At 37.9% G+C, this 144179-nt stretch overlaps 1 protein-coding gene across 1 annotated transcript; it reads right to left on the reverse strand.

The window, feature by feature from the left end:
* Positions 1-8375: 8375 nt before the first annotated feature.
* On the reverse strand, positions 8376-87166 carry LOC131041625 (zinc finger protein ZOP1). Its single transcript, XM_057974763.2, has 5 exons — positions 86900-87166; positions 49670-49870; positions 9394-9559; positions 9185-9280; positions 8376-9078 (listed from the first exon to the last, which is right to left on the reverse strand). The coding sequence occupies exons 1-5, from the start codon at positions 86906-86908 to the stop codon at positions 8705-8707; spliced, it is 846 nt and encodes a 281-aa protein (XP_057830746.1). The 5' UTR covers positions 86909-87166; the 3' UTR covers positions 8376-8704.
* Positions 87167-144179: the final 57013 nt, after the last annotated feature.

The raw sequence follows: 144179 nt of genomic DNA on the forward strand, positions 1-144179 counted from the left end.
TTAGGGAGAGAACGTTTGTGATTACCTTTCTTTTGAGGGTGGACCCTTGGGTGGTCTTTAGTAGTAGAAATATGTTCAGGATCTAGAGATTCCAAATCGTTTGAAAGATCTTATGTAGGGGGTTTTTAGTTCCATAAATATTCAGAGGGTGAATTACGATGACAAAGTGGTGTGGTGTGGGGCTATCAATGGAAAATACTCAGTGAAATTAGGTTATCAATTTTTGGAGATAAGTATTGTTGGGGATAATTGTCCAGTAGATCTATTTTGGGGGAATTTTTGCCTAAAGCAGGAGCATTTGGATGGTAGAGGGCATATTCTTATAGGTGACAGCAGAAAACATTTGAATTTTTGTGGACCATCGAAGTGTGTTGTGTGGTGAAGTTGAAGAAACAACGAACCACCTATTACTTAATTACAAAATTACCATCTCTTGTTGGGAAATGTTACGGGGCCTATTGCGGTGGCAGAGCCCTATGCCAGCAACATTGAAACAAGTTTTTGAGAGTTGGCCATGGAGGTGGCGGAAATCGACCTTTACTTGTGTCTGGAAGGTTAGTCCTTCTTTACTCATTTGGGGGGTATGGAAAGAGAGGAATACTCGTATTATCATGGATAAGATAGTCTTTGGAAAGGTTAAAAATGAGAATCAACAATGCTATTGAGGAAACGGTAGGTGCAGCAACATCCCAATTTTTTAATTTGAGGGTCTCCTTCACTGTAGTGAATCGATGGATACAATCCCAGTGGCCTCGTATTCACTTCAGGCCCGTTAAGGGGCATAGATGGGCTCAAACTAGCAATGTTTGTCTATCTAGTGAGGAGTGGGAGAGACCTTTGGAGGGGTGGTGGAAATTTAATTTTGATGGTGCCTCTAAGGGCAATCCTGGACCATTTGGGGTACGAGTTATTGTCCAGGATTGGAAGGGTGAGGTGATAGCTTTACGTGCTCAAAAGCTTGATGAAGGCACAAATAATATAGCAGAAGCGTCAACAACATTGTTAATGGTTATAATTGGTAAGATGTTGGGTGTCAGGAAACTACATCTAGAGGGGGATTCCTTGATTGGCTTCCAAGCTATTATGAAGGGTAGTATAGAGGCGTGGCACTTGTATAATCAGATTAATAGTATAATTGACAAACTTAGATATTTTGATGATTACCAAGTTAGTCATGTAAGGCAAATAGGGAATGTGGAAGCGAACATTCTTTCTAAATGGGTGTTGTCCTTTAATACGAATGGAGATTTAAAAATTAAAGATTTTCGACAGGCTTTGTTCAAAGAGGAGTAAGGACTTTGTATTTAATGATGTTAGCACTTAGGATAAGTACAAAGAGAAGAGTTGTGGTGGTTAATGGCGACGGGCATTTAAAACATGGAGATGCATTTATTTCGGTTGCCGAGAGGATAGAACATGCTTTTTAAGTGAATGTCCCATCATTCATCGAAGCTTGAGTGTAAAGAAAATCGAGCCATTGACAGAGGGTTTTAGCAAGGTCGATTTTGAGCAGAGTTGAGTGTAGTGGTGGAGCAGTGCAGGGTGCTTAAATGGAAGCTAATTTCATTGTGAAGAGTAGGAAGTAGCCATGTCCTTTTTATGGGAACTTAACAATTAAAAGGCTTAGCGGAATGTTCAAGTTTTCAAATGAATTGTTGCCACAATGTGCGACTATCATTGTTGGAGATGCATTCAACCTGGTTAAGCATAGGTATAAAATGAGAATGGACATTTACTCGTTGATAATGGCGTGGGGTTTGGAAGTGGGGGAGAACACAGGAACGGTGAAGCGGGTCATGCAAATGATAATTCATGAGGATTTCTTAGTAGGGATGGAAACATTTCTGGAGTGGGTTGTGTTAGGTGTGGGATTTGATGTGCAAGAAGGCTTGGAGGAGGATGAGCGCGGTCGACAAACAGGTTTGATTTTTTTTCAACTCCTTGACCTCTCTTGCATCTTGATGATGAATCACAGAGTGTGATTCGAAACATTGATGAAAAAAACATTTACACAATCAAATCCAGAAGTTGCTCATACTAGGTTTGATTCCTTTTCTAAGGTGGTCGAGAGGTATGTGCAAGGTGCATCACAAGGAAGAGGTGAGGTGTGGATGGGATGCATTAAAATTGGTGGTAGAAATCAAAGAACTGGATGCAATAATTGAGATTGCTAAAGCCAAAGCAGACGGTTCTGCAAGGAGAGTGTTACGTCCGAGGAAGTGCAGGTACACAAAAGAGAGAAAATTTGAGGAGGATTCTGGCCTGAAATGCAAACGAAGACAATGAGTTGATGAACCTGTAGTTAATTAGGTGTTTTTTGTTTGTAGTGGGTTGTCATTTTCTCTATTAACTTCCTAGATTGGCAGGTTAGAGATGAATTTGGGTAGTTGCCTTTTGATAGCATAGTTGTTGTTTCTATAAGGGAGCTTTTTGTATTGATTAGTTTTTGAGATGGGGGTTATCTTTTTTGGATAGTTTGTGAACTTTGAAGGAACACTATGATGTTGTTGTAAGACTTTTATTGGTTATTAATAAAATATAGCTTATTACCGAGCAAAAAAGAAAAAGAAAATTTATAAAATTCATAATTTCTACTTTATATGGGGTCCATTATATCATGATTCAAATGATCCAACTTATAATGTGTTTATTTTTTATATTATAGCATTCCTTAAAAAATAAATCTAAAGCTTTATGTCAACCTAAATTCAAATCTAATTACAATAAAATTCACATCCAATGAACTATTTTCAAACATTTAAAATTAAAAAAAAATTATATTTTTATATTTTCTTAACAAATTCCATTTATCCAACTTCATACATAAGCTATCTCAAACTTTATCATCTCTTCATCTCAAAAATTCTAAAACATTCTAGTACAATATTTTGATTTTTATTTCTTAAACATTAGTGTGTTCTTTGTATCATTTGTCCACTTGTACAATAAATAGTGTAGCCCTTCAATCTCCAAACCTCATTTTATTCACATCAACCAATGACTCGCTCAACTCATTAAGGCTCAATGCCTTGAACCCCTATCCTACTAAAGTTAATGAAGTGACCAATCCCTCCAAATAAAAACTCCTTGCAACATTAAATAGTATGTTGTATAAAAATTTCACACCTAACAGCTTAGCCTCATGATGTTTGCCTTGATTCCATGTAATACATTTCAATGAAAGTTATGCACCATAAGTGTTATGAAGAACTAGAAAAAACTTAAACTATGATTACCTACAATTTGAAACCCCAACATCTATGGCCCAATGCAAAATAAAGAACCCCTTAAGTCCTCCTCTAACCTTGTAGAACTCACGACAAATACCAATGCCTCAATTTTACTGTTTTCCTACTCATAAGATGAAATGAGAATCTAAACCTCTCACTCAACATCTTTGTCTATTGTACTATTACATATTGCAACATCTTAGCCATTGACCTAAGCAAGGTTAAATTTGAGGTAATTGATGCTTCCTCTCATACATAATCGATTGATTATATATCACCATTCTTGGCTTTGTACTTATTGTGTCACGTGTCCATGTAAGGTCCCTAGGCTTGCTGCCACTTTCGTTGCTTGTGATATGAAATCCTAGCAAAATAGAAAAAAATTGAATCAAAAACTTAACTACAATAAACAATCGTAAAACAAAAATTAATAAATAAAATATAAACCCCACCATCTATAATGAAGGCAAAAAGGAAAAAAGATCAAAAATGATACATACCTATCAATGTGGTTGATAAATTCACAAAACAATTAATGTGCACTCCAAATCACACAACACTTGCACACAAATGCTCAATGCTTAACTATGTCAAAAAGGTCAAAATCTCAAAAAAATGGTGCAAAAAATGACAAATTTGAGTACTTTTATACGAGCAAACTACCATGTTTTTCCAACTAGCAAGGTTTTTGTTAGACTTGCAATGATAAGAAAGTTTTTGAGAGTTACCCACCAGACCAAATAGTCCTTTGGTACTTGCTCAAGTTTTTTAACTATGAAAAAAAATACTCGGTGAAAGTAATAAGCCATGAATTATTCATTCAAGAACCCATGACCTGCAGAGTCGAGCTTCATATTTCTAAATTCACAGCAAAGTCTATACATAAGTTTGACTTGAAATTTGAACCTAGAAAAACCTATTTGTGCCACTGTTATAAGACTGGCACAAACCAACAAAATTCTTTTCAAATAGGTGTAATGTGAACAATGCAAACACAACATTAGTCAGATACAGTAATACTAAACATAGAGCAATCGATATGTGTTTATTTAAGAGCAACAAAATGATGGAGGATGCGATACGAGTCATTTAACATCAAGCATCCAAAAAGTCAAATGTTGTTTCTACCAACTACAAGCCTAAAATAGCTTCAGATCCATTTCTATCATCAGCATTCCCTTCCCAACCTTCAAATGCTATTTTAGTTCAGTGTGTTGACGGTGTTTTTACACACTATGCAACACAGAATAAAATACTAAGTATCCTATCCTCTCTTGAACAAAGACTCCCAAATGCTAAGCTACGTGATCAAGTGGGACGACTCCAAGGTTCTTGAATGTCAAGCCTTGATGTGCTCTTGGATAGACTCAGTTGTTTGATGTGATATTGTTGAAATCCCAAGGTGGACTTACGTTGAATGCTTGAATGTTTTGAATGTTGTTGGAACATGAAATTTCACTTGATTTGAAAAAAAAAAGGGAAAAAGGATAAGGGTTCGAGGAAGCTATTCTAATCCTAGGAATGTAAGAGCAATGGACAATCTTTGATGAAATTGAACTAAACTTTGCTTTGACATGCAGCGAACATCTCCACAAGGCTAGTGCAATCTTCTAAGGATAGGCTATCGATTTTCAAATCACCACCACAAGCATAGACACCATCAAATTGATGTGTATCAATGAAGAAGCGATAATTGAAGTTAAACTTGGCTAAATTGAATCCAATTGACTACGCAAAGCACTTTACCATCGGCAAGGTGTTCGTAGTATGGATGTACGAATTTCACCATTAATCATGCACAAAGTTCTTCCATTCAATTAACTAACATTAAAACAAATGAGAAGTAGAGACCATGCAAATTGTTGAATCAACACATAGAGTTCACCATATCTTCAATGAAGTTTACATGCATTTTACAACAATGTATTGGCAACAATCTTTGCCTTCTCTTCCTACTCTGACTAAAACTATTTTCTACTCTAGTATCTATTAACCTTTACAAATGAAAGAGTGGAGCCTTATATAGTGCTCTCATTACAATTGAGTGGCTCAGATTGATTCACAATCAATGGCTAAGATTAAAAGATAGAAGCCCTAATTAGGGTTTGTTACACCCATTGCAAAGCATTTAATGCTTGACCAATGATAAAATTACATTTGATAGGACACATGTCCTTCACTGAAAATTCGACCAATAGATGACGACAGTAGGCCCATCAAACTTTGTGCCCACATGTGGTAGTTATCATCTTGTTGGTTGAGTTAGGTACATTGAATCTAGACGCCTTATCATAGAATGATATGATTGGATAAGCGATGATGGGGCGTCACCTCAGTTTGCTTGATCTTTGTAACTCATCACAAGTTGTAGATGAACGAGGCATATCTCTTAATACTCAACATTATCAAGCACTTGATGTGATGATGACTTTGTTCATGTTGATCTTCTAACTTTGATTAACTCTTCTGAAACTATCTCGTTTGGATCATCTCTGCCTTAGAGCTTATGTTTGGCTATACTAGCAATGATTCTTGGACTTCTAAAGGAAATTCAAGATTGTGACAATTTCTTCCTCAAGTGCTTGATGTTGATGCTTATGCTTGATAAGGTTGGTGTGATAGAAGCCTTCTTTGTTCAAAACCTTGAGCTTTTCCTCCTGGATGTTGTTAAGCTTCCTTTTGATATCTCCTTCAAATGTAGGTCTTCATGTTGAGGTCTCAAGTACCTTGGAATGTGAATGTTGTCCATCTTCACATCGTTACCCTCTTGTATCCATTTCCTTGAATCACCATGAGCTGATCCCTTAAATCACTTTCAAGTGGTGAAGCATTTCCTTTATGTCGTATGATTTGCTTGCATCAAACCTAGAAAAGATAAAGAAACACTTTAAACCTTGGAAGAAAGATGAAACCTGAAGAAATTCAAAATTCAAAATCCTTGCATTCGAAGCCACTTGACAATTGCTCCATAAAAACTCTCTACAATCTCGAAATGAATTTTCTAATAATGAAGACATCTAATTTGTTTGATTTCCCACTTTTATATGCCTAATTTGATAAGTTTCAAGTTTGAGACAAGTATGAACTGCATTGGTTTCATGTGGCAAAGGAGGTGCTAATTCTTAGATCATCGATTGTCATTGTTTAGGGAGGATGTATTTCCTTAAGTCACACATATACTTTATCTAAGGATCCTTTGCCTAGGGATGAAATATCCTTATGTCACCAATATCCTTAGCTCAGGAAGGCATGAAATGTGAAAAAGTGTGGATATCCTTAGCTCAAGGACAAAATGTCCTTAAGCTCAGGAAGGCATGAAATGTGAAAAAGTGTGGATATCCTTAGCTCAAGGACGAAATCTCCTTAGCTCAAGAAGGCTTGAAATTCTTAATGCGTTGATATCCTTAGCCCAAGGATGAACTTGGACAAGAGATGAAATCGGTCATTAACAAGGAAGGATATTGGTCATCTATTCGCTCCTTTGAATGGTCAAAGGAAATAATGAAAACCTTAATCCTTTAAATCGCACTTTGTCATGGCAATGGAAATCATTCTAATCTCTTATTTGACCAAGCATCGACAATGACAAGGCCTAAGTCATGCCTTTTGGTAGTCAAAGGAAGTGCTGGCCTCTAGAATGTGGCATTATAAATGCCTTAGAAACTTTTTATCTCTCCATTCTAAAGTTTTGGGGCCAAAGCATTGTAGTGCAATAGTGAAAGGGAGTTGAAGGTGGTGAGGTGAAGGAATGTCGTGGCAAGAAAGAATGAGGGGATGTGGTGAAGAGATGCCACAGAGGAAAGTAGGTGGTAAAAAGGTAGAGAAGTGCGATAGGAGAAGGTGACGCGATGGGTACATAAAGGGAGCAAGGGATAAGGTAAGGATGGTGGGCAAAGGAAGTCATAAGGGGTAAAGAAGGTCGTAGGAAGGTAGGCTAAGGGGAGTGGAAGAGTAAAGGGGTGGTAAGAAGGTGTCAGGAAATAGAGAGGCATAAGGGATGAAAGGGTGTAAGGAAGGGAAGTTAGGAAATGGGAAGGTGAATGAAATGAGGGGAGATGATAAAGGAAGATGATGTAGGTGAGGTAGTAATGGTAGGTGAAGGGTAGGAAAGGAAATGGAAGGATGGGAGGAGAAAGGTGAGGGAGAATGGAATGAAAAGGAAGTGGAAGGTGAGGGTGGATAAAAGAGAAGATGGAAGGGCACGGGGATGAAGAGGGAGTGAGGGGTGTGAGATGATAATGGTAAGGAATGGAAATGAGGGGAGATGGAAATGGGAGTGATTGGGCTTGACCATCCATTGGCAATGTTGGGAGAGACAGGTTGGAAGCTTAGGAGGGCAAAGGAAGTGTTGTACCTCACTTCATCCTAAAGAGAGAACCTTGACTTGATTACATCTTAGCCACTTGAGATACTACACTTCTTCTAAATGAAAGGCTAATAGCAAAAAGACTCTACAACTATCCCAGAAAGCAGAAAAAAGTGGGGGTCCCCATTTGCAATGGGGCGATGTGTGAAAACGTCACAACAAGGTGAAAGCTTAAAAAGTAATAATTTTCACTCTACTTTAGTTTTTTATTAGTAAGCAACATTAACTAGGGCGCTGACCCTTAACATAGTAAACAAGCAACATCAATAGAGATGATGTTGGCAACAAGAACAACAGCCCAAAGGCAGTTAGAAACAAACACAGTCAAGTAGGCAAGGAATCCTATCCGACCGGAGAACAAAGAAGACCCCAATCAAAGGGAGGGAGAGACACCCAAACCCCAATGAGGGGGGTTTTCGGGCAGGGGAGAAGACTTCCCCTTCCGCCTGCGAGCAACCACAGACCAGGCGATGCGTAGGTTTTTATTTGAACAGTAAAGAACCAAGTGATATTGTTTAACCAATCAAGAAAGCTGTATATTGAGTAACCAGTCAAAAGACTGTCTAACCAATTTTATTTGAATATCATTCGGTGCGTAGGTTTTTATTTGAACAGTAAAGAACCAAGTGATATTGTTTAACCAATCAAGAAAGCTGTATATTGAGTAACCAATCAAAAAGACTGCCTAACCGAGAGTTCAATTGTCGGCAAAGAATGCAGTGAGTCTTCAGAAAGAATCGTGGCTACAGAAAACACTGGTATTTTAAGATACATGCATGTAGAGAATAGGAGATCAATGGATGTCATCTCCTTGGCCATTTCATCATTTATATCCTTTAGTGAGACTTATGATGTACCTTATGTATGCAGCAGAGATACAGTGTGTTTCTCAAGAGTTCAACAAGGCTATTCCCTCAACGTCTTAGCAGCATTCAGCAAATATGTTGTAGCTTCTTTGAACAAGTAGACAATGAGAAAAAACGATAGCACCACTATTTCTGGTAATATTGCAAATTTTAATGATGCCAACCTGAAGTTATCTTGTACCTAACACAATTGGGAATCAAAAATACACAAGGATTTATAACCCTGAAACTCAATATATGCATCAATATGACTTGTATAGGCCTAACAATGACTTCTCCCTTTCTTCCTGTCTTTTTCTTGCAGCTTCTCTGGCAGCAATAGCTGCAGCTTCTTCACTTGATACACGACCAGTCTTCTCTTCCCTCTTCCTTTTGGTAACCTGGATTGAAGATGTAGCTGCCTTAGTGGAACTTGAGAATACCTTAGAGACTGGAAGCACTGGCCCTGGTGGAGGACCACTGTTAATCTTCCCTTTAATGCTGCTTTCTTTTGTGTTTGTACTAGCTTTAGATGTAGCAACTCCACCTTCATCAGATAACAGAGAATTACCAGCACCAACCTCTGTTCTTGCTAGTTGAGATGAAACACAAGCTGCTTCCTGGGTGACCCATTTCCCTGTTTTCAAGTAAAAACCATGAGACTACTGTTCTAATGCTAAATTTATATGATCCAAACAATAGAATGTATGACAGTGAATCACTTTTTTCCACATTAATCATACCTATTGCATCACTGTAGTAAAGGCCAGAGTTCGGATCATAATAATATTTTGTAGATTCATTGAAGTAGTAACCAGAAGATTTATCATATGCCCATTCTGCAACATGCAAAAAAAAATATAGGACAAAGAGAAAATAGGTCAAAACAGCAATAGGCATTCACATTACTCCATGCTCAAAATAATAGCACCATGGCTTCATTACTACTTACCCACTGAATTTTTCACTGATGAAGTTCCAGGCACATGCTCAGACACATGTGATGTGTTCCTGTCATAATCCAGCTGAGATTTTGAAGCCCCATATTTTTCTTCTGTGGACGTAACTTTAGTCTCTTTTATAGCTGCTAAATCTTTCTTATAGCTCCGCATAGCTTTCTGAAAAATTAGTTCAGATTCACATACATTTAGTTGTCAATCTGCAAGCAATTTTTTTTTTAAATGCAGAAACTATGACATCCGAAATAGAAAGGGAGATTATCTTCCAACAATTATAATTCTGCCCCCATTTTACTATTTTAGCGGTATCTTGAGAAAACTGCAATGGTTTTGTTGGTAGAAAACAGGAATCAAATTTACTAAATGATTACATCGATTCTTCATTGTAAAATAGGGTGCTCCACCAAAGGAAAATGTTAGCAAAGCTACCATTTGGACATAACATAATACATAAGTGCATACTATCACTATGAATGACTTGTGTGTGTGTGTACTGGTACCAATACCAGTACATCTAGTTTTGAAAATAGGAGACAGGCATACTTGGAGGTGCCCTTTTTTTCATATAATTTAACAGTGATAACTTTAAGAAACCCCCTCTCAAAAATTGGTATAAAATCTTGGTGAATATTTAATTTTTATTGGCGAATTTTTTTTATCATTTTTTTTTTGTAGAAAATATTGGCGAATCTTGGAAAATAATAAGAATATGCATTAATTACTATTGCAAATCCTTTCATTTTATAAAATATTTTTTTATAGAAAAGTAGAGGCCTAACTAAAGGTGGAAATCATTAATGAGTTTAAGGGGTAGACTCTACTTTATTTAGTTTCTACCATTAATTTAAAATAATCTAATAGCCCTCTTTGTATTTTGTGAGATAAAATGTAATAACAATTTGTAATACTCATGGGGCCAAAAATTGCTTTTGGACCATTGATTTTAATTGAGGTCAACAATTCAAAAGTAATTTCAACCCCCACGAGCATTACAACTTGTAGGTACAATTTACCTCATGGAATATAATGAAGGTCATTAGATTATATTTTAAATCAATGGTGGCAACTAAAGATTGTTGGTATAACCCTAAAGTAACTAATAATTATGATATATCATTGCAAATTAATTTAGATTTCTACAATAAATTATAAAATGGTGGCGAATCTGATCCAATTATGCATCGAATATTGTGGCGAATCTCTGAGTAAAAAAAATTAATAAAATAAATTCTCTAGCAATTTAAATAACACTAAAATAAAAATTTGTAAAAATGTAGCAATTCGGATCACCTTAAAAGTTGAACTTAATAGCCATTTTTTTATTCCCAAATTTCAAAAAATAGCCAATTGGCGAAATATTAGCCACTAAAAAAATCACTGTAATTTAATAATTTATAGAAAATATCATGACATTGAACTTTCAACACTGCAAATCCTTTGGCAAGGGTACACCCAAATACTAAATAGGAAATGAAAAACATTTAGGAGAAGAAAGAAGCATTAAACACCCAATAGAAATCCAGATCTATAGGATAAAGGAGCAAAAGGTTCATCTAGAACTAAAACATCCATCAAAAGCAAAGAAAACTTCAATGAAATTAATCAAATTAGACAGTGTATAGGAAAATTGAAGGCAAGGGCCCAAACCAACAAGTTGAATCTTTCAAAACTGCAAATCCTTTTGCTATTCTGTGTGATTATATATATGAGAATATGAATATAGACATATTCACAATAATGAAGAAAGAAAATGTATTATCATAACCAAATTCCCAACTCCAGGATCTAGTAGAATTCACCCCCATTGTGTATACTGCAAAGTCTGCATAAAAAAATTAAAAGAACAGCAGCAAGAATATAGAAAATATGAATATCTTTTGAGTTTTGTATCGAATTGCAAATTGCCAAATGGCAAATACTTGCGATCTTGTCAGCTCGTGTTGGCTCGAACCTTGCATCGAATCTTGTTTTCCCTTCCACGGTATATTTATTCCCAGCTTCCCAATGCGTTTCACTTTTAAGTTTGAGGTTTTTTTTGTTTAATTTGTGTGGGAGACGACGCCTTTTGCGTGGGAAACAGTGGGAGTCTTCAGGAGACCGCAGCTGAAAGTCTTTTGTGACTAGAGACGTCTCAGGCAAGGTCTTCGATACTGAAGAAGCATCTCGATCTCTGAGACACATCCTAGGGGGTCGAAGACCTACTCCTGGCAACACACACACACACATATAGCAACTTTAGTCAGTCAACCACTTGTGCCTTCGCATCTATTCATCACATTTCCTAGCAGTGACAACTAGCCCATTCTTACTAATCCTCTTCAATGGCTTGCCCCCTAGCGACAACTCTTAGGACATTATATCATTGTTCAGGCTTTACTATACCTATTGACTATGCTCAAAATGTCCAGATAGGCTTTTCAGCTCTTCAATAGCAAATTATGTGCAGCCCACCTAGTGATGGACCCATCCGTTCCTTGTTGAGGCCCAGAAAAGTGGTGTTTTCCTTAGAATGGCAAATCTGGGAAACAGTCCAACTGTAACGAATTATCATAGAAGTGTGGTCATCAATTGGTACACAAAGATTGACCCAGCACATAATAAGATGTCGGAATGAACAGAGCTCTTCCATGGATTGATTTGAAATTACTAGTTTCAGTGGTGAAAGATCCTCCCTAGCCAGTAGAGTAATTTCACACAGGAATCGCCAACAATTTCACCGAATTTCGGTAATCCAAGGTTTCCAAAAATGAGGTTTTCCAAGGTCTTTTGATTGTGGATTTGCTTGAGATTGATATCAGATAATTTTCTGGAGTTTTGGGTGGTGATTTGAAGAGATTTTTAGAGGCCATAACATGCTGGGAGAAAATGATATGCTTCCAGCCAATGCCCTAGTTGGTTGTACCATATAGTTGTGCAAATATTTCATGGTTGGCTCAAAATTTCATTGTGGGTAAATTTAGCAAGGTTCATTATAGCTAGGAGATTCAGTTTTGGAAATTTTTGGTTCTATTTTGTGGCGCCACAAATTTCTATACAAGGTCATACAAGTTGTATGAGCCCTGGCAGCTTGGCGTGGGAATGAGAAATCAATTTGCTGCACTATTTGGATGGACTTCCCTTGGTTGGTTGGCATCCGTGATTGGAACAGGCATTGCATGAGTTATGACTTGAGTTTCTAGGAGGTTAAGGGTGATTAGAAAGAGCCGTACACCTGTACTCAGCTGGCCATACCATCCTGCAACTTTCTTCATATTGCTGGGTCCATTTTGGGCATTCTCCATTGGTCCTCTGGCTGTTTAATGTAGCTAGGTGGTGAAGAAGGATTTTTCTGGAGTTAGAGGTGTGTTGGAAGCCATTAAGGAGGTCGTACCATCTACAACACCTGTTGTACTATCCTTTCCAGGTCTGAAAATTGCTCAAAAATTTATATTATAATCTTTCCTCAAAACAGCGTGGTCTAAGGTGCTTGAAGGTGCCAAATAAATATTAGTTCAGTTTCCGTACACAAGGTGGTGTTCCTTGGCTTTAAAAAGAGCAGCTGGGTATATCTGAATGTTGATGCAGACGTTAAAAATTTTAAATTGTCAATTCTTGTCATTCTGGAAGCAAACAGTAGTGCTGAGTTAGTTTTCAGTGTTTGGTGATTATTTGATATCATATTCGATGGTCTTGAAGCCCAAAAAAGTGCCATTTTAGAGCCAGTCCAGTCAATGCAAACCTGTACCTGCCTCCTTTCCATGACATTTGAAGGTGTTGGTGTTCCTGGGTTTCTATGAGGACGTTTATAAAATCAACCAACAGACCTTCCATCACTACTTCAGATCTGTAGCAGAGCTGAGGGGCTGCATCTATCAGGTTATATAAATTGGTTGACTTCATTTTCTGAGATTATATGATAAATGTGTATCCTAGCTTGCAAGTCTATATTTGATTTTCAGTTGTCAAATTTTCAAAAAAAAAATACAGGGTGGTTGTTACAAATGACAAAAGTACTCATAAACTGACAATCTAACAACCATTCAAGTTCTCAATTTATAAACTCCTTTGTTGCAACTCACATGCCCACAAAATTACATTGTTACAATGGCAGCCAATTATAGCTCCATCGGCCAACCCTCTTTCAAATTTGACACAAGTTCACCTTTGTGGAGGCATCTAGAAATGATATAGCAAATGCTAGGTGGAGAGGCATATGTTTGGATATGTAACGGGTGTGATCAGCAGTATATAAAATTCATATAGTTTGGTGAAAGCCCATTTGTATGCCATTCCTAGAAGAGGAATCAAAGCCTGTCCAGGAAGAATTGTGCCCTCATGCCACCTCATAGAATAGCAAAATTTATCAAAGAGCAGGAAAAACAAATACAAGAGTTATCCTTAAAATAGGGCATCCTTTGAGCAAAGAAGAGGTTCCTACTTGCTTCTCCATAACATAGTGTCATCCTTGATGTTGATAGAAAACAGCCACTAGTTTTTGCATAGGAACAAAAAAGATCTCATTAATGTGAAGAGAGCAAAGGGACCATTTGAGAGGGCATTTAAAAATAACGCTAGAAACATTGTTGAGCAAACCATTGCAAGACTTCTCTCTACAAATGGTTTGTCCTTCGATGTTGTTTGATCGCAGTATTGGTAAGATATGATGAGAAAATTAAATGAAGCTCCAAAATGGTGCATGGGCCCACATCATGAAGTGTGCAACACCTTATTACCGAAGGAGACTGGCCCCCATCAAGGCCATATGGAAAAAAACAAGGGTGTCCATCATTTTTGATAGATGAAAAGATGCAAGAAATAAGCCGTTAATCAATGTGATTACTGTTGTGACATTTTCACACAACGCCCCATTGCAAATGGGGACCCCCACTTTTTTCACTTTTTAGGTTAGTTGTCTTTGCTTAGTTGTCTAGTGGTGTCTTTAGCTACTTGTTGTGACGTTTTCACACATCGCCCCATTGCAAATGGGGACCCCCATTTTTTCACTTGTTAGGGTAGATGTTGAAATATCCCCTGCACTGTGTAGACTGAAAATACAAGAGATATTTGCTAAAAATCTGTCTTTCCAATCTGCGTGTTATGCAGTTTTGATTTTGCGTGTTATGCTGATGTGTGTCTCAAAACTTTCAGATTGGTGTGAAGTTTAATAAACACATATTTATCATGAGAGATCAGCTATAAAGGACTCTTAATTGATAAGACAATCACCAAAGATGAATATGCCACTAAATTATGGAGTTCTTATGCCAATTTATACACCTACAATTGCTGTCATTTTATCAAAAAGTTTGCATGAATCCTCAGACAATTATGAAATCAGGAAGCAGCCTTGTTCCGCCTTTATTACCACATATAATGATCAAACATATCATACAAATGTCTTCACTAATGACTGGACACTTATCATCTAACACTCAGAATTTCTGAGGACAATGGACAGCAAGGAAGAATTACAATTTATTTGAAAGAATATAGAGAATGTTGCCAAAAAGGGAACCTGAAATAAATCGCCCAACTCGATGTGTGAAGAAGCAAGCAATACCATGCCATTTGATGCCTTCAATTTGCCAAATTAACCTGATCCAAAAATCGCCCCTGCTAACATATAGGAGGTCTGATAACAGTTGATGACCAGCAGCCAGCTACAATCTTTTTAACCAATAATAATCGCCTTCTTCCCTTGAATGAAGCGCTATTCTCTCTTCGACAATTTGGAGCCAAAATAGAGAGTAATGAGCAACTTTGTTGGGTTGAGCAGTCTGATATGATTTTGGTTCAGACTTATCTTGTAGCAGAAACTACTTTCAAAGCTCCCTCAAAATACCTCCAAAGGTATCGCTTTACACCTCTAATGCTATCGCTGCCTTCTTTTGTGTGATTCGATGCTTGAATGATGAGGAAAGAACCAAATCGAAGGTATGAGGGTGAAACCCGACTTTTGATTCAGACCTGTAATTGTATCAGCTATCATCAACTTAGCTCCTCCAATGATCTTAGAAGATCGCCTTTCTACTTCAACCAAAATCGATGCTCTATGGACATTCAAATTGATAATCGGCGAAGACCATGAATCCCATCCACCATGGTTATGAAGAAAACTCAATAAGCTCTTTATGGAAGACTGATTTGTCTCCCACTCTCAGCTGCAACCCCTTGGAAGGTCTTCCACTCCCTCAGTTATGCAATCTATGGGAGTTTTCATTCCCAAAGACCAAAGTCTATAGACACCCCGTGGTTCTACAAAACTCAATTCAATATCAAAAACCAATCCAAGCTGATGAGAAGCTGAGCTAGATCCCCTTTCATACTTTTTAAGTCCATCATCCAGAAGCTTCTAGAAATAATATTATTTCACTTAAGTGACCTTATGATATAATATTTAATTAAGTCACTTTATTAAATTGATTAAATATAAAGTCATCTTTTAATTTTTAATTTATTTGATAACTTTATAAATAATTAACTTAATTATTTTAATTTAAATTAATTAAATATAAAGTCATCTTTTAATTTTTAATTTATTTGATAACTTTATAAATAATTAACTTAATATTATTAATTAAAATAATTAATTAAGCTGACCATGAAAAATAATAATAAATTGGACAACTTAACTAATTAAATTAATTAATTATTCTCACTCCAAAAATGGGGACATTATAGATGTTTTGCTTAGATTGCCTTGGTTTAGCAATAGTTTCCTAGTCTTAGCCTTTGCTAATGAGGGAGAAATGGGGGTCATGTCAAAATGCTGAAAAGGATTTTAAAATGTTAAAATGATCCTAAGTGTCAAGTTGCCTTAGCGTGTCAATTTAATTTTGTGGGCGTTGAGTCTCAATTTTGCCTTGAAATGAGAGCGTAAAATGATAAAAATGTTGAAAGTCCCGATGCAAAACGATGAAATTTGATAAGTCCAAGCATTTTTAGTGCGAAAATCATCATTGTCTCGATGGAAAACATGAATTAGGACCTAAAAATGAGTTGTCTCGATGGAGGACATTGTTCCACCAGGTTTTGAAGGCATAAAAGGACATTGTCTCGATGGAACATAATTTTCCCCACAATGTGTCCTAATGGACCACGTTTTCCCACTAGAGGGCAAAAAAATTAAGTGGGACAAAAAAATTAACTAAGTGTTACAATGTGTCTCAATGAGGTGCGAATTTCCCTAAGAATGAAAATAAGGGATGCAAAGTTAAGTGTGGACAAAATTACTTTGTCCCGATGAGGTGTGTTTTTCCCTTAGACAAGTTGATGAAGTTTTGGCAAGTTTTTTGTGTCCAGATAGGGGTCGTTTTTCCCCAAGGATCAAATGTGTGGACAAGATGAACAAATGAATGGATTTTAATTGTCTTGATGGGGGTTGTTTTTCCCCGAGTGAGATTTTTCGGACAAGGCATGTGAAATGAAGAGATTTTGTATCCTGATCATAGAAATGAGACTCATACTCGGCATGGACTTGGCAAGGCTGACCCGACTCGGGACTTGGCAAAAAATCGGCAAGACTCGGCAAAAAGACCAATTTCTAGTGAGTCTTGCTGAGAGCGAGACTTGGAGAGTCTCGAGTCCCTGAGACTCGGCTAGGGACTCGCCAAGACTCGGAGAGTCCTGGCGAGTCCTGGAACTATGGTCCTGATGGGTCACGTTTTTCCCCAATGGCCATTTGTGATGAGTTATGGTAAAATTTAATGCGAAATGTTGTCCCAAAATGGATCGATTTTCCCAAACTGGCCCAAATTTCATACAAGTGAAAGGATTTAATGACAAGTGTACTTACATTTAATTGTTTTTGCCTTGTTACAACAGTTTAATGATCAGCAACAATCGTTTAATACAAAATGAATTATCCTAAGGCAAATCGATTTTCCCCCAGGCTGTTATAAAGGCAAGTTTTTATCCCACATTGCTTGTGTGGTGAAATATCAAGGAGAAAACATGAATAAGAAGGCCCAGCCAGCATTATAATAATATTATATTGCCTTGATGTGACAGTTTGATGTGTGATTGAAGGCAGATTGAAGACTCCAACTGGGTGGTTTTTGTCTAAGTGTCATTTAGACACCATTGTTGAAGAGGAATTGCAGATTAAAGAGGGCGATTTTGCCCAATCAAGTGTGGCGCCACCATTAGAAGAGTGACAGCGATTTTGTGCGGCTGATTGTGTTAAAATTAGAACCAGAAAGGTAAAACTCAGAAGTCTGAAACTAAAAATCTTTACAGAAACAAAATTGAAAATACACAAGAATTTATCCTGGGAAAACCCTCCACCTGAGGGTGAAAACCCCAGCCACACCGAAAATCAAGCTTTATTGAAAGAACAAATTTTGAATACAATGCTCTCAAGCTTAATCAAGCAATGATTTAAGCAAGAATTGTTAACACTTAACAATCAACAATATAGGTCGATATCATCTCAGAACAACTAAAATCTTCTATACTACAGCTAGTACAACTTTTTGTAACATGAAATAATCAACATCAATAATATATGAGAAGGCAAAGAAGATACAAAAACGCTGTAGAAAATATAAAGTCACTGAAGGAGAAGCTGATCCAAAAACCATCGCACGGAAGAACACAAAAAATATAGACTCTCTTGCGAACATGCATCACACGCAACACAAACAGCAACACGCTTTTTAAAGGCAAGGCTTGAAACATCTCTAAGACGGAGGAAGACGAAGGGCCAACACTTCATACGCGCAATACTCAAAGCGACAGTTACATTGTATGCTGTTACATAAACCATCGCTGAAGGGAGCTGCATATACGTTGTCATGCCCGCACTTCTTATCGGATGAAATATGATAAGACGCATCCACCAAGAACAAGACTCCCATGAAGTCAAAGGCAATACACAATGGTTGGTGACAGGTAACAAGGAAACCGAAACACTTCCAGCTAAGAAAGAACTCATAAATGCAGAATACAAAATCGTCAAACAGAAAGACGGATTGAGAAGAGCTGAGACATGATAAATGAAAACATTAGCAAGGCGGTTTCACAACCAACACAGGAATAATGAAGTCTCCTGCTGCTACAAACATTAACAGATTGGACCACATTGTTGGCGATTTATGTTCTTGGCGAAATTGTTTGGGAAGCCATGATTTTGTATGTGGCTGGGCACTTGACATTTAGGCGATTTTTGGAACTATTGTGTGGCGCCATTGCTGGTGTAGAGAGGTGAATCTAAGTTTGGCGCCATGGCTCGGCAAGTTTGGACATTATCCTTGGGCACCATTGCTGGTCATTGCCTGGAACTTTACATTCTCAGATCTGAAATTCATTTCCAGCCATCATTGATGAAGGGTGATTTTGTTTGGACACCATTTCTGAAGAATTTGGGGGCATTGTGTGTGGACACCATTCCTGGTGCAGGTCTGAAGCATCATTTTCAGAGTTGTCTTCAGACTGATTTTACATTTCCAGCCACCTAGTTGTGCCTAGGTGTGGCCATTTTTGAGCTTGGAAGGGTGAGATAATTCAAGTGCAAGTGTGTGCCATGGCTGTGACCACTTCCAGCCACTAATAGTTTATCATTTACAAAGTGTCTTCAGACTTTTGGAGGCCATTTTACAAACCTTAAAGGGGTGTATTCAGACTTAAAATCAGAAAATCAGACTTTAATATGCCATTTTCAGAGTGTATTCAGACTTGGGTATACTTTTTTGAGCTTCAAATCAATCATTATCTGAGTATATCAGGTAGTCTTCAGACTTGGTACTCAGAAAATCAAATCTGAGACAACTTTCCAGCACCTAAATCAACCATTTCCAGGGGTGTCTTCAGACTTTATAGACCTGAGATTGCATCAAATATGTCATTTTCTGAGTTTACAAGGGTGTCTTCAGACTTATTTATTGCAATCAGACTTATCCTAAGTCTGAAAATCAGATTTTGAGGACAAATTTTCAAGATTTTGATAAAATCTATTGTATTTTCCAGAATTTGTGTTACCTAATGTTGAATTTCTGATTTTCATGAGCTTACAGGTCTGAAAACTATTTGAAATCAGAGCTTTAATTAATTATGGAAAATTATTTGTGAGGACAAAGTGAGGAACATTGAAGTGTCATGATGGGGTTCGAATTTCCACTCCATCAAATGATGATCAAATCAAACAAAATTTTAAAGGACAATGAGTCCCGATGAGGGTTGAATGTCCACTTGAGGGCAGAATCAAAAAGAAAGGGACAAATCAATTCAAATGAAGATCAATGACAAAGTAGTCCCTATAGGCATCAAATTTCCACCAAGTGAAGGATTGGACAAAGATAATGCAAATGTTTTGGGAACTGATCTGTCTCTATGATGATCGATTTTCAACCAAGGTTGAAACAAAGTTTACCCCATAGGTGTTTGATTCAATGTTTGTTTGTTTTGCAGGTCTACTACAAGGAAGGGAAGCATGATGATCAAGGCTTGAAGAGGATGCAGCTTGCAAGGATACCAAGTGCTCAACACTTCAAGGCAACACATGATGAAGGATCAACTCCAAGATGACATGCATATTGCAAGGACAATATCACGAGTACGAATGAGAAAGATCAACACTTCAACGATTGGAGGAGGATTTCAAGACAAGGATTTCCAAAGGCAAGGATGTGGACTAGATCAAACATGAAGAAGACTTCACCTTGATGGCGAACAAATTAAGGAAAGCAAGATCAAGACATGAGCACAAAGGATTTCACTTCAAGAAATCAGGAACTACATCAAGGAATCTCAATACCAAAGAGCGTCGAGGAAGGAAATATTTCAACATTCCAAGATTGGGAAAATTTTCCAAACATGAGGATGAAATTGTTCGAGGTGAAAGGACAAGTTAATTAAATGTTCAAGGCAAGCTGTGGTAGCATCCCAATCACCATTCGTCCAATCAATGGGCACCAAGTCAGCATTCATTCAAGGAGGGAATAGGTGACACATGGTGCTACATCAAATATTATTTATCTTACCTACCCTCGTCTCTCATTGGCCAATGTAATGGTGGTTGTAACAAACCCTAATTAGGGTTTTATCTTGTAATCTTGGCCATTGATCTCAAATCAATCTGAGCCATTCATTGTAATGAGACCTCTATATAAGGCTCAGTGCTCTAATTTGAGAAGAAAAAATAGTTAGCAGTAGAAGAGTTGAAGATAGTTGGTAGTCAAATCATTAGAAGTTAGAGTAGAGTACGAGAAGAAGAAATTGTTGCTAAGACTTATAAATGAATATACTCCTTTCATTAAAGATATGGTGAAATGCGTTGTTCAACAAGTTGCATGGTTTCTAATTCTCATTTGCTTTCATGTTGATTAGATGAATGAAAGGAATTGTGAATGATTAATAGTGAAATTCGTTTATCCATACCACTAGCTTCTTGTTGATTGTAAGTTTGCCTTGTGTGGCCAATTGGAATTGGAATTGAACTAAACTTCAATTATTGTTCGTCCATTGGTATGCATTGCCTTGATGGTATTGATGTTGATGGTAGTAATTTGAACATCTATAAATTTACCTTAGAAAATTGCACTAGCTTTGTGGAGTTGTTCATTGATGGCGAAGCAGAGCTTAGTTGAGATTTACCCAATCATTCATTGTCTCTCACATTCCTAGGATTAGATTAGACTCTCTAAACCCTTCCCTTTTGATCTTTCTTTGTTAGATGAGTTAGTCCCGAGTTCCAGCAATGTCCAAGTATTCAAGCATTCATGTACAACATAAGTCCCCTTGTGATTCCAGCAATATCACATCAACCATTGAGCTTATCCACGAGTCAAGACCTAAGAGTAGATACCTTGGAGTTGTCTCATTTGATCGCGAAGCATGGCATTTGAGAGACTTTGTTCAAGAGAGGATAAGATACCTTGGTATTTTATTCTATGTTCAATTGTGCATAAAAACACATCAACACTACTAACCTTTTACTTGTAGGAGGTGTGATGCCCCGGGTTGTCAAGAAGTAATCAAGTCATGTCTCTCTCTCTCTTCAAGTGGAATTGAGTATATTAGCTCGCAAGGCTTAGAAAATGAATGATTTGTGAATCATCACCATGTGCCTTCAAAGTCGGATGAAATGTTGAGTGCAAGTGTGGAGGTCAGTCACAAGAATTGAAATGTTTGATAAATGCCAATCAGGATGAAGGCATACACAACTATGAAGAGGCTTTGTTGATACTGAAAGACCCTTAAAATGAGTGAGGCAAGTGCCATAACCCATCAAATTGAACAAGTGAGGTCACATCCCATGACCCCTCAAAACTCTGCTCAACTGCTTGAGGTCACTTCCAGTGACCCTCCAAAAGTCCGACCACCTTGAGGGAGCATTTCCTATGACCCATCAAAAGTCCGATCAAGATGGGAAAGTCTCTATAATTGGTAAAATGAACTTTGATTGAGGTAAATACTTAATCATTTGAAGGATAATGTTGTTTGAAGCTATGCTACCCCGAGTTTCTAGGGCAGGGACAGCAGGGGACAAGGGTACGCTTTTTCGAGATGGTAATTTTTTTTGCCAATTTTGAGGATGGCAAAGGGGACTGTTATATAAAAATAGGCAAAATTAAAATATATAGGGAAATTTAAAATATTCATATTAAAACATGGATAAAGCATGCACATATTCATTATAGAACCTTAACATATAAGAACTAGCAGAGTTCTTATGCCAAATTTATGTTAAATTGACAGTCAAAGTCAAATTGCTTATAGAATTCATTGTCAAAATTCACTATCAATATGCAGAATTTATGGGGACATCCCCTAGGAATCCCTTGTCCCCGAGACAGGGACACCTGGAAAAAAAAAACGGGGACGAGTCCCTGGGTGACGTAGGTTTGAAGTTGGTAAAGTTTGCTAGGTGGGAATGGAAATGCATTGAAGAGTTCATTGAGTAAGTTGTGTTAATATCTTGAGACCACTGTCAGTGAGGGGTCAAATCCACAACTTGCCAAGGTGCACTGTCAGTGCCCCTTCAAATGCACGACCAGCTGAATCCACTTCCAATGCATGCTCAAATTCACGACCTGCCCTTGTCATTTCACTTGGTGCTCAAAAAGCTGACCTAAAGGCATGAAGATATGATTGTGCCATTAGAAAATGAGAATGATTTCAGTGTTTAAATAACCATGTGATCAAGAAAGATGAAGAGATACTAATGATTTAAGAGGGGAGATATCACTGTCAGTACCACCCCAAATCTCCAACCTCCTTATGGTCATTGTCAATGACCTCCCAAAACCTTGACCTGCTTGTCAACCCTGCCACTTGGCCATGAAAAATCCGAACTTCTTGAGGATGACTGCCATTTGGTGACCAAATCTCCGACTTGCTGGTAGTCACTACAAATGCATCTCCAAATCTCCGACCTGATCTTGGAGACTTCCAATCAGCACTCAAACCCTGCCCAAAGACATGAAGACATGTTTGTTGTTAAGTGGTGAATGATTTCAATGAAAAAAAGTAATCAAATTGGTAAACCGTAAAAGGATGTGAATGAGTAAAAAGTAAACAGCATTTCCAATTGAAGGTCAAAAACACGACCTCATTTGCTTCACTTCCAGTACCTTATGAAATTCACAAACTTCTTGATGACTACTACAAGTTAGGGGCAAAATCAACGAACCTACTTGTGAGCACTTCCAATTGGAAGTGAAATCTCCGACCTATATGAGATTACTTCCACTTCACGGTAAAAAGCCCGACCCTCATGCAATAACTTTCGCTTGGGTTCAAGAACCACGAACTTGAGTGACTTCCAGTAGGGTCCTAAATCTCCGATCACACCAATAGTGCTTCCAATGGACATTCAAATCCTCGCCTAAAAGCATGAAGAAGTGATGTTTATGATGATGAGAAGAAGTCGAATTCAATGTAACATAAAACAGAAGGAATGATCAAACAAGTAATCAATGATGTTTGAAAGCACATGTATAACAAAAGTTGGAGACTTTCACTTCCACCCAATGGCTAAGACCACGAACAAAGAATTGTCAGTGCCTACCTGTTGACGTGTATTTTGTACACTGCCTAACACAGAATAAAATACCCAAGGGTACCTTATCCTCTCTTGAATAAAGCCTCCGAATGCTGAAGATGTCGCGAAAAGGATCAATCGGGATGACTTCAAGGTTCCTGTATGTAGGGTCTCTACGTGTGGATAAGCTCCAGTGGTATGATGTGATTTGCTGGAATCACAAGGGGACTTACATCTAATGTTTGAACTTATAATCTGCTTTGCTGGAACACAGGCTCTAACTAACTTAGATTTGAAAAAAATGGAAAAAGGATAAGGGCGAAGAGAGTATCTAATCCTAATACTAAGAATGTAGGAGCAATGATTGATTTTTGATGAAACTCTAACTAGGTCTTGTTTTGACATCAATGGACCATCTCCACAAGGCTAGTGCGATCTTCTAAGGGAAGCTTTATGATGTTCAAATCATCACCGCAGGCATAGACACCATCAAGTTGATGCATATCAATGAAGAAGCGACAAATTGAAATTGAGCTTAAGCTGAATGATTCCAGTTGACTACACAAGGCAAGTCTGCAATCAACAAACTGCTAGTAGTATGGATATACGAATTCCACCATTAATCAATCGCATTTCCTCCATTCATCTAATCATCTACCATCTAGGATTGAAGACTCAACAAGAAACCATGCAAATTGCAAGAAACGACACACTTCACCATTACTTCAATGAAAATGGAGTTTGTTTACAATCAATGGCAACAATTTCTTGCCTTGTCCTCCTATTCTACTCTAATTACTATTCTATCAATTTCTAACTACTCTCTATCTACTAACTGCTTTCTAGCTATTGCTAATTCTCTCTCCTTATTTCTAATTAGCCTTTACAAATGAAATGCCTGGGCTTATATAGTGCCCACAATACAATTTGATGGCTTAGATCAATTCAAGATCAATGGCCAAGATTTTACAATGAAAACCCTAATTAGGGTTTATTACAACCATTACATAACATTTAATGCTTGACCAATGATAAAATTGTATTGCTTGGACACATGTCCCCTCTAGAAAAATCGACCAATGGATAGCCGGGGTAGGTACATCAGAGTTTGTGCCACCTTCCATGAGTTAAGTACATTGAATCTGGCCATGCTGAGGTGGACCTCACTGATTGGAGAAATGATGACTGGGATGCCACCTCATCTGACACTTGTAGCTTGCTAGATATTCAATTTGATGTCGTTGAGAGGCTATCTTTAATTAACTCTTGTCCTAACTCCTTTTGTCCTTGATTTGCAAGATGATGATGTACCTCGCCTTGGAACGCTGGATTGAAAGAGGTCGCCCCTGTCCTGGCTTGATCGTCCCAGCGAAGATCGTCCTTGATTCGGCTTGATTTTTCTTGATGAGATCTCCATTTGATGCCTACACAACATTTCAAAATTAGCAACATGATTTTGCGATGAATAACTAGATTAGAGATTAAATTTAGGAAACTTCATAATAAGTCCTTGAGTTATCATTTCCTAAAAAACGATTGAGCTATTACAATTCAAAATTTAAGCTATGACGATCAACGTTCAAAATCAAAACAATAAATCCATATCGCCATACCTCTCTTGAGAGCTAACACTAGAATGCAAAATAAAGGAATTTGCCCAGGCAAAAATCAAAATTTGAAGCCTTTGACTTGATCTTGAAGGATAATGAACGTCCTCTTTATTAATTCGCTACCCTTGGGGATATCTTTGATGTGTTCTTCAATGTCCTTGGCAAGTTCGCCTAACTTGAAACTCGAACTCCTTTGATAATGCTTGCACCTTCCCTTTGAAATTCGCTCCTCCTCTTGAATGATAATTTCGCACTTCCTTTGTATACTCCAAATTGCATATGAAAGAGGATGCTTGAATAATGATTTAAAAATGAAATAAACACCTCCTTTTATAAGCACTTTCCTCATGCATTACCTTAGGCCGACTTGGTGAAAACAAAGATAATTAAAAGCCATTTTTAATAAAAAACCAAGGCCGACTTTTGTAAAATAAACCCAAGCGCTCAATTTGATTTTATAATTAATTAACTTTATGCCTTTATAATTAATTTTTTCGATTTTTAATAGGCAAAATTAATTAATAAATGTTATGCGTTAGTTTTAAATGCTTTTTGATTGAATTTTTTTTTAATTTATCGATTTTAGCATTTAAAATAAATTCAAAAAAAATGTTTTAATGCCAAAAATTTTGAAAAGGTGGAAAAATACAAACCTATCGCTTTGGTCCCTGGGAGAGGGACAGGAGCAATCTACCATTTTGGTCTTGATCCTTGTTTCTTTGATTACCAATCTTCATCATGTGGCAAGCGAGGACATTATCCCTTCGTTCCATGCTTATTCTCCTTGTCATTAACAAGGCATATTGGATGTTTAAATGGTTTTCGCCCTGGTCCCTTGGTGAGGGACAGGAGCGAACTTTATGTTCTAGCCAACATTCGTTATCTCTCAAACTTTACTCTTTGTTCATCACCTTGCAAATGATACCCTTGATCTTGCGAACCTTGATTTTGACGTGAATTTTGAATGAATTGGCAAATATAGTAAATATCGCCCTGGTCCCTTGGAGAGGGACAGGAGCGATCTTGATGTTTTCTCCATTTCAAACTCGAATTAGTAACATTTTAACATTCAAAGTCCTCATCTCCACGTTGAATTTGCCACTTTCGTTGGGTCCTTCGAGCTTGAGTGTCTTGCTTATGTGAACAAATGCCTTTTATGACCATTATCGCCCTGGTCCCTTGGAGAGGGACATGAGCGATCCTAGTGTTTTCTCCTTGACCTTTGTAACTTCGAACTTCAATCTTCATTGTAAAGGATAAACAATGCTATTCTTTCATTCCACGCTTGTCCTACTTGACTTCCACAAGGCGTATGGATGTTTGAAGGATCATCGCCCTGGTCCCTTGGAGAGGGACAGGAGCGAACTTGAAGCCCTAGTCAAAATGCGTCATCTTTCAACCTTGGTTCCTCGTTCATTGCCTCTTAAATAATGTCCTTGATCTTGTGTGTCCTTGCATTGTCATGATTTTGAAGGAACATGAGTGTTTTAATAAAAATCGCTTTGGTCCTTGTCCAAAGGACAGGAGCGATATAGCCTCTTTGGCTCAATTGATAATCTTTCGACGTTTGAAACCTTTGTATATCATCCCCTTAAAACACCTTAGACCCTTTACCACCTCGCATGATCTTTTCTTAACGTGATTTTTGAGAGATTTTACCACTATGATAAATATCGCTCTGGTCCCTTGGAGAGGGACAGAAGCGAACTTGGGCATTTGGGTCCCTTGTTGACGTTTTATAATCTTCAATTTATCTTCAACGGGTTCAATTCACCTCCTTTCTTGCCTTCGAACATAAAACTTGCTTGATCTTTGCCCAGTGCATACCCTATGAAGAATTTCGCTCTGGTCCCTGGGAGAGGGACGGGAGCTATCACTGAACTTCGCCCTGGTCCCTGGCTGAGGGACAGGGGTGATTTTTACATCTTGGGTCATTCTCCTTCACGACGGTACTTCAAGTTATATTCATTTGATAAAATGCATCTCCTTGGACCTCTTCAAATCGTCAAGTCGTCAAAATCCTGCAAGTACAAAGCAATATTTGATTTTAAGCTTCGGTCCTTCACTGAGGGACAGGAGCGAAATTTGCTCTCTAGGCCAAATCGTTACAATTTTCATCAAAAAAAGTCTTGGCTAAGGAAGATATCATCTTACTTAATGCTATGAATAAAAGTTAATGTCCAAAAAAGGTCTAAAATTGTGCATATAAAGAAAATCGCTCTGGTCCTTCAGTGAGGGACAGGAGCGAATTTGACCTTCTAGGCAAAAACTTCATCATTTCATCGTTTCTGATCAAGTCTGGATGCTCTATCATGCTCATTTCGTCCTTCACCATGCCTTTGATGTCTCAATTCGTCCAAACAAGGTCAGGAATGACTCCACTAAGCATTTTCGCTCTGGACCCCTGGTGAGGGACAGGAGCGCTTCGCCTTGGTCCTCCTGGGAGGGACAGGAGCGCTTCGCCTTGGTCCTCCTGGGAGGGACAGGAGCGAAATTTGACTTGGGTCCTCAGTGAAGGACAGGAGCGAAATTTGACTTTTCGAACTCTCTATCAGGATAATTTTTATGGAATATAACATTTAAGTATAAGAAAGGAAATGTCACTTATACTTTAAGTTATATTCCATATATACTTTCAGGATGTTTGAGAGTGGTTTCAGACCTCCAGGAGTTATATTGCAAAATCTAGTTTTTGGAGGTTTTTTCAGTTTCCAAACTTAGTCAAATTCAGGATCAGGACATTCCAGACTTAGCCAAATTTCAGGATCAGGACATCACTCAAGCCGGACTTGCTATCCTATTGATCTCCCTGACAGCACTCAAAATGCAAAGGCCAACTAACAAAACCCTAAAAAACCTAAAGAACAAACCCTAAAAAGCAAAAAAGCAAGGGTCCCCATTTGCAATGGGGCAATGTGTGAAAACGTCACAACACTACCTCAAAACCCAACCCTACTGATAAGACTGCCAGTGAAGGGTGAAAAGTCCGATCACCTAAGGGAACTTCCAGTGTGTTGTGACATATACACACGTCGCCCCATTGCAAATGGGGACCCCTAGTTTTTCGCTTTCTAGGTTAGGTCATCTCAGCTTGGTAAGTTTAGTAACTATTAGCCCTTGCCTATGAGGAATAAAATTGTCTTGCCAAGTCAGGATTGAGGTTGTGTTGACAACCTTGTCGAGGTGGTTGATGTTCCTGAAGGATGTCAATTTGCAAATTAGAGGACTTTAGGGGTTTGAGATGGCATGAACTAGGGTTTTGATGCAAAACTTGACAAGGCCATGAGTTTACTCAAAAGATTGATCTTGATTAATGTTAGCTTAACAATTTCAAATTTGTATTGCAAAGGTCTTCAACTACAAAGGTAGCTCAAAATTCCACCTAAGTGTTGAATTGCAAAGGTTAGTTTCAAAGTGCAAAGCTATCTCCAAATGCTACCAAGTGTGGAAGAGTTGGAAAGGTGACCCTAAAAGCTGCCCAAGGTAAAACTTGCAATGACCCCCTAATATGCCGCCAAGGTATGCAGTTGCAATGCCCCTTCAAATTTCCGCCAGGATCTTAACTTGCAATGCTCCCTGAAAATTCCGCCCATGTTGTTAACATGCAATGGTCTTCAAAATTGTCGCCACTAGCAAAATTTGCAAAGGTGAGACAAAAGGCCGCCTAAGAACTAAAGGGTGCAATGGTATCAAAGAAATCTGATTTGATGATTGACTTGCAAAGGTCCAAGAAATTGCCGGCAAGGAAAGAGATGCAAGGGTCATTTATATTTGCACAAAGAAAGCAAAAGTTGCAAAGGCGTCAGAGAATTCCGACTTGAAGATTGACTTACAAAGGTCTACTCAAATGCCGCTATGATCAAGGAGTTGCAAAGGTCCTTCTAAAAGCCACCCATGATGCTGACTTGCAATGCTCCTTCAAAGTGCCACCTTCACTAGAAGTTGCAATGACCATCCCAAATGCCACCTTGACCATTACATGCAATGGTGACCTGAAAAGCCACCATGGTTAGCAAAGACCTCTCAAGAATCCGACCAAGGGTTTGAATGGCATAGGTCTCATGAAAATCCGCCTTGATATCAAATAGCAAAGGTGCTTCAAAAGGCCAACTTAGAAAATGTTGCAAAGCTACATTGAAAATCCACTAAGGTTACAAAGCAAAATGTCAAAATTCATGAGTAAAGTCGGCCTTCACCCTAAAAGATATGTCATTTGCCCTAAAGGTGCCTATATAGGAGGACTCAAAGCATTCATTCAATCAACAATTTACAGCAAGTTCTTCCTTCAATAGCGAATTTCATTAGCAAGGCAAAGAATCCAATCAGCATCAACAGCAAATCTGATCCAAAAGCAGTAACTTTAATCAATAGTGACAACGAAATTCACAGAGGAAGAAGCAAATTCATCAAGGAGACAACAAATTTGCTCAAACCAAGGAGCGGCCTCCTCTCTAAATGCACTCATCAAACCTGCAACACATAGAAAATCAGAGACTATGTCAAATTAAGAGATTGTGAAGGTTATATATTATATGTGTGTTTGATATCATGTTTGTTATGTTTTGTAGATGCAAAAGGAGGATTGCAAGACCCCGCCACCATGCAACTTCAAAGAGGAAAACTTTATCGGCAAATACAAGAATATCAAGGAAGGTGACTACACAAGAAGGATTTACTTATACAAGGACATGATCTACAACATCAACAGCATGAAGAGAATTACAAAGAAAGAGTTTCCAAAAGAGTGAAGGAGCAGTTATGACAAGGCAATATCAAAATTCAAATCTAAGAGGGAGGCCACATATATACCTTGCACCTCCATTGAGACATTCAAGAGGATAGTTTCAGAAGAGTTAATCATAGAGGATCATCATCATCATTGCCGAAGCTGGATAGTATTGAGTATCAAGAAATAATATTCAATTCTCATTCATGATGATCTACCAAGTTTTCAAGTGCAAGATGAGATGGTGTCCTAGTCACCACTCACCAAATCAAGGATTTCCACATCAGCATGTCCAGATGTAGTGAACCTGACTCACCCATGGGGGCACAAACTCCAATGCACCTACCCTCACTATCTATTGGTCGAGTATTCTAAAGATGACATGTGTCCAAGCCTTGGAATTATTTCATTGGCCAGAAGAGAAGTTTGTTGTAACAAACCCTAATTCGGGTTTCATTGTAAAATCTTGGTCATTGATGGAGGTTCAATCCTAGCCATTCATTGTAATGAGCTCTCTATATAAAGCTCGAGCTCTTCATTCGTAAAGGTTAATAGAAAATAGCGAATAGTGAATAGAGCTTAGATAGTAGCTAGAGTAGAGTAGGAGGAGAAGGCAGAAATTGTTGCCAAAGTTGTAAATAAACTTCTTTTTCATTGAAGTTATGGTGGAATGTGTTGTTTCTTTACAAAGTGCATGGTTCTTGTTGGATCTTCATGTTAGATGATGAATAATTAGATTGAATGGAAGAATTTGTTGAACGCATTTGTGTGGAATCCATTTAGTCCATACCACTAGCCTCTTGCTGATTGTAAGTGTGCCTTGTGTGATCAACTGGAATGATATGAGCTTAACTTCAAATTATTATATATCCATTGCTTATGCATTAACTTGAATGGTAATCAATGTTTGATGGTAATGATTTGAACATCTTTGAATTATCCCTTAGAAGATTGCACTAAGCTTGTGTCAGATCGTTCAATTTGATGGTGAGACCTTGTCCAGTAGGATTCCATCGAATCATTCACCCCTTTTATTGCATTCTAGGCATTAGAATAGAATTCCTCAACCCTTTCACTTTTGCCCTTTTTTCAACTCAAGCTAGTTTAGGATAAAAAAAGTATCACAAGATTGCAACATCAGATGATCAAGTTCCAGCAATTCAAGTATTCAATGTAAGTCCCCTTCTGATACCAGCAATCACATCAACTAATTGTGCTTATCTACACGTTGTGACCCGACATTTATGAACCTTGGAGTTATCTCAAGTGATCCTTAAGCTAATCTTCAGCATTTGAGTAACTTTGATCAAGAGAGGATAAGATACTTTTGGGTATTTTATTATGTCTTCGCATGTGCATGAAAAACACAATGCCACCTCAAATCCACGAACTTCCAGTTAGGGGCAAGATCTCTGACCTGCCTTCACATCAGCTGCTAATGATTTCAAATCCCCGATCAATCTTTAGGCACTTCTAGTTGATGCCTAAATCCACGGCTAAGAGTAGAACAGTGAAAAATCAGACTTGCAAAATGAAGTCAGACCTTGAAGCAAGTTCAAATCAGAAACTCAAATCAAAATCAGACTTAAAAACATTACAAAATCAGACCTAAAGAAGTGAAGGCTTAGACTAAAAGTATGACAAATCAAACTTTAGAACATCAGTGAATCAGACATTGAAATGTGAAAATCAGAGATTAAACAAAGGGAGTTCATTTCCAGATTTAAAGAATGAAGTTGTTCTCTTCTATATCTTGATCAAGTTGTGTTTGCTTTTCAGGTTATGGAAGCAATGGAGATGGAACTTCACCACGTAGAGAGAGATTCGACAATACAAGTTCAGCAATACATTCAAGGAAGCTGCTTGAAGGAAAGGATTTCACAAGATCACACAAGAAGGATCAAGCATAAAACATCACAAGGTCTACATCAAATGCAGCACGAACGCGGAATTCTCAAACAAGAAGATGAAAAGTCAAATGATCAAGAGGAATTACAATCACATTCTTGTGATGAGTTACAGGGGGTGCAGCTAGCTGAGGTGGTGCCAAGTCATCACTTATCCAATCACATCATTCCAGGTCAAGGTGTCCAAGTTCAATGCACCTAGCTCATCCAACGAGGTAGATGACTAACACATAAGGGCACAAAGTCCAATGTACCTACCCTCATTTTCTATTGGTCAATTATTCAAAGGACATGTGTCCTATAAAATGTAATTTTATCATTGGTCAAGCATTAAATGCTATGTAATGTGTAACAAACCCTAATTAGGGTTTCTATCTTGTAATCTTGGTCATTGATTGTAAATCAATCTGAGCCACTCATTGTAAAGAGCTATCTATATAAGGTTCAATTTTCTCATTTGTAAGGGTTAATAGTTAATAGTTCAATAGTTAGGAGATCAAGAGCAGCAGTTAGAAGAAGAGTAGAGTAGGAGAAGGCAGAAATTGTTGCCAAGTTTGTAAATAAACATCCTTTTCATCGAATTTATGGTGAAAAGTGTTGTTTCTTCTACATAATTGCATGGTTTCTTGTTATATCCTCATGATAGATGGTGTTAATTAGACAGATGGAAGCTATTATGGATGATTAATGGTGAAATTCTTATGTTCATACTACTAGTATTTCACTGATTGTGAAGTATCTTGCGTAGTCAACTAAACTCATTTAGCCAAGCTTAATTGCTACTTCTTCATTGCTATGCATTGCATTAATGGTATCTATGCCGTTGGTAGTAATTTGAACATCATTTTGCTCTCATTAGAAGATCACACTAAACTTTGTGGAGTTGTTGCTTTGCATGGCAAAGCAGAGAATAGTTGAATTTCACTAAGTCATTCTTAGTCTCTTACATTCTAGGATAAGATTAGCTTCCTAAACCCTATCTCTTTTGTACCTTTTTTTTTAAATCAAGTAAATTTCACGTTCCAACAGCATTCAAACATTCAGGTTCAACATAAATCCCCTTTGTGATTCCAACAAAATCACAGAATACACACTAAGTCTATCCAAGAGCACGTCAAGACCTGACATTTGGAACCTAGGAGTCATCCCATTTGATCACGCAATTTAGCACTTAGGAGGATTTTGTTCAAGAGAGGATAGAATACTTAGTATTTTATTTTGTGTTGCATAGTGCATAAAAATACATCAACAATTACAATGTGCCCTAAGGAGCGATGTTTTTGAAAATCACAGATTCCAAGGGGCGAGTGTATTAAAATAATATTATATTTAATCTATAATGGTCATCTTAGTTGTTGTCTTAATTGTCTTTTTTTAGTTCATTTAGTGTAACTACTACTTTTAGTAGAAGGCGTAGTTAGCTTTTTAGGCGTATTTAGCTTTTTAAGCATATTTAGCTTTTTAGCTTCAGTTTGAAGCTTCAGTTAAACAGTTTGTTCTTTTTAGAACACCGTCATGTAATTCTCTATATATACGTTGTGTTGTGACGTTTTCACACATCGCCCCATTGCAAATGGGGACCCCCACTTTTTTCTGCTTTCTAGGATAGTAGTAGAATATTTTGCTATTAGCCTTCGCATTGAAGAAGTATAGTTGGTCAAAAGTTAATCAACTCAAGTCTGTCTCTTTAGGATGAAGTGAAGTCAGTCAGTTATCAAGGCTTTCGGAATGAATGACTCATCTTTTGCTTGCAAGGCTAGGGATGAAATGCTAAAATTGGCTAAGTATAGGAAAATTTCCTTTGCCCTCTTGGAAGAACAACCGAGGCATTGACAGCACTTCTATTGCCCCGCCAAGGTTTTACCACTTCCCCTTCTCCCAACACTGCCAATGGGTGCCCAAACTCGATCACTCCCATTTCCGTTCCTCACCTTTGCCATCACCATATCACCCTTCTATTTTTTCCATCTCTCTCTCTCCATCCCACATCCCTCACGTCTCCCCTTCCATTTCCACCTCCCCTTTCATTTCTTCCCTCTCATCTCCTTCCATTTCTTTCCATTTATCTTAACCTTCCTCCACCTACCTTTGCCTACACCTACATCCTCTACCCTCCATCTCACACCCCTTAGCCTACTCCATCCTAACTCCCTACCCACCTAGTTATTCCCATTTCCCACCTTTATCCCTAATTACCATTTTCCTAACCTACATCCTATCCTAAACCACCCTCTATTTAGCCTAAACCGACCCTTCCATCCTACATCCTAAGCTCCCTTCACTAACTTCCATCCCATCCTAGCTTACACCTCCTACTTCCATTTACCACACCTCCTACCTTCTATCCTATCCCATCTCCTACCTTCATCCTCCATATCCCTTATGTCTCCCTTTCCCCAACATCCTCTACTTCCCTTTCACCCGTGGTCTTTCTTCAGCACCTCACATTTCATCATCCATCCTTGCCACACATCTTGAGCCCCACACACTCTAAAATGGAGATTTAACAAGTTTCCTTAAGACATAGAGCATTTCCTTTGACTCCCTTCACTATCGTATCCTATGCTTGGGCCCCACCAAAACCTTGCAAAGAAGAAAAGTTATAAGGCATTTAAAAAAAAACAAAGTAGAGGAGCATCCACCTCACTATTATAACATATGCTCAAGCCCCTTAAATCCACGATAAAATATAAAGGCAAGGTGTGGCACTAAGTAAATAAACAAGCTGGCCTCTGAAGTGAAAGATGTGTCACATAAACAAAACATTGGGGGGGATTTAAATTCAAAATCAGATCATAAGAAGAGAATAAGAAAATGACAAGATAAAGGTGTGAATTCATATTTGAATTGAGATAATCAGATTCTAAGGAGAATTCAGGAGGTGCAGATCTAAGTGAATAATCTGGCAGACATGAATTATAATCTACATCAGATTTTGGGAACAAGTTTATGCAGTCCTGATATGAATTCAAGCAGAAATTAATGCAATCTTGAAGAAGATCAAATTTAAGCCAAATCAGAGAAGAAGGGAAGCAATTCATGAGGACAAACAAGCTGTTCATATTCAAAACTGGGTGTTTTCCTCCCTAATTTTGTGCAGGTCCAGATCTGATATGTCATTTGTAGGTCTGAAAGTGCATTTGCAGATTTGAAATATCATGTGCAGAAACCCTTGGTGCTATTTCCAGATGATGAAGAGTTTCATGAAGTGAATCATCTCACATTTCCTTAACCTAGTGTTTTTGTTCACAATTTTAATCTAAGTGTTTTCTTGGTCTTTCAGATTTGGTATGAAGATGGAAGGCTGGGAAAGATGAGCATTCAAGGAAGCATGGAGGAATAGTCATGTGGAGAAGTCAAGAAGATCAGATTCAAGATAAGCAACTCACATTTCAAGACAACATCAAGATTGAGGTAGCATTCAAGGATTACTTTACATGAAGAAGAATAAGACCTCACTAACATAGTGATACAATTACAAGAAGGATTAATCAACAATAAGAAAAAGGAAGTTGAAATTCACAAGAAAGAGAGGTTTTGTTCAAAACAAAGGTGAAAGATGCCACTTTGTGCCAGTAAAGCACAGAACACTGATCTACCTGAGTGAAATAAGGTGAACACTATTGATCAAATAGACTTTCTCCTGCAAATGAAACCCAAAGTACCACCAGCATATGGTGCAGATGAGAGAAGAAAAGCTGATCGAGTTTGCAAAGACAGGTGTGACAATACAAATGAAAGCAGAATTTGAATGGAAGAAGTACTTTTTGAGGTTTCTTAGTGGTTGGAAGGCTAAGAGCAAAGTGGAGATAAAGAGTTTAATGCATTTCCATTGCTCCCTGGCATGAACTTCGCTCACTTCCATTGCCAATGGAAGGGAGCAATGCCACTTCCTTTGCCACTGGCAGGAAGTTCACTCACTTTTTTTGCCAATGGAAGGGAGCGAACTTCCCTCATCTGCTCGCTCACTTCTTTTGCCAATGGAAGGGAGCGAACTTCCCTCATCTGCCTTCCACAAGGTCCAAAGTGTCTTAAATCATGATATAGTGCCTTTGTTTAAGCAATGAATTTAATGTTTAAACCAGCTATCTCAAAAGTTGGCTAAGTATGTGGCTACTTCGCTCACTTCCATTGCCAATGGAAGGGAGCGACGTGCCCTCTTTTGCATGTGCAAGGGTGATTGAGTAAGCTTGAGCGAGTGGAGAACAAAGTTTTAAGCATTTCCAATGCTTCACCTTAAATGAAACCTCACCTTTGCTCATTGCTCATTAGAAAAATCAAATTGATGGAATCATGCTAAGAGTTTGAACTTCGCTTACTTCCATTGCCAATGGAAGGGAGCGAATTTGACTTCCATTGCCAATGGAAGGAAGCGAAATGGCTTCCAAGGCACTCATTGAAGATAATTTAATGCATTCACATGCAAAGAGAGCAAAATCCCAAGACATAAGTTGACGAAAGGAGGGCAAATTGATGAAACAGTAGCTAAGAGCCAGCTGGGTGGCGAATTTAGTGCACTTCCATTGCCCCATCTTAGGAGCGAACTGCACTTCCTTTGCTCCTTCTTAGGAGAGAACTTCCTAACTCATACTCCCAGCAACATGACTAAATACATTTTAGCACCAGAGTTTGAGTTTAAAAAAGGAAATGTTCAATTGCAATCAAGTCAGCCTAGGAATGAAAAGTCACACCCCCCACACTTGATGTATATAAATATCAATTCAAACGGTTCATTTCAATCACCATTTCAAAGCGAATTTCTTCTTCAAGAAGAGCAGAGCAGCGAGTTTGATCATTAGAGAAGTGAATTCAGTCATATACCTTCAACACCAGCAAATTTCCTAAATACTATCAGCCACATCTTTTGATTAGGTGCATCAATTCAAGGTTATAGAAGCAAGGAAGAAGGAAGTCTACCACTTGAAGGAGATGAAAAGTCACACATCAATGCCGTCATGTTAAAATCAAATACAAGTGGGACAGGAGGTCGGCATCAATATCCGCAACATGGGGCAGAGTAAATACAACATGAGAATGAAGGCACTCAAGGGAGAAAAAATTTCACAATCTTAAAATTCCTCCGGAAATCAAAGAATCATTGCCAATACAGTGGGTGATTGTTCCAGAAGAGTTAATCAAAGTTAGAAGATCAGTTTGAAAAACATGATATAAATTGGGAATATGATCTATCACCATCATCAAGCTGAATAATGTTGAGTATCAAGAGATATTGCTCAACATTCCTTCATGATAGTCTATCAGGTCTACAAGTGCGGATTGAGGTGGCATCCTAGTCACCACTTCAGCAATCGGAAGGTTTTGCATCAGCATGTCTAGATACTATACACCTGACTCATCCATGGGGACACAAACTCCAATGTACCTACTCCCACTATCTATTGGTCAAATATTCAAGAGAGGACATGTGTCCAAATGTTGTAATTATTTCATTGGCAAGAATAAAGTTTGTTCTAACAAACCTAATTAGGGTTTCATTGTAAAATCTTGGCCATTGATGGAGATTTGATCCTAGCCACTCATTGTAGAGGGAGCACTATATAAGGCTTCTCTCTCTCATTTGTAATGGTTAATAGTGAATAGCGAATAGAGGTTAATAGTTAAGAAGATAATGGGAGGTTAATAGTAATTAGAAGTTAGATTAGAATAAGAGGAGGAATTGTTGCTAAGACTTGTAAATGGAGATACTCTTTTCATTGAAGTCATGGTGAAATGTGTTATTTCAACAAATCGCATGGTTTCTACTTCTCATTTGCTTTCATGTTGATTAGATTGAATGGAGGAATTTGTTGAATGCATTTGTGTGGAATCCATTTAGTCCATACCACTAGCCTCTTGCTGATTGAAGTGTGCCTTGCATGGTCAACTGAAGTTATATGAGCTTAGCTTCAATTGTTATACGTCCATTGTTTATGCATTAACTTGAATGGTAATCAATGTTTGATGGTAATGATTTGAACATCTTTGAATTATACCTTAGATGATTGCACTGGGCTTGTGTCAGATTGTTTGATTTGATGGTGATACCTTGCCCAGTAGGATTCCATAGAACCATTCATCCTTTTCTTACATTCTAGACCTTAGAATAGAATTCTTCAACCCTTTCCCTTTTGTCCTTTTTTCCAATTCAAAATAGTTTAGGAAAGAAACCATCACAAGATTGCAATATCAAATGATCAAAGTTCCAGCAATTCAAGTATTCAACGTAAGTCCCCTTGGATTACCAGCAATCACATCAACCAACAGAGCTTATCCACACGTCGTGACCCGACATTAAGAACCTTGGAGTCTTCCAATTGATCAAAAAGTTTAGCATTTGGGAGGACTTTGATCAAGAGAGGATAAGATACTTTTGGGTATTTTATGTTGTGTTCACGTGTGCCTAAAAAACACATCAACACGTTGTATGTTCATGAATAAGATAATTCAATTATTTGAGCAATTAATTTTTTAGAGCGAAGGATGCACAGCTTATTGCTAACATCTTTATATAATCCATTCCAAAAGTGGATCCTCAAAATATTGTTTGAGTTGTAATGAACATCACAAAGAATTGCAAAACAGCTGGTATGTTTTTTTTTGATCGATCAAAACAGCTGGTATGTTGACTGAGACAGTTCTCACATATATTTTAGACACCTTGTTGTCCACTTGTTCAGCTTCATGCTAGAAAAGTTTGGTTGGAAAATAGATTCTATCAAACAAGTCTATGCTGAGGCTAAAGAGATCGAAATGTTCATCACAAGCCACCACATGTCATAGGCCATTATTAGATCATTTTTGTGACTAGAACTATTGAAGGCAATTGAAATAATGCGATTTTTTAATTTTATGTTTCACTTTAATAATTTATTTTTAAGAATTGTGCATTCTTCTTTGCCTTTTTTTTCAAATATGTTACAGTGACCAGATTTGTATCCAACACAACCATATTGAGATGACTTGCACAGGTGCAAGAGGTGTTTTCTATCATTGTTGTTGGCTAATCTTATTCTATATGGAGGTGATCTAACAATGGGAGGGAAATAAATGTAAAGTAAATGATCCTAAATGACACTTTGTGGGATCATGTTAAATATCTTCTTCGTTTCACCAAGACCATCATGAGTATGATCACCTTTACAAATATAGATAAGCTATATTTGGGAAAGGTTTACAATGGCATCAACTCAATAACTTAGAAGATGAAATCCATCATAAATGAAAGAGAGCAAGATCCTGAAGAAACATTGTAAAAAGAGGTGCAGTCAATTTGAGTTGAGCAGTGGAACAAAATTACCACCCCACTCCATCTTTTTTTTTATGTTGAGCCCCAAATATCACAGCAAAGATATCCTCGCTATGCCCACAAGGGTGCCACCATACTGTGATGCAAAAGTCAATAAAGGGTTTAAGAAAGCACTTATTAAATTCTTCCCTAATCCTGATATGGAGGATGCAGTTGCAAGTGAGTTTGCTGATTTTGCAACCTCCGAAGGTCAAAATATTTTCACTCTTCATGACAAGTATAGTAAGGATATTCACTCTTGATGGTACCTCAATGACCATAAATTACCAAACCTCCAAATTCTTGCAATCAAAATTTAATACACGTTTATTAATTTTTATTGCAGTCTGTAAATTTAATTTTTTTTATTTTAAAAATTATCATTTTCAAATTTGAGGTACTCCTTATCTTCTTGCATCATCTAATGTTAATGATGATGATGATGATGATGATGATGATGATGATGATGATGATAGTCTTGATGATGACTCATATGATGTTGGTTACTAATTGTAATATTGAATAATCATCATTGATTATCTATAATGATATTCAAGTTTGACAAATTGATATCAAATAAATATAATTGTATTTCAAGTTTTGAAACTTGTAATGGTTTTGTTTAGCATATGCAAAATATACAATATTCTAATCATAACTCTATTTTTAGGCTTTGTGTGTGTGTGTGTGTTAGGAATTCATGTTAGCGTTCACGTCGGTTAGAATAATAATGTGTGTTAAGTTAGAATGAATGAGTGAATGAGGCAAAGTGAGTACTCACGTAGCTTTCTAGGTGTGAGAAGAGTTGATCAGGATTGTATTTTGAGTTGTTAGAACAACTCTGATAATTAGGGAATGGTTACTACAATGTAGGAGATTGAACTCCTATATAAGTGTGTAATGAGTATTGAACAAGATATGATATAGAATCAAGAATAATATTATTAATCGGTAGCTGTCTGAGAACTAACATGGTATCATGGGATTGTATTTGTTTTAGTATGAACATACCCAAAATATACCCAAATGCCTCCAAAAATAAGTTGAACCAACATAACGTACCCGTGTACCTATACTCGTATCCAAATTTTCATTTTGCTAACCTAGACAAAAATGCATCTCCAAATGATTGGAATCAAAGAAATAAAAATAATAGATTCAATAATAAAAGCAGAGATAGAATTTGGATACAATACTACTCCAAAAGGCATCCCATTATATAATGTGGGCAATGCAATGAACGAGGACATTTCGCAAGAGACCATCACATAATTCAAAACAAACAAAAAAATATTGTGCAAATAGGGTGGACTTGGAGATCATGATGATGTAGGAAGCCCAATGCAAAAAGCTAGCATGAACATGATTGATAGAGAAAGAAACAAACTTAGTATTAGCAATCATTTGAGACCGTACTAAGAAGGTCATTTACCCAAATCTACATATTGAAAGAAAGACTTGCCACACGAGCACAAGAAGAGCAAGCAATGGCAAAGGAAGGTCATTGCTCCAAGGAACTGGCTAGTATTACCACTAGCAGGTTGGAGTCAGATGAAAATATTGAATGTACTACAAACTACGGTACTAGTCAAGATGGCGGACTTATTACAAAGCATCTCAAAACTTAAGGCTGCAATTGTCACAATGGTAATAAAAAGTAGCACAATAAAACAAAAATAGCTCATCATGAAAATGAGACTTTAATAGAATCTCTAATATGCAATGATCAAGTGATTGATACAGTGTTATCGATCATAATCCTCACAAACAAACTGGCACTTGTGCATATGAAAATACTTGTGAAGAAACTCACTGAGATGACCATTGATAAAGAACCAAGCATAATGTGCTTCCCAAATATACTTAGAAAAATTTAGGCAAACTAAGCATTTAGCCCCCAACTTTTCAACTAATGGGTGTAGACCAACAAGGAATCAAAATACTAGGAATTTTACTTGCCCAAAAGATACTTATAAGAACTAAAACATTTTTATTGAATTTTGTGGTCACTTCTTTACATGAGAAAGCATATGATGCATTATTGGGTCAAGGAAGTTGAACAATAGCCAAAGCAAACCATGACTAGAAAAAGAATATGCTCTCCATTGAAAATGTGTTTGATATATATTACATCAATAGCATATAATTAGCTAATAGTTAGTAAATAAATAATAAAATAGATGCTAGTAGTAAAATAAATATATTGGTTTAATATTTTAGTTGGGAGTTATATAGTTTGGAAGTTACTTTCCCATAGGAAATTTTAGTTGCTTTTTTAGGAAGATAATTGCTTTATAAGCCAACAATGTGAATGTATTGATATCACTAGGAGAGCATAATATCATCCAAGATTTTATTATTTGTGATTCATGGTGTAGTTTTTGTGTAATTTCAGTTTTGTTGCTCTACCATTTTCTGTGTAATTATCCTGTGACCTATGAAGAGAATGTAGTGCTGTTTTACTCCAAACACCTAGCAGGTTGCAGTTAGAAATACATTAGATTAAATACATTCCCCAATAAGTTCAGTTTTCTTCTTTCTCGTTCTTCACTACAATGTGCAAGGATAAACAAACTGCAATGGAGGAATTAGCATAAATTTGTTCAACATCATCCACTACGATCTTGATAAAATCTTTAATTGCCATTTTCCGTTGAGGACTTGATTTGACATGAGACAAATAAGCTAGCGTGAATCAAGGAAAAGAGGGAATCATGCAGTCCACCAAGGGGCCACACGTCTAGACATCAGGGGGAATAGAAATAATTACAATGGTCTTTGTTGTGACGTTTTCACACATCGCCCCATCAAAAATGGGGACCCCCACTTTTGGCTTAAGCTTAGGTGTTTAGTTAGGTTGTCTTAGCTTGGTAAGTTTACTAGCTGCTAGCCCTTGCTTGTGAGAGGGGATGTGTTTTAAGGTTGAGGTTGTGTCAAAATTGCAAAGTTGCTAAGATTGTCAAGAGGCAAGAAAGTTGTCAATTTGCAAGAAGAGTCTCATAGTTGAAAGGTATGCAATAAAGGTTTGAAGTAGTATGGGTCAAACGAAGGGAGTCATCAAAATTTGCTTTCAAATATGGATAAATTGTGAAATTTCATGCCCTAGGTTAAGTTCAGATTTTGATGAGAAAATTGGACAAAGGCATGAGTTCGCTCTAAGAGATGACTTTGACAAAAGTTTGCTTAGCAAGTTCAAGTTAGTACGAATGGAGATGAAAATCCCACCCTTCAAGTTGGAGAGTTCAAGACTTGGAAGTGGTACGAACAAAATGACGAACGGACTTGGTACGAATGAAGGTCAAAATTCCGCCCCATTCATGTTTGAGATTGATAAAATGAAAGTGGTACGAATGAAGCAAGAAATCAATTTAGTCCAAATGAAGAAGAAAATGCCACCCTTCAAGTTTTAAAATTTAAGACTTGGAAGTGGTACGACAAGTTTGAGATTAATGAAAAAAAGAGGTGCGAACAAAATGTGAAATGAAAATGGTGCAAACGAAGTGCAAAACACCAAAGTACAAATGAAGGTCATTTAGTCCAAATGGAGGAAAAGCCACTCAATGTACTAAGTCCAAACGAAAGAGCTTCGAAGTCCAAACGAAAGGCGTTTTGCTCAAGTCCGAACGAAAGAGCTTCTAAGTCCAAACAAAAAAGGCGTTTTGATTAAGACCAAACAAAAGAGCTTCTAAGTCCAAACAAAAGGCGTTTTGATCAAGTCCAAACGAAAGGCGTTTTGATCAAGTCCAAACGAAAGAGCAACTAAGTCCAAATGAAAGGCGTTTTGATCAAGTCCAAACGAAAGAGGTTTTGATCAAGTCCAAACAAAAGAGCTTCTAAGTCCAAATGAACGAGGTTTTGATCAAGTCCAAACGAAAGAGCTTCTAAGTCCAAACGAAAGAGGTTTTGATCAAGTCCAAACGAAAGGTGAAATGCCGCCAAGATCATCAAGTCCAAATGAACACAAAAAGCCGCCCAAGATGTCAAGTCCAAATGGAGATGAAAAGGCCGCCATGTTATCAAGTACAAATGAACTCAAAATTGCGGCCAAGATTGTAAAGTGCAAACAAACCACTAAACATCGCCCAAGGTAAAATGATCTTATGCAAATGAAGGGTTTAAAACAGAATTTTTTGTGTAAATGGGAGTTAATTTATCAAGTTCATTGTGCAATTGAATGGTTCTAAGCCGCCAATTTAGTGCAAATGAAGCACTTAATGCCAAGTTAATTGTTCAAATCAACCACCAAATGAAGCCATCTCCCAATCAATGATAAGTCGGCTAGCATAAGCAAGGGTAAAAGTGCTCAATAAGAGGATTTTATTTTGTCTAAACATGTCGGCCTAATGAGAAGCTGAAGTGAAAAGTGGCGACTTTTAGCCCTTAGCACCTATATAGATGGAGTATTTGCAATTCATTTTGTCACACATCAAAACATTATTCAAGCAAAATCCGATCTGCACTCCAAAACATCAGCGATTTTTACCTTCATTACATTCAAGGCGATAATTTTGAAGGGCAATTTTCATCTTCAAGACAGCGATAGGACAAAGGAAATCAGCGATTTGGACAACAAATTTTCATCATTTCATTGATCAAAATATACTTTTGAGAGAGGCGATTTGGATTATAAAGGTTCTAATCCCAACCTGGAAGATTTTCAGTCCATTTTGAAGGCAGATAAAGGCAGAATTTTGTGAAAATTCACATTGCATCAGACCTATAACAAGCACAAAATCAGACATATGGAAGTGAAAGGTAAGTGAAGTTAATATGTATTTTATATATTTGACACCCCTTTTTGTTTGCTTTGCAAGTGACTAAGGAAGAAATCAAAGACAAGTCTGATTGTAAAAGGACCAGAATAACGCTCCAAAGGGGTAGTTCAGCATCAAGATAAAGTTCGAATCATGCAAAGTAGAGATCAAAGTCAAGGCATTGGAGCCTGAAGGAGAGATAACGTGCATGATGAAAGAATGTTTCATAATCTTGAATTACCTTCGGGAATCCAAGAATCAAAGTGAGTACATTGAGGACTTTATTCAAACCATTTGCACCATTCATCAAGTAGATCATGAATAAGAGAAGATCAATCACGATCATCACATAGAGCAAACTGAATAATGTTGAGTATCAAAAGATATTGCTCAACATTCCTTCATGATGATCTATCAAGTCTACAAGCAAGTTGAGATGTCATCCTAGTCATCATTCCACCAATCGGAGGAGTTCCACATCAGCATGCCTGGATACAATGCACCTGACTCATCGTATGGAGGCACAAACCTTGAGCTACCTACCCTCATATTTCATTGGTTCACATTCAATATTGAACCTAAATGTAATTTTCTCATTGGTCAAAAAAGAGTTTGTTGTAACAAACCCTAATTAGGGTTTTCCATTTTGTAATCTTGGCCATTGATTGTGAATCAATCTGAGCCATTCATTGTAAAGAGCTATCTATATAAGGCTCAGTTTTCTCATTTGTAAAGGAATAATAGCAAGAATACAACAAGAGTAGAGTAATAGATAAAAGTTCATAGATAGCAATTAATAGTTAACAATTAGAATAGAAGTTAGAATAGGAGACGGCAAAGATTGTTGCCAAGATTTTGTTGTAAAGAGCATATGATTTCATTGAAGATATGGTGAATTTGATGTGTTATTTCAACAAGTTGCATGGTCTCTACTTCTCAATTCACTTTCATGTTGTTTAGATGAATGAAAGAACTATGTGCATGATCAATGCTGAAAGTCATATCCATACCACTAGCAATTTGCTAATTGTAAGTTTGTCTTGTGTGGTCAACTGGAATCTTTAAATGAGCTTAACTTCAATTGCTATTAACAATTTGATATGCATTGCCTTGATGGTATCCTTGTTGTTGATAGTGATTTGAACATCGTGTACTTACCTTAGAAGATCGCACTAAGCTTTGTGGAGTTGTTGCTTTGCATGTCAAAGCAAGGCTTAGTCGAGTTTCACCAAAGATTGTCCATTGTTCTTACATTCTTAGGATTAGATTACAATCCCTAACCCTATCTCTTTTATCATTTTATTTTCCAAGCAAGTAGTTAGAATCTAAGTTCCCTTGGATTACTAGCAATCACATCAACCAATTGAGTTTATCCACAAGTCAAGACCCAACAATAGAAACCTTGGAGACTTCCAATTAATCACACAGTTTAGCATTTGAGAGACTTTATTCAAGAGAGGATAAGATACCTTGGTATTTTATTTTGTGTTTGATTGTGCATAAAAAACACATCAACAATTTCCAAGGGAGAGGGTATGGCAAGTAGTTTTAACAATTATAATAAGGCACTGCTTGTGGCGATGCCGGTTTTTCCCTTACCTTACAAAACATTGGAGGCAGCTAGGAGACAAAGGACACACCAAGGCCCCTCTATGGGCATAGTCTCACCACCAATGCAGCCCTTAGGGAGCCAAATGCTACGGATTACATTGGGCCACAACCCATCTTGTTTGATTGTACAACTACCATTAAAAATGGCTCCATTGCCCTCAGTGACAAGATAATTTCCTTGACTACAAATCAATCCTGGTGAAAATGGAATGATCAATCTAAAATGCCAAACTTTGAATATCATGGCAAACATAAACACCAAATCATGGATAGAATCTGGGTGTGTTAATGCTTGCAGATTGCAAAAGATGTCGATGGGCCTATCTATTAATGCCCTTGTTAAGGAGGAGACTCAAGAAACCTTGTTCCTCATCATGTCAACAATCTAGCACCAATATCTTCCATCTATTCACAAAGCTTGCAACTAAGGAAGGAACTAATTCGCAACATGTTTGCACATCAAGTAGTTTGTTTATCAAATAAAGTAATTGTAGAAGCGCCTATAGCAAATTCCGACATCCCAATTGAAAACTCGTCAATTGGAATTTCAAAGAAATAGGGTAACTATTGTGACCTAATCACGCATCACCCCATTCCAAATGGGGACCCCCTACATTTTTGGTCCTCTTGGTCTTTTGGTTGTGGTTCTTTGGGTCTTTTCACAACGGTCTCTTCAATCTCCCTAGTTCTGCAATTGTTTTGGTAAATTTTGATCATGTCTGCAAGTGTTTTGAGTAAAATTAGCTAAGTCCGAAGCTTGTTTTATCTATTTTAGAATTTTTGCCCTTTAGACTTAGATTTGAGGTCATTTTCTTAGGGTTTTGGAAAATCTGAAAGTGGCAATGGAGTCAAAACCCTTCAAGGAAGCTACCAGTGAAATTTGAGCGAATTCTAAGCACATACTATTTTTAGTAAGCTTCCCTGCATCCCGGATTGGCCTAATTTTGCATTTAAACAAACTTACTATTTTTAGCAATGTCTATTTTTAGTGTCACCCTATCCCATTTTTCCCTAATTTGATGTTTGGAAGTACTTACTATTTTTAGTAAGTCTACTTTTGGCAGGTCTATCTCAGGCAGTTGGCAAGACACCAATGGTAAAACACTCTTGAACATTCGAGTCCTAAATCCGGAAAGATGAAAAAGCAAGCAATTGATCAGAAAAATAGCTATCTGGAATCCTTTCCTGAAGTGGAAAAAGCATGAAAAATCTATCCTAAGGCAAGAAAATGTTCCTTCAATGTGAAATTCTCTTCGATCCAAAAATGGCATCAAAGTCCAAATGATGAACAAAAAAGGTATATTGCAAGGAGGAATTTCCAAACTTGACCAAAAATTCCTCACCTTGGTCAAATGGCACCCAAGCAAGAGGTGGGGCGCTAGAATCATGTTGAGGAGGAATTTCCAAAATTCCTCAAAATCCTTCCCACCTAGCAAATTGCGCCCAGGGTTGAGGTAGAGCACAAAAATGGGGTCACAGAGAAATTTCCTCCCCAAGCAAAGAATCCTTCACTTCATGCAATTTGCGCCCAAAGTCAAGAGAGAGCGCTAAAGTGATGAACAGGAGGAATTTCCTCCCAAACACAAATTTGCTCCTCCATGTGGAATTTGTGCCCAAAGTTGAGGAAGAGCGCTAAAAGGATGTTATGGAGGAATTTGCCTCCAAGTCAAAATTTCCTTCCTCCGTGAAGAAATGCATTCCAAAGGGGGTAGAGAGCGCTAGAAGTAGCTTGAAGAGGAATTTCAAAGTTTTTCAAAAAATCCTCCTTCATAGTGAAATGGTGCCCAAGCAAGAGAGAGAGCGCTAGGATGGCATCAAGGAGGAAATTTTCACAATTTCCAAAATTCCTCCTAATACAAAGCACGCTCCAAGACAAGTAGAAGATGCAAAAAACATGGTTTAGGAGGAAAATTCAAAATTCAAAAAATTTCTTCCTCAAGGTGGAAATGCACCCAAGGAGAAGAATTCCAAAGCACGGAAAAATTGGCCAAGTGAGAGAATTTTCTCTCTCCAAAACTCCAAACGAGGATTCCTCAAACATGAAAAATGATTGATTAATTGAAAAATCTCCCTTCAGGACGAGATGTGAGCAAGAATACGAAAAAAAATCCTTCAAGACAAAAATCTCTCTACAAAGGATTTTCTCTCTCCTAGAATTCTAGGCGTACACGATTCCTTCAGAGGTGGACAAAATTGTTAAAATTCTTTCAGGGAAGGAAAATCTTTCAAAATATCTTTGTGCGACCAAAATGGAAAAATTTCTGTAATTAATGAATTGGTGACATGCAAGGAGAATATTCCATATTTATGACACACAACTCGAGATTTTATGGAAGTTTCCATTTTTTGTACTCAAGACGATGGCGGGGTCCACTTGCATGGTGAGTTGTCGAAGGAAATATGATGCATTTTAATGCAATTGCCAATTTTAACCTCTCGCCAACTTAGTAGCTTGGTGGGAGACTTCTATTTAAACGGCAAATTGGAATTCATTTTGCACAACAGTTATTGGAGAAATTTGAAGCTAGAGAGAAGCAAAGAAAAGTCAGAAGTGAAGTTTAATTATTTTCCAGAAGTTCTCGTTCTTGGAGGTTTTATTTTATTCCAAGTTTGGAATCGCAGCATGGATTTCCTTCCTCAACGGATTTATTGAATTTCTTTATTACGAATCTAATGTTTATTATTTTATTTTGCAAGAATCGCGGAATCCAATAAGGCTGCGAACACCTCCCAGCAGGCGCAAATCAAGAATGAACAAAGAGGATTCCTTCCAGAATCAAAGATTATTTTGAAGTGGAAAGAGGCCAATGACACCAATCGGGGAACTTTCAGGCTGGGAGAATTCAGAAGAAGAGTTTATGGAACGTGCTCCGTCAGCCATTGCCACAAAGTTGGTCAAGAGTGGAATTGTTGCAACTGTGGGCTTCCCTCCAACCATCCAATGCCCCGAGCTGATTATGGAGTGTGCAAAGCATTACAATGCTGAAAGAAGGGCAATTTTGGCACCAAATGAGAATTTGTTTTGTGGGTATGAGAATTTAGCCATCTAAAGGCATCAGCTTGCCATGCTTGTCGAACAATAGAGAGTGTAAAATGGTGTATTGTGGTTTTCCACAACATATCATATTTGTAATTTACACACTTTATTTTAATCCTAGAGATTTGTGACAGGAAACCTCTATTTTCTCTTTCTATTTGAGTTGAATTCTGCAGGGATCCTTTTAGAAATGTTTCTTTTTTCCTAACAAATCTAAAAGTTTGGGGGAAAACACTGTAGTAGACTTACCATATAGCAATATTCATGTATACTATTTTCTTTAATGGATAAACATTTAGCAAGATTTAGATTTCTTATTGAATCTCAATTCACTATTCAAAAACTATCACATTGACGAATGCACAAAAGTGGTGTGGACTTGTAGGCAAGTGAAATGGGATTTCCATGTTGTGTACGAGTGTAGGTAAAATGCTAAACACGATTCCATGCAGCACCACTTGATTGAATCCATCATCTACAAAATTTTGTAACATGCTTTCATGATCAAGTTGATATACAAAGACCATGTTGTAGCAGTCACCAGCCAAAGGCACTTACTGGGTCCAATTTAGAGGGGCAAAAAGGGAGCTGACTTGCAGCATGGATGTATTTTCTCACCTTGGAACTTCCACAGGCATCTTGATTTTTTCAGTTCCTAAAGTGTCCTGGATAAAAAAAAATAAGCTTAAAATAATATTAAGAATCACAGACTGTACATTCACATGGTAAAAGAAACTGCTGAAATATTGCAAGCATTGACCCTTGAATTAATTTTTCAAATCAATGCTTTGTTCAATTTATAGGATAGCAGTTCATTATTTGAAATTATAGGTCATGCAAGGATATGTATATACCAATATATATTACTGGATCCTTCTAAATCCTGTACCAAATTCCAGATCTACTCCTTTTAGATTCCAACAGAATACTCTTGCAGAGCAGACCTTTGTAGGATCCAAAAATATTCTCAAGATGGATCCTTTCGAACTACACAATATGTGACAGGTGTCAGAAAAGAAATTCAAAACAAGTTGTAAGACCTATTGTCAATTTTCACTGAAATTAGCAACTCCAAGCTCAGAATGTGCAAGTTGATGGAATATGCACTGAAATAAATTTTACAAATACACCTCAACTAAAATAATTTAAATGGTTTTCTTAACATCCATAGCTAGGATTATGATCAAAATTAACAAAAGAAGAGATCCATAATATTTCAAGCAAAGTATTAAGCGAAATACAGTCTCCTGTTTTTGATATTATAAAATCAAATACAGTCTATTGTTACAGGAATGAATAAATATACAATAACAGAGCTGTGCTTGCTTCCAGCACAAAAAAAGAAAAAGTTAAGCAAAAAACTACCCAAATGATCTTACAGCTTCAATTTGTTGAAGATCTTTCATAGCCTGCTGTTTTTCTTTCTCCTTTGCAATATTCTCTTTCCGCATAGCAGAAAGCCTTTTTGTAACATTGTCCTTGTGGCGCTGCCCAAGTTCATGAGTTCGGATACTTATAGGATTGTTGGAAATAAATATCTTGCATTGATCACACCACTTGTTCCCTTGGCTCACCCAATACTGTTACAAAAACAAAATCATAAAAGAGGCATGATTAGAAAATTACTGGACTAGAATAAAATAAATGAATATCAACTAAGAGATGATAGAAGTGAACCTGATATATATAACATAAAAGGAAGTAAGCAGGCTGATCAACATTTTTATGTTAGCTACAGGTTGCTCATCTGATTTCTGTTCCCAAAACCTTGTTATCATACACTAATGTGGTTAAATGCAATGTCTGTTGTTTGTTATTCCCTCTGCAGTGTTTAACAGATCCTTCATCTGTTTTACCTTTTTTGGTCTATAAATTGTAATTGTAAAGGAAGGTATAAGGAATATTGTTTATTCTGTTATCCATCTAACGTGTCCGTGAGATTGTAGACGTGATGCTGTCCATTGCAGCCCATGCATTCTGGAATCTGTAAGTTGTGTCCTGACACCCTTAGACACAAAAATTCATGAAAAGTGGGCAAGGACAATAAATGTTCAACTAGTTTAGGCAATTTGAATGCAATCCTAAGTAAGACCCCAGCTGGAGAACTCCATACTGACGAAGTAAAAAAACCAATCTTGGGCAAGGTCAAAAATCAAAAGCTATTTTCAAATGTTTGATACTTGTGAAAGTGACAAATTACTGATAGTAGTTCTGTAATGTCCCCTACCTGATCTATTAAAATATACTAAAATTAATAGATTTTCTTCAATAAGTTATTAGCAAGTGCTCGTCTATTTTCCTCGTTAGCTGATTAATTTCATTATTCATAGTTCTTAATATAGATATCAAACCCTGCTACTACTTCAGTTTTAAGGGAGAAGGGTTCACATATGTTACCAAAGCGCTTAGAGACCAACTACAATAGGTTCCCTCAAAGTTTATAGATCCAAGCCCTTACCTATCTTGGGTCTATACCCTCAAGGCTTATGGGTCGCTGATCCCCACCCTATCTTGGGACTTAACCTATTGCTTGGATTTAGACTGCCCCTCTTTGGAACATCTCAATCCCATCTTAAATACGGAAAGTAATAACATGATTTAGACTATAAGTATATATATTTCTTATGTATTATGAATATATATATGAAATTAAGTATGACTGTCATACATATTGCAGTCCATATTAGCATTACTATTAATTCTGCATAAGAACATTATTGGGCTTCATATATTAAGCATACTTATTAAACACATCCCCATGCATACCACCAAGAACAAGGATGTTACTGCCTGTAACTTAATAACAGTTCTGATCTGATCTGATCCATGGTGATCTTACTAGACGCTTTTGATTCCTTTCCTTTATATCTCTCAATGTGAGGGAGAGGTCACACCTATTCATCATGTATGCCCTTTGGCAAGAGACACACCCTTTCACCATTCCCTTTGATAGAGTGCAACTCTTCATTATTTCTGCCCTTTGAAAGGGACACAACCTCTCATAATCAGATCTGCACTTATTATTTACATCAGATCTGCACTTCTCATTTCCAAATTATCCCCCCTCTCAAATGAGGTTCTCTTCTCCCTTTTATATCTCATTGTTGAGGGAGTCACAACTTTTCCTTTCATGTCTTTTGACTTTTCATTAACTTAATTAATTTTTAATTAATCATATTTAATTATATTTAATTATATTATTTTATATTTTAATTTAATTTTAAATATTTTAATTTTATTATTATCATTTATTATTAAATTTTATTTCTCAGTGGGGACATTACAAGTTCAACACATTCAAGAAACAACCAAGGCAAAAGCTACAACACCTTATTGCATTGGTTCAAACTCTACTGCCATAGAAAGATTGTCACCTCATAATGGCAAAGAAGAAGCATTTCACCAATAGAAAATTGCCAAACAAAAAAAATATCAGATAGTTTGGCATTATGCAAAATTTTGTCACATCGATGTCTAAATATCAAAATAATGTTTGCCCTTATATTGAAAAACTAGAGCAACAAATAAGACCATTTTAAAATAGTAATACTAATGTTAACCATGGTGGAATAAACAAGAAGAACACCAAAAGAATCTATACACCAGCAAGAAACATAGCAACAAGAATCACAATTCCAGAGAGGCATTCTAATCAGCATTCACAAAATCACTAAAATAATTGCTCATATCCCAAATAGGGCAATCCTAGTCATTTCCAGTACCAATTAATATCATTCCAATGAGAATTTGATTTAGCCAAAAAAAATCAACAACCTGATTTCCTTCCCTTCTAGTATGGTTCCAATTAACAACACAAAAATGAAAAATCGTGAATGAGAATGTTGAGTCTTTCTTACATTCATTCAACTACCACTGCTTGAAGTGAGAGAACTTTCTTTTGAAATGATCAGCCAAGAGCTTAGCGAATGGCCATAACTTCTACAAATTTATTAGAACCAACACGAAGACTAACTACAACTCAGAGCTTAACTCTACCAATATGATCGCCACAAAAACCTCCCGTACCAGCATTTCTAGGATTGTCCTTTGACGCAACATCAACGTTAATTTTAACCAAGCTAGGAACAGGGAGTTTCCACTTCAAAAGTTGATAATCCTAAGGGTTATTACTAGAAGAGGCAAAAGAAGATGAGATTACAAGAATACCAAGTCTCATTAAATATCTGAATCGCCACCAAGAACTTGGTTGATAATATTGAATACAAACTTGACAGGTTTCTTTTAGATTGGTCATTATTCTCCCCCAAACCTAACTTATATGCTTTATTGTACCATTAAAAATCCTTTGATTTTGCTCCCACCAAATATTCCAACAACTCATACCAAGACCAATATCATGGAAAAGATTGTGGGCTTTTATCTTCAAAGAAGGTCATGGTTGATTCACAAAAGAGTGTTGGATAGACTAAAAATTATTCCAAGAAATTCCCAACAATTCACACCATAAACGATGAAGAAAAAGAGGCAAGCGCGGAATCTAAAAGATGTATACTAGACTCTATCTTGAAGGCAAAAAATACATTTATTTGGACCAAAAACCCTCTTTTACGAATATTATCCTGGTTAAGAAATTAATCTTAAGTTGCAAGCCACATGAAAGCTTTAACCTTAAGCCAACATTAGGATACTATACCCTTTTCCAAAGCCTAGAGTTTTCAACTTCCAAGTTATCTTCCATAAGAGTTTTATAACTAGCTTGCACAACGTAAATCCCAAAATCTTTCCCAAAATCTTTCAATCCCCATCCAAGGAAATTTGAATATCTACTAGTGTACTGAAAATGACATCCAATTTGGAACAAAGTGCATAATTTGACTCACTGATAACAAATTGAGCTGCATGCCCAAAACATAGTATACATTGAGGAAAATAAGAGATTTCCCTCCAACAGTTATCTAAATATTGCCTTTGCCGACAACTATATACTCCTCACCACCGTTGAAAATCACTAAATCTGAACAAGCTGTATAGTCACTGAACCAATCCAACCTGTGTGTAAAATGTTAGATACTCCAAAATCAATGTACCACATAAAAGACTTGGAGTGATATGCTGATCATTTGGCCATAGAAGCCTTTAATGGAGCTCCTCATTGGTTGGATTTTTGATCAGCCAACCTCTTTCTGCAATGCTTCTTCATGTGACCAAGTTTATGACAATAATGACATGTGATAGCCTACAAATACTTCGAAGTATCTTTATTTTATCCTTGACCTTTCTTATAAGGTTACTTGCCTTTTCCCTTGTTCTTGGGTTCAAAGGCTTGTTCTACTCTCACTAAATCACTACTTCATATGTCCTACTGCAAGAGTTTGTTGCACAATTCATCGAACTCTAGGTCAACGCTGGTAGATGTGATGTTGAGTGTTTCTATGAAATGCTCATATGACCATGGTAAGTTTTTCAGTGTTATAACCACCATATCTTCTTCCATCGTGCAACCAATAGCAACTAACTAATCACGAATGTCTTTAATCTTCATCAAATGATCTTGCAAAGGCATCTTCTCATCCATAATGATTGAGAACAACATATTCTTTAGGAAGAAGGCCTTGCCTTCATCTCATGTCTCATTCAGATCAAGCAGGTGTTTCCAAATCTCTAAAGAAGATGTGCTTGAAGGAATCTTCAAAAGCATTTCATTTATAAATGATAATTTAATGAGCATAACTACTTCACAATTACGCTCATCGAACTTGTCCTGGTCTTTTCCTGCAACTATTGCTCAGGTGTTAGTCCCGAGGATGATTTAATCAAGGCACCTATATTCAAAGATCATGAGCATCCTTTGTTTCTAGGTGTTGAAATTTTTGCTAGTTAACCTCAAGCTGCCTTCCAACATTATGTTGGTCAATGAAGCCATCCCTCCCACAATACAAAAACACCTAATGTTAGACTTGTAGGTCACAACCTAGTTGACACCAGAGCCATGATTTTATTTTATAAAAAATCGTCAAAAACTACAATTGGGCAGAAAAACCATGATTTTATTAAAAAATCGGCAAAAACTTACAAAACAATTCTGGAAAAAATTGGAAACTTGGCTAAAACCGTAGCCGTCCAAAAAAAATGGCAAAGAAATGACAATATCTTGATGCCAAACCCTACATGCTATTGTACCCATGATTTTTGTAAAAAACTCCTTCAAAAAATTGTATAGATTTGTCATTGGAGGCCAAGTTAAACAATGCAAGCTTTTGCAGATTAAAAACACAAAAAAAATCGACAGGAGTGAAAAAACCCATCAATCACCAGCTAATGCAATCACGTGAATTTTTTTTATTTCTGTGAAAAAACCAATCACAAAACTTCCAGAAAAGAATAACTCGCGATTTCTTCACAAAATGATGCAAATCTGCAAACAATCTAGTTGCGTTTGGCAGCAGTAAAAAGCCACAATTTCCACTGATAGACTAGCTCGATTTCACAAGAAAGACTTCCACGAATTTCAAATAGGTAAATTTCCGATTTCCCAAACACAAACCCACAATTATATTTGATTTTTTCACAAGAATCAAGGCACATTTTATTCAACAAACATAATCCATGAATTTTGAAACAAAATCTGCCAAAAAATTGCAAAAAAAAGCCCACGAATTTTGTAAAAACCCTTGTACGAATCCATACAGCTTCATTTGGTAAATTCCCTACCACAAACACAAATACCCAATTGCATTCACCAATCCCGAGGTTTATTCCAAACCCAAGCTCTGATTTGATACTACAAAAACTAAAAGTAATGACAAAGAGAATCATTACCAAGATATTCAATATTAACAAATGAGCGAAAGTCTCCTTAAATAAGAGTTGCAAACAATTTATTTGTGAAGGATAAGATCAACAACTAAGAAAAGCAAATGACAACTAAAAGAATAAACCAAATATTCCAATATAATTTTAGTATTATAAGCCATCATCCTTTGGACGTAAAAATACTATTTGTTTTCTAATGCTAGCAACAAATGAGTTCAAATCAGACCAAAAATGGTAAATGTGCCCAAGATCTAACGGTTGCTTGCAAAATAGTGTAGATCAGCCCATTCTCCTCATCAATCCCAAACTGATTGCAAACAATGTGTTCCATCTTTTTGAACATGCTCTAATCTAAAAGTTTATGGGAATTAAAGTCACGTTTTTCTTGGAGACTCAAGTTTGTCAAACTTGGCAACACGAGGGGGACATGGAGATTATCCTTGGTTGTGGCGGATTATGTTTTGTAGTTTTTTCAAAAATGGTCTATCAAAATATAGCCTTCAAAGGAATGACTTATTTTTGCATCAATCCAAATTATTCATCAACCAGCATGTGGATTTTGATCCTTTGGAAGAGCTCCCTTCTAGAATACTTGTCTATATTTCTCTTCTTTGGCTACCAATGGAGTTCCAGAGACATGAAATTATTTACTCCATTGTTGTGGTCCTTAGGAAAACCCATGGGTTCCTCTCATCTCATAATGGAAAGGAAGGTAACTACATGTGCCCATATTTTTGTTCAAATTGATCTCAATAAGCCTCTATCTAATGCTTTAGAGATTAGATTGGGGAATATGCAATGGATTCAACATTTATATTACAAAGCCCTTTCATTCCCCTACTATGATTATCATGCTTACGGTCACTTACAAAGAGATTACCCTTAAAGGGTTACAGCTCCCTCTTATTATTTAGAGTAAAATTCAGAAACTAGAGCTAAAGCAAAAGGAAAAGCCCTAACCCATGCTAATGAACTACATCAAAACAACTTCATGCTCGTGAAAACCTACAATAGAGAAAAGCCACCAAATCACTAGAAAGGAAATTTATCAGTATGAAACTTCAATAATAGATTCAATGTCCTAGAAAATTTTGAAGAACTTGGACATGCTTGACTAAGTACCCCCAATAGACGAAGACTCGAATCTAGACTATCCAATTGAATCTCCTAACCTAGCCAGAAACTAATGATGTTCTTAGAATGCAGGTGCCCCCAAATGTCAATATTCCTACCTCTCTCTACTGCGTTTTTTATTGTGAACTTCTCATCCTCTTCCTCGTGCTCCACTACCAAATATGGTTTTAAATTTTCTTCACATTGGTTCACAACCATTTAGCTAACACGTTTGCAATTGTTAGGAATTTCAGTTATCCTTCCTCACTTTAGACATTAAATTTGATAGGAGTGAATGGGGTATGCTATCACTCTCACTATCCATCAAAAACATTTTTTTACATGGCTGTTATAATGTTAGCAACATGAACATTTTTGATAATAACAATGATATATTCTAACAATTGGAGTATTAAATCATCATAATCAAGATCAAGCATAGCTACACAAACTCTAGTCTTAGCAACAGTTTCTAAAATTCTTATTCTCTTCAAAAAAAAAGAATGTCTAGTATCATCCAAACCGTGGAAACTCTATACAATCAATTTAAATACTTCCATTATTATGTCATCATTGTAAAGAATTTCAAGACCAGCAATTCTTGTATGTTCACTAATGCAAGAAGTGATGCAACTCTTCACCTAGATATCTCATAAGCTTGGGCTTAACCAACAAATTCACAGTCAAAACCATAGCAATTTTCATCTCCATAGACTCGAGTTGATCTATCAATGAAAAAATACTTTCCAATATATCCAGAATACATAGAAAATCATCCTCTAATAGAGGCTAGTTTTCAAGTTTCTTTCCTACACAAAAGATTATCAATTGTAAATCCATGATTCACAAGAAAGTGTAGTCAAAGCTCAAGATATGATACTGCTGAAAATTGATTTGTAGTCACCGAGTAGTACCAAAAAACCATTTGAACTAATGAATAACCACTGGCATTCAATTGATGCAAATTATTTCACTTGGAAGCAAATAAAATCTGATTCTGCATCAATTGTTAGAGATCAAAAAGGTTTCCTCAAACAAGATCTCTAAAGCTAGGAGAAAAAGAGATCAAGAGAAGTTTAAGATGATCGGAGAACCCTTGGAGAATCTAGTGTGTCATTCAAACATTAGATGGTCAATTCTTTACTCCCCATAAATAATTGTTATTTCATGGAACACTAATGGTTTGGGCAGCACCACTCATCAAAAAGTTGTTTGGAACCTTATTTGGGAGCATAAGCCTAATATCATTTTTCTCCAAGAAATGAAACTCTCTATTGATGAAATGGCTTCCCTCTCCTCTTAAGATTTGGAAGGGCAGTCAATGCCAATTTATTGGAGCTTAGGGATTTGTAGAAGGCCTTATTTGTTTATGGGATCCTCGCCAACTTACTACTCTTTGCATAGCTGGCACACATTCCATCTCCTTTATGAGCTCCTACATTGATTCAAGTGGCTCCATTTTCCTCACTAATGTCTATGTTCCTATAGATTTCTAAGGTAAAATCCTTCTTTTATCTCATGTTAGAATTGTTTGCTCATATTTCCCTTCTCCTTGGATTGTGCTAGGGAACCTCAATGCTACACACAGTTTCAATCAAAAGTAAAGCGGTTCTATTTCAATCCTCCTTCCTTCCTACCAAGAGAAAATTTGTCATTTTTTTAATCTTGTTGATGTTAAACCTAAAATCTAGCCTTTTTTTACTTAGAATAAGGTGTAGGTTGAACTCCATCTCAAAGGGTCTTGATAGATTTTTAGTCTCTAATTGTTGCTCTAGTGATTCTTTGGTCTCCTCTAATATTCTACATTAGAAAGGATCATATCAATAGCCTATCAAGTTTTCTTCCTTCTTCTCTCACTTGAAAAAGCCCCCTTTCAAGCTTTGATTAAGGCGGCTCAAAGATCACACGATTCACAAAACATTGTTGCCTAGTGGTCAAAGAGGAAGTCTCCTTTTCGTATTATTATGTATTCCTTCTTTAAAAGACTTCAATTCATGAAGTTCAATCTCAATTAGTGGAACAAAGCTTTTCTTGGAAACATTTTTGAGAAAAAGAAACAAATCTAAGAGAAAGAAGATGACATTTCAAATCAAGGAAGTTGGTATCACAAACAATCATCTTCTTAGGGAATCATTTCTCTCCAAAGAGCTTAATGAATGGCTCTTACAAGTGGAGATATACTAGAAACAGAAATCTAAAATTGATTAGTTGCAAATGGAAGATAGCAATATCTCCTTTTTTCATAATGCAGATATCTACTGTCATCTCAACACAAGGAAATCAACTACCTTCGCAAGGAAGTGGTCAAACATTTTTCTTCACTCTTCTATTAGAGTGGCCCCCAAGCATGGGGGAAGAGCAAATCATTTTAAATTGTCTACTTCCTCTAGCCTTTGGAGATATGAACAACTTAAGTATGAGTCCCATCTTTCTTCAAGAGCTCAAACTTGTGTCTCAAATGAAGAGGAAAAATCTTGGCCCAAATGGTTTTCCCATTGAATTCTTTCAATAATATTGACACCTCTTGAAGCTCAATCTTTTAAAGGTGGTTCACAAGTCCTCGACTAATAAGAAAATGTTGAAAGTGATTAATAACACCTTTTAGCCTGGGGTTCATCCCACAATGTATTGGTTAAGGTGTGGCATTGTTACTGGTGCCACCGAGGTTCAAATCCCACTAGGCTCTTGTGAGCGCAGCACTATGCCTTCACTATTCTAGTGGGCTCGCGCCTTCGCTGTTCTAGTGGGCTCGCGATTGTGAACCGTCACGGTGTTAATGCCGCTATCAAGGTGGTTCCCACTCTATTACCGACAAAAAAAACACCTTTTGGCCTTGATTCCTAAGAAAAAGGAGGCTAGCTCTTTTGATTTGTTCCACCCTATTGCTCTATACAATGTCACCTATAAAATCATTATCAAACTCATTGCAGGTCGTCTAAAGTAGATTTTGGCTTCTCCCATCTCACCTAAGTAGGATAAATTTTGTGAAGGGTAGCCGAATCCTTGATGGTACTTGTTATCACAAAAGCTCGCACCCTTGTTGAGCCATCAACCCAACAACCTTGTGAAACATGGAAACAACCCCAAAGTGTGGGACCTTGCGCAAGGGGGTTGAATCTCCAGAGAAGGCCGGCTTCCTTCTCAATCCAGGTGCAGGTGTTGAACCAACTCGACACTATAAAACTAATTCCTACGCCTACCTAAACAACTTGCAGAGGTAAAGGGAAGAGAGAATGCTGGAAATAGAAGGAGGTGATGCACCAAGAAGAGATTGTTCCTCTCCCTACCCGAAATGGCACAAGGAATCAATTGAAATGCCCAAGAGATGCACAAACTTCAATTGCATGAGTGACCCAAACGCATGTGGAGGTTAGGATTTTCAAAGTGTCAAGAGAGGAGAAGGATTCCCACAAGTCACACTCAGAAAACAAGTTAACACAACATACATGTGAAAGAAAACCACAAACATACACTTATAATGGAGGTAAGAACACATACACAGCATGCATAAGTTAAAGTAAGGCAAGAATGGTAGTTTCAATTCATTCAAAGGCCAAAGGCCAAACTTACAGTTGCAGAAATGCAAAATAATTACAAGTATTTAAGAGAAGAGGAGCATAAGAAAGCTCAAGCCAGCAGGGAGAGAACCCTTTACAATGAGGCATAACGGCCTTTATATAGAAAAAATGGTTACAAGGGTGATCATGACCCCTGCATGTCAGTCTGGAAGTGCAGGGAAGTGCATGCACTTGACTTGTACATGCAAGCAACCTAGTCATACCCACAAGGGGCAATTCTATGAAGGTGGATTGACTAACCTTCCAAAGTCAGACATGACATAAGTCACCAAGCCAAAACATTTAGTGCACCCTTGTGGCTCCACAAAAGAAAGTACACAAGTCACCAAAACTGTCGGAGCATTAAAAGCCTTGAGTGTCGATCATGCCATCCCAAAGTGTCGCCAGTTGGAAGGAAGTCCGGAGGCTTCGGAAGCTCGGACTCCCGAAGTGAGGAAGACAAGGGAAGGACCAAGGAACTCCGGAACCCCGAGGTTCCGGAGTTCCGAAGAACTTCAAAAAGGCTAAGGAAAGAACTTCGGAACCACGAGGTTCCGGAGTTCCGGGATAGAGAGAGTAAGAGAAGAAAAGGAACTCCGGAACCTCAGGGTTCCGGAGTTTCAAAGAGAAGGGGAGGCGAGGAAGAGAACTTCGGAACCTCGAGGTTTCGGAGTTCTGAAGAAAAGAAGGAAGAAGGGCTAGGAGGGAGCTTCGGAACCTCGGGGTTTCGAAGTTCCGAGGAAGGCAAGGGAAGGGAACTTCGGGGTTCCGGAGTTCTGGGGAACTGCACAAAGGAACTTCAGAACCTCGAGTTTCCGGAATTCCGGGAAAGGGGAGAAGAAAAGAAGGAACTTCGGAACCTCGAGATTCCAGAGTTCCGGAGGAGGGGGGAGAAGGGCTAAGGAGAGGAGGGACTAAGCTAGGGAAGGAACTTCAGAACCTCGGGGTTCCGGAGTTCTAGAGAAGGGAAGGGGAAGGGAGAAGAACTTCGAAACCTCGGGGTTCCGGAGTCCCGGAGAAACTGGAGAAAAGCTAAGGGAAGGAAGGGAACTTCGGAACCTCGGGGTTCCGGAGTTCTGGAGCAGGAAAGAAGCGGCTAAGGCAAAGAACTTCAGAACCTTGAGGTTCCAAAGTTCCGAAAAAGGAAGAAGGAAAGAGACAAGGGCAGAGAACTTCGGAACCTGGGGGTTCCAAAGTTCCAGAGGAGGGAAAAGAGAGGGCAAAGAGAAAAGAACTTCGGAACCTCGAGGTTCCAAAGTTCCGAGGAAGAAGAAAAGGCCAAGGGAGGAACTTCTTCCGAACAAAGCAACACTTCACACTTCATGATTCTTCTCTCCTTGATCAACTGGGGCCACGCTGGTCCATGGAACATATCTCTAATCGGTTCTCACTGATGGACCAAGGGTGTCATAAAATGACAACAGTATCCTTATAGCCATTGAGGCCATTCACTCTATGTCCCATTCTAGGGATAAAGCAATGTTTATCAAGTTGGATATGTCCAAAACCTATGATAGGATCAAATGGTCATTCCTTAGGACCATTCTTATGGCCTTCACATTTTTCTAAGGATGGATTGATTGGGTTATGCATTGTGTGGGCTCTCGCTCTTATATTATAATTAATGGTGACCTTTCCCCCCTCTTCTCTACTTTCTGAGGGCTATGACAAGGTGGTTCTCTATCTCTTTACCTCTTAATACTCAATGTAAAAGGTCTAGGCAAATTGCTAAAGCACCAAAAAAACAACTACATCCAAGGTTGGACTACAACTTAGGATCTTGACTCACAAAACCATATTCAACTTGTTGATAACACAACTTTGTTAAGTGTTGCTAAGATTCACGAAGTCGTTAATCTCAGGAAAGCTTTAGAAATCTATTTGATTGCATCTAGTCAGCAAATTAATGAGGACAAGTCCAATATGTTCTTCTTTAATGCCCCTTAATCACCCAATAAAGAATATTTCTATCTTTCAATTAAAATACGTCAACTTCCATTTGAATATCTTGTCACCACTTTATTAGTTGTTAACCCCAAAAAGCTCAATAGAAGACCACTGACAAATTTGGAATGTAGGATATTCATTAGACCTTCCATGGTTGTATTTTGCTAGCTGATTGACTCTCCTCAAGTTTGTCTTGCAAGCTTTGCCTATCTACAAATTCCTTGTGCTATCTACCCCCAAAAACTTTCTTAATGACTTTAACGCTCTCTCTAGGAAATTCTTGAGTGGGTAATTACAATTCTCAAAAAATTGACTAATTAATTGGGATAAAGTGTGCAAATTTAAGTACAATGGTGGTCTAGGCGATAGGCAAACTATTCTTAATAGAGAAGCCTAGACTGTCAAGTTTTATTAGTGATGGTGTAAGCACCCAAAATAGTCTTGGGCATTTCAAATATCTAGGAGTCAATAATACTAAGATTCCAAGAGTGGATTTGGTCAAAAGAGGTTCAATGGTTTACAATAATATTAAGAAGTGGGCTTTAATTGTCAAGGATAGCCTCTCCTAGATTGTCAAAAATGGTAAGATGGCTCTTTTGGAATAATGCTTGGGATCTCCACTCCTCGGTCCTCTTCCTTTCATCTTCTATAGCCCTTGAATGAAGTCTTTAAGGTAGTGAGATGATCTAAGGTTGCTGATTTCAAGTGTACCCTTGAGGTAGGGGCATCCCAAATCTATCATTGGATATACACAAGTAGATGGCATAAAGAGGGAACTCTTGAAGCCCTGGCCAACCTATCTTCCATTCTTGCAAATCGACCATATTGCTCTTTGCAAAAATCAGATATTCTTGCATGGGGCCATGATCCTAAAGGAACTTATATGGTGACTTTTGGCTATAAGTCCCTAGACTTGAAGTGGTGAAAATAGCCACTTCCCTAGATAGAACAAATTTAGATGGTGTAAATGCTATATGGTTCCTCAGGGAAAAAAAATGTCTCATCTAGAATAATATTAGAAAGAGAGGATTCCACGAGCTTTCAAAATGTGCTTTGTGTGGCACTAAGCAGAAATTTGCTGCTCACCTTTTCTTCCAATTCGCTTTAGGTATTTGGGGACAATGGTGGTGGATTTGGAGCTAACCTTTCATTCATGATCCTTACCTAAGTTCTGGGTTGGCATCAGTCGACAACTTACATAGCTACTATTCCCAATGTCACCTAGAAGCTTGGTACTAATTTTATCCTCTAGTAGATTTGGCTTGAAAATTTGTTGAATTTCTCATAGACACCAAAATCTTATCTTGAAATATGGCAGAAGGTCATGGATTATATTAAAGAGACCATTGCAGCTAAGTTTTCTATGGATAATAACATGTCACCCTCTAATTGTCAATTTTCAAAAAGCCTTGAGCTACAATCTATTGTTGCTCCCTTCTTTCACTCGTCTTGCCCTACAAGCTTCTAGAAAGATAAAGAGGACCAATAAATGGTCTTCCCCTCTCAAGGATCCTTTAAAATAAATATTGTTGGACCTTCTCATGGTAATTCAAGTGCTATCAAGCTTGGAGGGGTTGTTGGTCATGCTATTAACTAAGAGAATATTATAAATATAGAAATGACAAAACACTGTAGCTATTAATGAAACCAACTAATTGTTACTGTAGACATTTAAGATGTCTAACAACACTAACTTGACCATTAACAGTATATAGAATTATTATTCTAACACCCTACCTTAATGGTCAATCTATCAAAAACACCAAGTTGCCCCCTGAATTTTACAAATTTATCTGAGCTCAGAGACTTGGTGAGAATATCCGCAATCTCATCTGCTGTCAAAACATACTACGACTGAACTGATCCGTCTTCTACCAGCTTGCGGATGTAGTGACAATGAAGCTTGACATGCTTAGTACGTTCATGGAAGACCGGATTTTTGGCTAGTTTGAGCACCCCTTGATTATCAGTATACAAGGGTGAAGGACCTGCTTGCGGCATCTGCATGTCAAAAAGCATCCTTTGGAGCCAAACTGCCTCACATGCGGCCTTGATTGTTCCCCAGTATTCGGCTGCAGTCGAGGAAAGAGCCACAGCCTGTTGCTTCTTGTTGCTCAAAGTGACAGCACCAGTACCCAAACTGAATACATACCCAGAAGTGGATTTTCTGTCATCCACTGATGCTGCCCAATTTGAGTCAATATAACCAATCAGCTTTGGATCGCCTGCCATACAAAATGCCATAGTCTGAAGCATAGTTTCGGGACTCGCCGAGTCCTGGCGAGTCCCAAGCTGAGTGACCCTAGCCAAGTCTTAGGGACTCGTGACTCTCCAGGACTCGCTCTAGGCAAAAATCACTAGAAATTGGTTTTTTTGCCGAGTTCTGCCGAGTTTTTGCTGAGTCCCGAGTCGGGTCAGCCTTGTCGAGTCCACGTCGAGTCCAAGTCTCGTTTCTTTGGTCTGAAGTGCCTTTCACATATCGTAGCACTCGCTTTGCTGCAATCCAATGATCAGCTTTTGGGGTTGTCATGAAGCGAGAGATGTAGCTGACAGCAAAACAGATGTCAGGTCTAGTGGTAGTGAGCTAGGAGGTTGAGTCATATAAACTTCTTCTTGCAACTCACCGTTGAGGAATGCACTCTTAACGTCCCTCTGCAGCATTGTTGATAGGGAGACTCGTACTACCATCGCTATGGGACTCAAGGATCATGGTTTGTATAGACTTGTTGATTCCGGTGATTCTTAGGAACACGCTTTGGTTGCTTGGAGTACATCCATCAAAACACTTTGGCATCAGCATTATGGGCACTTAAACGTGCACTATCTCTCTCAGTTATATCAGGAGGGTTTGGTTGCTGGTCTACTAGAGATTCAACCTCAAAATCATGGAGTTTGTGCAACCTGTCAAGCTAGAAAGCAACATTGGACACCATTCTCGGATGGTGATTCTTGGCGAGCCACCAAGGTCCTTCAATTGGTTCACGCTGATGTATGTGGGCCAATGAACACTCCATCTGTTACTGGTTGCAGGTACTTCTTGTTATTTGTTGACGATTTCAGTCGTAAAATGTGGGTGTATTTTTTGAAAAATAAATCAGATGTGTTCAATACATTTCAGCAGTTTAAGGCCTTAGTTGAAAAAGAATCCGATTCTCAAATTGTCACTCTAAGGTCAGATAATGGGGGGGAGTTTTCTTCTAATGACTTCTCTACCTTTTGTGCTACACATGGCATTAAGCGCCAACTCACCACACCATACACCCCTCAGCAGAATGGTGTCGTTGAACATAGAGATCGCAGCATTACTAAATTGGCTCGTTCTATGATAGAGCATCGCAATCTTCCTAAGAAATACTGGGCTGAAGCAGTTTACACTGCATTCTATCTCCTGAATCGGTCACCTACACATTAAGAAGATGACTCCTGAAGAAGCCTGGTCAGGACGCAAGCCTAAAGTGAGCCATTTGAAAGTCTTCGGTTCTACAACTCATGTATGGATTCCAGACGCCAAGTGTGCTAAGCTGGATTCAAAGAGCCAAACACATATGTTTACTGGTTACAGCAACAACCACAAGGCCTACAGGTTGAGTGATGTTGAGACAAATCGTCTCATTTTCAATCGTGATGTTGTGGTTGATGAGACTACTAGTCCATTTATGCCTTCTACTACTCCTAGTCTAGTGACTCCTGATGTTGGTCTTCGTCTTCCTCTTGGTTCCCATGATGGGAGGGCTTCAAAGCATTTTGACTCTGAAGATGAGGAATCTACCGATCCAGCACCACCTGATTTTTCACAGGATTTGCATCCAGATGACTTTGTTGCAGAAACTCCAAGGGATGTTATTCCTCCAATGCCAAATGTTGGTACTTCTACCCTCCAGCCTAAATGGTGGACCAAGACAATAGGAGATCTTCATGATGATGAGCCTCTTGAGGATAGATCAGTTCGACGGAAGAGAAGGCAGCAGAATAGAGTCAACTTTGCACTTATGGCCAACATCCACAGCATCCATGAACCCCATACATATTCTGAGGCTAAAGGCATTCCTGAGTGGGAAAAGGCTATGGAGACAGAATACCATAGTCTTTTGAAATATAACACTTGGGTTCTTTCTGATCTGCCTCCTGGGAAGAAACCTATCAGCTGTAAATGGGTCTACAAACTCAAGTATCATGCAGATGGTACTTTGGATAAGCACCAGGCCAGATTGGTTGCTCGGGGCTTTACACAATGGGAGGGCATTGACTACGAGGAGACTTTTGCTCCTACTGCCAAGATGAGCACAATTCGTCTTCTTCTCGCCATTGCAGCTTAGTGTAGAATAATAATTCTATATACTGTTAATGGTCAAATTACTGTTGTTAGACATCTTAAATGTCTACAGTAACAGTTAGTTGGTTTCATTAATAGCTACAATGTTTTGTCATTTCTATATATTGTAATATTCTTGTTGACATGTTTTTTTGACAGCGTCGAACACAAAATAAAGTCACCAACGGTCACCTTACCCTCTCTTGATCAAAATTAGTCCGTATGCTAAGATTGCATAAAGTTCAAACGGCTAATTCCAAGGTTCCTTCAATGCGTGGATGTGACTCAATTGTTTGATGGGTTTGTTGTTAACCCAAGGGGCCTTACGTGTGTTCAATTGAATAAGATAATAAACTCATGCAAGCTCAAGGATTTCTATATGGATGATTTGCAATGAAAGCTCTAGTTTTTTATTTTTTTGATTTTCGAATTATGCAGAAAGTAAATGAGAGTAGGGTAGAGGGAACTATGCTAAAGCTAACATAATCCTAAGAACAGGAGACGGGATTACTCATGCAAAATCAAACCACGCTTCGCTTCGCCAACGGAGCACAACTACGCGAAGGCAATGCAATCTTCAAAGGGTGTGTAAAGATTTTTCAGATCACCAATATGGACCATCGGATAGAACAATCTTCACTGATGATTGAAGTTAAGCGTACACACATAACAAAGGCTCAAGCTAACTTTGCACGGTATACAACAATCAGCTGCACACCAAAAGTATGAGCTCGGATTCTGCAACAAGTACTCCTATCAAATCCGGTTCTCCTAACAACATGTAAACAAATCTAATCTAACTAAAGAGAGCAAGACCATGCAGATTGCTAAAATAGAACAAGAATACACCATCAAAATCGAACAATGTATTAAGTTGGCTACTTCAACAATCATGATGGAACAATCTCAGATAATAATCTCTCCTCCCTTACAAATGAGGGGGGTCACCCCTTTATATAGGCTCTTGGCCTTGACCACATGCAAAACCCTAATTAGGGTTTCACCCTAGAAGATTCCCCACTCAAGATGCAACAAGGTGGGAATCAACTATTAATGCCCACTAAGCCCATATACAATTAATTCCATCCCATTACAATTAATTACATTCAAAAAGTGCCCACTATGCAATGAATGTACCCTCATGCAAAAATCACCCATGATGCCATAAATGCACCATCATCTTCTAAATGTGACAGCTGCATGCGGAAGGAATCTGCCATAATGCCATAAATGAGGCAGCTGCATGCAAGAATAATTCCTCATGTGACAACAACATGCATTGACCAGACCAACACTTAGTCAAAATACCCCCAACAAGTAAATACGCTACCACTATTCAACTAAAAGATTCTCGTCCAAGAATGGACGACCATTATCCCGTTGATTTATAGCATATGCAATGAATCTGTTGACGACTGCTTCCAGCTCTCCAATGGAGACACTTGGCACATTTTCAATGTCGAATTCCATCAAGGCAATTTCTTTGCCGCTCTTGGAAAAGAAGCTCTCCCACTCCATCATGATTTCCTGTGTCTTCTTCATTATACTGGAAAATGAAGAAACATTTGCAAAATGTTCCTTGGGGAATGAACCTACGAAGAAGAACTCGTGCAACTAAGATTTCAGGGAGTTCACTGTTATTCCACCGTCATTGAGTTTCCTTACGAACAATGCCTCAATTGCACTGATGATTTCCTCCTGCACCCCTTTGATGGAATCTTTCAAAGTAAAGGACTCTACGCTGAGATTATCGAAGGTGTTCTTTCTTGAGCAAACGGCGTAGAACCATCGGGGAAAATCATAAGCTTCATTCTCCTGAATTACTTTCCCATCAATCAGAATTTGCCTTGGAATCTTTGTCAGCGCCCTGAGTCGCCGAATGGTTAAGTCCCGGTATACGTGCACATCCTCCCACAATCCTTCCGCTGTCTCCAATCTGCTCAGGAGGGCCACGAACTTTGAATGAAGCTGAGCCAGGTCCTCGATGAATTTTCCCGCTTCTGTGTAAACATCTTCTATCCATTCCCTGGAATTTTGTGCCATCGCTCTAATAACCTCCGCATCATCAACAACTTCCTTAGGAAGGGAGGAAGGAGGAGTGAATGAAGGACCTACCTCCCTCAGGGGTCTTTTGAAACTCCTGATGTACTCGCATAGGGCTCTATTTTCTTCCCTTAGCAGCTTACATTTCGCTTTTGACTTCAGCATCTCTTCCCTCATGGCTAAGGAAGATTCTTCAAAGTCTCCCATGACTTGGCCTGTGGAAGCATGGCCAAGATCAATTGGTCTGATAACATAATCCTCCTCCCTGATTTCGTTCCTATCTTTATCTACTCTAGGCTCAACAATGTGCAGGGTCCGAGATCCAGACTCTTCCCTGACAACCTTGGAAATTTTCCGGGGAGCCTTCCTTTCTGTTGGCTGATCCATCTTTTTCAACAATTCTTCCAACTCCCGAGTTGGATCAGTTTCTTTTTCTAGTTTCTTTCTCAGCCTTCCTACCAACCAATCTGGAGCGGGGATGGAGTGACTATGAACCTCTACGTGCTCCTACTCCTGTGACTCTTCTTCCATTTTGTTGGTGTAAATAAATATTCATTATGGATATTATTACACTTTACTTAAATTAACTTAGGATGATGCATCTCTTCGTAGTTTGGATTTGAGACACTTAGGGAAGTGTGCACATAGGGATATAGCTTGTAGGAGAAATTCCACCTTTTGTGGTCTTATTTTATTGTTTCACTCCACATTCGGTGGGTCATCCACCTTTTGTGGTCTTATTTTGTTGTTACACTCCACATTCGGTGGGTCATCCACCTTTTGTGGAATATTATATTATTTCTCCTACGTAGCCCTAGTATTTCTTACTTACCCTTGTTTTTCATTGAGTCACATGTCATGATTGTGTGCTCGTACATCCATATGGCCTTGCCAATATAAGCAGGCCTATATTCATTGTATTGGTTAATCCAATTGATCATTTGCATATTGATGAGAATACAGTTTGTTCTTGTCATTCTTTTCTCTCTCTTTTATACTTTTCATTGTGCCCTTGATCTTGGCAAAATCTCACATGGTATCAGAGCCATTGGGGCTTCATTGATTGGTTTTTGGAGACATCTTGGAAGGCTTCTATTTTCGGATCTGAGGAACAACGCTTTTTGGACGCATCTTAGAGCGTTTTTGACCTCACCATTGCATCCGGGAGGCCGTTTCCATAAAAATTGAGTATGAACTCAACCTATTTTGGCAAAAATCGAATTTTGGGTGTTGGAGGAATTTTTTGCCCAATTCGGACGGTACAGTACGGAATTTTCAAATCTCCCCAAAAAAAAAAAATTTCTGAAAAAAAAAATTCCAGTTTTGAAAATGATTTTTTTTGAAAAAATAAAAGTTTTTTTCGAAAAAAGAAAGGGATTTTTTTATTGTAAAAAAAAACAAAATACATTTTTTGGGGGTCCGTAGACCCCCCCCCTCTCTGTCCCGCTGTACTTTTCTGTAGGTCCGTGCAAGTGACAGCAGCAGCAAATCCGCCGCCGCCGCCTTGCAGAGACCCCACTCCCCGGCAGCCCCTACACCGCCTCCGCAGCTCCCTACAACCTCCGTTGTCGGCGCCTTTCGCTGCCCCGACCCCGCCGCTCCGGCCACCACCATCGGGCCCCGACCTCTGGTAGCTCTCCAAACCGCGGGCCCACCACTGGCCACGTCAACCGACAGCCAGTCTGCCTGCCACGTCATCAAGCCTTGTCAACCCAATCCAGTCACCCGCAAATGCCCAGTCAACGCCACCTAGTATTTTTTGAAAGTCAACATTTTTTGGAAATTTTTAGACCCCTTTCCGTTGAACAGTTTGGATTTTTGGGTCAATTTTGGAGGCCCATAACTTGCTCAATTTTGCTCCTTTTTGGGTGCACTTTTTTTAATTTGGGCTAATTTTTCGTGCTCTTCGCAGTGGTGTGGTTATTTTCTGATTTTGGTGCACAGGTTTTTCGGAATTTTCGGATTCTCTCAGCTGTACCTGTCCAATCCTCAATTTTGCAACTTCAAAGGCTTCATTTGAGCTCATACGACCTCCTTTTCAGGTGCCGTTTTTTTTTAAAGTGCATATTTTTTCGTCTACTTTCATAATCTATGATTAGATTTCAAAGATTTTGAGTGGAAATTGTACTTTCAGATATTGGTCTTATTTGGCCTATTTGGTACTTGTAAATTGCTTGGATCTTAGTTCAGATCTCTTGCATTATTAGTTTGAGTCTCTTTTGGCCTTATTGAGGCAGTTGTAAAGTTGAAATCAGAAGTCCACTTTGCCATTTTTTGCAAGTGGCCCATTGTACACGCACTAAATATAAAGTGTCAAATCATCATTTTGGGGGGGGGTCTTTGATTGAGTGAATTTGGGGGGGTGTCTTGTGTGATTGTGCCTCTCTTTCCTTCTGCTCTTTCATTTTTGTTGCAATAAGTCCTCATAAATTTCCACCTTTAACTCCACATAATTATGCATCATGGAAAATTAAGTATGGAGCAAATTAATGGAAAAAGGTCTCACGCATTACATAGATGGAACAATAGCAGCACCACCTGATCCTAAGGCTGATCCTAATGCTCAATTAGAAAGGCTCACTAAGAATTGCATGGCTCTTGGAACTTTGCGTAAGTATGTATTAGATGACCTCATTTTTCACATTGAGAAGTGTACTACAATCAAAAAGGATATGTTTCAGAAATTGTATGGTCAAGTTGATGAAATCGAAGGTTACAAGATTGACAATGAGCTCACCAACTTGGATCCCAAGAGTTTTGATACAATCCAAGATTATGTCACCAAAGCAAATGAGCTAAGAGTAAAGCTTAAGGATTGTGGAATTGACAAAAAGGATGCTCAGTTGATATTCAACTTGTTGGACAAGCTTGCACCAGAATATGCAGCATTTGTGTCTAGCTTCCAAACTCATCGTTTGACAGTGGGGAGTTCCTACATTATGCCTTCATTTGATGCTTTCACAGAAATGTTGATATTGGAACAATCTAAGTTGTTGAACATGGGGCTTCTCAAGTCTTCAAAGTCCAAGGCTTTGGTGGCTAATCAAGGGAGTCAAGGGAGTCAAGGCAAAGATTCCAACAAAAAGAAGAAGCAATCTAAGTCAAAACCACAGCAGGAAAAAGGACAATCATCCTCTCCAGCACAAGGCGATTTTTCATCCTCTTCCACGAAGGGGACTCCACCTAAGAAAGATAAACCAACTTGTGCATATTGCAAGAAGTATGGTCATGATGAGCATCGATGCCACACCAAGCAAGTTGACGAGTTGACAAATCTTCTTAAGAAAAACAACATCAACTTGCCATCCGCCTACACAAAGAAGGATTCATCTCCTTCCTCTTCCTCACAGTCTAAGGGAAAAGGGCAAGCCTTTGTGGCTACAACAGGTTCTTCACAGCAGTGGATACTTGACTCAGGTGCCTCTTATCACATGGGTTCTACAAAGGAGCAGTTTTCTTCATTGGAGCCATCTAAGGTACCTCACATTTACATAGGTGATGATACACAAGTTGAGGTTGAAGGGAAAGGTTCAGTTGACATGGATGATGGAACATTTGAGAATGTTCTTTATGTTCCTAACTTGTCTACCAACCTTCTCTCTATCTACCAAATCACTCACTATGGAAATGGGAAAAAGGTTGAGTTTACACCCGATTCAGTTGTGCTAAAGGAACTTAATGATGATGCCTTGGTAGCAGTGGGACAAGTCAACAACAACTCAAGGCTTTATTCATTCTCCCACTTTGTACCAAGTTCTCCTTCTAGGGCCTTGCTTACTCATTCAAATTCAAAATCAAAAAGTAAGCTATGGCATGAGCGGTTTGGTCACCTCAACTATCGCTATCTTCAACAGCTCAGCACTAAAGACATGGTCACAGGGCTACCTCGAATTAGTTTTTCAGAGGGTGTATGTTCAGGTTGTTCCATGGGCAAGCATCCCGAGGAGAAGTTTGATAAGGGGAAAGCTTGGAGAGCTTTGGAAGTTCTTCAACTTGTTCACAGCGATGTAGCAGGCCCATTTCCAGCACCTTCATTTAGCAAGGCCCGCTATGTCCTCACCTTCATTGATGACTACTCCTGCTTCACTTGGGTCTACTTTCTCATTCATAAGAGTGAAGTATTTGACAGATTTCAGGACTTCAAGACTCGTGTGGAGAAGCAATCCGGGAAAGTGGTCAAGATTCTTCGTACAAATAATGGAAGGGAATATGTGAACAAAAGACTTGAGGATTTTTGTACATTTGAGGGGATTGATCTTCAGCATTTTGTTGCATACACTCCACAGCAGAACGGAGTTGCAAAACGCAAGAATAGAACTCTCAAAGAAATAGCTAGCTGTATGATTCATGCACGTTCTCTTGATCCCGCCTTTTGGGCAAAGGCTATCAGTTGTGCCACACACATCCTGAATCGGGTTCCTCACAAAGCTTTGCAAGGTATTACTCCTTTTGAGGCTTGGGCTGGTAGGAAACCGATTATGAGACATTTCAGAGTCTTTGGGTGTCCAGCATGGGCTTGCATACCTCCGCAGAAATGCAAGGCATTGGAACCTCAAAGTCGGCCTTGCATATTTGTTGGATATCCTGAGGGTGTTAAGGCATATAGATTGATGGATCCTAAGACACATGAGGTGTTTATTGAGAAGAGTGTTCACTTTGAGGAAAGCTCTCCTAGCTTAGCCTTTCTACCTCCTCCACCTTCCTCCATTGTGGATAGTGATGCTAGTGATTCAGATGATGCGACTCCTTCAACTCCGACTCGCAGGGTTCCACCTCCGCAGGGTCCACTTGCAGTTGAGGAGCCTCGTTCTCCACCTCCACCTAGACCTCGTTGGGCTCAACAGACACTTGAGTCTGCAGGTTCTCTTGTTGGGGATCCTTCAGATACATGGAGGACTCGATCACAGCATCAAGATCTTCCACATGCATTCATTGCTACCGCTTCCGATCCACAAACATTTCGGGAAGCCTCAGGGGTTCCTGAGTGGGACCAAGCTATGGAGGAAGAGCATAGTTCCTTGATGAGGAACAACACATGGGATTTAGTCCATCTCCCTAAGGGGAGAAAGATGGTTCGATGTAAGTGGATCTATCGGACCAAGTTTGCAGCAGATGGTAGTGTGGATAAGCGTAAGGCTCGGCTTGTTGCGAAAGGTTTCTCTCAGGTTCCAGGTGTTGACTATACTGAGACCTTTGCGCCCGTAGCCAAGATGAACTCCATTCTCTTGACACTTGCTATTGTCGCAGCTCATGGTTGCGCTGTACATCAAATGGATGTGAAGAGTGCTTTTCTTCATGGTGATCTTGATGAGGAGATTTATATGGAACAGCCACAGGGTTTCATCCATGATATTTCCTTGGTTTGCAGACTAAGGAAATCTCTCTATGGCCTTAAGCAAGCCCCCAAGGCTTGGTACGCCAAGATGGATTCCTTTCTTCTCTCAGCAGGGTTCACCGAGTGTCATTCTGATCCGAATGTCTACATTTTGCAACAGGATCTCTCAATTGATACTTGTGCTCTATGTTGATGATTTGATCATTACAGGGAGCACCGCATCCATCATTAGCAGGGTCAAATCTGCTTTGCATGACAAATTTGCTATGACTGACTTGGGTCTTTTGCACTACTTTCTTGGGATAGAGATTTCACAGTCACCTTTCGGGATTACACTATCGCAGTCCAAGTATGCTCTTGATCTACTTGCACACTTTCATATGGCTGATTGTAAGCCTGCACCGACTCCCATTCTTTCAGGAGTCAAGCTTGAGGCTCAGTGTTCTTCTCCACCAGTGGATGCCACATTGTATCGTCAGCTTGTGGGTAGTCTCATCTACTTGACTCATACACGCCCTGATATTTCATTTGCAGTTGGCATGGTTTCCCGCTTCATGCAAGAACCACATGAGCTTCATTGGAAAGCCACCAAACGCATCCTTCATTACATCCAGGGTACACATCACTATGGGATTCACTATGCAGCAGGCACAGGACTTCGCTTGGTTGGTTACACAGACTCCGATTGGGCTGGCGATCTTGATGATCGTAAGTCTACTTCAAGTTACAGTTTTCACCTTGGTTCAGGCCCCATTTGTTGGCAAAGCAAGAAGCAGCATGCTATTGCTCTCTCTTCGACTGAGGCTGAGTATCGAGGCGCTGTTAATGCAACGACTGAGACCATTTGGCTTCGGCAGATTCTCACAAAGTTTGGGTTCACCACTCCACGGCCGACAGTTCTACATTGTGACAATCAAAGTGCTATTGCAATCTCGAAGAACCCTGTCCAACACCAGTGGACCAAACACATCGAGATCCATATGCACTACATTCGAGAGCTGATTCAGAAGCAGGTCATTGATTTGCAATATTGTCCTACAACGGAGCAGGTTGCAGACATATTCACCAAACCTTTCACCGAGAGTAAGTTCCAACAGTTGCGAGATTTCTTGGGGGTGCGGGATGTCTCATTAGGGGGGGTCAGCTGACTTCCCCTTCCTCTCTTATGGGGGGGACTTTTTCCTCTTTGAGGTTTTGTCCTTTGAGAGTCTTTTGTACATTCATCTCTCTTTTGGGGGGAGTTTTTTCCCAATGGGTTTTCTCCCTTTCTCTGTTTGTGAGAGATTGCATTGCATAGTTTTGCTTCCATTTGCATATTGTACATGGGTACCTATCATGGCCTAGTAGTCGGGACCCATCTTGCATTGTTGACTTGAGTCTTCATTCCCCTAAGTTGCACTTAAGGGGGGGTGTTGGTGTACATAAATATGCATTATGGATATTATTACACTTTACTTAAGTTAACTTAGGATAATGCATCTCTTCGTAGTTTGGATTTGAGACACTTAGGGAAATGTGCACATAGGGATATAGCTTGTAGAAGAAATTCCACCTTTTGTGGTCTTATTTTGCTATTACACTCCACATTCGGTGGGTCGTCCACCTCTTGTGGAATATTATATTATTTCTCCTACCTACCCCTAGTATTTCTTACCTACCCTTGTTTCTCATTGAGCCACATGTCATGATTGTGTGCTCGTACATCCATATGGCCTTGCCTATATAAGCAGGCCTATATTCATTGTATTGGTTAATCCAGTTGATCATTTGCATATTGATGAGAATACAGTTTGTTCTTGTCATTCTTTTGTCTCTCTTTTATACTTTTCATTGTGCCCTTGATCTTGGCAATATCTCACACATTTCGCCAAGGATAACTTCCACGAAGCTATCTTGACGAGCCTCTTCCTGGTGTGAGGGACTTTCTGGTCTTTGACTTCTTGGTTGATGGTGTCCTTGTGAAGCGTTAATGTTGAGTATATCTGGTGCCCGAATGTTCTCTGGAGGTGGACCTGCTTAATGTGAAAACATCTCTACTTCCTACACACTCGAGGAACTCGTCGGTGAATGCTCCCTCTCTGTCCTTGCTCTCTTTTGTGGAGGTTCTTCCTGTTGGACTTCTTGTTGAACCTCCTGTGGAACTTCCTGCTGGATATCCTTCTTCCTTGCTAGCCTTGGTCTCTTTGGGGCATTTTTTCCTTTATCAATCCGGACTTCCCCTCCTGCCTGGGCCTGTGAAGAGCTTTCGGTCGCCTCACTGTGGGAATCCAGACTTCCCATTAGCTGATATGTCAAATGAACATTTCCTTCCGTCAACTTCCTTATCTGTTGGTCAATCCAGTGCTTGGTGAATTTCAGCACTGGTCTAGCCAGGACATTCAAATCATCCATTTCGAGCTCTGACCAATCTGGCAACAAAATGGGCTAATCTTTTACTTTCTCAAATTCAGGTTGCACCAAATTTGAATCCTCCTTCACCTAATCCAGCACTTGATAAATTTCACTTAACCTGATGGTGTCAAGGGACAATCTGGAATGCATTTTCTTCCGGACCTCAAGGTCACCTTCGGCACCTGCCCAATAATCTTCTAAGTGAAACTTGTGTATGAATTTGACACCAGCAACCTTCCTAATTTGGCGGTAAGGATCATACTGGGCCCTGGGTGTATAAAATGGCAGGCGATAGAATGCCAATTCCCCCGCTACACTCTCAACGGCCTCCAAGCCTGGGCATATTTCCATGAAGTTGCCCAAGACAACTGGGAATTCAATTGATTGCTTCTTCTTCTTCTTCTGCAATTGATCATAGGCAGTTAACTGTATCATGAGCTCCAGCAATATGAGCTTGTCTAATGGATATCTTGGCAATTTGTATGACTGGAATGAGAATCCTTGCGTCCTGATGTAGGTGAATTTAGGAAATTGCAAGAATGTAGCTCCATACTTCTGGACCAGGGCACTTGCTTGCGGCGACACCCTTACGTGCAACTTCTTTTGCATAAGTCGTGTCAAGTACATAGTGAAGGTGTCATTCGCCAACCTATAAGAACTAACATTGTGAAGATGCAGCTGGGGATAACACTCATGTACTTTCAGCTGCGCTGGTCCGCAACCCATGATTCCTCTTGCTGGCAGACCATCAAATCCTCCCCTTCGCACAAGCATATAGAACAGGTAGGAGCTCATGAAGAAGGACTAGGACCTTTTTTCTTTTAAGTTTTTCAACTGTTCGTGCAAGTAATGACTGATCTATCTGGCCCAATCAACCAACCCATTTGCATTCATGATCTCACTTATGTAGAAGAACATCCAGGTTTCAAAGTTCACAGAATGTGAACACCCCATTACTCTGCTCAGCATCTTTATCAGGTCCACATACTCCTGCTTGAATTCAAAAATAGTGAGTCTTTGGCATCTTGGAGGCATGCATCCTAGGCTTCAACAACCATTGTTTATTAATCAAATCAGCACACCTGGCAGGACCTACTTCATATACTGCCTTAGCTCCGCTGCTGGTCTTGTATGTCATGGAATAGTGCAAAGGAATTCTGAAAGCCTCACCAATTGACTTCAGAGTCAATGTTGCCAGCAACTTGCCATCTGACGTTGAAATTGTCTTTTGCACACTCCAGAATCAAGTCTAGACACTAAATAGCAGAAGGAAAACTAGTTGCCGCAACAATTCCGCTCTTGACAATCTTGATAGCTGTTAGTGATGGACTATGCCCTGTCGTCCCGAACATTCGGATCTTGAATGCAGCCAGATTGAATGTGCCTAAATTTGTATCACTGATTTCTTCCCATCTGGAGTTCATCCGGGAATGAGGAAGGAAACCTTTCATTTCTGCCTTGATCAATGCCTACCTAGAGAGGGTAGCTGCCTTGCTTGATTCCACCATCCTGAAAAGCACCTTGGAAATGATGAAAACAAAGACTAAGTATGACCACTCTTCGCTTCTCCAATTCTTCTTTCTTGAATCCTACACATGAGAAATGAAATGCCTCTCCATGCTTATATAGAAACCTTCAAATCGTCCTGCTAAGTTAGGAGGCATCAAATTAGCAATTGAATTTATGATGCGTCATACTTTCCCAATCACTGCGCCATGCAAAAGAAACTTCCCTTGTGAGTGAGTTCGAAATTAGAAGTTTCATTAAATGCACTAAGCCATGCGTCATACTTGGAAGATTCTCTTCACCAACTCATTAACTTCCACTCTTTCAAATTTCAGAGGGAAATTGAAGGATTTTTCAAGATTTCCTTGATTTCATTCTGACTTGTTGCCTTCTAGTTCTGAAGGAATTTTCACGCCCTTTTCAACATCCCCTATTTTTTAGGGATCCCCCTAAAATTTAGGAGCCAGGTTCATTGGATAGAGAAATTCATCACGATTCCGAATCTATAAAATTTTCCACATTCTGACAAAATTTGGTGTCTAAAAATAGAAAATTCAAAAATTTGCTTGAGGGGATTTTTACTTTTTGATTCCTCCTTGACCCCTCTCTTTTGGCGCTTTGATCATGGCTTGGGCGCTAAATTTGATGAAGGAGGAATTCACACCTTTTTTGAATCTTCCATCACCTCCTTGTTTTGGTGCCTTCCTTTCACCTTGGGCGCCATTTTGTACTGCAGGAGGGATTTTGCCAAGTTGTGAATCCTCCATGCCCCCTTCATTTTGGTGCCCAGCTGAGGATTTGGGCGGAATTTCTCACTGCTGGAGGATTCATGCATTTTTCATGAATTCCATGGCAGGGTGGTGTTGGCGCCTTGGTACCTTCTAGGGCAAAATTTTTGCTTGTGGAGGAATTTTATCAAATTGTGAATCCTCCATGAGACCTTTGTAGGATTCATTGACTTTTCTACGCATTCCCTGCCTTGTGTGTTTTAGCGCTCCTTGGAGGAGTAGGGTGGAATTTCACTGTGGAGGAGGAATTTTGTCTTTTCATGCCTCTTTCAAACTTGGATGGATTTTGAGCCCCTTCCGGATCAGGCCACCATATAAGAATTTGGGATGACTTTCCAGACTTGGACAAATTTCCCAAGTTTTCCATTTCAGGAATGGGCTTCTAGCACTGAACTATTTTCTGGCTTTCTCTATCTGCTTTCTGACTTTCCGGAATTAGAAATGCTTGCAAATGCCTGATCTTCATAGTTTGCCTAAATGGTCCTGTCAAAACTAGCTTTCCAAAAATAGAAATCTTTTCAAAACGTCAACGTTTAGACCCCTAAACAGGACCCAGGAATGACCTATTACTAAAAATAGTAAGTTTGATTTTTGGCAAAATGACGACATTCTGGGACTCAGTAAAATCCCTAAAAAATAGGAACTTTCTAAAAAATAGAAAGTTACTCCGTTTTGGCTCAAATTTTACTGGGAGGTTCCTTGAAGGATCCTGATTCCAGTCGTATGTTCAGTTTTTCCAAAACCCTAACAAAAACCCCTAAAATCTAGGACAAAAGGCAGAAACCCTAAGAAAGGACAAAACAGGCCCTAGACTTCACCAAACTCGCTCAAACGAAAAGCAGATTAAATCAAAATGACCCCCGAACACCTACAAAGTGAAGAGACTGACAAGACTGCCACCAAAACCCACAAAAAACCAAGACCAAACGACCAAAAGGGCCTAAAAGCTAGGGGGTCCCTATCTGGGATGGGGTGATGTGTGATTAGGTCACAACAATTCTCTCAGTTAATAGATGAAATATTTTTACCATGTGAATTAGAGACTCACTGGTAAACATACTTCATCTATTAACTGAGAGAATATTACAATATATAGAATTGAAAAGCAGATTAAATCAAAATGACCCCCGAACACCTACAAAGCAAAGAGACTGACAAGACTGCCACCAAAACCCACAAAAAACCAAGACCAAATGACCAAAAGGGCCTAAAAGCTAGGGGGTCCCTATCTGGGATGGGGTGATGTGTGATTAGGTCACAACAATTCTCTCAGTTAATAGATGAAGTATTTTTACCATGTGAATTAGAGATTCACTAGTAAAAATACTTCATCTATTAACTAAGAGAATATTACAATATATAGAAATGACAAAACACTGTAGCTATTAATGAAACCAACTAACTGAGATTCACTGGTAAAAATACTTCATCTATTAACTGAGAGAATATTACAATATATAGAAATGACAAAACATTGTAGCTATTAATGAAACCAACTAATTGTTACTGTAGACATTTAAGATGTCTAACAACACTAATTTGACCATTAACAGTATATAGAAATATTATTCTAACAGAATATGGATCACAACTAGAATTTCTTTGTGTGGGGGTCCCCATCTCCCTAGGAAAAACCTCTCAACTTCTCCAACTTGTTCACAATGATCAAGCCTAAACCTCCCCATTCTACTTTGTTGTAGCTCAAGCTTGTTGATTGCCATTCTACTTGGAACCCTTCTTCAAAGGCCTTCTATTGGTATTATAGCCCAATTTGGCTTCTTTGGCATACTCAATATCTCTTTCTCTCTAGCCTAGTAAATAAGGGGCTTCACATTTTCAAAGATTGTGTTGTCAAATGAAATCTCTAAGCTCAATTTTGGATGAGGTTGTGGAAAACTTTTCTAGGCTTTTTCTCTTCTTGCTTCATTTATGGCTCTAGCAATTTGAAAATCTCTTAGCTATAAAATGTAATGGGTTTCTTTTAATATAATACTCCTTTTTGCCCAAAAAAAACACAATAGACAATATACTAACACAAAATGGAAATTTCAATACCACATAAAAGTAGAAATTTTCAACATGTTGTTTTAACTTGTATGTAAAGACCCTTTACTTAGTTTTCTCAATTATTCTGAATGCATTACTATTCATATTGTGCAAATGATATAATCAAGCCCCAATTGAGATGCTATAATTATACTTCCCCGATATAATGTTTTACCCCTTTTAATTCATATTTTAGAGGTCAAAAGGTGCAACAACATCAACAATGGAGGTATAAAGAGTGTTATTAACAAAAAGATTATTTATATCTATTTCCCAAGAAAATCAAGCGTCCTCTAGAATTTTAAAGTTGGGCCCATTAGTCCACAATGCACCCCATATCCACTAAAAAGGGACTTGTAAGCTAAATGTGCATTTATTAATTCTTATCCTGACAAAATGCATTCTAGAATCCTTATTGTTGCCTACAATATTGGAAGGCCAAAGAAGGCTATGGCAAAGTTGGTGGAGCCATAAATTAGAAAGCCTAACTACGAAGAAGAAAATAGCAATGAACAAAAAATTTCGACAACTATATAAATTGCAGCTCTATTGAAGGTTCAATGATGAATATAAATTGTCTGCCAATCAAAATGGAGGAACGAGATGGTTAACCCACACTCTCCCTAGTAGTGACATAATAAGTGCAATGCAACCTCACATCTATGATAATTTTGAACTCAAGAACATGTCATATGATTCTATTGAGAATATGTTTCATGGTTTGCTTTCTATTTTGTAACAGATAACATTCACTAGCAAGATGAAGTGTTGGACAATGCACAAAACGAAGAATAAGGGACTGTCTGGACCTCTGCCCCATTTTCTTGCATGTGGACAGCTTGGCCTTTTACATTGTCATGTTCAAAAAGATCGACAAGAAAAGGCCTTTTATGACTGACATAAAGATCGCTAGATACAGCAAGATGAAAGGAAGTCAAGTGTGTTGAAGAAGCTTCCTATACCAATCTAAGTGGAGATATTACAAAAATTTCTTAAAACCCTCTACAATTACAAATTCAAATGCACATACTAAATAACTTAAACAAATATTCAAAAACAAAATAAACACATAATACAGTGTATACGTGGGGAAAACCCTTTCGGGAGAAAAACCACACACTCCAAAGCACAACCCAATTTATTATCTAAAAACATGACTTTACACAATTGCAGATCTATACTCTTTCAGAAGACTTCATACTTGATTTGGGTATTGGAGCAATTCCAAAAACAAGATAGTACCTGTGAAAAATTCACACTCCAAAGCACAACCCAATTTATTATCTAAAAACATGACTTTACACAATTGCAGATCTATACTCTTTCAGAAGACTTCATACTTGATTTGGGTATTGGAGCAATTCCAAAAACATGATAGTACCTGTGAAAAATTCATAATACAACTCCAAAATACAACACTTCAATATATAAGAGTTTACAATGCATAAATTAGATGTTTCCAAAATGGTACACCCAAGAATGTCAAATGTCATCATGCTCTTCATTGCATGCATGCAAGACTGAAAAAGAACATGCAAGGCACTTATATTATCCTGCTAATTGTAAACAACACATGTGAGGCGTCCATTTGTGCATGCATGCAAAAAACAAACTTTGCATGAAAGGTGCCTACATGCACAACTCCACTTGCTTTTGCAATTTCCAAAATTGACTCCTCTTTAATACTTCCACGTTAGTTAAATAACAATATTAACTTCAATCAACTCATACAAGGTGGGATGCCTATCTCCTAAAAACTAAGAGCCATGTCATCCAAGCCACTTTACATGTAGAATGACAATTCAAAGTGCCACTCCCACAAACGACATCATTAAATGCACAAGAAATTGAAAACATAGGCAAATTAACATAAAATCAACTTTAATAATCAAATAACCAATGCTAGGAAATCAAAAGTTGAGACACCTTATTCCTTACATTCTCCCACTTGTTAAACACCTTTGAAGAACCAATGGAAATAATAGGATTTCAACTACTAGGGGTCATGAGGCTCATAGACTCCAAACACCACCTAAACTTATTTGTGCTCACGGGTTTTGTCAATGTATCTACAACATTCATCAAACTATCAACCTTCTCCAATTTCACCTTCTCATCTTCCACCATATCACAAACAAAATGAAACTAAACATCAATGTGCTTCACTCTAACATGAAAAGTAAGATTCTTTGCTGAGTAAATAGCACTCCAACCATCGCAACATATGGTAAACACCCCTAAATCAAACCAAACATCAAAACACAAATGTCTAAGCCAATGGCTTCCTTAAAGCATGAATAGCAACCATATATTATGATTTTGTTGTGGACAACACAACTACAACCTGCCACTTACTCATCCAATTGATAGCATCACCAAACATTGTGAACACATCCATTGGTGGATCTTTTGTTATCAATGTTACTTGCCAAATCTAAATCAACATATCCACAAATACAAACTAAATGTCGAGGTCCAATAATATAACCATGAAAACACAAGTAATACTCAAAAGTACCTTGCAAGTATCTAAACACTCTCTTAATTGCATCCCAATGTATTTGTCCAGGATTAACCATAAATTGACTCAGGACTCTGGTTACTTGGGCAATGTCTAGCCTTCTACAAACCATGACATACATTGAACTACCAATAGTACTTGCATATAGTACTCTAGTCATGTCCTCCATCTCAATAAGAGATTTTGGACAATCCTCTACAAATAATTTTGTTCCTTGCAAAACAAGAACTACCAAGGATTTGCAAGCCATCATGTTGAATCTCTCCAACAACAAGTTCATGTACTTGCTCTAGCTTAAGCACGGGTTTTTGTTAACTCTAACTCTTCTAACCTCCATTCCCAAAATGTACCTAGTTGCACCTAGATCTTTCATCTCAAACTATGCCGAAAACTAAGACTTCAAGTCAAATATCATGGATTTCCCATTCCCAAAAACAACATATCATCTACATATAATGGAATAATAAGAATGTGACCATTATCATTTTTGTAATTAAAACAATGATTGGATTTAAACCTCTGAAATCCGAAACACATAAGTATCAAACTTTCATTACCACATTCTAAGAAACAAGTTTCAAACCATTCAAAGATTTCTTCAACTTACAAACCAGATTTTCTTTGCCTTTTACCATGAAATGCTTTGGCGAGACATGAAAATCTCTTCCTCCAAGTCACCATGAAGGAATGTTGCCTTCGCATCCATCTACTCAACTTCTAAATCGTAAGTCGTTGTCAATGATAACAAGTATCGAATGAATGTTAGCTTCGCTATTAAAGACAATATTTCACCATAGTCAATTCCCTCCACTTGTGAATGCCCCTTTGCAACCAACCATGTTTTATACTTCTCAATACTACCATCAATACCACACTTTTTCTTGAACACCCATTTGCAACCAACGGGTTTACATCCTTTACGCAAAGGTACCAGATCCCATGTGATATTTTTCTTCAATGCAACCATCTCTTCATCCACGCTTCCATCTCTTCGTCCATCGCTTTCATCCAATAATTTGCATCATTCATGCCCATAGCCTATCTAACAGTCCTAGGCTCATCATTGATAACAATCAAAGCAAAAAATCAACTGGAATCCAACAATGAATAACAAAACCTTTCTAGTTGCCACACAACTCTCGTAAACCTCCTCAATGGTTGAGATTGAGGTTTTTCTTCTTCTTCAGAACTTTCAAAGTTGCTAGAGCTCTCCTCATCATCAAATCCAACACAAGCATGTAGTTCATTTTCGTCAGAGTAGGTGATAACTAAACTACCTCTTTCTCTTTCTCTTTTTTCTCTAGTTGCATTTTAAAAGATAGAAGGTTCCATCACTCTAAAAATTCAACTTCTACTATAAAAAGCCTTCTCAACAACTGGATCCCAAAGCCTGTACCCCTTCACACCAACACCACAACCACTAAAGATACATTCAACTACCTTGTTCTCCAACTCAGACCTTTTCTCATTTGGCACGTGTGCATGCCTTGCCACCAAATTCTTTGAATTGTCTCACTAAAGGCTTCTTACCTAACCACACCTCCATGGGTGTCTTATCAATGAGCGTTGATGTAGGAGATCTATCGATCATACAGCAAGCAATGGCGGAGTCTTTGGTGCCAAAACTTTATCCTGTTAGAAGTTTCATCTCCAAGGAATCAGCACCCTTAAGCACCCAATATGCATGACCATCGGAAATAGCTGCAACAGATTTCTTTACTACTTGGTATGAGGGTGAGGATGAAGAATCGAAGACTCTTTCCTTCGACTTGTTAGAAGAAATATTGCACTAAACACTACATGCATCCAACTTGAACAAGGTGCCAATCTGAACACCCTTAGCCAACACCATAGCTCCTTTTGACATCTTGCATCCTCCACTCAAGAACACAACCTGCACACCCGCTTGATTCAATTTACTCACTTTAAGGAATACACCTTCCCACCATTAAATTCTTCATACTTTGAACCGACTCCTATGCAAAAAGATGCACCCAAGTCTATCAATCAAACATCTTTAGATACACAGGCTACCAAGGCTACAGCAAATACTTCACCATCATTAAACTTTTCCATCTCAACCCTTACAAATGTGCTTGCCATCTTTCACCTACAACAAGGTCATGAAAAATACTTCGACAATGACTCCTACTCAAATAGAAATCAATACAAAAAACCTTTCAACCCAACAACAGAATCAAGGCTAGCTAGGCTCAAATACCAACAGAAAGGAAGTCGAGTGCACAAAAGAAACATCCTCCACCAATCTAAGTGAAGGAGATATTACAAAAATTTCTTAAAACCCTTTGCAGCTACAAATTTATATGCACATACTAAATAACTTAAATAGATATTCAAAAACAGAATAAGCACATAACACAATGTATACATGGGGAAAATCCTTTTCTAGACAAAAACCCCATACTCCAAAGCACAACCCAATGTATTGTCTAAAAATATGAGTTTACAATACAATCGCAAAGCTACGCTCTTTCAGGTGACTTCAGACTTAATCTGGATTGTGGAGTAATTTTTATAGCATAACAATACTTGTTGATAATTCATAATACAACTCCAAAATATAACACTTCAATATATAGGAGTTTAGAATGCATAAATTAGATGTTTCCAAAATGATTCGCCCAAAATGCCACATGTCATCATACTCTTCGCTGCATGCATGAAACTAAGAAAGAAAAGACAAGGCACTTATCTCATCTTGCTAATTGCAAACAGCACATGCAAGGCACATGCATGCAAGGAAAGAAACAAATTTCAAATGAAAAGTGCCTACATGCACAACTCCACCTGTTTAGTCAATTTCCAAAATTGACTCCTCTTTAATAGTTCCACGAGTTAACTAATAAATTGGCTTCAATCAACTCAAACAAACTGGGTTACCTATCTCCTAAAAAATAGGAATCATGACATCCATGCCACTCTGTATGTAAGATGACAACTCAAAGTACTACTCCCACAAATGACATCATCAGATGATACATAGACAAATTTTTTTTAAAAAAAACATTAATAATTAAATAATCAATAATAGGAAATGAAAGAAAATGAGACCTTATTCCTAACACAAGACAAATCTTTTATTGTTCAACAATTGTGCAAAAGACAAGGTTTACGTGTTACTGGAAAAAGATGTCAAATGCAATGTCTTTTGGAAATTAAGAATCTCTTTCAAACAAAATTTCAGGGTGGTTAATGCTTCACCGAGCTTTGGTATATCTGATTCTTTCTGTACTCTTTGTGGGAGATAGAAGTCAAAACAGCTTATGATTTAAACTGTTTGTCAGTGCCTTTCAATCATGATTGTAAACAGAATTTAATTACATTTCTTTTGCTCCTTGCTTTTAGTGAGAACACTTTTATAGTGCAAATGGTTCATTAGAGGCAGATGCAAAAGAGATATGTCACCACGATAAGGTATTTGTTATTTAATTCTTTTTAAGACACAAATAAATGAAAATAGTTATCAATTCTGCTTAGACGAGCTGATATTCAGAAAATAAGATTTTGCTTGACACGTTAAAGCTGGAATCAGTTGCTATTGGAAGGTTGACGATTATTTCTCCCTTGAGCCAAAGATTCTTGTGCTATTCTTTCTAACTTACATAGGACAAGACACTCCCCATGCCTCTGTTGTTTTGCTTATGTGATTCTCATGTAAATAGGTTAAATGTACGATTCTTTCTCTTCCAAAACAGTAAATAATTACACGGTGAAGAAAATTGGAGGAATCTGGATAAGAAGGATGACTTTACACAGTAAATTGGTTAAACACATAAGATTGTTCCCATGGGCAATGAATCTTTCGTCTGACATTTTGTAGGAGATTTTCTTGCTACAGAGGCCACCAAACACTGCTTCACTAGGACACGCCACGTTTTTCAAATTAAAAACAAATGGTTTTATAACCCTTAGTCTGAGAATGAAGCTGTGATCCTGAAGGTACTGAAATTAAAATTTTAAACTCGCCTAGTGAAATATGTCTCATACTGTAAATGCAGAGCTACCCATCTTTTCCATATAAAACCCAAAGAAGCGGATGCCCTAGATCAGTTGCGGGTCCTCCAAAATTGCAGAGTAATAAGACTTAATGAGAAGAAAGTAACCCAAGTCCCGCAACAAGAAATTAGAGCGCAAGAAAAAGAGATGAATAGATTTTTTTGTTTCTTCTCTTTATTCTTTTTAAAAACACTTCCAGAAAATACACTATTTAATGCACCCAGTAATCAATCAATTGCGACGGAGAAGGTAAACTCACCTCTGTCATTATTGCTGAAAAATGGATAACAGAGTGTATAATTTCAAGTCGACTTATGTTAGATAGAGGTCCTCCGCCAAAGAAATTCTCCCTGGAACAGTGATTGCGATCCGTGACAATTGATATATTTGTTTCAAAGCATTATTGTATTTACAGAATGAGGCCGAGAATTTTAGTCCACTGTAAAGAAGGTGCTTTTTTCCAGTTGAACGAAAATGAAAGCATTCCAAATGCAATCAAGAAGGGTAGAGGAAGAGCACCAATAGCGCACATTTATTTTCATATTGACTCCCAAAAAATATAAATATTATCGTCGGTACATAATTATAATTATATCGATAAATATTTAATTGAACACTAATATATGTTCATAATTGAATGTGTAGTTGACCACAAAAAAAAAAGAAAAGAAAATTACTGGTAAGTTTCTATTTTTAATACAAATCAATTTGTACAAAATATATACATTTTTAGTTTTTTAAAACTTTATGTTTACATTGATCACTCCATGCAAGTGGTTACAAAGTCAACATGTAATGAAATTACATTTACATATGCATAGTTATTGGTGCATTACATGACATAATAACAATTAAATATCAGCTTTATAGGCATACAAGTGTACAATCTCCCAAACATCACTTCACAACTTCATACATTAAATAGGTTTGCATTTGGTACTTGCATTTGCAACAACTGGTGTAAGGCTCCCCAATATCCAAGAATTTGCATAAAATGAATAAAATAAATAAATTTCATTCAAGCCATCGTAAAAAATAAGCATTGCTTGCATTTGAAATCTGAAAGGACCGAAGCATTCAAGGATTGCATATTAAATATGAGATGACCAATTGTTTCCCACAAAAATTTAAATTTGAAAATCAACTACCACAAATGAATGCATTCATATTCCACATTCAAATTATTTTATAACACACAATTTCTTGTGTCACTTTCATTACAATCCAATTCACTGCATATTCCTGAGCTCGGCACATTCCTTATTCAAGAGCGCTCATTCAGGTTGGTACACACAAAATAACTAAATTCGTGTTTTTATTAAACTTAATGCTTATTTCCAGTTATTGTAGTCAATGTTTAATGTTATAATTCTTTCAATATAAATTATACTGTTTTCAGTAAATTAGCATTTCTTTCATATATTTATTTCAATATCTCATAATTGTATTTCATTCCAAGTTTTCCATTCAATATAGTCATTGTAAATAATATTAACAGGCATAAAAATTATATTGTTTTCAGTCAACTTAAATTTATTTTGCAGCAATACATTTATATACAGCAACATCATTCATTTATTAATCATGTGAGAAATGAATCTGCATTTAATATAATATCAACAATATCCGGTTTTTAATTGCATCGCAGTTACATCTTTAACTCCTACATCTCGTGCTTTTATTTTGTGTCCTTGTTATATAAAATTTAAAGTTCTGTTGACCACCCATAATCACCTTCCCGTGTACACGTTATGAGCGCACTTGGTACGAATTACTGCCAACTATGTTGTCCTAAAAACTTTGGAAATGAAGATTTTTTGGGGGCATTTTCATTGTTTGCTCTGCAAAAAACCTTGTTCTCTATCATTTATCCTTCAATTTGTTAATATTTTTATTTCAATAATGTGTATACCTGATAATATTATTTACAGTTTTAGGCTCCACATTTATATACAACAACATCATTCATTTATTAATCATATGATAAATGAATCTATATCTGATAGAATATCAACAATATCCAGTTTTTAATCACATCACTGTTACATCTTTAACTCCAGCATCTCATGCTTTTATTTTGTGTCCTTGTTATATAAAGTTTCAAGTTATGTGGCTATATGGTTATTGTCCACATGTGTGTGTGTGTGTGTGTGTGTGTGTGTGTGTGTGTGTGTGTGAGAGAGAGAGAGAGAGAGAGAGAGAGAGAGAGAGTATAAATAGTATATATATATATATTTCTTATCATTGATCATAATACATAAACACAACATCTTAGATATGTGTGAGTCTAACATATCAATAACAATCACTATTGTTTATTGTATGGTTGCAAGTTAAGTGAACATAATGGCACGAGGTAGAAAGGGAAACAGATTTGTTAGACATCAAACAATTAGAGTCACTCGTGGGGTGCACTTCACTAACAAAGATTGTATGGTCCACAATGGAGACACAATGAGTCTTGAGTTGGCCCATGCAGCAAACAATGCATCTGATATGGAACCTACTAGTGTAGATGAGCCTATTCTTGAAGGTTGTAATCCTATTCCTGAATCACCGAATGTACAACTACCCTCAAAGGTGCCAGTTAAAAAATGGAGCAAATCTAACATGAGAGCAACAATAGCATATGTAGAAGACAAAAATATATCTATTAGGCAGGCATCAATGATGTATGGTATCCCGATTAGCTCTATGAGGTCATGGCTAATGGGAGTTACAGCCATGACTGTTAGGGGACCACGCACCATTTTATCAGAAGAGGAGGAGGTTGAAGTTGTCCAATGGTAGAAGGACAAGGTTGAAATTGGCCATTGTCTGCAAATCAATCAACTACAATCAACTGTTGTCCAAATTTGTGGAATATAGACCCAATCCATTCAGAAATGGGATGTCGGGAAGGTTATGGTGGGCAAGTTTTAGACGGAGGCACCCATATTTGACAATGAGAATAGCAGAAGTAGTGGACTCTAATAGAACCATTATGCTTCAACCTTGTATTGTTGCATCTTTCTATGACAACTTGGAGAAGATGTACAACTTGAATCACTATGGATCCAATCAAATTTGGAATTGTGATGAGACTAATGTGCAAGTTGGGAGGAATTGTGGAATGAGAGTGATAGCCAAATTGGGGTAGAGGTGTGTATCGCACCTTATTTCAAAATGTAGAGAGTAGATTATTGTTTTGTCATGTGATAGTGCACGTGGGTTTAGTATTCCTAGATTTTACTTGTTCAAATCTAAGAGGCATATCCGATTTAACTACATTACAAATTGTGAGCCAGGAGCATGCATGGCAATCCAAGAACATGCATGGATGACAAAGGAGCTATTCCTGAATTGGTTGGAACATTTTGCAGGTTCAATCCCTAGCGGGGTTTCACCCACAAATAGGGCCCTTCTGATCTTTGACGATCATGGCATTCATGTGGCCTTCAAGATAATTGAAGAAGCAAGGCAGATAGGTATAGACTTGGTAACCCTGTCTGCTCATACAAGCCATAAACTCCAACCACTTGATGTCTTTGTATGTTATCCATTCAAAAATTATTTCAAACAACAGAGAACTATATGGATGTCAAAACAACCACAAATTGAAATCAAGAGGGAAGAGTTGGCAACCCTTACAAGCAAGGCCTTTTCCCAAGCATTAACACCAACTAATATAATGAGTGGCTTCCATAGGACTAGAATTTGGTCACTTAATCAATGATATCAGGCCAAGTGAGGCATTTGATGTTGAAGTGGATATACAAACTATTGGAACATAACATAATACAGTTACAATGGAAGAACAACCAAAGCATATTACAATTGAGGCTTGCTTGCGATTGTATGGTTATAGTGAGGAACAGATTGATGAATTTGTGGAATAGTATAGTGGAACACAGGCAACGGTTGATGGTATAAGTCTGCCACCACAAACTAGCAAACCAATTTTGCCCCTACAAACCAACCAGCCAATTAAGGGTGTGGAAAGTACATCACCAAACATATCTTTGCCAACACAAGCTAGCATACCAGAGTGGCTTCAAGAAGCAGACACAAATATTAAAGTGCAAACAAATTGCATGTCTGATGATATAACCCTTTCCATGCCAACTCCACCAAAAATTGATCAAGGAGATGTGATCCATTACTTCACCAATGCAACCAACTGGGAGTAGCAAGATGTTGTTGATCGTGAACAAGAAATTCACATAAGTGAAGAAGAAAATGACTTTGTGACATGTACCCAAGAGGATGGGCAGAAAGTTCCAAGGAAAATCAACAGATTCTTAAGACTTCCAGTGCAGAGAATGAATCAATCTTCATAGGGAGGTAGGAGAGGGTGCTACGTCTTAGTAGGCAGTCACAAATCTTGACATCTGATGACCACATTAAAATGCTAAATGAGCAAGAATCTGAAAGGAAAATAAATGAGGAATTGCAAGAATGAAAGAAAGAACAGAGGAAGCAAAGGAAAGGAGAACGTGAAGCAAATGCGGTAGAAAGAGAGGCTATGAGGGTGGAAAAATCAACAAAAAGATTGCAGAAATCCCAAGAAAGGTTGATTCGAAAACAAGAGAAGGCAAAGAAAGATGAGCAAGAGAAGCTTGAGAACGAGAGGAAGGTAGCTGAAAAGAAAGCTAATCAAGCAGGGAAAAGAAAATATATGGCCACAACTGCGGATCCTCTATCCCCCCCAACACCTAGTTCTGATCCATATGATGAACCTCTTGTCCCCAACCTTTGCAACTATTAGTATTATACAAGTTGGGACTGCACCTGGATGCTCAGACATCATGCAACTTAATTCCGATGTAAACTAGGGAGTGCTTGCTTGTATAGCAAGTCGCTTACAAGTCCCTCCAAACTAAGAAAACACCTTTGTTGGGCCAAAGTCTGTTGGCCTTGGATATGTGACACCTCCTCCATTTAATACCCATATGGATAATTGATCCAGTCTGTGATCAATTATACTTTTTGAGCAATTTGAATCTATTGCAGTTTGAGTTTAGATGTAATTGTGATATGATTATAAAGTGACATATTGTCATATTTTGTAATGTTTTCAGAACTTTGTTGTTCTTTTTCAAAAATCTCATATGATTTTTTTTTCTAATGTCAACTAAGAGTGTTGTTGCAATATATATGTTGGCATTGTGTTGTCATTGATGTCAACCGGTATGGCATGGAAATCAGTATGGAAGCTTGTTGGTATTGATCTCATTGATGTCAACCGGTATGGCATGGATATCGGTATGGAAGATTGTTGGTATTGTTGTCATTGATGTCAATCGCATTGTATGGTCATTGATGACAACCAGTATGGGGTGTTGACCGACGAATAGGTATTGGAGACTGTTGGCATTATGGCAATGTCAACTGGTGAGTGATATGTTGGCAGTGTATGGTTGCCAACCAGTAAGCATGTGACCAGTAAAAAAGCAAGGTTGATCCAATGAAGAAGTGCATAACTAGTATGTAGTTGGATGTCATCCTGCAGGACTCCCGCTGGATAGAGATGCAATCACAGGATGAAGAAAAGACTGACAAAGAGTGTGCTCAACCAGATCATATGTCAGGTTGAAGTTGTGTCTTCTCAAACAAGGAAGTCTTACTGGTGTAATACCGGAAGTAGATTGAGCATAATGTAATGGTAACTGATTCCCACCAGTCATTGATTAGCAAGTGACAAGGATCCACTTCCACCGGTAAGTGGTCATACTGAGCTTATCTCTCAACATGCATGGAAGGCATCATAACCCTCTGAGATAAGATAGTCAGTGAAGTTGAAGGCTTGATGAGTTACCGGTATAGAAAAGGAAGGATATGTTTTTCACTTTGACAAATCGGTTGAGATGGTGTTTGGTCTAATGAAGAAGAATGAAAGGTTCAGGATTGTAGATACAGACTGCAACCGGAATGTAGATGTAGATTGATGCATTGACAGTTGAAGACTGCTAGCATGATGATATCATGCATGTTACATGTATGAAAGCAGGTGGTTACCGGTAAGTATGTCAACCGATAAGTAACAAAAGTGCAGAAGTGAAAGACTCCCATCTGATGAAGATGAGCATGTTGTGGATTGACAAGGTTGGTGATTGGGCTGGTGTGATCCCACCGGTAAAATAGAGAAGAGCTAGCATGTAGGTTGATCGGTTGATGTATAACCGGAAGGGTTAGTGAATTGGTAGGTGAACACCGATAGTATGTTGGTCGGTGGCTAAGCCTAAACCGACATTGTGACCTGAGTAGAGGTGGATATCGACGATGATGACGTGTAGGACACAGGTGTCATGCATGTAGTGGTTAGTGAAGTGTGCTTCAAGGAGGTTGGTGATGAGTCGGTCGACATTAATGTTGACTACGAATATCATGGGTCGAGGACAGATGTTTGCAGCTCGATGCAGACTGAATGGCGGAAATCTATGGTGTGCACTGATCGATGCTTGTTGTCCAGGTGCAGATCGGCTCTAACGAAGACAATGGAGAAATCATTTAACATGACTGACAGAAGCAGGTCGATGATCAGTTTGTCGTGTTAGCTAAATATAGAAAACGTGTATTGGACACCATGAGATTAGCAGAATTGAGTGATCTGTTGCAGACTGTCAAACCTCGAGCAAGATTTGATTGGATTCGATATGGAGTGGGCCGGGAGAAGGAACCCTAGCGCGCCAAAATTTGAAGTTACGTTTTGGCGAGATTGCTCACATATAAATATGCAGGCTTAAGATCTAAGTGGTTGCTACTATGAAGACCGACGAAGGGGGTCAGATGCTAGATGTTGGATGCAAGTGAAGAGTGCATACAAAATAGTCTAAATGTTTAAAGTGTTAAACCTTGAAGCGACTAAGAGTGTTGCAGGGAGAAAGCAGTAAGAGGATTTAACCGAAGGTTAAACTGGTGTGCCCAAAGTGACCGATAAGCTGCAAAGAGTGTTGAAGTCAAGTGAATCAGTAGTGTTCAAACCAATAAGAAGGCAAAAGAAAGGGAAGCAGTGCAATCTGAGTGGTTGAGGAGATCTGGTAAGCCAGATTATAGTTCAAGGTTAAACCGGCAAGTGGAGTAACCGGTAGCAAGTGTATGGTCTGACAATTGATCCAACCAGCAGAGTGAAGAGTATCGGTGGTGGAAAGCAGCAGTGGATCTGAGTGAGCAGTGAACTGATAGAGAAGAGGCTGAGTGACAGAAAGAGAACTCCACCAGTAAGGTTGCAGCAGAGAGTGAAGGAGAGGAGGATCTGAGTGAGCTGAGAACCGGTAAAGAACAGAGCAGAGGAAGACAGGTTGAGAAGAGTAGAACCGATAGAGTAAGTTGATTGTGAGAGGTTACATAGTTCATTTGTAACTGGGTATTAACTATTGTATTATTTATAATCATTTTGATCACTGAGTTGGAGCTCGGTGCAGGGGTCGGTGCCCTAAAATCGAGGGTCGGTGCCCTAAATCTAGGGTTGGTGCCTTAAAAATTTTAACAGTGTTTATTGTGAGACTGGATTGTAGCAGTAAACTCCAACAGCATTTCTCACCGAGGTTTTTCCCATGTTGGGTTTTCCTTGTATATTCGATGCTATGTGATGTTCCTTTTGTGTGTGCTTGCATCTCGATGTCCTCCCCTATCTCATTGGTATGTTTACTTTGTGTTAGATCTGCTAACCGATACACACACATAGGATTAAAAGGTTAAAGTTTGGAAACCATTGATTCACCCCTGTCTCAGTGGCATCGTGTTCTACAATTAGTATCAGAGCCCCAGGTTCCCGGTTGATACGCTTTCTCCAACTTGGGTAGATTTTGGTTTTGGGAACACAATGGTCTGTTTTGTGTCATCCCCTACTCCAATGTTTGATGGATCAAGCTTTTCTATTTGGAGTTGTAGGATGGAAGTCTACCTGTCCTCCTTAGGGTATGATGTATGGATGTTTGTTGTTAATGGTCTCTCTAGACCAGTCAATCCTCCCATCGGTCCTAAAGCTGAAAGAAGATCTATGTGCAACAATGAAGAAATGAAGGCCATACTCAGTGGGCTTTCTGGTAATGTTTCCTTACAGGTGGACAGATGCAAATCGACAAAAAGCCTATGGGACATATTGAAAAATCTCTATGGATATGAGCCTACCACTGCAAAGCTCGTTTGTGAGAATGAAACACATGAAGATACAAATGATACATGTAGATCTGTCAGTAGTTGTAGCAATGATGAAGAAGAAACCCATCTCTTCATGGCTCAAGAGATAGAAAGTGATCATGTAGATCAATCCTATTGGCAAGATGTGTTTGGCAGTGATGGTGAAGATGAAGCTCAAGCTGATCTTGAAAGAGAGCTGGTAAGTGCCCTAGATGAGATGAAAAATGTTAGAATTGAATTTAAGAACTACAAAGATTCAGTTCATGAAGAATGCAGCTGGTCGAGAACATGCCTCGAAGAATCAAATGATAACATCTGCATATTGACAACTCAACTAGAAGAGGCAAAAGAATATCGATGAGTTGAAATCAGTCTTTGATGCTAAGGAGATAATATGTGAGGAGCTAGAGCTTGAAGTGAAGAAAAAAAGATGTTGTTGTTCCCAAGAGAAATCCCCGAAGAAGTAGAAATAGAGAAACCAAGTCGGTAAGATCTGTTGGCAAATGCACACTCCAATGAGAAATTGAAGGTGATTGAAGGTATTTTCATTGATGGAAACCTTGCAATCCTATGGCACCGGCATCGACAAATAGTTTACCGACAGCGGCAAAGATGATTACCGGCACCCCAGCCGACAAGATTTTGTTTATTACATTTTGTATTTAATTATAATATCTTTTTGTAAGCCGACAAGGAGATTTGTAATAGGGCTCATATATAAGTATGAGATCTTGTAGATCATTTAAAAAGAGTGGATATGGTCAGATTATTGCAGAAGTAATATGTGAATATTAAGGCAGATTTTGGAGTAAGGTTTATGGTTATTTTGTGAGCTTAAACCGGTACTGAACCTAGCATAGCAGATGCTGAATCGAAGTAGTACATGATATTGGATTTGAATAATCCATTTTTGTAAGTCAGTGAGACTTCCCTTTTGTAATTAAGCAGTGAGCTTTAGGTAGATGACCTTCCTGCATGTGTAGGCCCCTATTGTAAGTAATATTCATTTATTGGCCAGTGAGTGAATATCGTGGGTCACAAATCCCAGTGAGGTTTTTCCCACACCGGGTTTCCTCATTAAAAATATTGTGTTATGGTGTGCTTTCTATGTTGTGGTTATTGTTCTTATTTACTACATTAATTCTTGTTTACCGGTACACTGTTTTGGAATGCAATTTGTTTAATAAGATTAGAAAATCTGTAAACCAGCAAGATACTGATTCACCCCCCCTCTCAGTATCTTTGGGAATATTAGCAAGATCACCTCATGCATGACAGAATAAATTTGTAATTTATATGCCCTCTTTCTCCAGTTATTGTTTTACCTGCAATGATTATGGCCATAATGCAGATGAATGCAAAATGAGCTCTAGGAATAGACAAAATGCTTTTCCTAGGAATAACAATCTTGCCTATCAAAGATGTAATGGTTTTGGCCATAGAAGTCGTGATTGCAGAAAGAAGAACTTGCAGTCATATGGCAGTCGATATAACAGTCATGCTCAATATGGAAATGGTCATAAAACATATGGGAGTCAAAGACCTGCATGGAACCAAAGGAAAAATGCTCCTACAAGATCAAAAGATCCACCAGTTCAGGTTGTTGGCTAAAATTGCATGACCAAAAGAAGATGGTCAAATCGGTTTGACAAAAGGTCCTCCAATCATGCATTTAGCATGAATACAGTCTGCTTCTACAACAATGCTTCCGGTTATGCTGCAGAATCTGGTAGAGCAAGTACCAATCAGAAGAAGAAGATAAGACCTGCTCCTAAGACCGAAAATGAGAAGAAAGGGGAGATAAAGCAGGTATGGAGAAAGAAGCATGAGAGTAGAACCATGGACCAAAACTGTGCATTCAATGCATAGGTGATATCTCCTAAGGCTTAAAGGAGATGTAGGACTTAGGGGGAGTTACATATTGACCATATCTAATGCAGAGACACACCTAAGGACAAGTCCAAAAGGGTTTATTTTTGACCCTCCAAATGACAGTAAAGATCCTACAAAGAAGGACTCCACACCTTAAGGTTTGGATTACTCCCACTTCTCTAAACTAGCCCCTACTCAAAATGAGTAAATGGCTTCAACATTCCCAAAATGCCTCACCATGATTCTTTCTCTTAGGTGCCTTGGATTTATTCCACTCATGACATATAAGAACTATTCCAAGCATTGGTTTTAGGCTTTGGCATTAATGCCCTATGCTTCCTTTGTAAACCTACCCCCTTGGCTAGTAGCCCTATTTGGTGGGTATTTTGCCCTTAACTCCAAAATATTGTACATAACTTGAAAAAATATTTACCTTTCCAAATACCCTTTATGGAGTTACACACATGCCCAAAAGGGATTGACAGGATCTGTAATCAGAGGGTTTGAACCCTATAGAAGCCTAGAGGCCTAATCAGGGCAATTAGGCCTAATTTACAAAGAAACACCAAATTGTAGGCTCTCAATAACAAAACTAACTTCATGAGCATGTGGTGGGTTTAAATTAATCTCTAATTATATGGTTACATTCCTATAATCCACCACTATAAGATTTTAGGGTGACTGTCCTAATTTTGTGCAAGGTAGTCACATGGAGATGCCTACCTAGATTTGTCTTATCCTTCTCACAACCAAGCCTTCCCTGCAAAAACCCATGAAAATCCTAGAATAAACTGACCAATATTTCATTCCACCAAAGGAAATAACTTCTAGAGGAAGGAGATGCAAGATATGGTTATTTTTAAGTAAAACCCTAGCCAAACCCTTACTTTCCGGGTTACAGTCAGGAAATCAAGGGGTTCTCACTACTCACAGAGGATCAAGACCTCAGACCACCACAAAAATAGATTGGACTCAATCCCCTATCTACTCCATGAATTATTTTATCAGAACCAATCCGTATAATGATGTACAACCACTGCAAACTCATAATTTCTGGGAAATAACTCAGTTTTCAGTATTTTATTGCCTCCAAACTTCAATCAACAATCACCCCCTACCTTGGGAATAATGTACACAAGGTATATATCCTTCTCCAATAGTTACCAAATGTTACCAACCTAATTTTGAAGAGGTTGGAGTCGTTGGGAAACTTACACCAACCAAAATTGGAAAAGTTGCACTTTTGCTTGCAAAAGTTGCATTTTTTGACAAAGTTGTCAATTAACACAAATTTGGGATCCACACAACTTGGATCAACCAAACACCACCTACACACCCTTAATTCCTACAAAACATCAAAACAAACATCCTACTACCCCTATTTACCAAATTGTCCAAATTGGCTTATCAGGATGCCTAATTTGTGGCATTGGTTTACATGGTGGGGTCCTTACATGAAAATTTCACAAACAAAAGACATTCACAATGATCCTAAGATCCTAGTATTCATCATCATATCCATGATTGGCTTGTTGAGGAGGTTCCCCTACACCATACTCCCCGAGAGAAGAGATCTCAAGCCCACTTGAGATCAGAGTTTGTAGGTCTGCACCATGATTAGAAATTTGGTTTTTTGTCATCCAAACTGCTTCAGAGTCTGGTTTGCCCTGCCAAGCCACCAAATACTCCTTGTAATCCTTGTTCCTTGTTCTCTTTGTGACTCTAGTGTTTATAACCTTGCTCAACTTTGGTGGATCATGCTTTGGAATATCATCATCTGCTACAACCTGCATTGGTTCCTCCTCTTCATTACCATTGTCTTTGTAAGGGGTGAGATCACACACATTGAAAATGGGTGACAATCCAAGATCGGGAGGAAGTTGGATTTCATAAGCATTCTGCCCACATCTCTTCACAATCTGACATGGTCTAATCTTCCTCTGCATGCGCTTTGTTTGTTTGCCTTTTGGGAGGCTCTCCTTCTTCAAATGTACCCATACTAAGTCCCGAACACCAAACTGCACATCCCTCTTTTTCTTGTCAGCATAAGCCTTGTACTTCTCTACAGATTATTGGAGATGAGACTTTACTTCATCATGTACCTCCTTGATAGCTGATGCAAAAGCTTCACCATCTACACTAATGGATTCTTCTTTAGGGAACTCCCTCAACTCTAACACACCTCTTGGGTGGATGCCATACACAATTTGAAAAGGATATTTTCCAGTGCTTCTATTTATGGTGTCATTGTATGAGAACTCTACCTGTGATAGTATGTTGTCCCATTTTTCTCCATGTTGTCTTGTCAAGCATCTTAATAGGTTCCCCAAAGACCTATTGACAAGTTCAGTTTGTCCATCCGTTTGGGGATGGTAGGCGGATGAGAAAGGTAGGTTGGTTCCCAACTTCTTCCATAGGGTCCTCCAAAAATGTCCTATGAACTTCACATCCCTGTCTGAAACTATGTTTAGAGGTAACCCATGTATCCTGACTATCTCTTTGAAAAACAAGTCTGCAACATATGAGGCATCATAAGAGGTTTTGTATGGCAAGAAGTGAGCCATTTTGCTAAATCTGTCCACCACTACAAAGACATTGTCAAACCCTCTCCTTGTCCTAGGCAGACCCAACACAAAATCCATGCTTATGCTTTCCCATGGCCTAGAAGGAATGGGTAAGGGTTGGTACAAACATGCATTGGTGGATTTCCCTTTGGCTTTTTTACAGATCACACATGTTTCTACAAACCTCCTCACATATGTCTGCAACTTAGGCCAATAGTAGTGTCTTTTTACAAGGTCGAGTGTCTTGTCAAGACCAAAATGACCTGGCATTGCTCCACAATGCTTCTCCCTAATAATATTCAGTCTCATTGAATACTTAGGAATGCATAATTGTCCACCCTTGAATAGCAATCCATCTTGGATCAGAAACTCTGAAAATTCAACATGACACCTCTCACCAAAAGACTCACATACCTTGTAGATCTCTCCAAAATCTTCATCAGCATCATACATGTTCTTCAAGGAGTCAATGCCAACACTTTCCATCTTTATTTGGTTGATGGTTAAGACCCTCCTGCTTAAGGCATCTGCAACTTTGTTCTTGACCCCCTTTTTGTGCTCGAGGTTGAAGGTGAAGGCTTGTAGGGTCTCTACCCACTTCATGTGCCTGTGATTTAACTTCTCTTGATTGTTTATGAAACTTAGAGCTTGGTTATCAGTGAAAACTATAAACTCCTTTGGTAATAAATAGTGCCTCCACTTCTTCAATGATTGAACTAAAGCATACATCTCCAAATCATAGGATGAGTATCTCCTCTTGGCATCATTTAGTTTTTCACTAAAAAAGGCAATTGGCCTTCCCTCCTAACTGAGTACTTCCCCAATTGCCATGTGGCTTGCATCACATTCCACCTGAAATATCTTGTTGAAGTCTAGTAGGGCAAGGACTAGTTGTTCTGCAACTTTCTTCCTCAAAGTCTCAAATGAGTCATATGCCTCCTTGGTCCAACTGAACCTACACTTTTGTCCTCCTTTTATGGTGTCAAGCAATGGTGCACAAACATGACTAAATCCCCTTATAAACTTCCTATAAAAATTTGATAAGCCATGGAAACTCCGGACATCATTCATGGTTTTAGGTGTTGGCCAAGATAGGATAGCACTTACCTTCTCCTGGTCCATTTTCAACTCACCTTGTGAGATTACAAAGCCCAAGTAAATTATCTCCCCCTGCATGAACAAACACTTATCCAAATTTATCATTAGCTTCTCTTCATGTAACCTTTTGAGGACCATATCTACATGTTTGAGGTGCTCTTCCCTTGTGTGGCTAAAGATCAAGATATCATCTAGGTACACTATTACAAACTTGCCTATGAACTCCACCAAGACCTCATTCGTCAACCTCATAAAGGTACTAGGGGCATTGGACAACCCAAATGGCATGACTTTCCACTCATATAACCCCTCATTGGTTTTAAAAGTTATTTTCCTTTCATCACCTGGCCTTATTCTAATCTGATTGTATCCACTCTTTAGATCCATTTTTGTGAAATATTTTGCACTCCCCAAGCAATCAAGTAAATCCTCTATCCTAGGGATGGAGAAACTATACCTTATAGTTATCTTGTTGATGGCCCTTGAGTCTGTGCAAAGCCTCCAAGTGCCTTCTTTCTTGGGTGCAAGGACAACAGGTACTACACATAGGCTTAGACTTTTGCCAATTAGCCCCGATTCTAGCAACTCCTAAATTTGTCTATCCATCTCTGTGTTCTTGTTTGGAGTAAGCTTGTAAGCTGCTTTATTTGGTAGGGTAGATCCAGGGATTAAATCTATGCAATGACTTATGTCTCTTACCAATGGCAGGGATCTTGGCATTCCATCTGAGATGATGCCTTTGTACTTATCAAGTAACTGTCTGACTGCAGGGTCTATGTTCCTTTGTCCTTCTCCTTTCCTGTCTGCAAACTGCTCCTTCTTTGTCACCTTGGACTTGGGAATGAGGGCATAGAAAACTGCATCCTTCTCTGCAATCTCCTCCATGAACTACTTTCCTTCTACCAACAACACTTTGACAACTTTCCCCTTTGGTTCCATCTCATTCTCCATCAGGGGTAAAATTTCTATCACCTTGCCATCTTTGGTGATTGAGGAAGTGTTTATAACCCCATCATGATAAGCCTTCAAATCAAACTATCAAGGTCTCCCAAACAGGAGATAACATGCATCCATCTTGGCTATATCAAATAGCAATCTATCCTTGTATGATCCAATCTGAAACTTTGTCCAAGCTTGCTCTTCTACCACTGCTTGTTGACCTTGGGTGAGCCATGAGACCTTGTAGGGGTAAGGATGTGGCAACCTTCTCAACTCAATCTTCTCTACCATTTCAAGTGACACAAAAAATTTCAGTAGACTCGGAGTCTATCAAGACCTTGCATACTTTTCCTCCTGCCTTGCAGGTAGTTTTGAAAAGAGACTTTCTTTGTGGGGGCTCCTTATCAGGTACCTTCATGGTGGTCACTGCTCTCCTCATTATCAGAGCCTCTCCTCTTTCAGGGAAGCCATACACTTTGATAGGTGTTTGTACTTGCCACACTTTGGCAATCAAATTCCTGCACCAAGTTGCTCCTCCTTTCTCCCATGGATCTTGTAGCCTTCTTCGGACACCTATTGGCCATGTGACCCTCTTGGTTGCAGTTGTAACATCTAGGAGGTCCTCTACCTTGGGATCTTCCTCTAGAGAATGGTCTTCTTCCCCTAAAGTTCCCTCTTTGATTGCAGACTCCTCCTTGGTTCTAACTGCTCTCTCGTCTAGTGCCTTCTTGACTAGACTCACCTTAGTATCCAAAACCACTTTATTTGCCTCTGAAAGGGCTTCTTCCCCCTCTTTTTTGTCTCCCTTCGCCTCTTCTATTTTGTTCTTGCCTTCTCTTTAGCTTCTCCTCCACCTTAAGTGCCAACTGAAAACATTTTTGGACTGTCTCCGGGGCATGGAGGTTCAAATCTTCTTGGATGGTAAATCTCAGTCCATTGAGATATCTCACCACTTTTTCGTCCTCACTCTCCTTTACCTTGGTCTTCACACACAAATTCATGAATTCCACTGTGTAGGAACTCACATCCATCTCCTTCTGCTTCAAGTTATGTCTCCTATTGTGCAATTGGACGTTATAGTCCATTGGAACATAGGCTTCCTTAACTAAAGCCGTCATCTTCTTCCAAGTAGCAACTCTTCTCTTCCCCTCTTTCACCCTCTCATCTTGGATGAAATTCCACCAAGTTAGTGCAACCCCTTTCATTTTGGATTGGGCCATTTCCACCCTTTGGTGCTCTGGTATGTCTTCACTCTCAAAGAAATTGTCTAAGGAGTCTATCCACTCCATCACTGTATCAGGTTCCATCTTACTTGCAAACACTGGCAGATCCAACTTCACATCCATTTTCCTCCTTTCCATGGACTTGAGGACACTCATCAAGGGTCTCTGGTCTGCAGGAACCTCTAGTTCTTCCTTCCCAGGGATCTCCTCTTCATCCCCTTCTTCATCTCCTCCAGAGTCTCTCTCCCCCCTCTCCACTTTGCCCTTCAACTGGTCCATTTTATTTCTCAAGGCCTGATTCTCAGCCTCGACTGCTCTTCTCTCTACCATCTACTTCTTCACCAAGACAACCAACTCAGCATTGGTCATCCTTGATGGGAGATCTTGGGATCCCTCTTCCTCTGACATCTTGTCTTCTTCTCTGGTCAAAAGTACACTCCTAAGCTCTGATACCACTTGATGTAGAGCCCTTCACACACTTAAGGACAAGTTCAAAAAGGTTTTAGTTTTGACCCTCCAAATGACAGTAAGGATCCTACAAAGGACTCCACACCTTAAGGTTTGGATTACTCCCACTCCTCTAGACTATCCCCTACTCAAAATGAGTAAATGGCTTCAACATTCCCAACATGCCTCACCATGATTCTTTCTCTTAGGGGCCTTGGATTTTGTCCACTCATGACATCTAAGAACTATTCTAAGCATTGGTATTAGGCTTTTGCATTAATGCCCTATACTTCATTTGTAAACCTACCCCCTTGGCTAGTAGCCCTATTTGGCGAGTATTTTTCCCTTAACTCCAAAATATTGTACATAACCTAACAAAATATTTACCTTTCTAGATACCCTTTATGGATTTTCACATATCCCAAAAAGGGATTGGTAGGATCTGTAGTCAGTGGGTTTGAACCCTATAGAAGCCTAGAGGCCTAATTAGGGCAATTAGGCCTAATTTACAAAGAAACACCAAATTATAGGCTCTCAATCACAAAAATAACTTTATTAGAATGTGGGGAGTTGCAATTAACCTCTAATTCTAGGGTTACACACCTTGAATCCACCGCTATAATATTTTAGGGTGACTGTCCTAATTTTGTGCAAGGTAGTCAGATGGAGATGCCTACCTAGATTTGTCTCATCCTTCTCACAACCAAGCCTTCCCTGCAAAAACCCATGAAAATACTAGAATACACTGACCAATATTTCATTCCACCAAAGGAAATAACTTCTAGAGGAAGGAGATGCAAGATATGGCCATTTTTAAGTAAAACCCTAGCCAAATCCTTACTTTCCGGGTTACAGTCAAAAAATAAAAAAATCAAGGGGTTCTCACTACTCACAGAGGATCAAGACCTCACACCACTGCCAAAACAAAGGTGACTCAATCCCTTATCTACTCCATGAATTATTTTATCATAACCAATCCGTATAATGACATACAACCACTGCAAACTCAAAATTTCTGGGAAATAACTCAGTTTTCAATATTTTATTGCCTCCAAACTTCAATCAACAATCACCCACTACCTTGGGAATAATGTCCACGAGGTATATATCCTTCTCCAATGGTTACCAACCAAATTTTCAATAGGTTGGAGTTGTTCAGAAGCTTACACCAACCAAAATTGGAAAAGTTGCACTTTTGCTTGCAAAAGTTGCATTTTTTGACAAAGTTGTCAATTAACACAAATTTGGGATCCACACAACTTGGATCAACCAAACACCACCTACACACCATAAAATACTACAAAACATAAAAACAAACATCCCACTACCCCTATTTACCAAATTGTCCAAATTGTCTTATCAGGATGCCTAATTTGTGACATTGGTTTACATGGTGGGGTCCTTACATAAAAATTTCACAAACAAAAGACATTCACAATGGTCCTAAGATCTTAATATTCATCATCAAATCCATGATTGGCTTGTTGAGGAGGTTCCCCTGCACCAATAGCATTCACCCCCATAGTTGAAATGGACAAGTAGAAGGACAAGTTGTTGCTGGTACAAGGGAAAAGATGAGATGGCAATATGTGTAGTTAGTGCATTGGCTACACACCTACATATGAGAGATGGATTACTACCACATGTGTCAGTGGATGGTTCAAATTGCCATTGGAATCAAAGGCATTTGACACAAGAAGACAAAGGTTAGAGGAACGTGCTCCGGTGGAGATGATGATCCGGTATAGTAAACCGGTACGTACAACATGTTACCGGTATAGATATTGACCAAAATGGAAGATTATGTTCATTGTAGTAATTCCAGTGGCGTGGATTGAGGAAATTATGTCTTGGGTGATATTGGAAAAGACCTGAATGACATTGTGTTGGCTCGGTAGTAGATCATATATGCATGCAACATTTTGATCTAACCGGTTTGTTATTTGGCATGATAGTGGTGTGGTTTGTCATTGTGTTCATATAAGATCATTTCATAAGTTGTGGTGGATTTTATGGAGCTGGAAGATCATCAATTGATCACTTATTCGCTCAGCTCAACTGGTATAAGGTACAATTTGGAGTCCTGGTCTAGAACTTGACAGATAAATATGACTTGAGATCTATGGCTCAGGGGGAGTTCACTGCCATATCTTCTGATTGGTATCAGACATGCTGGACAGAAGGGGAGATTAAGTGTCTATGTTGCACTACCAGTCACCAGTTGAAAGGAACAGTTGTGTTTCCCACCAGGAGATAGATCTGAAAAGGTAGAAAATAGTCCTCATGCAACCGATTGTGAACAACGAGGGAAAGTTACCTGCACAGAGGGAGAACATACATTTGGTATCAGAGAATATACAAGTGATATCAAATTGGTATCAGTGTCAGCCTCAACACTTGGTATTAGCGAATTGGGGTCAGAATAATCTTCTGCATATCAAATGGGAGATGATGCAGTCTGATCGATAGGTAAGTAAAATTCATTGACACACTTTTCTACAATTGATACCAGATTGGTGTATACAATTGGTATAAAATTTGTATATACACTTGGTGGTTGAGCAATTGGTGTTAGTTGGTGTTTGAGCTCTCTATCTCAAGTGTTGTTGATTGAGAGAATGCAGAGTGAAATGGTTGAAGGAGGAGAAGCACTCAGTAGAAAACTCTACTAGTACCCTTTGTCATTATTGTCAAAGGGGGAGAGAAAGTTTGTAGGATACCGGATACTATATGTGTTGACATCAATGCCAAAGGGAGAGATTGTCGGCATTGCGTTGTTATTGATGTCAACCGATATGGCATGGCAATCGGTATGAAAGATTGTTTGTATTGTTGTCATTGATATCAACCGGATTGTGTGGTCATTGATGACAACCAGTATGGGATGTTGACCGATGAATAGGTATTGGAGACTATTGGCATTATGGCAATGCCAACCCATGAGTGATGTGTTGGCATTGTATGGTTGCCAACCGGTAAGCATGTGATCGGAAAGAAAGCAAGGTTGATCCAATGAAGAAGTGCAGAACTGATATGCAGTTGGATGTCTTATTGCAGAACTCCCACCGAATAGAGATGTTGTCACGGGATGAAGAAAAGACTGACAGAGAGTGTGCTCAACTAGATTATATTTTAGGTTGAAGTTGTGTATGCTCAAACAAGGAAGTCTTACTTGTGTAATACCGGAAGCAGACTGAGCACAATGTAATGGCTACTAGTTCTCACCAGTCATTGGTCAGCAAGTAACAAGGATCCACTTCCACCGGTAAGTGGTCATACTGAACTTATCTCTCAACATGCATGGATTGCATCATAACCCTCTGAGATAAGATAGTCAATGAAGTTGAAGGCTTGATGAGTTACCGGTACAAAAAAGGAAGGATATGTTTGTCACTTTGACAAACTGATTGAGATGGTGTCCGGTCTAATGAAGAAGAAGGAAAGGTTCAACATTGCAAATAGAGACTGCAACTAGAATGCAGATGTATATTGATGCATTGATAGTTGAAGACTGTTGGCATGATGATATCATGCATGTTACAAGTATGAAAGCAGGTGGTTACCGGTAAGTATGTCAACGGGTAAGTGAGCAAAGTGCAGAAGTGAAAGACTCCCATTTGATGAAGATGAGCATGTTATGAACTAACAAGGTTGGTGACTGGGCTGGTGTGATCCCATTGGTAGAACAAAGAAGAGCTAGCATGTAGGTTGATCGGTTGATGTATCACCGACAGGGTTAGTGAACCGATAGGTGAACACCGGTAAAATGTTGGTTGGTGGCTAAGCCTAAAGCGACATAGTGGCCCAAGCAGAGGTGGATGTCGACGATGGTGACACGTAGGACACATGTGTCTTGCATGAAGTGGTTGGCGAAGTGTTCTTCAACGAGGTTGGTGATGAGTCGGTCGACATTAATGTTTACTACGGATATCACAGGTCGAGGATAGAGGTTTGCGTCTCGATGCAAACTGAATGGCAAAAATCTATGGCATACATTGATTGATGCTTGTTGTCCGAGTGTAGATCAGATCTGATGAAGACAACGAAGAAATTATTGAACATTATTGACAAAAGCAGGTCGATGATCAGTTTGTCGTGTTTGCTAAATATAGCAAACGTGTATTGGACGCCATGAGATTGGCAAAGTTGACTGATCTATTGCAGGTTGTCAATCCCCGAGCAAGATCTAATTGGATTCAATACGGAGTGGGTTAGGAGAAGGAACCCTAGCACGCCAAAATTGTAAGTTACGCTTTGGCGGGATTGCTCACGTATAAATATGCAGACTTAAGATTTAAGTGGTTACTACTTTGAAGACCAATGAAGGGGGTTAGATGCTAGATGTTGGATGCAAGTGAATAGTGCAGACAAAATAGTCTGAATGTTTAAAGTGTTAAACATTGAAGCAACTAAGAGTGTTGAAGGGAGAAACCGGTAAGAGGGTTTAATAAAAGGTTAAACCGGTGTGGCTATAGTGACCGGTAAGCTACGAAGAGTGTTGCAGTCAAGTGAACTGATAGTGTTCAAACCAGTAAGAAGGCAACAGAAAGGGAAGTTGTGCAGTGTGATGGTTGAGGAGATCCGGTAAGCTACAGAACAATGCAGGGTTAAACCGACAAGTGGAGTAACCTGTAGAAAGTGTATGGTCTAACAGTTGATCCAACTGGTAGAGTGAAGAGTACCGGTGATGGCAAGTAGCAATGCATCTGAGTGAGTAGTGAACCGACAGAGAAGAGGTAGAGTGACAGAAAGAGAACTCCATTGGTAAGGTTGCAACAAAGAGTGAAGGAGACAAGGATATGAGTGAGTTGAGAACCAACAAAGAACAGAGCAGAGGAAGACCGATTGAGAAGAGTAGAACCGACATAGTAAGTTGATTGTGAGAGGTTACATAATTCATTTGTAACTCGGTATTAACTATTGTATTGTTTATAATCATTGTGATCACTGAGTTGGATCTCGGTGCAGAGGTTGGTGCCCTAAACTTTGTAACAATGTTTATTGTGAGGCTGGATTGGAGTAGTAGACTCAGCAACATTTCTCACCGAGGTTTTTCTCATGTTGGGTTTTCCTCATATATCCAGTGTTATGTGATGTTCCTTTTGTGTATGCTTGCATCTTGATGTCCTCCCATATCTCACCAGTATGTTTACACAGTGCATGTCGTAGATTTCAGATGCCACTAATTTTTGTCTACTAGGTCATATAAGTGTTGAAATTGTTGCCATTATATATAAACAATCCACAAAGAGAAGATTGAAACATAAAAAATAAAAGAAGACAACAATTCATAAATTGTAGTGTCTACTAGGTCGTTGCCAAAGTAAAGTCATAAAGACTTTACCTGAGAGGAATGTTTGTTGTTATATATATATATAGAAGTGTTGAATTTGTAGGCATTATATATAAACAATCCACAAAGAGAAGATTAAAACATAAAAAATAAAAGAAGGCAACAATTCACAAATTGCAGTGTCTACTAGGTCATTGCCAAAGTAAAGTCATAAATACTTTACCTGAGAGTAAAGCTTTTTGTCTTCTATACAACTCTTTATCACGTCGCTACATGCTTGCCTAAACAATCAGAGAAAAATGCAATACAACTCAATTCTATATAACATACAATAATACACAAAAAAAATAAAAAATGAAAGCATAAAGAGCATAATCTCCCAAAGTATTATAGTGTGTTAAGATATACATTTTCATTGATATAATGATCTTCTACAAGTATGGTTCCTCTCTCAATGCTCCAACATGCCTGCAAAAAATTGTAATAATCAGGGGTAGTGACGCTCTCACAACAAATCATCCATACAATATTGGATGCACAACAACATTTTGACCATCTTCAACATTTCACAACATGCATACAATCCTTACACACATTCATACATATAGATTCAAATGCATAAGTACATACATATATACATATCCGTCTACATGCATATGCACATATATATAGAATTGCACAAATGCACAGAATTGCACAAATGCGCGCGCACACACACACACACACACACACACACAAAATGCATATAAATAGTTACATATGAAGCACGAAGGAATGCAAAAAATAATCTTGATTTATGAAAACTTGAATTTAGTTATTCAGTGTGTACCAACATGTATTAACACCCTTGAATCAAGTATGATCTTTATGATCTAGTAATGAAAGTAGGACTAGAAATCATGTCTAATAAAATCATTCAAATATGGAAAATGATTGCATTCATTTGTGATAGCTAATTTTCAAATTTGAATATAGGTGAGAAACAATTAGTCATTTCATATATAATATGCAATCCTTGAATGATTCTATCCTTTCAGACATCATATGCAAGCAATGTTTATTTTCTACGATGGCTTCATCATATATTGACTGAGTATATAAATTTGGAGCCAAACAAAATTAAAGTTGACTGGAAACTATATAATTTGTATATTTGTTAGTATTTTTTATAGTGAGTACATTGAATGAAATACATTGACTGAGTAGTTGAAAGAATTATATAATAGAGGTCATATTTCAGTGCAAAAAACATGTTATGTTCAATGCAAAGCGTGATTATGTAATCCATGAAGATTTTACAAAGGTGAATTCTCTTTCCCTTTTTGTTTAGCATTTTATAAAATTGGATTTGCTTGTGTTCTCTGACTTGAAATTTGTACCTATCTTTGCAATTGCAGGTTGTTTGTAAGTTGAATGAAGCAAAGAAACTCGAGTCAAGTTCACACTATAATGCAGACTTTGGAAAAGACTACCAAAATGGTTAAAAGATAACAAGGGGACATGACATTGACTGTAATTTTTTGTCGATACAGGGGCATTTTACCTTTCAACTCGATTAGTTTTCATGTATATATATATGAGTATAAACCATCAAATGGAGACAATAATAGTAAACCTATTAAATTCAATGATACAAAATCAGGGATTTCGAATAAAAGTAAACAATAATCTATTTTTTTGGCAACCTGTGTATATGACTATATACATGTACATACATACATATATGTACACACATACACATGTGCGTGCGTGTGCGCGTGCACACACACATACACACATATAGTCATGTATAACGATTTTTTGGCATTTTGTGTAATGATTTTGGCATTAAAAACAAAGAGAGATCATTGAAATAAAACCCTTAATGACATTGCGAGAAATGACGAAAAAACAAAACAATGCATGCTGGTCCCAATGAGTACAAATCCATCATTGAACATCTTTGAACAAAATAAAATGCTAGTGTGTGTGTGTGTGTGTGTGCGCGCACGTGTGTGTGTGGACAATAACCATATAGCCACAAAACTTGTCACTTTATATTACAAGGACACAAAATAAAAGCACGAGATGCAGGAGCTAAAGATGTAACAGTGATGTGATTAAAAATTGGATATTACTGATATTCTATTAGATGCAGATTCATTTCCTATATGATTTATAAATGAATGATGTTGTTGTATATAAATGTATTGCTGCAAAATAAATTTAAGTTGTCTGAAAACAGTATAATTTGTATGCATGTTAATATTATTTGCAGCGACTATATTGAATGGAAAACTTGGAATGAAATACAATTCTAAGATATTGAAAGAAATATATGAAAGAAATGTTAGTTTATTGAAAACAGTATAATTTATATTGAAAGAATTATAACAATAAATATTGACAACATTAATTGGAAATAAGCATCAAGTTTGATAAAAACACGAATTTAGTTATTTTGTTGTTGCTTAGAGCCACTATATACTCACTCTAAATATATAAATCTATAGACTATTGTGTAATGATTTTGGCATTAAAAACAAAGAGAGATCATTGAAATGAAACTCTTAATAGCATTGAGAGAAATGATGAAAAAACAAAACAATGCATGCAAGTACCAATGAGTACAAATCCATCACTGAACATCTTTGAAAAAAATAAAATGCTACTATGTGTGTGTGTAGTGTGTGTACATACACACATACATGCATGCATGCATACATACATACATGCATGCACGCACACACACACACACACACACACACACACACACACACACACACACACACACACACACACACACACACACACACACACACATATACACATGCATATACATATACATACATACATACATACATACATATATGTACACACACACATGAATGTATGTATATGTTGTGACGTAATCACACATGGTCCCATTGCAAATGGGGACCCCTCTTTTTTAGCATAATTGTAGAATAGGGTGTCTTAATTTAGTGTAAAGTTAGAATGCAAAATTAAACAATTAAAAAATTAAGAATTAAAAATTTCAAAAATCTCAAAATTTGACTAAGGCATGAAAGACACACGTCGCACTTTGCTTTCGTGCTTTGTCTTCATGCGCTCATCGCGCATTGCTATCGCGCAAAGCTTTCACACTCATCGTGCAAAGCTTTCGTAAACATCATTGACCTTACACCTATCGCATGAAGCTTCTGCACTTGTCATGCGAATCTCTCACACATATCATTGAATTTTACAAACATCATACAAAGCCTTTGCCCCTACGCGATAGCGCCACACTCATCACGCCTTACTTTTGCATGCGTCATGCATAAAGGCCTTGATCAATCAACGAAGAAGTCACGCAGAAAACGTAGAACAAAGAAGCATAAGAGGTATGGGCATTATGCAATGAAGCGACACACAATGCGAGTCACAATCCAATGCGATTCATGATTTTGGATGTTAGACTCTAAAATCATACACTATGATCGAGGCACATTCAATGCAAGTAAGGGGGCGATATCCTATGCAAGACTCCCAATGATGCATTCAATTTGGATTCTAAGACTCGTGTTCATTTTGAAATGATGATTGTGAAACATTAAATGGCAGTTATCGCACAAATAGGGGAAAGGACTCAGTAGTTGAGCACGTTCCAATTCTTGTGATAGAAGTTGTTGATTTAATACCCCCATACTTGCTGATTTAATGTCCAACTTTTGTACAACATTGCACCAATAGTTGTATGATAAGTACCAATAATTGAATGAAATATACCATTTGTTGTGAAACGTAACCAATCATGTGATGCCACATCAGTTGCACAAGTATTGGGGCCCTTTTGCACACCTATTGGTCTCACTTTTTTTGGGGGCTGTTTTGGACACCTTGGCAAAAAGCATGTTGATGTGGCATCATATTTGATGATGTGGCCCTAAAACCTTAGTTACAAGCAAGGGACTTGCCAAGTAAGTTGTTGTAAAATTTTTGGAGTGATTTAAAATTTCCATGTAGGATTTTGAGAAGTGCGAAGTTAAGGGTTCACAACTAATAGGTCCTCTCCCCTAGAAATATTTAAAATCAATGGCTCACGATATTGTGGAGATTGACGAGGATTGTTAATGTGATATAGCCAACTTGGTCATAATTGAAGAAGATCAAAAATTTTAAAGTTCGAAGTTGGACTATTAATGATGATGGCAAATTGGGATACAAAATTTGAAGTCGTTTTGCTAAGAATAATCGAGCCACACTTAATCAATGGGGTGCACTACATGAACAAATGACAATACATTTATGGATAGCAATGTCTTTCCAGCCTCAGGTCGACAAATTCAATTGATTAGGGATAGCAACTTAGTGAAGAGACTCGTTCATCCAAACGGCGATTTAATCGGATATCTTCAGCGAATCAAGGGTCATCAAAACAACGAATTTGGATCAGTGATTTGACCATATACAACGACTACATTCATAGGCGTCGATTCCAACCCTTCAGTGCATTTCATCTAACAAATAAGCGACTTGGTAAGACAACGAACACGCAGAAGGTGACGGCTCATGGTTTAAGTGCCACAAATTTGAGTCCTTTGGTAGGCTCATACTGCATCCAGCGAACTCATTCATGTCTGTGAATTGAATTCATGGGGCAAGTTCAATTCAATGCCACTATATTGATTTCATCCTTTGTGCAGAACGAACATGCCACTAAATTTGCGACTTAAGGTGTGAAGAGGCGATTATTACACAACGAATCTCATTGGATTGTCAGGAAACACGATCGGTCAAGGATCCTCATTCACATAGATAGCAGATCACATCATTTTGGTGCAAGTGGTCAAGTTGTCTGATTCTGATCTACACTTCGAAGAAAAGCCGAGATATTCATAGGACAACGAACTCATATTTTGATCATTACATTTGATCAAAATACTCTTTAAAGAGATTTCATTTGTATATCACCTTAAGACGTATTAGATTATGCTTTGCGCTGTTTTATATTATTAAATGATCTTATTTCGAGCGATCTTGCATGTTTCATTTTGATCATTTAGAACTCTTACAAGACAATTATCGTCAAGGATGATCATGTTTTCAAAATTATCAATTACATATTCAAAAGTAAGTATCATTATGTGAGACTAATTTAGTCAATTCTCGCAGCTGCATAATGGCTGGATCGTGACAAGCACTCATCAAAGAGGAATCGAAGCGCGTCATTGTCAAGTCGAAAATTATGTCATATTGGGGCAGTGTAGGCGACACGAACCTTGGACGCATCAACATGAAGAAATTTCAAACTCCGCTTTACACCACCAGGCCAATAGGACCCACGAGAGTGATGATAGAGAGTGGCATCATCAAGGCAGTCAACTTCCTTTTAGCGGTATAGTGCAACGAGCTCACCGTTGAATGGGCGAGGCATTATGATCTCGCTAAGGGAGTGATTACCGCACCAGATGGAGAAAAATCGAGTCGTCACAAATAAGTGGAAACAACAAGTTGTACAAGAGAGAGTAGCGTCACCCAAGCTAGGCAATGACGCAACAGGTAGTGACACATACATAAACATTGAAGACGACGACGAGCAAGATGTGACATCTCCTCCGTGAGAAGAGTAACTGATGAAAGAGACACATGTTGAAGAAGAAAGATCAACTATACTTATTTGGCCAAGAGAAACAGATTGTCGAAGAAAGTGATCGTCAAGTCGCAAGCTCGTGCAAGAGAGGAATAGGAGTCCTATAAATCAAGGAGACTACAGGAGTCACTCCAAGAGTCTGAAGCAGTGATACTATCAATCCTAAGCAAAAAAAACACAAAGAGAAGTAGGAACGATGCACTTCAAGACACGATGAGTATCACGTATAGGCCATGACAGTGTGTAATGTGTAACACCCCGCTAGGGAGCTTAGAAAATAAACAACTAATAATGCAATTTGCAAAGCAAATAATAATATTTTTTTTAATTTAAATTTCCAACCTAACAAATAATTGTCTATTCTATGTTCATTTTAAAACATTAAAAGAAAGATTCCTATGATAAGCATATATTAATAATATGAAAACATGCAAAGCACATAAACCCATAACATGTAAAACATCCATTGATACATACGAATATTTTCCATCCTTTTTTTTGAAATATCAGCTACAAATTTTGAATACAATTACAATCATGCAAATACATGTCTTTTACAACATTCTGAAAAATACATTACAATTTACATCTTAAGGGTAGACCATCTCATAACCAATATGTGAAGACTCTGAAACATAAGGTATAGGTCTAATTAGCCGCTCACATGCAAGTCCTCTGAAATATTCCCAATGGGTGGAAAAAGCATCACCACTCAACCATGTGGAACCCATAGGCCCACCCCCCATGCTAGGAGATAGACACAAGACCCCAAACATAAATTAATAGCCTAGGGAAAATAAACATAACATGCACACTTCCTAAAGAACAAAAAAAACAAAATACAAGACAATTAAAGGCATCTAAAGAAACTTCTAGAGGGTTTCACATAAGACTGACACAATAGGAAACTAGGGCACAAAAAGGGAAGAGTGTCATCACATGGTCTCAACAACTCATGTGGAACCGTACATTCCTTTCGTGAGGACAAGGCAATGCACGATCTAGCCAGCTCAACATCTCAACCGACAGTCAGGCTTGCCAACTCCACGTCTCAACAGACAGCCAAGCCTTCCCATTCTCATCCTCTACCTATACGAGCACACGAGACATGAGGGGGGCACATAATTATCTTGTTAGTGTGTAACCCAACCCAAAATTTATTAATGTCATCACTTATTATGAAACTCACCTACGGGTTACCCGGGTAGCCACTTTCAGGCCCCGACCCCCATAGTGAGCCACTCCCCCTATGTGTACCTAGCTAACCTATCACCGAGGGTTCAATCAAAAAATTTAATCCACAAATAAAAGAACCAACATAGGCTCCAAGTCAAACATAGTTACAAAACTAAATTAACTTCAAAAAACTTAATTCTTGCAAACAACATTTAGAACACAATCACATATGACAATTATAATTCAATCAAACCCCAATTTCCCCCTAATAATCATTAAAATTAAATTACATAAATCAAGAGTAAAATAATACCTACTTGAAAACATGTGAAAGAAAAAGAGAGAGAAGAGAATGTCGATAACGAATTCTGAAACACAAATCTTCTCAACCAGTAACCAAGTCTTCAAACAATCAAGCTCAAGAAATTCCAAGCAAGCTTCAAAGAAAAATCTAAAACTGCAAATTCTTGTCCGCAAATATTCTTCCAAAACCTTGAAAGAAGAATCATAATAATCAACTCACAATCCATCCTAATAAATAAAACACAATTTCCTAAATAAAGCACACAAGAAAAAGCAAAAACCCTAAACCTAAAAAATATTAAATAAATAAATAATTAAATAATATCAACAAATAATAAAACACCAAATAAATTTTTATGAGACAGCGAATGGCGACGTTTAAAGGTAGTAGGAGCGACATCAATAGCAGGAGCAGGGATACCGATATGCGAGGTTTGGGCGTTCAGGCTGCGAAGATTACATATCAAAACAAAGTCGCTCCAAAGATCGGTTCATGGTGCGATGAAGCAGATATTGCCTTCCCCATTGAAGCAGGTAGGATTCAACCCCCTCAGATATTGACTAATTTTGGGAGAAAAGACATTTTCCATAGAGACAGATATTCCAGACTGCGGATGACTTATGGAAATCTGTATTCAAGTGGCAACCAATGCCCTATTGACCCACTAAAATGGAAGGAAAATGGTTTTATCTGGAATAACAAAGGCTGGTTTTGCAAGGCCAAGTATCTTGCTTCCGACTTTCCCCAAAACTGGCAACCATTGCCTGAATCTAGCATCCCTGGTGCGGCAATCAATCGAGTCATTCCACATTCTGAACCCAATCTAGTCCCTCCAAAATCTCAAGGTAATTTCCGAAAGCGGAATGGGCGTTTCAAGCAAGACAACTCTAGGGCAGATCATGCCAAGTTTTGGAGATCCAATTTTCATCCTAAAAATCAGAACCCTTGTTCGGATTGAGTGGGAAATACTGATTTCCAAGGACAGACCTTTCCCCCTCATCGTCCCCATCATCCTAAACCGGTAAGAAAAACTTCAAGACCTACTATCTTTTTGGATGAAAATAAAATTAACTCTGCTAGGTCGAATTTGCTTGATTTTTGCTTTTTCATCAAGTGGGGAGGTGGAAAACAGGTTAAGGGTAATTTTGAATCCTGGTGTAGAGCACAATGGGGAAAGGATATTAACATCAATATTCTCCCAAATGACTTCTATATGATCGAATTTATGAGTAATGAGGAGAAATGACAAGCAAAAAACAAAGGTCCATATATCTTGGATGGTATCGAAGTTCACATCATTGAATGGCAGCCTAATTTCAATCCCTAGACTCATGTATTACTGGACAGTAAGGTATGGATAAGACTCTATATTTGTCCCTCAGATTACTGGCATATTGATGTCATTAAGGAAATATGCAAATATCTTGGCACATTTGTATCAGTGGATGATATTTTGGAAGACAAAATATGGGGAAGCTTCCTCAGAATATGCATTTGCACAGATCAAATCACCAAGATCCCCGAAGAAGTTAAAATTATTGGTGCAAGGAAGTTTTGGATCCAAAAGATTGATAGAGAAGATAAGTTGCATATTTTCCCTAAATGCTTCTCCTTGGATCATACTGGCTTAGGTTGTGATGTTTCGGCTACGATACAGAAAAGTTATTATTGTATGCAATTTCCTATTGAAGAAAATCTACAATCGGGACCTCCTATCTCCACTGATGCTGGGGAGGATTTTAGAAATGAAATTCAAGAAAATTATAATATTCCCTTGACTGAGGCAACTCCTTTGAACATAGCTCCTCCCTCCTCTGATCAAAGTGAGAGCCAACAAGATCTGCTCATGCTACTGGAAAAGACTAAAGCCTTACAAGCGGATATTGAAACTAAATTAGTTGTTTTGCTACCATCCTCTCCTCTTGAGACTGGGAGTCAACTGGTAATTGAAGACTGCAAAATTCTCACTCAGGAAAAGGAGGCTACTAGAAATATGGGGGAGATGGGAGATAAGATTTTCTCTTCGCTGGGTATTGAATTGGAAGATGGAGAAATTGAGTCTTCCTCTTCGGATTGGGAAGAAGACTTTGAGCATGACTCTGATCTTATATTGGAGGATTCCACAAAAGATTTTGGGAAGTCAGATTCAACCATTGACAAACCAAACTTCAAGCCAAAAGGAATGTGGGGGTGCAAGTCAAAAAAAATAATGCCAGCAATTGCTGGTGCAGCTAGTGGTCAAACCAAACTTAAGTTAGGGAAGGGAAACACCCTTCCCCAAGAGCAATGAAGCTCTTATCTTGGAATGTTAGGGGCATAAATGCCCCTGACAAATGGCGCTTGATTAAGAGCCAGATTGATGACACCAAAGGAGATATTTGGCTACTACAAGAGATTAAATGGAGTAAGTCTGAGATTAATGCAAAAATGAGAGTTTGGAAACAGTGGAATGGTCAGTTGAGGCAATCGGATGGAGCCTCTGGTGGCTTGGGAATCATGTGGAATCCCAAGTATGTTAGGGTCTATCTTGTTGGGGAAGACAAGTATTGGCAACATTGTTTGGTAACTATCCTAGGACGAAATGAGAATTTCAATCTTTTTAATGTCTATGGACCATCTTTTGTTGGTGATAAATGTGCTCTCTGGGATCTTTTAGCTATCAGATTTTGCAGTATTATCAAGGGCAGTTGCGTTGTTGTTGGGGACTTCAATGCGATCCTTTCTGGCAATGAAAAATTGGGAGCATTCAAAGGAATGGTACGTCCTAGAAGGATTTTTTGGAATTTGTTGAGAAGAATCACCTAATAGACATTGTTCCTAGAAATGGAATATTCACATGGAGGAACAAGAGATCGGGTTTTACTAATATTGCTGAATGGCTAGACCGGTTTCTTGTTACTGGTGATTGGCTAGGACAAAATCTTGTATTAGAGTCAACAATTCTCCCGCTTATTGGATCAGATCACTACCTGATCTGTCTGGAGGTCGCCAAGGGACAATTGAAGGGAGGTATCCCTTTCCAATTTGAGAAAATATGGCTCAGAATGCTTGAGCTATATGATCTTATATCTGTTTGGTGGAATGAACCGGTTCTAGGGAATAATTTGAGATTATTCAAACTCAATAAGAAGCTCAAGTATATTAAGGTTAAGATTAAAGAATGGAATATGAGCCATTTTAAGAATATTCATATGGAAAAATTAAGAATTAAGGCTGAGTTGGAAGAAATAACCAATTATGTTATTACTTCAGGAATGAATGAGGATTTGTTTAACAAAGAAAAATCCCTCAAATCTGATCTAAATGAAATCCTTGAGTGTGAGGAAATTCATTGGCGACAAAAATCAAGGGAGTTATGGCTTAAGGAAGGTGACAAAAATACCAAATTCTTCCATATATCGGCCATTGCCATTCGCAATAGGAACAAAATATCGGAGATTAAGAGACCGGATGGAAACATTGTCAGAAACTATGAGGACACTGTGCAGGAAGCTATAAGATACTTTGAATCTTTAATGAATGGTGGCTGCCAGAATGATCATGAAGCAAGAGTCAGACTTCTTAACCCAATCCCATCCATAATATCTGATAGTCAAAATGCAGCTCTCTTTAAACCTATTACAATTGATGAAGTCAGGAAAATTACCTTCCAATTGAATTCTGATAAGACTCCTGGCCCTGATGGCTTCCCTGCGGCTTTCCTCCAACAATTATGGGATATCATTGCTCGAGATCTACACCTAGCAGTAGAAGAATCAAGAAAGAAAATGACTATGTTGGGTGCTATTAATCACACCTTTTTGGCTTTAATCCTGAAAAAGCAAAACCCTCAACAAATGAGTGATTTTAGGCCCATTGCTTTATGCAACACGGTCTATAAGATTGTAACAAATATCATTGCCAATAGCTTGAAGCCCCTCCTTAAACACATCATATTGGATGAACAAAGTGGATTTGCCCCTGGAAGATCCATTGTGGAAGGCATTATCATTGCCCATGAAACGCTTCACACGGCTAGGAAAACCAAGGATTCCTGCATGATTTTAAAACTGGATATTCTGAAAGCTTATGATATGGTGGACAATGGTTTCTTAATTGAAATTTTAAATAAATTTGATTTTTGCAAGGAATGGATCACATGGGTCATGAATTTTTTATCATCCCCCAAATTCTCCGTTTTGGTTAATGGCTCATCTCATGGCTTCTTTTCCACGTCAAGAGGAATACGACAAGGTGATCCAATGTCACCATTTTTGTTTATCATAATGGTTGAAGCCTTAGGTCGATCAATAAGAGCTCTTCAACAAGATGATCAATGCCTTGGAGTCAATGTGGCAATAGGGGTTGAAAAAATGACTCACTTGCAGTTTGCCGATGATAGCATTCTGTTTGGCTTAGCCTATAGGAGAGAGGCAAGGACAATAAAATCATGCCTTGATGATTACTGTATGGCTTCCGAGCAGAAAATCAATTGGAACAAATCTGAAGTGTTTTTTGTCAACACTCCATAAACTTGAAAGGTATCTTATCAAGGATTCTGAATCTCAAAGTTGCAAACCTCCCAGGGAAATTTTTTGGAACCCCCCTCTTCATTGGCAGTAACAAAACTTGCTATTGGAAGCATCTTATTGATAAGTGTAAATCCAAGCTTGCAAATTGGAAAGGCAAGTAGTTATCTTTTTCTGGGAAACTCACTATGATAAAATCGGTCCTCTCTGCTCTACCGGTTTTTTCCATGGCTTGTCTGAGATTACCGATGGCAATTGAAGACGAATTGATCTCTATAATGAGAAATTTCCTATGGAATGGCTCAGACGACAAAGGGAAATTTCCTCTAATAGCTTGGAAAAAGATCTGTCAACCAAAAAAGGCAGGGGGTGCTGGCATTCGACAAATTTTGATTATGAATTTAGCTATGGGAGCTAAATTGGTTTGGGAAATTTGCAGTGGTGGTAAACAAAAATGGGCAAGGATTCTAAAACATAAATATTTGGACTCCCTGGAGCCAAAACGTATTCTCACTATAAACAAACCCCCCAGAGGTTCGGCCATCTGGAATTTTATTGTGAAAAGCAGGGAAATCATAAGTAATTAGGTTACCTGGGATGTCAGGAATGGAAGGGATGCCTCCTTTTTGATTGATTCTTGGGCTGGTGAAGCTGCCTTATGTCTCAACCCTTCTCTGCAACCTATTATGGTAGAAAATTGCCACCTCTGGGGTCACAATATCTGTGATTATGGTTACCCTATTCAAGAAAATGGCATTGCTAGGTGGAAATGGAACTCCTTGGATCCCTTGGACTTGGATCAGCAGCAGAAAGACTTGTTTGTCGACATTCTCAGCAAAAGGGTTATTTTCCCTTCCCCTGAAAAGGACATTATTAGGTGGTGCGGTTCCTCTGATGGTAAATACAAGGTATGTTTTGGTTACAAATTGAAAGAAGAGGCTAGAGACAAAAAAGATTGGCCTGTTAATCTTTTTTGGCATCGACATCTCCTACCCAAAGCAGGTTCATTTGCCTGGCTGGCTTGTCAAAGAAAGATTCTAACTAAAGAAAGACTCCATTCAATGGGCATCAATGGACCCAGTAGATGCACTTTATGTAAAGAGCAAGAAGAGACTGTGAATGATCTACTTCTCCACTGCAAGTTCTCCAATCACTGTTGGTGGCATTTCATGGGAAAATTGAGAATCTTTGGCCCCTTCCCATCAGGGTTGGATGAGTGGTTTCTGCAATGGCCTAAACCGAAAGGAATGACTATATTTGTTGATTTACTTTATATTTTACCATCTCTTCTGATTTGGGAAATTTGGAAAGAAAGGAATCGTAGAATTTTCTAAGGTAAAGAGATGAGCTTAAGGATTCTATGTGAGAAAATTGAGAACCATCTGTCTGAGCTCCTGAATGAGGCTGTTCAATCCAAATCATTAAAGAAAAATATATATACGGACTGGGATTGGAAGATTAAGCTGGCACTTCCAAATCTGCTCATTCCTCCACTTTTTGGCAAGGGATCCCCAGTGGATCAGGTCAATCCAAGATTGGGTGTTAAATGGGAAGCACCAGAGCCTGGGTGGTTCAAGGTAAACTTCAATGGTGCCTCTTCTGTTAACCTGATTCAAAGTGGTATTGGGTGTATATTGAGGAATTCTGATGGTATTTGTATAAAACAAATCTCTAAAAAGATTGGAGTTCCTACTACTAATGAAGTTGAATTCAGAGCGTCTTTAAGAGGACTGCAACTAGGGATGGAGCTTGGGGTGTGGAGAATTCATCTGGAGGGAGACTCACTGAATGTGGTTAATGTTGTCCGTTGTAACAACACCCCTAGTTGGCGCCTTAACTAGTGGCTTCAACTGGTTTTGGTGCTGCTAGCCACCATTGATCAATTTCGGATTAGCCATATTTCTAGGGAAGGCAATGGAGAGGCTGACAGACTCTCTAAAATGGCGATTTCCGATGGTGACCCCCCTTAGGCACTCTAATTGGGTCTTTCTGACTAGTTTTTCATTCTAGATGATCTTCCACTAGTTGATATGGTCTGATTATCTTGTCGGTGTGGTGCTTTCCGGTTGAGTTTGTCGGATGTGGTCTCTTCTGATTGTCTTCTCCTTCTAGCTGATATGTTTCTTTGATTGACCTACCAATGATGACGCTAACTGGTTGTATTGCCTCCACCGGTTGATATGGATTCCCGATTATCTTACTGGTGGTGGTGCTTACCAGTTGAGTTACTTGCCGGTTGTGGTCTCCATTTCTACTTCTGACTGATATGTTTCTCCGATTGACCTATCAGTTGTGGTGCATACCAGTTGTATTGCCTCCCCGGTTGGGCCTATTTATTTTTTACTTAACCTAATGGTCATGGTTCCCGATAGCTTGAACGACCGCTTGATTTGGTTCACCTAATAAGGATTCTTCTTGCCACCGAGATGTGGCTCTCTGCCGTCAATATTGATCTGTGTCGGTATGCGCCCTGTGGCAATTGAACATGTACGAAACTTTAATTGATATCTAGTTACAACTAGATCCTATTAGGATATGCATATAATTACTTGATGGATAAAGACGACCGACATTAAGTTGACAAACTTTGTCTCAGACAATGATTGGACATTATCACTTCACGCGTGTGTGTATTCAATAGGCATGAACTACTTGTCAGGCGCTCGTATCCCCTGGTTTGATGTCTTGGTACTTAACAAAGGATTGTCCTCATTTCCCCATCAAACAATTGCATTCTTCGCTCAGTGACTTGCAATGGAATCCCCAATTCTCCTTAAAGCTACTTGTTGACAGATGGCCTTCCTAGGCGAAATCACTGACAAACGTTTGCAGGAGGTCCTCTACTCTCAACATCCTCTTATACTTCACAGCCTTAAAATGATACTCGGGAAGGAATTCCCCATGGCATATCATAGGTACAAAACCAATTTTGATATCCTGACCTTTTTCCTTTCAATGGTGATATACATGGGGAATAGCAAGCAGAGAGAGAAGCTTTTAACTCAAATGGTGTTTAAACACCGCTTGCTGGGGGAAATTGATGCCATGTTGGACAACACTGATGGCAACCTGAGAATACCACTTCCCCAAAATTACTATATGTCCTTGGGCAACGGGGCAGAGGTGAGAAAGTTTGTGATTGTGAACTCTCTGGACTATGATGCTCTTCAAGAAACCTGGCCTGCCATCATTAGGAATATTGAATTTCTATTTAAGGTGCCAGGTATTCAAAATGGTTTCACATCGGAATGGAGGGAAAAATATCTTCGAGATGAAGGGTTAGCGGGTGCAGAAGGTTTTGGCATTCTGGAAAATGGAGATTTGGTTGATGGCAATGTCTGGGGGTTTGGGCTTGGCAAGGAGTGGTTCCGAAATGACTACCGACTCCCTAGGGAGAAGGCTGAATCAATGGCTCACTCGACCTGTGGCACTGAATGCCCAATAATCTTGGATGCGGCTCGTGCTCCTATGGACGATGCCTCTGAAGACTCCCAATGATTCCGGTTGTGTCACCTTTATCATGATTCTTTGTTTTCTATTTATTGTTGTTGTTTGAAGGCCTCTGGTTGGTTCTGTTATATACTTCCAGCATTTGTCGATTGGTGTTTTGTACTTGTCCACCCTCCATTGTTGGTTTCTTCTTGTATGTGGAATAGAGCTAGGGTAAGGGGTTTTCTTCCTAGTTCTTTCCCCCTACCGCTCTCACTGAACCAGTGCTTGTATTCTCCTATTTTGATTAATACAAGGGTGCTGCCCCTTTGCAGCTATTTACTTATTAAAAATAATAATAACAATAAAACACCAATCGCAGATCTTCTATAAAAATTTAATTCCTAAAAAATCAAAAAAAGAATAAATAATTACGTCGAGAGGCGTAACCTACAATTACATCATATAGGGGTCTTCACCAGTAATGGTGTAAGAAAATGATTTGTATTCCTGAACTGTCACCGTCCAAGCTGTCATGGTCCAAGCAGATTCTTTAATGCCAACCCCACATAGCAACCGTGTCAACATTAAAGATCCTGTAGCCGTTATGATGCATGCTTCAAACATATTCAATACAATTTCTCAAAGATTTGCATGCTGCAAATCCGCAACACATATTCAATATTGAAACGATTCGGATGAGAATATAATCGAAGGAAGTTGAAAGAATTGAATTTACCGCTCCATATAGAGGACTCACATTAACCTCTCTTCAATTACATCAATTCAATTCTGCAATCAGAATATTTTAATTTCCACATGGGTGTTCTGTAATTAGAGTATTCAATTTCCACATGGGTGTTCTGCAATTAGTGTTTTCTGCAATCAGTGTTTTCTGCAATCAGAGTATTCATTTGCATGGGCATTCCTCAACACAGTTTCTTCCTCAAGGGAAGGTGATTGGCTCTGTTTTGTACACTGAAATTCTACATCCGCATGTAACGTAATCACATTCTCTTGAATGTTTTTAAAGTTTTTCCATCACATTCTTTTTTTGTTTGGTATATGTTGCAGTAGTATTTCATAAGACAACATTTCTAGGCATTTAATCAAGAATAGTTTGCATAATCTCTCTTCTCAATTAAAGATATCTAAAAGATGCTTCAAGGAAAACTGCATAATCTCTCTTCTCAATTAAAGAACAATTTGCATAATCTCCCTTCTCAATTAAAGATATAAATATTCCTATTATTATTGGAAAGCGTAGCACACCATAATCTCTCTTCTCAATTAAATATATCTAGACTGTTGTGCAAAAAATCTAAAAGATGCTTCAGGGATCAATTTTGTGTCTTCACTTTTTCATTTCCTATACATGTGCATAGATTGTAATGGTAAGAACTTTTTGATGTGTTTTTTTTTTCATCTTTCCCCTCCCACAAAATTCCTCTATTCTTTATTCTTTGATGGATGTCCATGTCCTATGCAGAGCTTATGTAGTAGAAACAGAGAGACCATCTCCTGTTCCTCAACCAGGAGCTGCACCACCATTATCTTCTTAGATTCAACAATACTCTTCCCACTGGAAATTTGGAATCAAAGATAATGATAATGCTATAGTGCTATAATGCTACAACTTCACATAATTTTCATTGAATCTGCCATATGTTATTTGGCATTTAATACGCATGATTCTAGATCTGTCATAATAATAATAATAATAAATTATGCATGGTTCTAATATGTATGATATTTGGCATTTAATATGTATGCTTCTAGATTTTATTTAATATGCATGTTATTTGGCATTTAATTAGTAGAAGCATACGTTTAATTTCTGGGTTTCAAACTGAGCGGTTTAATTAAGAAAATATAATTAAAAAATAATAATATAAAATTTTACATTAAAAAGTAGGAATTAAAATCACCATTTAATTTACTTTTTAATCAATGGAGATAGTAATGGAATACTTAAAGATAAATTTCTCGAAAAAATCAACTAATTTAAGTTTTATTCATAGAAGTGTGAAAAAAAGCACGAGATGGATGAATAGAAAGCTTTATAGTAGATTTCTTATTTCAACTGAGTTTTGGAAAGTTGAGATGTTGTAAATGAAAGTGTTTCATATATAGAAATTATATTAAAATATAGTATGTTGTATTTGGTTTTTATGAAATTCTACTATTTATTTTTTTAAATTTGTATAAAACTAATATTATTTACAAATATAATTATTATGATTTAAATTGTCTTAAATATAGCATACATGTTTTAGATAAAGCATGTTATTTATAATAAAATAGATGTTTCCATGTTTTGTTTGCAAAAATATCAAGATTGTAGTAAAAATAAGAAAGATATTAAATTTAGTAATTTTCAAAAAAAAAAATGCAAAACTTAGTAAGTTAGAAAAAAAATTATGGTAATAATTTGCAATGAAAGAATGGAGTTTTTAATTAAAATTAACCAAAAAATCAAAATCTAGTAAAAAGAGGAAAGGTATACAACTAAATACATTTAAAAAAAAAAGTTACAAAACTTAGTAAGTTCTAGAATAAAATTATGGTAACAAGTTGTAGTGATCTAGATTTATACAAGTTAATAATTTATTTTGGAAGAATTTATGCCTTAAATTTTGTTAAAAAATATGGTAATAAGTTGTAGTGATCAAGATTTATACAAGTTATTACTTGAATAATTTATTTTGGAAGAATTTATGGCTCAAATGTTTTAGTTTGTTTTGCTTATGAATGTCTATTCCAAATTTGCAAGGCAATGAATATAATAGTAAAATTATATATTATCATGGTGTAATTTTTTTATAATAGTTATAAGGGTTGGAATCAACCCTAATACTAATGGAATCTTAAAACCAATTTTCATCTTATTTGAATCTTCATTAATCGTAAGCTTAATTTCATGGATAGTTTAAAAAAGGGTGAAATGTATTAAAATTCATTATGCTAGAATGTGCACATGTTGCAGTTGTCCATGGTTTACTTGATGAATAGTTAACATCATAACATAATTTTCAATTAATATTATGTATCAAGCTTAATAAATGATGTTCAAATTTTTTTAAATGATTATTAAGCTTTATATAATATATTATGTCTAAATTTTCATAATGAATATTAGATATTTTACTATATTAAATTTTCTTTAAGTATATTTTGGAAGTGAATGTTTTCTAAACTATATAAATTATATTTCTTAAAATATTTACAAATTTTTTATGCATTTTGTCCACTACTAAATTCAAATTTCAAATGATTCAAAAATTGTTGTATTAATAACCTAAACCCTAACTCTAAAATAATCTTAACTCTAAACCCAACCTAACAATGATTGTATCCCTAATATAAACCTAATTGAATCTTTGGGCTAATGTAACCCATAACCCTAACTAAAAATTAACTCTAATATTAAAACCAAGCATTATTATAGAACTCTCACCCAAACATAATGCTTTATTCTTAAACATTAACCCTATTTAAATCTAAACACTAAATCCAACCCTAATTAAATTGTTATGCTAACCTTATTCCTGATTGAATCCTAGCACTAACCCTAACACTCATTCTAATTGAAACACAATCCCCACCCCAAGAATTATCCTACTAGAGTAACCCTAATTATAGCCTAAGATTAACCCTAAACATATAATCTTACCATAATTTCAACCTAAGCCTAAAATTAACTCTAATCCTAGAATTAAACCCTACCTACAATTTAGACCCTAATCTTTAGAACCATAATTGAACCCTAACCATAACAAGTCCTAACCCTAATTGAACCATAATACTAATCAAATTATATCTCAAGCCCTAACCATTAATTAACTATAATCCTAATTTAACCTTGACCCTAATGTAATTGAATCATAGCCCTAATTTAACCTTTAGGTTAACATAACCATAACCCTAATTAAACGTTAACTCTAACCTTAAAATCCATCTTTATTGAAGGACCCTAATTCTAAGCATCATGCTTCATACTCAAACCCTAACATTAACACTAAAACTAATCTTACAAAATTAAAATCTAACCCTAAACTTAACTATAACCCTAGAGAATTAAATACTATATACAACTTCAACCATAATCTAGCCATGATTGAACCATAACCTCAAACTGAACCTTAAAACTAATTGAAACTTAATCATAAGCTAACCTTAAAGTTTACTATAACTCTACAATTAATCTCTAATTACAACAGGAATCCTAAATAACCATAATTGGATCATATCCCTCAACTTAAATCTAACCCTAATTGAACTCTAATCTTAAGCTACCTGTAACCCTAATCTACTCCATACCTTGATCCTAATTGAACTATGATCCTAACCTTAATTATAATTAAATTGTTATAATAATCAAATCCTAATCGTAATTGAACAAACCCTAAATCTAATTAACTATAACCTTAACCCTTAACCGTAACCCCCCAACGATAACCTAACCATAAACTTAATTGTAAGCTTATAATTAAACCGTAATACTAACAATAACTCTAAACCTAAGCTCTAACCCTAACAATAACCCTAACAATGATGTAAATCCTAACTATTATTGTAAACCCTAACACTAAACCTAACCCTAACAATGATGTAAACCCTAGCATTAATCCTAATAGTAATCATTAACACTAACCCTAACCATGATATAAACCCTAACCCTAACTCTAACCCTAAATTAAATTATATCTCTAATTATAAATAATCATAAACCCTAACCCTAACCTTGAATCTATCTCTAAGTTAAAACCTAACACTAATCCAAACCCTAAACTTAAGTCTAACCATATTTATTATCCAAAACCTAACTATGATATAACCATAACCATAATCCTAAACCATAACTCTAATCGTAATCCTAAAGTCTAAACCTAACCCTACCCCAAATCTAACCCTAATCCTAACACTATCCCTAACTATTATATGCCCCTAACAATAATCATAACCCTAATCTTAACCCTACCCCAAAACCTACCCTAAAGCCTAACATTGTATGTAACTATGATACATCCCTAACCATAGAAATAATATGCCCTAAACTAAATTTAACCCTAACCCTTACCTAAAGCTAACCCTGATCTAAATATAAACCTAACCCTAACCCTAACCTAAAAGATAATCCTAATCATAATACTATTCCTCACTATTATATACCCCTAACCATAATCATAACTGCAACCTTAACCCTACCCCAAAACCTAACCCTAAACCCTAGCATTGTCCCTAGCTATGATAAACCCCTAACCGTAGACATGATCCTAACTATAACCCTAAACTTAACCATAATACTAATAATAACCCTAATCCTAAACCCTAACCCTAATAATAACGCAAATCATGATGTAAATCCTAACCATAATGCTAACGTTAAACCTAACCCTAACCATGGTATAAACCCTAACATTAATTTTAGTATTAACCCTTAACACTAACCCTAACTCTACCCATAAATTAAATTATATTTATAACCATAACATTAATCATAAACCCTAACCCTAACCTTGAATCTATCTCTAAGACAAAGCTTAACCTTAATCCAAACCATAAACTTAAGTCTAACCCTATCCATTAACCTAAACCTAACTACAATATAAAACATAACTAGAATCCTAAAACATAACTCTAACCATAATCCTAAAGTCTAACCCTAACCTTACCCTAAAAGATAAACCTTGTCTAGACATTATTTCAAAATATTATATACCCCTAACCATAATCATAACTGTAATAGTAACCCTACACCAAAACCTAACCCAAATTATTCCCTAACTATGATACACCCCTAACTGTAATTATAACCTTATCTATAACCCTATACATTGTTGGGAGTGGTTGTCGTTGCACTAAAAGATCGACTTGTCAATTCCCGATACAACCACTACACTTATAGAATCCATAGGAGGTGGTTAAGCCATGTCACAAACACACCGCTTTTGTTGCACAAAGACCAAAGGCGCACACCATGTAACAACCCCCCCTCAACACAAGCGGGGTTTGAGCCTGTGACCTAGCTTTGATACCAATCGTTCAGAGTAGTTGTCGTTGCACCAAAAGTTTGACCTGTCAATGCCCTATACAACCACTAGACTTATAGAATCCACAAGAGGTAGTTATGCCATGTCACAAACACACCGCTTTTGCTACACAGAGACCAAGGGCGCACACCTTGCAACATACATAACCAAAATCCTAACATTAACCCTAATACTAGGCCCTAAACCTAACTATAACACTAATCATAAATCCTAACCCTAACCTTGAATCTATCTTTAAGAAAAAACCTAACCCTAATCCAAACCCTAAACTTAAGTCAAACCTTATCTATTAATCTATTACCTAGCTACTATGTAAACACTAACCATAATCCTAAAGTCTAACCCTAACCCCACCCCAAAGGCTAAGCCTAATCCTAACACTATCCCTAAGTATTATATACTCATAACCATAATCATAACCCTACCCCAAAATCTAACCCTAACCCAAGCATTGTCCCTAACTATGATACACCCCTAATTGTAACCATAATCCTAACTATAAACCTAAACCTAACCATAACCCTAACAATAACCCTAATCATATGTCCTAACCCTCAAAATAAACCTAATCACAATGCAAATATTAATCCTAACCCTAACCATGATACAAATACTAACCCTAACCCAAGCCTTAGTCTTGACCATGATGTAAATCCTAACCCTATCCGTAGTCTTAATAGTAATCCTAAATTCTAACCCTAACCATAATCCTAACAGTAATCCTAAATCCTAATCCTAACCATAATTCTAAATGTAAGGTCCTAAACCAAACCCTAACATTGATGTGAACCCTAATCGTAACCCTACAATGATGTAAATCTTAAATCTAACCATAATACTAACCTTAACCCTAACCCTATCCATAGCCATAATAGTGACCATTAAATATTATTTTATACTATCATTAAATAAAGTCTAATATATATCTTACATTTTGGTATATACTTTAATCTTGCAACACCTACATTTATTAAAAATAGTCTAAATGGATATATTTCTTATATCTCTACATGATAATATAATAACATATTAATATTATAATACTATAATATAATTCAATTCAAGAAAAAGATACTATATAATTATATATTGCATTTATTTTATGTTTTCCATGTCGCTTCGCGCGACTGCCACTAGCATATATGTCTTAAATTTTATTTTAATCTATATAAAATACTCCGAGAGATATCCTTCTCGAGGCGCTTATTTCAATTTAGGGTATAAAATTGATTAAAATAGGCACCTCGAGAAATTTAATCTATATAAAATACGCCGAGATATATCCTGCTTGAGGCGCCTATTTCAATTTAGGGTATAAAATTGATTAAAACGGGTGCCTCGAGAAGGATATCTCTCAGCGTATTTTATATAGATTAAATTAAAATTTAAGACATATGCTAGTTAAAATACAACTATCCACAAAATAAGACAACTAGTCTCCCTTTAAATTGAACAATAAGTTCCACCTCAAAGCAAAATAAATAAATAATAAAATAGCCACTTGCACAATAAATAATCAATATTTACAATAAATAATAAATTACAACACTAAATAATAAACAATAAATAAAGCGATAATAAATAATAAACAATAGATACTAAAAAATAAATGATAAATAATAAACAATAAATAGTAAGCAAAAAACCCGTTAATGGGTCTTTGAGGGTTAACCCCCCTTTAGAAAAAGAAGAGGTTAAATGGGAACCACCAACTAAGGAGTGGATAAAAATAAACTTTGATGGGGCATCAAGGGGAAATCCGAGAACCTCAAGAGTGGGAGTAGTCGCAATAAACGATAAAGGGGTCATCCTTTTCAAGGGTGCAAGACCATTGCAGGATGGAACAAATAACGAAGCAGAGGCACAGGCGGCACTAATGGCCATTGAATTGGCTATAAATATGAAAATCCTAAAGTTGCACCTGGAAGGAGAATCCCAATTGATTATCAACACAATAGCGAAGGGTAACACCCCTTCATGGAAATTATCCCATTAGGTGGAGATCATCTGAGAAAAACTCAACTCCTTTGAGGAGTTTCGAGTCTCCCATGTCAGACGAGGTGCCAATGCAGTGGCGGACCTCCTCTCCAACATCGGATGTGACATGACAGGCCAAATGGCCAAGTGGTGAAAGGGAGATGACAACTTGTGGAAGTGGAATTAATGCAGTCTTAGAAGCATGAAAAAATCAATAAGCACGCAAGATAGGCCGTAAGGACAAGTACGCCTCTTCAAAAGAACTGCAATTAATGAGGCAGTTACCGAACGCAATGCATTTGTTTGAGACAATGGCGGAGGATAGTAAATTTGCCGTGAAATCTTTTTCCATTTATATCATTGATTATGAATTTATGACCCGTCGCAAACGACCGCAGAGGAATGACTATTTTGGTTTATGAGCAATGTATCATCGAAGAATTCGATTAATGAGGAATTTTGTGTCTTTTGCAGCGTAGTGTGTGGAGTTAACAGTTTTTTAGCAGGTTCAATGGAGGCAAATTTTACCCTAAGAACACAGAAGAAACTGGTTCCTTTTTTGGGAACGATGTCAGACAAACGAATGCAAGGACTCTTCAAATACAAGGAAGAGAAACTATGGAGTGCAACACGTCTAATGCTAGGGGAGGAGTTGGTGCACATTCACTTCAGGTACAAGATGAATATGGAGATTTAATCCTTTATTATGGCATGGGCTTGCGAATTTGAACCTGAGGTGGAAAAAATTAAACTCACACTGACAAAGCTGATTGACGGGGACTATTTGATCAACCTTGACTCCATCTTGGAGTGGGTGATCCCTCAGACTGGAATCCACATTCGGGAAGGAGATGTCGAGGAGGAGATATTACCCTTTGTTCAAGGGCCGAAGAGTCGAATAAAGGAGCAATGCAGAGAGCGAGCTCGCATAGGCTGGGAAGCCATGAAGCTCTGCGTCAAATTAATAAGAACATATGAGGTACTGAAAGCCCTCAAGGTGGTGGTGCGCATGGAGGTGGGGAGAGAACTACGAGACTGGTTTGAGGAAGGGCGGGCGGTCCAATTCTTAGCAAGTCTAGAGGGAGACCCAGAATTTGGGAATTTGGATTGCATCCCGAAGATGAAGACCGAAGCAGCCAAAGGAAAAGCTCTAGCAGACATTGCAAATGAGGAGGAGAAGTAGACGAACCAGAGAGACACCGACTGAGTGGATACGGTGCTAAAAATCCATTTTTGTTTTTTGTTATTTGCTGGTTTTTTTTTTAAAACAACAATATTTTATGGATGACTATAATATCTAGTGCAGAATAGCACAGTACTGGTTTTATTTCCTTTTTAGTTTAAACGTGCTGCATAGTAGGCTAGGACTGTTAGTTTTTTGGGCTGATGTTGAAATCTATTTGGCCTCGGATTATTGTAGCCCTTTTTCTTGGAAATCAATATATAACAAAAATTACCGACCAAAAAAAAAAAATAGTAAGCAAAAATAAATAATAAACAATAAACTATTATTAAATGGTAAATAAATTAAACAATTAAACAATAAATAATAACCGATAAACAATAAATAAATAATAATAATAAACCATCATAAGCAATAATGAATAATAAATAAATAATCAACAATAAATAAATTAAATAAATCAAAATTACATTTTAAGTCACAATAACCCTTCATTGATCATTAATTTAACTTACAACACATGAGCATAAAATGCATCAAACTCCAACAAATTATAAAATAGTTCTAACATCTAAACAAGAGTCACTACTAACAATAAGGTAATCAAATATTGTCCATGTGACAAATTTGATGGGATACATGAAAATTAGATAATTGTCCCTAAATTAGGACAATGGCTACGGTTAGGTATATTTTGGGCCCTACACTATCTCCTTTTACCACCATTGGGAATTATAAAGGCACACTCAAACCTGTGGTACCAGGTGGAGTCGATGTCGAGTACATGCAAACTTGCACCAAAACATGTTGTATACAAACATACATACATATATATATAAATATCTAATCCCCAACTAGTGATAGGAAATCGTGACGTCGTATGGAGCTCACAAGTGAGTAATAAGAAATCATTCCTATCACCCTAAATCCCAAGCAAACCATACATAGAATCTCACATCAACAATAATCAAATGATATCACAAGAACATAGATTAACATCATATCATGCATCATAATAAATCTTCAAAATAGAATCCATGTCATAAGTATCTAAACCTAACATTAATATCCAGCTCAATGAAATATAACAATAATCATGTCCTGAAATACATAAGTAACATATCATAGTCTAACAACAAGGATCACATGAATGTAATCATCCACATAGATCCCTGAAATGAACCACATAAAATAACTCAAACGTAGTCAAAGTAGCATGTACCTGAAGAAAAGCATGGAGGGGCACTACATAATGCCAACAATCAACATGACGAACAACTATAACATCAAGCATTCAAGGAATGAAATATTTGCAATCTTGAATTTCCTTCAAAAATCCAAGAATCATTGCCTGTATAGCCAGATGAAACCTTGTGAATGCAGGTGATCGAGACAAGGCAAGTTTAAGAAGAGTTAATCAAAGTTAAAAGATAGACACGAGCAAAGTCATCGTCACATCAAGTGCTCGCACATGTTGTGTATCAAGGGATATGACACATTCAATTACAACTTATGATGAGTTACAAAGAGTGAGTTGGAGTGGCGCCCAGTCATTATTACATTCAATCACATTATTTCACGAGAAGGCATCCAGATTCAATGAGCTTAACTCATCCATCAAAGGCAGATAATTGCTACATGGGCACAAAGTTCGAAGTACCTACCCTCTTCATCTATTGGTTGAATTTTCATAGGACATGTGTCCCATCAATCATAATTGTATCATTGGTCAAGCATTAAATGCTTCACAATAGGGTTTCTATCTTGTAATCTTGGCCATTGATCTCAAATCAATTTGAGCCACTGAAATGTAATGAGAGCACTATAAAAGGCCTTACTTCTTCATTTGTAAGGTTAATAGTGAGTAGTTCAAGAATAGAGAATAGTGTAGCAGATAGCAATTAGAGTAGATTAGAGAAGGCAAAGATTGTTGCCAAGACATTGTTGCAATAAGCATGTAAACTTCATTGAAGATATGGTGAAATTTATATGTTGATTCAACAATTTGCATGGTCTCTATACTTCTCAATTTGATTTCATGTTATTTAGATGAATGGAAGAAATTTGTATATCCATACTACTAACACCTTGTTGATGGCAAAGTGCCTTGTGTAGTCAACTTGAATCATTCAGCTAAAGCTTAATTTCAATTATCGCTTCTTCATTGATATGCATAAACTTGATGGTGTCTATGCTTGTAGCGGTGATTTGAACATCATAAATATATCCTTAGAAGATAGCACTAGCCTTGTGGAGATGTTCATAGCATGTCGAAGCAAGACTTAATTGAGTTTCATTAGAGATTGTCCATTGCTCTTGCATTTCTAGAGTTAGATTTGTTTCCTCAACCCCAATCTTTTTTCCCTTTTTTAATCAAATCAAGTGAATCCCATGTTCTAGCATCATTTGAGCATTCAAGTATTCCATGTAAGTCCCCTCATGGGTACAACAAATCACATCAATAACATTGAAGCTATCCAACAAGTCAAGAGCTGACATAAAAGAACCTTGAAGTCATCTCAAGTGATCCTTATGCGAATCTTTTGCATTTGAGAGTCTTTACTCAAGAGAGGATAGAGTATTCAATACTTTATTATGTGTTCGATAGTGCATCAAAACACAATCAACTATATATATATATATATATATATATATATATATATATATATATATATATATATATATATATATATATATATATATATATATATATATATATATATATATATATATATATATATATATATATATTGTAGTCACACAAATCTGTCCAGCTTAATTAAATAAATATTCGCTATTTATTTGATTAAAAATCCACTAGCCATCAGTTAATTTATTCCCAAACATTCTTCTATTAATTAAATAAATTATTCAATTTATTTTAATTAATTCATTAAATCAAATTCACAATCAATTAAATAAAATCAATCTATTTATTTAATTAAAATCCCCTATTCCTCTTTTAAATAAATTAAATAAAAACATTTATTTAAATCATTATCCCCCCCACTTGCATTTTCCTATAAATGCAACTTGCACACATTTATTGAAATAAATGAATTTTTATTTTAATAAAATCCTATTTTCCCTCACCCACCAAATCCACTTGCAAAATCTAATCCCCTTCTAGATTCTTCTAACCCCTTCCTAATTAGCCTAATCCATCCCCTAATTATTGTCACATTCCTAAGCAAAATGAAGTCACTTCTCGAAGACTTCAAAAGTCTTTGAAAAACATTTAATGCTTTGTGTGTTCAACAAATTAACCCCCAAAGTCTTCAAAAACCACTAATGGCTCTTACATGACCATTAATGGCTCTTACATAACCATTTATGGTTATTTCAAACTTGTCCCCCCAAGCATTTATTGTTTTGACCATATTTATCCTTTTTACACTTGCACAAGAATTTATCCATTGGATAAAAGTTTTATTCTTTGAATAAAGAGTTTATTCATTCAACTAACCTTGACTTTAACTCCCAAGGTCATATCAAACATTTAATGCTTATTCCCTCCCCTCTCAACCTATCTCACATTGACACTTGTCATCCTGGGATTGGGTTGAAAGCCCTCACATGGATTTGAAATCATTCAATCCTGACCCTTGTTGAGATTGCTCAATCTCAACCATCCATTGCTCCATTTTTCTTATAAATAGAACCCATTTCTTCATAAACCAGATCCTGAAAACTTGTATGCATTTAACCTATAGGTATTTTAGAGAGCATTTAGCATAGCAAACTAATAACTTTGTTATTTTAGTTAAAATCAATCATTTTAATAGCATCTAGTATTTTAGTTTTTCATTTCCCATTTGAAGCAAAATACTCAAATCTCAATCCTCCATAAGCATCCATAGTGCAAAAAGCTGCTGAGAGCTACACTATTTTGGAACTTGGAGAGGAGAGGAACAAGGGAGAAGGAGCTATGGGCATGTTAGGAGGTATTTGGAGATGCCTCATCATATTCGCTTCTTTAGTTAAATATGCTTTCATTTTTTTAGTATCTCTTTTGATATGCCTGTTTAGATTAGTTTTTGATTGACTAACACTAATGGTTTCTTGTGTGTGTGTTATTTATCTCAGACTAACCTTGTCCATTTTGCAGAGCATCATTTGGTGAACCCGACGTGAATCCAAACACCAAAAAGATCATTTTTTTAAACCAATAACATGTTTGAATGTTGAAAATGTCACACAGGTTGCGCTTTGGCACAATTGAACTCGTTCCAGCGCTATTGATACTTGTTGTTCTAGCGTTATTGTTCTTACAATAGCGCTATTGTATCAAGATCAGCGCTTTTGGAACTGTTTTGGCGCGTTTGACATTGTTTTGGCGCTATTCACCATGTTTCAGAGATTTTGCCTCTCTATCTTTCCCTTTCTTTTAGCGCGTTTGTGTTAAATAGCGCCTTTGTTCAAACACAGACTAGCGCTATTGTAACAGAACGTTGTACAAAGGGCTTTGTAACCGAAGAAAATGAAAGTTTTTAGGCTTGTGGAAGCCCCCCCTAGACATGAATTTTACTAACCAGTCGTTGTTTGTGTAGGGTTAAAACTCACCATTAAAAATCACAAACTTTCTTTTGGTGCTTTAAAACTTAAACAAAGAAAATTTCCTTGCTTTCTAGTTAGGGTCACTCGTCTTTTGGTGCATTAAAACTGAACAAAACAAACATTTGTTTTCTTGCAAGTTAGGAAACACACTTCATTTGGGGATTAAAATCAACAAATTCTATTTTTCTTGCATCAAAAGAATTTACAAGCCACATTTCAAATTTTGGTGCAATTGAAACTTACAATCCACTTGTTTCAATTCTTGCAAGCGATTTACTTCAAGCAAACGTGCTTTTTATTAAGTTGACCAGGATTTTATTTTCCTAGTTACTTAAACATATTTCCTTTGAAGTTAAAAAGAACACCATGACTGTTGGAGCAACATCTCCAAATAGCTAGATCACATTGCAATGGCAGATTAAAAAGAACAAGTGTTTTTCGTGCTTGGCACACTTGTGCAAAAAGTCGGTCGAGTGGTCCTACTTCTAACACAGACTATCCTCTCCCTTGGCTTTCATGGTCCTAGGTGCAAGAGAAAAGTGTTAGTAACACTCAAAAAATTTATCTTTTTAAGAGAAGCTTGCCAAGAAACACATCACTCTTGGGAATGACCTCGTGTGGTAAATCCTTCGAGCTGCTATAGAAATCAGGTGAGAGTGAAAGCTGTAGCCTTGGGTATAGCTATTCCTACAGTGCAACTGGTCGAAAGGACAAATGGGCCCCACCACCAGTTACAAGGCTCTTAAGTGAGTCACTACAGAATGAACTTATGTCCAAAAACATCGAACATGACTAAACACCTTTAAGTAGTAGCCCACCCGTTCTATTGATTGAGGATATTTGCGATATATTTTAGTGCAAGAGCATAGATGGTTTTGCTCCCAAGATACTCACCATACATATTTCCTTGAGTAGAAACATAGCTTTTTGAAAAGTCACTTGTGACTTGATAAAAGTGGTGACTCCCCCATCATAGGGATCATCTACTTGTTATGCTCGTGCAAGACTTAGTATATCACATCCTTCCCTGCCACGACGAGATTCATAAGGTATGTAGTACCAAAGTCGAATAAATATCAAGATGTGGGCTAAATTTATCACAATTGGCCATTTGACCTTAGGGATAAAAAGTGTTTGAAGTGTGTTCGTTTTAAAGACCAAGTGCAAATTGAGCCGACTTCAGGCTTTGGAAATACACCTTAAAAATACATCTAAAGGAAGGGTCATATACAAGTCCAAGGATTGGGTTGATCTAGACCCATACTCATTTGTGCCCTTTGGGGGCAACATTCTTGTGTTTTTGTGCTTGCTTAGTTTTCTTGTCAAAGAAAAATCAGAAAATCACTTCCAAAAACAAAGTATTCATCCAACCAAACACACCAACAACAAAGTGCAAACAACAAGAGTATCAAAACTTTATGACCATTCTTCACATCTTGCGAAAGAAGAAGCGTTATCAAAATATCAACTTGAAAAGAAGACCATTAAGCTCAAAGGCTTTGATCAAAAGGAGGAAATTATTCTATATAAATAGACAAATCTTTGTCTCACATAGAGTCTTTCTGCATCACATGCGTCTCTACCTTCAAGGCAAAACAAACGAATTTGATTCAGAATCATTGAACCGCAAAGCTTTTATGCAATATAGAGCTCTAAGTTATCACAAAAACCAAGGAGGTAAGATTAATCCCAACTTTTTCCCAAACGTCTGTATCACATACAACACAGCTCGAGAAATACCACCAACACCCGAAAGGGAAGAGGTAGAGTTTGTCCCATTTGTAACACAAAGTTTTTATTAAAGTTGAAAACATTTTTCATCCATTTCATACATCATCACTTCATCATCAATCCATTCTAACTCTCAAAACATTAAAAGGTTCTTGTCCCAAGTTCTCTTTTAGATATTGCTTGAAATCAAAAACAACACATCACTTTTTAGATTGTTTCTACATCTAGGATAAACTCATCCTAAGAGACACATCTACGCAGGTTAAAACTAGTTCATGAGTAAATCCTCTCATTACTAGGTAGTTCAATCTGTAACACATCTCAGATTTCTCTACACCTTATCACATCAAAACTTATCAAACAAACAAGCAATTCAAAGAAGGAATTTCAGTTACATCCACCTTAAAAGTGCTAGAGATCCACGTGCAACACAATTCACCAACCATCAATCTTTCATTTCATTAAACAACTCATCATCATTTTCACACAACTTCAACAAAAGCTTGTAAAACAAAATGGCCCAAACCCGATCACAATCAAGGCAACGAGAAATAGAAATGGAAGAAGAAGAAGAGGAAAATATCAATGAGTTTCAAGAAGCACTTGGAGGAAATGCGAATGACGAAAACCCCAGTACTCCTACTTCTGCAACAATAGAAAGGGCCCAACATAACCCTCTCTTTAACAAACTGTTTGACAAAATACTCAGGAGCAATGCGGATGCTCACTTCTTAAAACTCGCTCAAGAAGGAGCAAAACTCCCCTCTGACTTTGATCTTGCCCAATTAAGACAAGCATCAGAAAGACAAAGTCACCATGAAGAGGAAAGAGGTAGAGATCCCATCAGATATAACATTCCTCGAGGTAACCCACCACCTCCTCCTCCAACTGAAATGGAGATGTTGCGGCAACAAGTCAAGAATCTCGCCCAACAACTTCATAGTGGTGTCAAAACTAACCAATTCTCACTCAATGACATCTGTCCCTATCCTTTTGATAGGAATCTTTATATGCCACCCTTTCCACAAGGATTCGAAACACCCAAATTTGAAAAATATAGAGGAAAGGGAGATCCCCGCGATCATGTCAGAGAATTTCATTCCGCTTGCCTCGAAGTGGCATATGAAGACACATACCTAATGCGCCTTTTTCCCCAAAGCTTGGGAGGAACAACCACATCATGGTTTTCCTGACTATCAGGTGGCATTATAACATTTGAGGAACTCATCCAGAAGTTCCTAGCTCATTACTCTCATAACATTGAATGCGACATCACCATGGCTGATCTGTGCAACACCAAACAAAAACCAGGTGAACTATTCTCAGTATTCCTGCAACGATGGCGCCAAATGTCTAGCAGACGTTCTCTTCAGTTACCTGAACGAGAGCTAGTGGAAATATTCATTTCCAACTTAAACGAAGAAATGGAATTTCACCTGGATGTCAAAGACACAGACTCTTTTAATTATATGATCACCAAGGGTTTGAAATGTGAAAGGGCACTTATCAAGAAAGGACTCATCAAAATCTATAATGAACCAAAGGATGGTCCTCACCCATGCTTCAATAGTGATAAACCAAGCTTCTGGAACAAAAACAAGAATATCGTCAACGATGGGGTTGTGGATACCAAGACTATACAAACTACACAACCTATGGTTCCGTTTGCAGGACAGAATCCTCCACCTCAGAATAACACAAATATTCCTTCCAATCAAGGTCGCATCACATCTCACGATGAACCAAGACCTCGTCAGCAAAAACAAAAATGCACATACACTCCCTTAGGGGAACCCATTGAAACAGTATTGCGACAACTCATTTCTCGAAATTTGGTCACCCTACCAAAAACATCAAACTATGAACCTCAGGTCAAACCTGCATGGTGGAGAGATACTAAACACTGTGATTTCCACCAAGGGAGAGGACACAAGACAAGTAATTGTCACCGATTGAAAGATCTTATTCAGGATCTTATTGATTGAGGAGAAATTGAAATAGAAGGACATGACCCGAAAACAACAAATAATGATCATCTGATGTTCAAAAATCCAATTCCATCACAAGATCAAAGGGGTCCTTCCACTTCTAGGCGAGGCACTAATACCACTAATTATACACAGGTTGCGTATAATTACACTGTAAATCATCTGTATGATGCCAGTGAACAAGTTGCAATTATAACCTTCAAAAATCCCAACTCAAATTGCAATGTTGTTACACGTCGTGGCAAGGTCACCATAAAGGCAGCTCCACAAGGCACCACCTCCATCCCAAAGCAGTACAATCTTGTGGAACAATTAGACAAAACCCCTGTTCTTATATCCATTTTAGAGCTTTTGCACCTATCACCATCTCATAAAACTATCTTGGATCAAGAACTCCAAGAGGTGTCAATCCCTGCAAATCTGAATACAGACCAATTTCAAGCCATGGTTGGAAGTCTCAAGTCATCACCTTGTCTCACTTTTTCCGAAAGTGACAACTCTTCCTTCCAACAACCTCATAACGCTTCACTACACATTGAAGGCTTTATCAACCAGCATAGGATCAAGCGAGTCTTGATCGATAATGGAGCAGGCCTGAATATTTGTACACTACAGTTGGTCACAGCATTGGGATATGCAATAGAATCAGTGGATCCCCGTAAAAAGATCACAATCAAAGCCTATGATGATGTGGAGCATTCCTCCAAAGGAGTTGTGCTTCTACCAATCAGAGTGGTCCCTGTGGTAAAACACATCATCTGTCAGGTTTTGGACCTTCCTCTGCCATACAATCTATTGTTAGGAAGACCTTGGATACATGTCATGCAAGCCGTTCCATCTACCTACCATCAATGTATCAAGTTCCCACATAATGATGTAGAGATCACAATCTTGGGCGATGCAAATCCCTTTGCGTATTGCCATAATATCAGCCAACAACCAAAGATTACCGTTCCTAATAATAGAGAAGCCATTTCCTCCACATCATATATAAGTTCCGCCTCTCTTGCCAGTTCAAACACCACTATACCCAAGCAAGAAAAGCTTAAGATGAAGATAGGAGAGGAAGGTCCATGGGAATACAACTTGAGTCAACTCTTTTGTGTGGGACAAATGCCCACTTCTCCTAGAACACATGGTAAACCACAACAGTTACTCCAGCAACCACTAATCATGCCAGCATGTGCTTTTACGCCTTTCATCCTTGGAAAAAGTCAAGAAGAAGAAACCCAAGATGAGGACTTGGCAGACTGGATCTATAAAGATCCCATCACCACTGATATACCGCAAGTTAAACTCCCTACGGCTCAGTATGGCAAAGGTCTCCTCATTATGCAAAGAATGGGGTATGATGGTCAGAGTGCTTTGGGATATTGTAAACAAGGACGACATGAACCTCTACTGCCAAAATTCAAGCCCAAAGGTAATACAGGCCTAGGCTTTGAAAAAGAGATCTTTCCTAAACTCAAATTCAAAGGAAAACCCAGCAAACCATTATGTCAGCCTACTGCAAAAAGGACACCTTTCATTATTCAAGCAACATCGAGCACCATCACAACTGCCCCACCAAGGCTCAGAATCCCAACACCACCGTCTACAATACCAATCATCCCACCAATCAAACCCGTAATCCCATCCGCAGCAGCCATCACATCCATAGCACCATTAGCAGCAGCAACTGTATCAGAACCCGCAATAGCCATCACATCAATAGTACCATTAGTAGCCACAACTATATCAAAACCCACAGCAGCATCCATGGCACCAGCAGTTCTAGCAGAAGCCACTGAGTCAACACTGTCGATACTCCCTGTACCATATTCTTTTATCCCCATCGACCTTCCTGCAGCACCAATCACTACAAAGCTACATCAACCAATCACACCTGCAGTATTTAACTCAAAAGACATCCCAGTATGGTATAGTAATCGGATGCTAGAAAGTGACTCAGAGACCGACTCACATGAGTGGGAATTTTATTCTGTACAGCTTAACACTTCAGATGAGGAAGACACATCACTACCTCCACCACGCAAAGACATCCCTGTTTATGGAGAAGCATAGATAAAGACTTCTTGGGTTCCTGAGCTAGAAACATCTTCCATAGACCCTGCGTCTCATTCTACGCCTGATTCTGACAGGGAGAGTACCATCAACGACCTTCACCACACTGTCTTAACCCTCACTGATACATCTAACGAACTTAACCTAATCGATGAAGTAATGCCCATTATTCACCCTGAACTCATCGAATGGAACCAACCAAATCCCCCATGCCTTGACTTCTTCCAAAATGATAAGGCCATCATTGACTTTTTGGAATTAAGGGATAACCTACCAAGCGGGGATCACAAAGATGGATTCGCCATTGAACTTAATAGCGCAGCATACTTCGGGGCGGATGCCAAACCTTTCAGCTACAAAAATATAACAATAAAACATGGATCTTCCAGTGAAAACCACACTGTGGCACTATTTGATCCAACAAAAGTAAAAAGAAAGAGCGCATCCAACGGTGAAAACCTCTCAGAGGCACCTGAGGATGAAGGGTTTGACATTCTCCTTGCTAATGCACAACAGGAACGATCAATGATTCTCATCGAGGAAACCAAAGAATACAATGTGGGGACTCTTGAAAATCCTCATCTCATACATCTGGCATCTCTTCTCACTCCAGAGGAACAACCTAAATTTATAGAGTTCTTCCAGAAGCGTCAGATCAACTTTGCATGGTCATATGCAGACATGCCTGGGCTTGATCCTGATTTAGTCATGCATCACCTCACCGTAGCAAAAGGAGCCAAACCTGTCAAGCAGAAGCTTTGTAAGATGCATCCTCAAATTGCAGTGCTAGTCAAAACAGATGTCAAGAAACTCCTAGATGTTGGTTTCATTAGACCAATTGATTACGCAGAATGGATCTCCAATATTGTTCCTGTCGGCAAACCAAAAGGGGGAATCTGCATTTGTACTGACTTCAGAGATCTGAATAAGGCCTGCCCTAAGGATGACTTCCCCCTACCAAATATCGACATCATAGTGGATCTCACAGCAGGACATGCCATGCTTTCACTGATGGATGGCTTTTCAGGATACAATCAGATAAAGATCGCACCAGAGGACCAACATAAGATAACCTTCACATGTCCATGGGGCACATATTGCTGGAATGTAATGCCTTTCGGTCTCAAGAATGCAGGAGCAACCTATCAAAGAGCAATGACCACCATCTTCCATGGCATGATGCATACTATGATGGAAGATTATGTTGATGACTTACTAGCAAAATCACTCACCAGAGAAGGGCATCTCCACATCTTAGATAAAATCTTTGATAGACTGGAACAATACCATGTTCGACTCAACCCAAAGAAATGTGTCTTTGGAGTAACCTCCGGGAAACTTCTAGGATACATTGTCTCAAGCAAAGGCATTGAGGTCGATCCAGCAAAGGTAAAAGCA

This window comes from Cryptomeria japonica, chromosome 8 (genome assembly GCF_030272615.1).
Source record: "Cryptomeria japonica chromosome 8, Sugi_1.0, whole genome shotgun sequence".
Lineage (NCBI taxonomy): Eukaryota > Viridiplantae > Streptophyta > Pinopsida > Cupressales > Cupressaceae > Cryptomeria > Cryptomeria japonica.

Excerpts from the sequence above, each read along its gene's own strand:
- LOC131041625 (XM_057974763.2), bottom strand. Across the intron at positions 9,560-49,669 it reads ATCTTCAACAAATTGAAGCT|AAAGCTATGCGGAGCTATAA; the intron begins GTAAGATCATTT and ends CTAATTTTTCAG. Across the intron at positions 9,079-9,184 it reads TTACTACAGTGATGCAATAG|GGAAATGGGTCACCCAGGAA; the intron begins GTATGATTAATG and ends ACTTGAAAACAG.